Here is a 144,179-nt window from a genome sequence, read left to right on the forward strand (position 1 = left end):
AAAGCCTAAACCAATTTCTGACACTCTTCTCCACTTCTGTATTTAAAAAAAAAATCATGTTACATTTAAATTGTCAGTCCCACCTGTGAGAGAGAAGAAATCAATCACAAGTAGGGAGGGAGGGAGGGACCTGGGAAAAGAAAGCAGATGGGGGGAAGAGGGGGAAGAGGGGAACCTGATCTGGTATTGGGTAAGGGAAAAGGACTGGAGCCCTGAAGGCAGACAGAAAGAATGTAAACAGGCAACCTCAGGAAATAGGTTATGGGACCCCCAAGAATGCACCAGAGACCTCGGAGGTGAGAGACCCGGGAATCAAAATGAATGTCCAACAATAGGAAGAGGGAATTTATAGAGGCCACCTCCAGCAGGAAGTCAGGACATCAAGTGAAGGATGAAGCTGCCATCCCACCGTCAAATTGTTACTTCTCTAACCCATAATTGTTCCTGTCTAAAAGAATTACAGGGATGGAAATGGAGAGGAACCTGAGGAAAAGAAGGTACAGCAACAGGACCAAAGTAGAATCTAGCTCAAGGAGAGCCCCCAAGACCTGACACTATTACTGAGGCTATAGAGAGTTCACAAAAAGGGACCTAGAATGACTGCTCTCCGTAAGACCCAACAAGCAGCTGAAAGAGTCAGATGCAGATATTAGCACCCAACCAATAAACAGAAGCAGCTGACCCCTGTTGCTGAATTAGGGAAAGGCTGAAAGAAGCTGAGAAGGGCGATCCTAGTCTTAATTAGTCTGCACCCCTGATATTCTCAAACACTAGACCATCAAACAGGTAGCATACACCAGCTGATATGAGGCCCCCAACACACATACAGTTAGGACTTCTGGGTCTGTGTTCATTCAGAGATGATGTACTTAACCCTCAAAAGACTGGAGGCCCCAGGAAGTTTAGAGGTCAGGTGGGGTGAGGGGTGGGGGCGTCCATGTGGAGACAGGGTGGGCTGGGGAGGAACTATGGGATGTGGAGCAGTCGAAGGGTAGATGGGGGAATGGAATATGGAGTGTAAAAAATAGATTAAAAATAAAATTAAATTCAAAAAAAAGAAATCCTCTCTTCCATATGTTACCTTACAAATGTAGTGTTTTCTCCCTATTTCTTAGCTATTCACCCTCTGCATCTTGTGTCACAGACTAGCAGTCAATTCCTTTCCTCTGATCAGCCCTACCTCCCTGGAAGTTTTCCTCTAACTTCCATTTACTTACATGGGGGTATTTGGCTAGGTGCTTCCCTCAGAACATCAATTTATTGTTCTAAACATCCCTCAGGTTCAGCTCTTTTGCTTCTGTTACCAAGTATTCCAAAATATCTGCAAAGTATATCTCTAAGTAGAACCCACCTGAAACTTAGACCGGAACAGACAAGGCTCTATTAGCAATTTTATTTGAGTTTTCTACTCATAACTAAAACTCAGGAAGCTCAAAAGTTCTATCTCCACTATTGACTAGAACCGCCCCACTGCTCCCCCCACCCCCACTATTCCTGAACCATACATATGTGGCTCATATCTACATTTGTTGTAAAATAAGATATTGACTGAGTGTTAGATTTTGGTTCTTTTATAATAAATCTTAGGTGCAAGAAAAAAAAATTTCTTTCAAGGTTAAAAGAAAGAAAGATGAGATGACATATTGATGCCTTAGAAGATCTTTCATTACATAAAAGTATTATAGAGGGTAATCACGTCTAAAATAATTTAAATGGCATTAGACAAAAATGGAAATGATACAGTCAACAAGTAACGGAATGTGCACACATTTAAAGGTTTATAGAATATAAAGGCTTTAAAATTAATTCTCAGGAGATAAAAAATAATGAAAAATAGAGGTATAATTTTTTTTGAAGTACAATGTTTTTTATCTAGTAAGGAACATCAGTGAGCTGTTATGATCCAGAAAAAATAGCAAAAAGAGCAAAATATATGACTATGTATATATATATATATACACCTACATATGATATTTTTATTAATTTTAAAATTAAAATTATACTACTTGTGCCAAAGTAACAAAGAATTAGGAAAAATTTTAAAGAAAAATAATATGGTTATATTATTAATTATTGCAAAGCAGAGAAGTACATAGTGGAATTTAAATTACTAACAATATTTATAATGCAAGCAGTTGCTCATTTGATTCCTAGAACTATGTTATATATGTTCATCATATATCATCTTGTTGCAGCCAATACATGACATGGGTATTACTGGTTATGGTCTACAGAGAAGTAAACTGAAATACAAAGAAGTTACCAAATTTCCTTATTTCCCCAGAAACATAAATCAGAGAAAGAAGGAATTTGAACATCTTTTGATGTCAAAAGCAATGGCAACCATTTTATAGTGGCATTCTAGGTCATGTATATAAACTATCTGTAACAGAATGGGAGATACTATTATAAAATAACTCATCTTTTTATTATGCTGTGCTTCCTATATGCTCTAATATATACATGTGTATATGTATATATATGTGTGTGTATATGTATATGTGTGTGTGTGTATATATATATATATATATATATATATATATATATATATATATACACACACACACATACATATGTGTGTGTGTGTGTGTGTGTGTGTGTGTGAGACAAAGAGAGATTTTGATCCATGTTAGATACACCCATTTAGGAGTACACTCATAACGAAAACATTATAAAGCACCTCTATCTAAGACTCAGAAAGAGCTCAGCTAATCCACTCTTCATGAAAAATGTACTTGATAAAATATTTCACAATCTAACCAGAAAGATGAATTAATTGCTTTCAGTTTTGAATAAGCAATACTTAGAAAGATTGGCAGCATAAATTGTCTCCATTTGCAGGTGGAAGATTTTTTTTAGCTTGTCTTCAGTGTTTTCACACTTAAAATACAGATGTAAGCTCACCCTTGCATTAGAGTTGTCAGTACATTTATGTAAGATCATTCATAACATGCCTCAGACAATAAGCAGCCCCACAAAGTCAAAAGCTTCATTTTATATTTTTAGCTTTCAAAATCCAAAAGAATGTATTTTACAAGAATCCAAATTGCATTGTGAGGATTTGAGAGATGAACCATCTGTGAATGGAGAACACATCCTGGAAAGCCAGAATCCTCAACAGGCTTCTATATTAGAAAGGATGTCTGGAATGAATTGAGAATTAGCACTCACTATCCTCTCAAAAATGGCTGTTTAAGGAAAGGAGAGCCAAAATGTTACCTAGAGTAAGGGTCTCATTGAGTGCCCCAAGACGCGATCTCAAAAGGAGGCCAATCTAGACTTCTTCACTGATTTCACACCACGAAGGTTGTGCATCTCTGTGTCCTAGAGGTAGCTTCTTATAGCAGCAGAAGCAGCAGTAGCAGCAGTAGCAGAAGTCAACAGTGTGTCTTCAAACAGCAGATTACAGATTCTAGAATACATGTTGGTACCGCCTTGGGACTTTTAAGTAGAGGTCAAGGTCCCACTGTTATGCAGGTAGGGGTTAATGAGCTAGCAAATTAGGATATTAATATTAATGGAGCATTCTTAGTACCCACAGGCTAATGAAGTCCAGGGTCATTTGGGTTGTATTAACATCAAACAAAGTGGAGTTATGAGCCAAAAGCATTTACCAAGATAAAAGGAACAATTTTACTGATTAAAGAAGAAAATACATTCTATCACTATTGCCTAAGATAAACAATATAGTATCAAAATATATGAAGTTTAAGCATTGCTATAATTATAAGAATTGACAAGAACCAGAATAACAGTATTTTTCAAAATTTGTCAAAGTAAAAGATACATCTTAAATCATTACAGAGAATCTGAATAATATAAAAAATGAAGTAAGTGTGTGTGTGTGTGTGTGTGTGTGTGTGTGTGTGTAAGTGTAGGAATACTGAAAAGCTCTACCTTTTAGATATTATTATTTGAAAAAATAATAAATTGAGACAGATTCCATAAACTGCAAAATTCTCCAAAGCATAAAAGAATATATAGGCTGTATTTTATGAGGAAATTAATTGTATAGAAAGTTAATAACAAAAGATTAAGATTTTCTAACTGTGCAAAACAAGAATATTATAAAGTAATCTTAACATGGTATTACATATTAAAATCTTAACAGAAACACATACTCCCATGAAGTCCCTTCGGCGTTTTTAGTATTTCATTAAAGAAAAAATTATTAAAACATTTTTGTAAAAACTAATTATTAATTGAAAATGCTTTTAAAACAATTACATTACGATAACAGTAGAAATCTCGGGGTATATATTTTAAGAACAAAATCAAAAACAGAGAAGATAAGTCTGTGCTGTGGACACAGGGGAGACAGACATGAGACAACATGTATCAGTGACCAAGAGAGATTTAGATAACCAGATAGAGTACACATCTGTAACGGTAAGTGTGAAAGTCTTCCTGAAGTGAGTGTTCTCATAATAAAATGCATTCTGATATTCTAAGAAATCAGCTCTAGCTGAGAATACGTCAGTGTAATATTGCTGTTGCTGCATCAAAAATCTCTTGATGTCAGGTGAACCTTTTAAATTCCCCGTTGAAATCATTTAATTACATTTCTCTCTGTATGTATACATATAGAGATGTGTATGTGGTGATGTGAAAACCATAGTTTTCAGTATTAGAATTTTCAGATCAACATTATGATAATAAAAACAGGACAATCCATTTACTAAAATATATACAAAAGATAAAATAGAATGCTATACACACCACATATTAAAAATGAATAGTAAAATGTCATGATTTAATAGAATTTGTGACAAATCAAGAAGTCATTATATATAGTATATTAACTAGTACAATTAATCATTTTAGATCCAGCCTGGACTTGAACTTGTGATCTTTCTTGCTCAGTCTACCAAGTAGCTTGGTTTAAAGACACATACTGCATTCCATGGATTTAGGTAAACTATCATTTCTTATTATATAATTGACTTTTTGATTATAAAAATATTTCAAAATCAATGGATTATTTTAGAATTAAATCTATATGTAACCCATTAAAATGAAATGATCAATTTTGATAATCTTTGGATGATTTGAAACTATCATAAAAGTAAAACATTAAGTAATACAAATGAAAAAAAAACACAAGAAACAAAAAGGGCAGAAAAATAAATGGCTAAGTCTTCTCCAGGCAAGTCCAAATAAATAATAGACATGTATATTGGTGTTTAATGGACTGTTAATACAAGCTAGTGTCATTTTGAAATAGGGAGCCTCAGTTGTGGAAATGTTCCAAGTAGACCATCCTGTGGGCAAGTCTGTGAGATATATATATTTGTGTGTGTATGTGTGTGTGTATAAATATATATATATGATGACTAGCCTAGATCATTTAGATCATTTGTGGGTGCTTCCAGTCCTGGGCTGGTGGTCTGGATGATATAAGAAAATGAGCCATGAGGCATAAACCAGTAAGCGATACTTCCCCATGGCAGTGGTTCACAATCTTCTTAATGCTGCGAACCTTTAATACAGTTCCTCATGTTGTAGTGGCCCTCAAACATAAAATTATTTTCATTGCTACTTCATAAATGTAATTTTGCTACTCTTATAAATCATAATGTAGATATTTGTAGCTTCTGATGGTTTTAGGTGACCTCTGTGACAGAGGTCAGTCGACCCCCAAAGAAGTCACGACCCACAGATTGAGAAATGCTGCTCTAAGGGGTCTGTCACAGTTCTGTCTTCAGACTCCCCCTTATTTCCTTTGATGGTGGGGTGTGAATGTGGAAGTTCAGGTAAAATGAACTCTTTTCTCCCCTCAAGTTACTGTTGAAGATGGTGATATTTCAAGGTACTGGAAACTCTCATTAAGACAACATGGTTGTTTAAGAAAAGAAAGACAAATGCTGTACAAAGCCATTTACAAGAGCAAATCAAATAGTCACCATACTATGCAAAGACACACATCACAGGTAGTCAAAAGAAAAAAAGACAACCAAAAAAAAAAAAACCCCAATCAAAATATATAGTTATTTTTATTTATTATTCTTTGGTTGGGATATTAATGACCAATTCTACAGTGCAAATCTTGATACAGATTCTCTTATAAGCTGTAACCCAAATTGTAAGAACGTGTCCTGAGGATGTTTTATGAATATAGATAATGATTTAGCCAAAATTTGTTCTTAATTTTTTAATCAAGAAGATGTAATGAGGTCTCAATATGAGTCTCAAGATGTGTTAGTTCCATCTGCCATGTTGTTTGTTTGTTTGTTTGTTTGTTTTTGTTCTTTTTAAATCTCAGCCTTAACTATACCTTACTGCTTGGACTAAGCTAGGACTTTTCTTACTTGATTTCAAGTCTATCTTTAGCCAGAAGAGGCATTGGTTTCCAGTCTGTGCTGCCACATCCAGTTAATTTGAAACTGATCTTTAACAACAGTACTGCATTTAGAATGGCAGATAATCTAAAAGATCTTTTGACTATGAGTCAGATGTGCCCTGACCATGCTCCCATTAAACTTCAAGGAAGATAATGAACATCAATGACCTCTCCAAGGAGTTGCTTCAATTGTGGCAAGCTAGCCACTGCAGGAAAAATGCCCAAATTTTATCTGCAGATACAATGCTGTCCAAAAAGGACAAACAGATTCAGAATAGTTGATAGCTAAGCTTTACCAAAGTAAGCTAGTCCTTCATAATTCCTGCTTCACATAAGTTCTGTCAGATGTTCTCATCTAGAAAACTGAAGACAGAAGCTCAAACATTATAATAAATATGTTGGGGACTTTCCAAGTGGTAAACTATCTCTGTCATATTTGTGATTTTTGGAAGCTGCATTTCTGCATTTCCTGCATATCAAATAATATTTATTACTTCTCGGATTTCTGATGGGTTTGAAGACTAGTTATAGTCTCACAATTAAACTTAGGTTATTTCACACTTAAGGTGTTCTAGGTCTAAAAAAAATGTTTTTAGTATAGTAATACAAGTTAAGATAAAAAATAATTTAGATACAAAATTCTAACTCACCAATTTAAATTGCCAAATATAATAGAGTGGGGAATTGCAGGCTGGTCTCCAGTTAAGCTGAGGCCTGAACCCTGATGGTCATAATTCACCTACATGACATGGTAGGCATTCCCTCATGCTCCTGGAACTCCGGCCCCTGCCTAAGGTACCACCTCCCACAGCCCCCACAAAGAGAAGCATGGTCAGTAGTCAGTAAGCAATGGCCCAAGCTTCTGACCTTCAGGCTAAACTCCTTCCCAGTTACTTAGTAACAGTAAAGACCATAAAAAGGGGCGCTCAGCCCGCACCTCGATCTCTTATTCCTTTGTCCTCTCACCTCTCTCTTCTCTCACTTGTCTCTCCTCTTCCCTTTCTCTTTGTCTTCTTCTTTTCTCTCTCTCCTCTCTCTCTCTCTCTCTCTCTCTCTCTCTCTCTCTCTCTCTCTCTCTCTCTCTCTTTCTTTCTCTCTCTCCCTCCTTTCTACCTTCTCTCTTTCTCCTGCGTTTCTATAATAAAGCTCTAAAACCATAGAGTCTCTGTTCTGCTCCTTCAATTTCCACTGTGCACTCTGGTCAGTGTTGGGAACTTCTTTCCTCTTCCCTCTCTCCCACAACCCTGGTGGCTTTATCAAAGTAGCTCCGGGGGGATCCCCAGGCAGGGTTGCCCCTTGACGAGCCCCTGAAGAGTGGGATAGAGGAATGCCCACCCAAGGATGAGTGGATAGGGTAGATAGCAGCCCTCCCACGCCTGACTGACCAGAGAACAGGGAAACTCTGGCAGGGCGTGTGCATCTTTTTTCTATCCCACTTCTCCCCGGGACCCCCTCCAGCCCCCCCCCCCTTTATTATGTTCCCAACATAATAGACTGGTAATTATACATGTATATCATACCTTATAATTTCCATAACTATTATAATTATATTCAATTTATATCTTAGAGAAAAGGAACTTTTATTGGACTAAAAGGGGGAACTTTTGAAGTTGGATCTATTGCTATGCATAGTAATACTAAGTGCTGACCCTCAAGGCTTGGTTGTCCCTGAAATGAGAGAGTCTACACACACCCAAGTGACCCTATGTGAACTTGTCCCCAAATTATTTCTGATTGATGAATAATGATGCCTATGGCCTATAGCTGGACAGAAATGAAATAGGCGGAGCTTGGTGTTTCCAGGCTTACGATACGAGGGGACCATGAGGAGAGAGAAGAAGGTAGAGAAAGGAGAAAGATGCCATGGGTTAGGACTCAAGAAAACATGGTCATGAGGGGTGACCAATGTATTGAGAACGTTCCAGATGAAGCAGTAATAACTTGGGGTTATTCATAGGAAATACATTTTAATAACAGAGGATATATATCTGCCCAGCATTAATGCTAATAAAGGCTTATAATAAGTATAGCGGTCATATGTGTCTTTTATATGGGAACTAAATGGTCAAAAGAGGCATAAACCCCCAGAATGGGATTAAATATTTTCTATAACAGATGACATCTTATCCTCTGGATCTGGATCTATTGGTGATTGAGAGCTGTGTCACATGGGTGCTGAAAATAAACTCTAGTCCCATGAAAAGGCAGTAAGTACTTTTAACTGCTAAGCAATGTCTCCAGCCCTAGTCAGTACTTTTTTTTAATCCTTGATTTGAAGATAGACAAGTCAGTAACTGGCCCAAAACTACATCAAAGCCTTTCCACAATCTCCAATTCTCTACTTCATCTTCTCAGGCAAATGTGGTCACTATTTGTGTACACAGTTTATCAAAGGATCTAAATGTTTGGGGTCACCCAGTTGTGTTCTAAATGTAACTGTGAGCCCCCAGGCAAACACTTTATAGCCCTTGAGAAAAAACATAAACAGAAACCCTCTGGGAAAACCCAAATATCATAAGCCACCTGGCCTAGTGATATTTATAAAAGATATACAACTCACTCTTCCCAGGCGAATGAATAACAGTCACCTGGATAGACAATGTTTTGGATCAAAGGGAAGATCTCATTTCAGTTAAAATTATATCAAATATATTTTCATAAAATACATATAGAACTATCTGGAAATTAAAATGATATTTTTGAACATTTTAAAAATTAAATGGAAAAACTTAAAAATGTGAAAATTAAAATTTTTACTTCTAAATAATACCCACAGGTTCAAGGAAATCATCATGCGTCAATTAAAATAAGTCATTGTTATCAAAGAAAGAGTGTGCAGTAATGTAAAATATGGCTCTAATTCCACCTATGAGACAAGAGGATGTTGAGTTCTAGACCACTAAATCATTCAGTGAGACTTACCTTAAAAATGGTCAAAAGGGACACTAAGGCTCTAGCCTCATTAGTATATCAGAAATTCAAGATCATCCTGGCTAGTGAGTTCAGTGCCAACCTCTGACACATAGAAACTTGTCTCAATAAAAATAAAAATGAAGAAAGAGAATCACAAGCACACCATGATCTGTGAAGAGCAAGCACGGAAAGCAATCAAGCAGACGAGGGAGCAATCACAGGGCCAACGTGTGAAAGAAACAGAAGTTTTCCTCTGGGTAGATTCCAGACTTGCAAGACTCCAGACAAAGTGCTGGAAGTACCCATTCCCAGATCTCAGAGGGGACGCTAAGGATGTGGTAAGTGGACTGGTTTTCTGGTCTTACATTTCAAGTTTCCATAAATGCTCTCATTGCTTGTAAGTGACAGGGAAAAGAATGCGGCTTTTCATTTCATATCCTGGGGGACATTTTGACTGACCTCTGAGAATGAAACCTGAAGTCATCATAAAATGGAAATAGACACAGATACAAATTCATTGTAAAGAAACTGACTATGCCAAGCAATTTTGGCAAGAGTAATGTAGTATATTTCTTCTACCATAAGCCCTATAAAATACCCTTCTGAGGCAAATTTAAGCCTCCCAAACTCATAGTTCAGTGATTCCTAGGATCCTTAGGTACTATAAAGGAGTAACCTTTGGCACCCTGGGGAGTCCTTTAGAAGTAACACCTTTGATGCAGGCTTTTCTCCATTTCCTGGACATGTTTCTGCTTGGAGGATGCCCAGCCTTGCCAATATCAGCTTTCAAAAAAGTGATCATAGAGAACAAGGAATAATTGAAGCTTTCATATATGTGATTTATCCTGAGATAGAATAAACATGTTCTGAAATCAACCACGGCAAGAATTCTTGTTCTCATTTCTACCATAGCTTGCTGGCTGTGCAAGACCTTCAATTTTGGTGAGTATTTTTTTCCCCTAACCTATGAATTTGGACTATATCTGTGGCTTTTGTAACATTTCATAGTGGTCCGAATATTGGGAGTACCCTAATAGTCAAGTATTAGCTATAGATCATCTTATGATATCTGGCAGGCTATTTTAGCATCTATGAATTGAGTTAACAGAGCTTGGCCTGAGTCTGTGTGACTTGGAGTAAGAGTGGGAGACTCGATGTGTCTCTTTTGTAGAACAAATTTCTTACAGGCCAGTAATCTCCAAACATAGGTTTTTGTCCTATGAGTTTTGGTGTTTCCACATTGGGCTGTATTCCAAAATCTCCTTTAGAAGGACATGGACAAGGAAATAGGGTCTAGAATGGAGTCCTTTTATTACTCTCCGCTTGTGATTTTAGTGCTGATCTGCACACAATAGCTGTGTTTGCTTCTCAGGTCCAGTTCTTTCCTGTTACACCTTTTAACTGATATTTCCATAGAGCGGTGTTCAGAGGAAAATTTTAGGCACATGAAGCCACATGGGATTGATTCTATACATTTAGGGAAGGAAACAAGATGGTGGGAAAGGCCAATTAACAAATATCAACTAAGAGAGAATGTGGAAGCAGCTCACGCAACTTTAAAAGCAGCCTCACATGGACTTGCATTACACTAATGGAAAGTCCTTCAGAGATGTTCGTTAGGTTTGTTTAGATTATATTATTTAAGAGTTTGAAGACAGTTCTCATTCTATTTCAGCTTAGAGCACTGTTTATAAAACTTCTTTAGGCCTTAAAGAAACAGCTGATACATTTACAGGACAGCCGATCTGGAATTAAAGACAGACCCGGTTCCTTACACTATTTAAGTGGATTATTCTCCCAATGCCAGACTCACAGATAGGACAGACAAGTTGCTGTTTAAAAAAAAATGACTAGCCACCCCACCCCGAAGAAAAAACAAAAAATGGTATTTAAAGTTGTAGTTTTTAGGCTAACAGGATCGATCTAAGCAAACAATTGATTTAACCCCCTTAAATCCTTCTTGGAACTATTACTAAAGGGCCTTAGCCATTGCCTTGTAGGAAGCAAATTTCTTTTGGAGAGTGTGTGCTTATTTCTTTTTGTGAAAAACAAAACAAAACAAAACAAAACAAAACAAAACGAACAACCAAAAACCTTTTTTGTTGTTACTTTTTCTTGGTGCTTTTATTTTAGTTTTTTAAGTCCCGTGGTGCCATTGAGAAAATTATTGTAGAAGATTCTTTAGTGAAACCCTAGGGCCCAGAAAGATTTAATAAGCCTTCAAAATGCAAAGTTACTTTTCAGAAGGGACTTAATTTTTTTTTAAATGTTAGTGGATAGATTCTCTGTAGACAGACACAGATAACAAGAGTGGGTTGTGCAGAGGACCATGGCTTTACTTACCTATCAACACAGCCTGTGCAGCCTGCTCTTCTCTAGCTACAGATGGCTTGCCTGTTCTTATTCCATTGTTCTGAGTTTGATAAACATGCAATTGTCTTCTAGATAATTTCCAGATGACTATGTTAGGAAAAAATTACGTGAGGGAAAAATAAGTAATTTGGGCCATGCTGCTAATCAACTAGTTATTTGGTATTGAGAAGTGAATCCCACATTCCTTAGCTTTTTATGGCTTCTCCAAAAACTTGTCTGTGTCCACTCTTGCCATCCTCTCATCTCTAGTACCTGTATCCCTGAGCATTACCATTCAAAATCTCACAGCCCAGAAGGCTGTTGTGCTAGCATCCCTGGTTTCTAATAACACAACAATCCTTAAAACTCCCTCTAAAACTGCTCTTCTACAATTCCATGTCAAATTATCAAAAGAGAGAGAGAGAGAGAGAGAGAGAGAGAGAGAGAGAGAGAGAGAGAGAGAGAGAGCAATTTGACTTACAGTGTTTACCTCTATGGCTTTCCTCAGCCCATCTCATTGTCTTCTTTGAAAATTGACTTTTTATATGATACATTCTCATTATTATTTGCCTTCCCCCAGTTGCTAAGATCCTCCCTACTTCCTCACCTACCTGAGTCCATCCCTGGTCCGGCTTGCTCTCACAAGAATACAAACAGGAGAATGAATATCAATAATAACAATAGTACAATTAAGATAAAATCTAATCAAACTGACTTGAATAGGAACAAAAGAGCCAAAGAAAAGCATAAGAAACACATAGATACTCTGAGACATGAGGCACATTCAGACACAAACACAGACAGAAGGCATATTTTATATATATATATATATATATATATATATATATATATATATATATATATATAATCTCAAAGGCTCTGGTCAGCTGTGGTTTCCTCTTCATTTGACTCTAGGGATTCTTTGGTCACCTCCTTGACTCCTCCCATCCTTGACTCAATGTTTATTCAAGAGTGCTTTATTCAGCATCTATACACTTTTTAAAAATTTTTTTATTAGATATTTTCATTTACATTTCAAATGCTATCCCAAAATTCCCCTATACCCTCCCCCGCCCTGCTCCTCTACCCACTCACTCCCACTTCTTGGCCCTGGCATTCCCCTGTACTGGGGCATATAAAGTTTGCAAGACCAAGGGGCCTCTCTTCCCAATGAGGGTCGACTAGGCCATCTTCTCCTACATATACACCTAGAGACATGAGCTCTGAGGGTACTGGTTAGTTCATATTGTTGTTCCACCTATAGAGTTGCAGACCCCTTCAGCTCTTGGGTACTTTCTCTAGCTCCTCCATTGGGGGCCCTGTGTTTCATCCTATAGATGTCTGTGAGCATCCATTTCTGTATTTGCCAGGCACTGGCATAGCCTCACAGGAGACAGCTATATCAGGGTCCTATGCAGGTAATAGTGTCTGCATTTGGTGGCTGATTATAGGTTGGACCCCCAGATGGGCATTCTCTGGATGGTCCATCCTTTAGTCTTAGCTCCAAACTTTGTCTCTGTAACTCCTTCCATGAGTATTTTATTCCCTATTCTAGGGAGGAACGAAGTATCCACGCATTGGTCTTTCTTCTTCTTGATTTTCTTGTGTTTTGCAAATTGTATCTTGTACCAGTGAGTGCATATCAAGTGACTTCTTTTGTGATTGGGTTATCTCACTCAGGATGATATCCTGCAGATACATCCATTTGCCTAAGCATTTCATAAATTCATTGTTTTTAACAGCTGAGTAGTACCCATTGTGTAAATGTCCCACATTTTCTGTATCCATTCCTCTGTTGAGGGATATCTGGGTTCTTTCCAGCTTCTGGCTATTATAAATAGGACTGCTATGAACGTAGTGGAGCATGTGTCCTTATTACCAGTTGGAACATCTGTGTATATGCCCAGGAGAGGTATTGCTGGATCTGCCAGTAGTACTATGTCCAGTTTTCTGAGGAACTGCCAGACTGATTTCCAGAGTGGTTGTACAAGTTTGCAATCCCACCAACAATGGAGGAGTTCCTCTTTCTCCACATCCTCGCCAACATCTGCTGTCACCTGAATTTTTGATCCTAGCCATTCTGACTGGTGTGAGGTGGATTCTCAGGGTTGTTTTGATTTGCATTTCCCTGATGATTAAGGATGTTGACCATTTTTTCAAGTGCTTCTCAGCCCTTCTGTATTCCAAGGTATGTTACTCTTTGCATATTATCTATCTATGGGACTCTTTATGTCTTCCCATCTACTGTAGGAGGAAATGTCTCTGATGATGGCTGAGAAAGGTGCTGATCTATGAGGGCCTTTAAGGCAGAATGTCAGTAGGAGTCATTTTATAGCTATCTTCTTTTAGAGGAACAGAAGCATTCAATTTTACCTCATGTCTCTGAGTTATCTAGTCTCAGGATTTTGGTCACACAAATAGGGCCAGCCAAAGGTTTCGTATTTACATTTCTCTTCTGATAATGTTCAAAGTACCTTCCTTTACCCAAGGAGCCAGCAAGTATAGATGAAGGCTCTAGGTAGGCACCAGTTTGACTTTTCCATGTTTAATAAATTGTGGAGGGCTTTTTTTCCCCAGCAATATAGACTTGTTGTAAATAGCAACCTCTAATCTTGACTACAGCCTAGGATGTTTGAAGGTTCCCATGGGAACCCTTAGGCCAACAATTCAATTAGATGTAACCCAAACCTGGTAGTGAATGTTTGATTTGGTAACAAGAGATTTCCAATTGGGGCTCTATCTCCCCTATTATTTGGTGGATTTCATTTAGAACACCGTCATGCATGCATATATTTTAGGGGACTTCTGTTGCATAAGGTTTCTTCAAGCAGGCCCTGATTTTAGCTGTCATTGTCTATATGCACATCTCATGTCCCACTTTTTTCCCCCTCCAAACTTGATCTCATGTTCCAGTCCCTTGCAATCCATCCAAACCTATCAATTATATTTCCCTTTTCTTTAGAGATTTCTTTTCCCCTCCACACCGTGTCTTACTCTATACATAACCTCTGTGGCTTTTATCATTCAATCTGTTTGTAAAGTTAATTACATTTACTGATTTAAATGAATGGGCAATGTTTTCTTGATTTCTATTTTGTGGAATAATTTGAGGCATACTGGCATTTACTGTTCTTGAATATCTGGTAGAATTTTGCTCTAAAACTTTCTGGTCCCAGCTTTTGTTTTAGTTATTGTTTTGGTGTTTTGGCTTTTGTTTGGGAGTCTTCTCAATGACTGCTTTTATTTCACTACAGGTTATAGGTCCATTTAAATTGTTTAATTCCTTGTCTGATCTGAATTTAGCTTTGGTAAGTACAGTGTATCAAAAAAAAATTCCCACCTCTTTTGACATTTTCAAATTTGGTGGGGAATAGGTTTTTAAATTTTGCATGATTCTCTGGATTTCCTGTGTCTGCTGTTATGTCTCTAAGTTTGTTAATTTGATTTTTTTTTCTGTTTTTAGTTAATTTAGATAAGGCTTTGTCAATAATTCATTTTCTCAAATAACCCATTCTTAATATCATCGATGCTTTGTATTGGTTGTGTTTTGTTTGTTTGTTTGTCTTTATTGATTTGAGCCCTTAGTTTATTATTTATTTCCTCCCTACTCGCTTTGAATGTGATTTCTTTTTCCAGAAGTTTTATGTGTGCTATTACGTTACTATTTTCAGATTCCCAATTACTATTACGATTTTGTTAATGTAGGCACATAGTCTACGAATTATGAATGGGACTCTCAGAACTGCCATCATTGTGTTCTCTTAAGTGTAGCTAGGTTGTGTATTTGTTTTCATTCAATACTAAAATCTTTAATATCTGCCCTAATTTCTGTATTGAATTTTTTTCATTGAGTACTGAATTTTTCAATGTCCATGAGTTTGTAAGCTTTCCATTCTTGATATCCCTGGTGGTCAGATAGGATGAAAGTGTTATTTAAAATTTCCTGTAGCTATTGAGACTTGATTTGTGTACAATTTACGGAAAGTTCCATGGGGTGCAGAGGAGAAGGTATATACTTTTCTGTATAGTTGAAATTTTCCAAAGTCTCCCAACATCAGTATATAAGGGTCAATATGTGATTTTAGTTGTAGTACTGTTTATTTTATGAACTTAGGTGCCCTTTTGTTTGATACATAGGCGTTAAGAATTGCAATGTCCTCTTGGTAGCTTTGTTCTTTGGAAACTATGTAGTGGCCTTCCCTATCTTCTGATTAGTTATTATTTGAAGTCATTTTGACAAATATTAAAATGGCTACCTTGAATTGCTTTTTAGGTTTATTTACTTGGAATATCATTTGTCATCCTTTTACTCTTAGGTGATGTTTATCCTTGATGTTAAGATGTGTTTTTCCAGATGCAGCAAATGGATGCCTCCTGGCTTTGCACCCAATTCCTTTAGTCTACACTTCTTTTATTGGAGAATGGAGACCCTTGGTAGTTGAGAGATATCAATGAGCACTGTTTGCTGATTATACTTATTTGTTGTTGTTATTGTTGTTGTGGTAGTGGTGTGTGTGTTTCTACTCTTTAACTTTCTGGTCTGAGAATATTTATGCCTTGTTATATTTTGGGTGTGTTTTCCTTAAGCTGCAGTTTGCCTTCAGTATGGTAGATTTGTAGGCAGATACTGTTTAAATTTAGTTTTATCATGAAATGTTTTATTTATCCTCCATCTGTTATGACTGAACATTCTACTAGGTGTGAATCTGGGCTGGTATCTGTGGTATCTGAGAGTTTATAGACATTAACCCAGGTTCTTTGGCTTTTAGAATATGCATTGAAAAGTCAGGAAAAAATCTAAAAGGTCTGTATTTATATGTTACATGTTTTTGTTCCCTTGCAGTTCTTAATATATCTTTGTTCTGTACATTTAGAGTTTTGATTATGTGCTCAGAGACTTTCTTTTCTACCCTAGTCTATTGGTCGTACTATATGATTCTTGTAACTTAATAGGTGTTTCCTTTTTAGGTTAGGGACAATTTCTTCTATGATTTTGTTGAAAGTACTTTTGAAACTTCTCCTTCCTCTATTCTTATTATTCTTAGATTTGATCTTTTCATAGTGTCCCAGATTTCCTGTTTCGTGCCAGGTGTTTTTTGGGTTTTTAACATTTCATTGGCAGACATATTTGCTTCTTCTATTGTGTCTTCAACACCTGGCACTCTTTCTTCTATCTCTTGTATTCTGTCGGTGAGGCCTTCCCTCTGAGGTTCCCATGTGAGTTCCTCAATTTTTCATCTCCAGATTTCCTTCAGGTTGGCATTGCTTTATTGATTCTATTCCCACTTCCAGGATATTAACTATTTTATTCATTTCCTTACATTGTTTATTTTAAGAAATTTCTTTAAAGGATTTATTCACTTTCTTTTAATGATCTCTCTCCTTTTCATAAAGGCTAAGTGTCTTGTGCTTCAGCTATGCCGTGATTCTAAGAGCTTACTAGAGTAAGGTTCTTGAGCTCTAGCAGATTCACATTTTTCTACCTATTACTCTTGGTTTTATGCTGCTATCTAGACATCTGGGTTTTGGATTGTTGTAGTTCTAGATACTGGTGCCTGGTCTTATCTTTGCTGGGTGGGTGTTTTGTTACTTGGGTCCCGTTGCATCTCTGGTTCTCAAGAGGATGTTGTGGTAGGGGATTCTTCTGTTTTGTTGTTATTGGTAGTGGGTGGTGGTGGTGTTTTGTTTTGTTTTGTTTTGTTTCGTTTTGTTTTGTTTTGTTCTGTGTTGTTTTCTAAATGTGGCCACTGAGAGTTCAGGGTAATATGTGTTTCTAGATATTGGAAACTAAAAGCTGGGCTGAGGAAGACCACAGGAGTTAAGAAAGCGCACTCTCTCTTCTGCATATGCTTAGTCCTCTGAAATAGGGACAGAGAGTGAGGAGCAGCCACAGTAGGTAGCCTGCTACAGAGCTTGGGGTAAGACTGGAGAAGAGGTTGCAGTGTGATGATCTACAGTTAGCCTACCCACTGTCCTGGCCAGGGTCTTAATGTGGCTTTTCAAATCAAAGTCACTTGTCTGCAGCCTGCATGTCTCTAAAGTCTGGGCCAGAGCACAGTAAATGGAAACAATCCTCTATCTGACTCTATATTGAGCATATTGTCAATATTCCATATATGCTTGTCGAATAACTGAAGCCCAAATTCTAAACTCCTCCAGTATTCTAACATCTTTCCAACACCACTAGTGGTAGTCCCTTGTCTTAACCCATCCATCATGGGCCTAGAGTTAGTTTTTGCATTCTCCAATGCTCTGTACTCCTGTCTAAGTGCAAGGCATATTTTCTGTGGCAAAAAAAAAAAAAAAAAGGCCTTAATTTTCTACAACCACAGTTTCTTCCACATATGTTCATTTCAAGCTCATTTTCCATTAACTGGGGGAGAAAAGTCTAATTTAGTTGTAATTTTAATTAATATGTCAAATATTTTGAGGATTTATAGTTACTAAATGAAATTGCTTCTCTAATATAAAGTCAAGGCAATTTCTTCGGTATTTCCAATACCAATGCTTCTCTAACCTTGATATGCAACAAGATTACCTGCGATTTTTTTCTTAAAATAAAGAATATGATTAAATTCTGCATCTATCTGTGTGGGGCTGCAGGCGACTCTGCTTTCCTTGAGTAATCCCAAATGGCATAAAATACTGGGCTACAAAATGATTTGAAGAGTACCACCCAAGTATATCCTAGAAATTGTCTTTTTTATGCATAGCTTAAATAGTCTTAGAGCTAAGTATAGGAAGTGATAAAATGTATCAGTGATGGTTATATTAACTGATAAATTATCAAGTTAATAGCTTAATCCTTTTATGATAAATTAATACTTATCATGAGTCCAGAGTGGTTGGTAAGAGGACAGGAGGATAATCTTTTTTGTTGTTTTAATACTAAAAGCAATTTCAAACCATGAAAGATTAGTTTGGAGTGATTTATGACTTAAGACTTAACACAGCATAACAGAAGTAAAGGAGAGGAAAGTCATGCCATAGGACACAGAACAAGGTCTTATTTGTACTTCCAGTCTGAGCTAAAATGTAAAGCATGGGTATAGTGGTGCTTATCTCCTGTGACTTGATGTCAGAACACCTAGTTGATGAAAATTGAAGCAGGGGATAGATTAGGTGTAAGAAAATGCTGAGATGTCTTTCAAAGGTGTTGTGCAGGACAGATGTAGGGAACCAGATGAAAGAGCCCTCCACACTGAGCATAAAACAGACACAAATGTAACTAGATATGCAAGCGCAGCATTTGAACAGCAGTAGGTACAGTCAGAGAAATGGGGACATGTGCATGACTTTTACCTTGGCTTTGGAAGAACCTTAGGGGAAATCAGATCAACCTAAATCAACAGTTTTCAGCCTTGGCTGCACTCAACAGTCACCTGGCTACCTAAGAAGCAGCTACCTGCCAGGAACCCACCCTAAAAAGTCTGATGTAATTGCCCTGGGGTAAGGCTCAAGCATCGATTTTTTCAGGTTTCCTAGATGATTACGACATGCAGCATGAACAGGGGCCATATGCCATATGCCAAGCACCCTCAGGACAACAGTTCTCCTTTGCAGACTTGGCAGAATATCTCCTTCTACAACTGAGCTCCTTAGTTTCAATGTGCAAGTTTGGACTAATCCCTTTCTCTAGCACTGTGATTGTCAAACTTCACTGGGCATTAGAGATACCTGTAGGGCTTGTAAAAACTTAGACTTTTGGGGGTTCATCTGATCATTCCCAACTCTGTGAAACTAGTGTGGGGCTGTATGTGTGTATCCAGAAAGTTCTAGGACATTGCCCATGCTGTTCATCTAGGGACCTTATATTAAAAACTAGGGCAGGTTTCATATTTGAATATTAATGTCACAGTGATATACTGTGTGTAGTATACTAAGTGTGGTATACTAAGTGTTATTCTCATATCTTCAGGATGCAAATTCTAATTATGGAATCCTGGCTTATGGCACACCTCTATGAGTCAGCCTTATATTATGTACTAGTCTAAATGACTGACATTTATTATTTTCTTATCATTTTCTAAATTGACAGTCTAAATGTGGCACTTTCTTATTCAGAAGTAGAAAACTCATTTCTCAAGGATGCTAAACAATGGATTATGATAGCTGTCACTTAGAAAAATATCTTTGTTTGGATACCGAGTATGGAATAGGGAATAGGGAGAATGGTTGCAGAAAACCCAAAGTCAGAATATAGATAAGGAAGGGTAGTGTCATTGCTCTGGGGTGTAGTGAAATAAACCGCCATGAATATTAAAAAATTAACATAATTTATTAGCCAACAATTTCCCATGAAGCTGAGGGATGAAAAAAGTCAAAATTACCTGAATTTATAACTTCCTTGTATACTAACAACCTAAAACTCCCATCACTACTCTCAGATCAATAAGATGTGTCTAATACCTGAGCCTTGAAAGTCATGGTGAGTGAAGAAAGTGTCTAAACCTGATTCTGTCCCACTTTTATCTTTTTGTAAAGGAACAGCTAGAAGCACAGATGGTTATCTAAGATTCCGCCATGTTCCTCAGCAGGCACTGTTATCACGTTATAGTAAGTTAGATTTCTTGGGGGAAGTGCAGTAATTCTTCCATGACATGAAGGAACTTCTATGCAGCTGAGATTAGAAAGCTATCAGACCTCGGAGGAAAGGAACTGAGGGTTTTGGCAGTACATTCCAGAAGCCTAAGAGCTTATTTTAGGACAAGGTGATTTCTCATTTTTAGCACTCCCTCCTAGCAGAATTTCAGACTGTCTTATTATTCTACTTCTTGGAAATGAGTCCAATAAAATGACAAATATGCTTAGTGAGCCAAAGAAAACATTGGAATTCAATTTTATGTTATTGGGTGTTCATTCTTTGTTTTAATTGCTAACAAACTTCTTTGTCCTTAAACATGAGATTGGCATTAAATTAATGGAATGATCTAATCTAGTCTTCTTGGTTCGGAGTTCAGAATTATTAAGCAATGAATAGGCAGGGTTACAGCTGAGGTTCTATAGGGCATGTATCATTGCAATTTTCTTTATTTTTCTGGCCAGAAAAATAATACAGGGCCAATCCCAACCCAAACTGAGTATTCAAGAAAACAGGAGCATGAAGTTAAAGTATGTAAAGTTTTATGGAATGGCTTGGAAGTCAACATTGTTTGTATAACTCTAAAGAAGTAATCTGATCTGTGGTTCTCAAAATTCCTTAACATACTCAGCCAGAAAGCAGCAGATCCACTCCAACATCTTGAAATACTTACTGTCTCACAAGGCTATGCTGCCTCCAAAGTGTGATCTGGGATGAAGCTCCATGAGAGTAAACGGAATACCAGCCGGTGGAAAATAACAAGATAAAACCTACAAGACAGGCATACTCACTGTCAAATCCTGCATGTCCAGACGTGAGTGGAAACTTCAGCAGTTATTCTTAAATCTTGAGTTTAATTTTTCTTATTTTGTTAGAACTATAAATGGCTGAGTGTTGTAAGATGTTTTTAATAATAGCTGCTTTCATGTTTCAGATTTGAGATGTAAACATGAGGAGTTAAAGAGGACAGAAGGCAATTTTCATATAACTGCTACAATCTCTATTTAAAATATTTGTAACTAGATTAATGATCGTTACACTAAACCTAGAAATTCAGATGTCTGTGTCTATAACATGTAGCTTAGAGCTGAAGCTCTAAAGTTATGTTTTTTTTTCTGTTGTCGTTTATTTGTTTATTTTTTGAGACAGGGTATTGCCATGTGACTCAGATTGGCTTTTTATTTAGTTATCCTCCTGTGTACTGAATTTATTGGCACGTGCAACTTTACTAGGTTTAGAAGTTATGGTTTTTTGGTTTAATTCTTTTTTAATTGTATTTTTATTATTTAAAGTAATTTTTAATTTTAAATATATGTTGATTATATTCTTCCCCTCCCTCAAGTCCTTCCAGATCTACCCCTCCTCCCTATCACCCAAGGTTAAGGTTTGTTTTTTCTTTTTTTTTTTATATAAAACAAAACAAAACAAAAAACAGCACAACAAAACCAAGAACATAAAGTAAGACAACACCCCCAAAACAAAACAAAACAAAACAAAACGACAACAACAAAAAACCCAAGTTATAACCAAATAAAAGCACAGAAAAGAACTATGGAGTTCATTATATTTGGGTCTAAACATGAAGTCTGCCTTGGAGCGATATACCAAGTATTGCTGCAATGGAGAAAACTCATTTTCCCTCTCACACCAGATATAAATGACACTGGAGATATTAACCTTTACTAAAGTAGTTAGGTTTCCTTTCATTCATTTTTTTAAAAGACTATAACAAAATAAAATATAATATGATAGAACAAAGGCCACCACACTAGTGTTCGACAGGACAAACCAACAGAAGGAAAAGAGCCCAAGAGAGGCCACAAGAATCAGAGACCATTCATTCACACACTTAGGAATATCATTAAAGTACTAACCTGGAAGCTATAATATATATGTGAGTACTCATGCAGAGCCTGTGCATTCTGAAATATATATATTTATAATATAGATGTGATATATAGTATATATAATACAATATATATGAAATACATATGAAATACATATTTACCTGCACATTTGAACTTTTGAAGAAAAATTTAATATTGGTTGAAGACCACTTATCTAAAATCTGAAATAAAAAAATACTTCAATATGTGAAAAGTTTAAAGGCTAATATAATCCACAGATAGAAAATTCCATATTTCCTGAATTCCAGTCACAGTGTAAGTATAGCAGCCATAGAGAACACACAGGCTGTATGAACAAGATGGTGATAAACCATTAATAAATTTCGTGTTAAGGCTTGGGTCCCCTAAAAAAGATGCCTCCATATGAATATTTATTTTGAAACCCTTAAATTTCAAATTCCAAAGTATTTTTGTCCTTAGTATTTGAGAGGAGGAATGTGTCTCCTATACAAGAGAAATCAGCTTCAAGTGATTTCACATGGTTTAGTTTCTTTATTCATGAAGAAGATAAAATAGAGATGTGCTAAGATCAGAGCTAAAAGCAGTGGCAGCCACCTCAGTTTTCCTCATAATTGGATATCTGGACCACAATGTGGACACAAAAACACTTACACTAGCAGTAGACATCTTTATTACTATGGCTCCAGAAACTCAAGATTTTGCTTTGGGTCTGGTCATGACAAACTCTGACACTACTTGAAAGTCTTGGAATGTCTTCTGTCATTGAGAGTAATCACAACTTGATGGACCTCAACTTCACCTCACATATTTTAGATGAATGCAACTGATAAACTGTTTTGAAAAGCAGCTTGTAAGTAAATGTAATATCTCTGGGTATTTATTATCACCCTATCAGCATACCAAATTAGAACTAAAGCTCTTCAGGGATGCTTAATGCACTGAAGAGAAGATGTTTCTCAACACAAAGGGTGGGCGCAAATATAAATAGAAAGAAACACAAGATTTGAATAGACATAACGAAAGTGATAATTAAATATGTTCTGAAGCTTCTGAAATAATCACAAAATTTTCTCCAAATATTCTTAAATATTTTTTCTGCTAGCATAGTTGAAAGCTGATCATCATAAAAAGGAATGACATCCTGTCATTCACAGCTACACACATAAAACCAGAGGACACTGTAATGCAATGGGCTGAACACACAAGGACCAATGTAACACATTCTTCTTTGTAGAGGGCACATTGTTAGAGGAAAAGAGAAGAGATGGGGAGGAGAAATGATATGAGATCAGATACAGCGGAGGTCACATATGAGGTCCAACAGGTATCAAACTCTTGCACAAAGAAGGATTGAGTTTGAAGAATTTCAATGCACAAAAATGCAATGTTGATAAAGGGAAATGTTAATTTCTTTAATCATTGCACATGGTGTCCTAAAAATATGTGCAATTATAATATGCAATTTAAAAAAAAGAGCAAGAAAAGCAGATAAAATTAAAACATTATGAAAGGTAAAAACCAGGCAGGCAGACAGGCAGGCACCATCGGACTTTCAATTTTCCTTTAACTGGAGCCACAACAAAGAAGAATGAGGCTCTGGGACAGAACTGACTCTTACTCCAAACTGGATCCATCTCAAGCTACTATTAGTTAGCATTTTTGTTGTAGAGTCCTAAGAGAACTCTGCTTGTCTTCATATTCTTCAGCCAAATTCATTTCATAATTTTTCCATCAGTGGGGGTTACTAGGGTTGCATTTCTGCTGGGTACATCTATTATTATGTTTCATAGAATCCCATAAGCCCATGAGGGCCAAGCATTGTGAACTCCATACCAGATACTCTTATCTATAAAATTGACAAGGAGCTGTCAGCTAACAAATAATAATTATAACATTATTACAACTATTTAGCATCATATTTATACATCTTATATTGTGAATTCCATAATGCTGTACCATCTCTCTACTTTCTTTCGAATTTCATAAAAAATTGACAATATGAGCCAGATATTCTCTGCTATCTCCATCTTAAATTGAATGATTGTGAAGTTCTATGACTTTCAGTGGTCCACATTTCTTGGCAATACATTTGGAAGGAGATAAATGTGGCAAAAAAAAAAAAAAAATCAAACCTGAGCACATTTTTCAGAAAGCACGCATGCGTGCGCACACACACAGATATTATTTTGTAATTTTCTACATGTTTTGAGACAAGTGGATTAGTCTTGAATTATTAGGCTGTCTTTGGTCCATACAATATGGACTGCACATAATTTTGGCATATGCACAAAGATCCATGTCTCTATACAATAAAATACACATATTACAGGGAATGCAAGCCTTACAGTTGGAACTATTATAAAAAAAGAGAGAGAGAGAAAATGGCACGGGACCAGCTTCAAGATAATTTAAGCACATTTTATGACATTTTTATATAATCAATCAGGACTGAAGTCAAGTAAGCTTAAAACTATTTTTAGAAATAAAACCAGGAAATACCTCGTCCATGAGAACACAGCGTTCAGACATATTAAAATCCAGATCATCTTTGCTTTGTTACATTCACTATTTTTTCCTTCTTCCTTTTGTTTATTTTTAGTGAACTCTAATGTGAAGGATTAGAGCTGCTGCTCTTTAGATACTAAATAAAGAGCATCCCAGTAGGGCAGTTTTGTGAGTTACATATGATGGCATAACTATGTATCAAAGCAATTCAAGCTAAGAAATACATTATTGGACTGGACTCTCTCTTACCATTCATTCCAGGTAGAAAAGTCTCTGGAGGAAGGAGGAAAGGCCAACTCAATTTTGATCAATGGTGAGGATTTTTCTAGATGCCTTGAGCATCTCCTGGATCTTAAGCTATCCTATACCTTCCTCTTTTCTGAACATGAATTGTCCCTTCATTATTGTTTTAATGACCTTGAATATATCTGCAGTACCTCACCTCTGCTTTGGAAATAATTTTCTGACTACTTGTCATTAATAAATGAAAAGGATGCCTGAAAGTATAATATTCTTTGGCTCTGTGCTAAAAATACTATTTGTCTATAAAACAAATTCATTGACCAGAGGAATTACTTTTGCTAAGCAAAATGTGAGGAATATTGTGTTTCTTTAAACAGATGTATACTTGAGAAAAGGTGAAAATCATAGTATTAGATTCACCAGCAAGCGCATGCCAGAGCAAACATATCCTGTGGAATTGTCATTTAGTGATGGGCTGTCTACTTGGGAACAGAAATTTGACATTACAAACCATGAAGCATTCTGATAGACAGGGGTAGGATTATAGTTAATGTACACTATAAGTTCATTATTTTATTTGTTTACATTGCTAGAATCATATAAATAATTCTTGGACAGAGCTTGTGGATAAGCAAGCTGGGTCATCTCTCTGATAGACCATCCTCTTTGGTTGAAAGGGGGTACAAGTCTTTCCTTCTTTTTAAAAATATTATTATTGATTAATTGATTTATATTACATCCCAATCACAGCTTCTCTTCCCTCGTTTCCACCTAGTCCATACCTCTCGCCTCCCCTTCCCTCTGTGCCCATCCTCACTTTCTCCTCAGAAAAGGGGTTATCCCTGGATATCAGCCAACCTTCACATATCATTTTAGGACTAAGTGTATCATCTCTTACAGACACTAGACAAAGCAGCACAGATGAAGAAGGGGATCTAAAATCAGGTAACAGAATAACCCCTGCTCCTGCTATTAGAAGTCTGACATGAAAAACAGGCTGCACATCTGTTATATATATATGCATAGTGTCCATCCCATGTATACTCTCTGATCGTTGGTTCAGTCTCTGTGGGCCTCTATGGGTCCAGTTTAGCTGACTCTCTGTGTTTTCTTGTGGTGTTCTTGACATTTCTGACTTCTTTGATTTTTCCTCCCACTTTTTCACAGTATTCCCAAGTTTTGCCTAATATTTGGTTGTGGATCTCTGCATCTGTTTCCTCAGTTGCTGGGGGAAGCCTCTTAGATGACAGTTACTCTTGGAACCTGTTTGCAAGTACACCAGAGTATCATTAATATTGTCCAGAGTTAACTGTCTTTCGTGGCATGGATCTGAAACTGGGCCAGTCATTGGTTGGACATTCTCTCAATCTCTGCTCCATCTTTACCCCTGTACATCTTATAGGTGGGACAAATTGAGGTTCTAAGGTTTTGTGTCTGGGTTTTATTTCAATCCTTATATTGGAAGTCGTGTCTGGTTTTATTAGATAGCAGGTTCAGCCTCCATATCCCCCTGTTAGCAGTCTTAGCTAGGCTCACTCTCGTGGCATTGTGAGAGTGTCTGCTGTTCTAGATTAAGTCCTGCTTTATGTGTCAGCCACAATTCTTGTTCCCTGTCTGTGGCCTGAGTAGCATCCAGGACCTGGAGGCTCCTGGATGATGAGTCCATGCAATTGCATCGAACTGCTGCTGACTCTGTCATGGCCACAAGTTTACAATATGTGACAAGACATTCCTGCTTCATAATCAACAGAGAAGGACTTGACTTAAGACTCCTCTTTCTAAAACAATGGTCTTCTCTTTTCACATACATTTCAAACTAATAACAAAAGCACAGAACTGTAACGTTCAGACATTCATCAATTCTTGATGTGAGGGTTTGTGTCTTGTCTTATTGTAACTTTTATGCCATGTTAAGTTGATATTCCTGGGAGGTCTTCTCTTTTCAGAAGGGAGGTGAAGGAGTGAGACATCTGGGAGAGAGGACAGGTGGGAGGAGGAACTGCGAGGAGCGGAGGGAGGGAATCTGTGGTCAGGATGTATTATGTGAATGAAGAATAAATTAAAAAGAAAAGAAGAAGTACTTCCAAAGCTCTAAAGTCTTTGCATTATCTTCCAATGTTAAGACATTCTAATTATGACTTGGTCATTGTCTCATATTTCACTAGTATGGTCTCTTATAGTAATCTAACCAAATCCAATTCTCTCTGAATGGACAATAACATAGGAGAAAAATGGATGGATGAACTAGGAAGGCTTATTTTTGAATATTCTTTATGGACTCTGTATATTTTTAGGGAAAATGCCAGGGTACTCGAGACTGCACTCGTCATTGAAACTATCCAGTGAGTTTTGTTTGCTGCAGAATCAGGGCCAGCACTTTCAATGTCTTTTACTCAGTTGTCTACTTACTCATTATTCATGAGTGTTTTACAGGACTTTAGTACATTACAAAAACTCCAGATTCCTATAAATGTATGTGTCTTTAGGAACATTTTCTTACAGACAAAACCTATGGTCGACCTGCAAGTATACTCTCTGTCACGTGCTTCCCTTACAACTAAAAGAATAGCTCATGAAAGATAAAGGACTATATAGAATGATGATCAGAGCTGTCTCCTTGTGTTGAATGACAACTGTTATACTGACTTTATGTCCTTAAATGGTGTGTATTACAGTACTTTTACATCAATTTTTATCAAATTATTTACACACACACACTCATTCATTTCTGAAGCCATTTCATTATTATTTCACCTTCAAAAAGTATTACCTTAAAATGGTCACACAGAGAGGACTTCTGGACACACACTTAAAATATTGTTTCAAATTATTGGAAAAACAAATACGTTATTAATTTTCTGTACCTATTTACCTTTTACTTGTGCACAGCATTTCCTGCAGGTAGTTGGTACTCAGAGCCAGGTGAAGGGTCTCGTCAAAGGCTAAGTCAAGAATGAACTTTAAGAAAGCTTGGCAAACAGTCTGCTTGGAAACTATTCATTTGACCTTCAGTGACAAAGCTTATGCCTTGCAAATTGATTAATACAGATACAATATCAAATCATTTTTCATACAATTTTTTAATGTTTGTTAAGTGCTGGCGCAGTATGTAAACAGAGTATTTGGCATTTTTATTAGGCTGCGGAACTCAGTCATTTCCTTTGCAACAACATCTCATAAACTATTTTGACAGTCTAATAAACTATAAAAAGCTGTGGTAAAAACTGGCTCTGAATGTTATAACCGTACAAAATGGAAAGAGCAAGAGAAAACATCTATCACCGGGATTATTATCACTGTTGCCATGGCAACCTGGTTGCAATGGCAATATCTCCACGGCTCTGCTGTTTGTTATCATCTTTCTTGATTTTACATCATTGAAATTGTAGTAATTACACTGTGCCTGATGAAAAATGCATGCTGTCATGGCAACTAAGTCAAATATTCTTAATCATTTCACCTCTTCAATCTAAAATGTAATTGTTTGTCAGTAAAATAGGTTATACAGAAGGCTTCCATGGACTTATGAATGCTTTAAGTGTTTTGCGGGAAAATGGTGCTTTTATTCTCAAGACCTTAAGCTAACCTAATAGCCTGAGATGGTAAACAATGACTCATTAGAAAATGTAAGGTGTATTAATTGTAGTACAGTGCAATTATAAACCATAGTGACTTGGTATTTAACATCAAAGATATAAGAGATTTTTCAATTGCTCTGATAATGTAAAACAATCATTTGCATCAGGTGTATTCATTATTGTGCACCTCATCTGTGTTGCCAAAGTCGGTATTTTCTGGTGAATATATTTTAGAATGTTTTCTTCTCCTTGAGGGTAACTAATGTAGAAAGAAAGAATTCTCTTTTAAAATGAGAAAGTTAAAATAATAAGACAAAAGAGTGTATTTTCAAAAAGAACGGTTGGTTATGACTCTTGAAGCTAATCTTCAAACTAAATATTTTATTTAATATTTTATAAGCACATATTTTTCTCATTATCATTATTTTGATTATTAGTCACATCTTATATATCTGAATATGTGCATCTGATAAGAGCAGAATGTCAGAACCAATGTACAAATTTGTTCTATAAAATGACAAATTTATGTGCCTGAATTGGAATTCATAAATTAATTATAAAATCTCAGTATTAACATAGAAACTGTATTATAAATTTATATAATTACCCGAGTTCTATTTTCCCTGAGGATAGAACTTTTGCTTGAATAGAAAAAGAAAATTCAGTTCAACTCCTTAATTTTAATAAGAACACAATTTTTATGTCAGCTCCTCTTTACTTTTGACTTTTTGATATAATAATGCTACAAATGAAAGCAGAGAATAAGTTATTTATGCGTTTCAAGAACTTATGAGTCGTATAATTATCTTCATTAGTGTCCTTTGCTGTGTGGACTTTTTTGGAGTCCCAGGAAAAGCTAAACCTTGCTTCCCCTATATTTTAGATTTCTGAGAAATTTATACACCTCCTTGTATTCAAACACAGACAACCGTGCTTTTACATCTCTGCCCTTACAGTTATCCTTTCTTTCATTATTGTGTCATTATTTTTCTATGGGAAATAGGTACGAGCTGACTCTAATATGATTAATTTATTTCTGCCAAAACGAGTTGTCTTTGCTATTGTAAGCCTTGATTTTATCAACATGAGGCTGAGGCGAAGCAACAAAATGAAAAGAATGTATTTTCAGAGAGCTGGTGTACCTAAGTATTCATAAGGATGATAGCAATTTGAGCGTGATGGGGACTGACTGATTGCTCTTTAATGGATTTAATAACAAAATTACCTTGAAACTTATTAATTGCTCCAACTAGAAAAGAAAACATTACACAAATGAAATTAATACAAAGCATGGAACTGAATCTTTGCTAATATAGCTTTGGCTAAATATGGAATTTTAAAGCAGAAAATGGGAAATATACATAAAAAGAGAGCTGAATATTTTCTCCCATCTGCCATAAGTTAGCAAGGTTACACAGCAAGTCACTGCTAATGTGCACTGTATTGTATAGCAGAAAATAAGCAGTGGACAATTATAGACCTTAAGGATATTAAACACAGCATAATAAAAACACACTTGAGATTATTAGGAACCAGACATTAACAAAGATATGTTATGAAAAACTGTTCAACTACTGACTCTTATGGTAGTAAAGAGAATAAGCTTTTGTTGCGAATCTCAGTGCTGATCATATTTCTATATATCATAAGTCACCCCCAACAACTACCCTACACTCTAGTTTCATGGAGGCATGGAGAATATGTCTGTGTTAGGGGTCAATGGTGTCCCAAATATAGCTGCCATAGTTGTGACCACATATCCTGCCCTCCCACTCATTCTTCAGAGGAATGGAGGGATAGAGAGAGAGAGAGAGAGAGAGAGAGAGACAGAGACAGAGACAGAGACAGAGACACAGAGACAGAGACGGAGAGCAAGACAGAGAGAGAGAGAGGCAGGGGAAGAGAGAGAGAGGGAGGGGGGGATAGAAAGACTGAAGAACTTGGAGAACACTTCTTGGGACTCTATTAACGTTCGGCATTTCTTAGACTTCTTTTCACATTAATCCCACTTCGATTATGAATCAATTCCTTACTTTCTAAATAAAATTCTTGTGGGGGAATTAATTGGTTTATATCATTTATGTGTCACATGCTTGGTGCCCTCCTTATCCCCTTTTGGGCTGCCTCAGAACTGCCTGTGTAGGGACAGATCTTTGGTTTTGTTCATCCAGTACTGGCCAATGATGATGGTGTCATAAGAACAAAATAGGACAACAAATCTGGCTTTGAAGAAGGAAATAGATTATTGGACTCTTTCAAATCCATGGCTCAGGGATGGCCCAGCACTGTTTGAAGCATTCATATCAGTGAACCAAAAGCCTTAGGCCTGGCTCTGAGAGGGAAGTTCCCCAGCAGCAGGGCTGCTTTCCCGTGGTGGAGCCAGAACATGTCAAATAGCATTTGCTTTGCTAACATGTAAGCTTCTCTCTCAGCCTCATAGTGGTAGGGAGTGGCATGGTGAAGAGAAACCAAATCACACTGTAAATACTGAAGTGGTGTAGGGATACGAGTGACCATTATTATTTAATCTAATTTTCTCCTTCCCTTCAGCAACATTTATCCATTCTTCTCACTGTCAGTTCTCAGCTTAGGGAATTCAAATTAATTTAAAGATTAGACTGAGTAAAACATAATTAGGAAGGTAAATGTTCTTGAGGGGAAAGGACATGAGAAAATGTGTTCCAGACATAAATATAAATGATGTTGGTGTTATCTGCCACTTCTACATTGTCTGTCATTGTCCTTCTCCTTGGTATGGCTGGCCTGAAGCTCACAAATGTACATAATGTTACATAAACGATAACAATAAGATACTAAGATATACAGGGGAAATATAAAAACTGCCGTACATAGCACTAATTAGAAAGCAGGTTGGATATGGCTTCAGTGTTGTTAGATGTGTTTGACTGAATGCAGTTTTTGCTTGCTTGTTTGTTTTATTTTCTGAAAATAGAAATGCACTTTAAATTTCAACTATTTCTGAAGACCTGAGCTTTTTCCAACTGTTTACTTAAAATATATCAATAGAGTCATGCCATGTAGAATAGAATGGGTAAATATTAAATAATTTAAATTGTGTGCTTAATCTGTAGCCAGGGCTACTTTAACAATTTCATGTGGTAATGAGGTTCAAATGCCCTTTGATATCTCAAGGAAAGCTCAAAAGACAAAGTTTTCTATAAACTCCAGGGCTGTCCTGTTAGAATTCTAATTAGCCAGTCTTTTAATTTCCCCATTTAAGCAATTAAGATAGATCTGGTTAAAGAAAAATGAACTGGAAAGAGTATTATATCTGGTTATAAGGTTTTGCACATTTCCTATGGAATCTTTACATATAGTGCATGATATAGAGACTTGGATAAAAAGCACAAGTCCTTTTTGAATCTTAAGTTAAAAACTAGATCTTTCTCCCAGCTTCCAAAGCAAAGGGCAGTTAAGGTACTGACAACCTGAGCATCCCTTCTTGATGCGTTTAAATTTCACTAATGAAAATTTCAGGTCACACTGAAAGTTCAAGGTTTTGAAATGCGAATTTCGTTTTACTGAATAAGTGTCACAGGATGGCCTGAAAGCTGATGACAATTATGTTTCACGTATATTATACACATGTGGACTCAAGTCAAGTGTTTATGCTAAGAATTTGAAAACAAAGTCTCAGTTTCTCTTAAATGTTTCTGCTTATCTGTTTACGTATTGGGCTCTGTTTTAGTCAGGGTTTCTATTCCTGGACAAAACATCATGACCAAGAAAAAAGTTGGGGAGGAAAGGGTTTATTCATCTTATACTTCCACATTGCTGTTCGTCACTAAAGGAAGTCGAGACTGGAACTCAAGCAGGTCAGGAAGCAGGAGCTGATGCAGAGGCCATGGAGGAATGTTCTTTACTGGCTTGCTTCACCTGGCTTGCTCAGCCTGCTCTCTTATAGAACCCAAGACTACCAGCCCAGAGTGGTCCCACCCACAAGAGGCCTTTCCCTCTTGATCACTAATTGAGAAAATGCCTTACAGCTGGATCTCACGGAGCCATTTCCTCAACTGAAGCTCCTTTCTCTGTGATAACTCCAGCTGTGTGAAGTTGACACAAAACTATCCAGTACAGGCTCCTAATGTAAAAACAAACCAAAAAGCTAGTCTGTAAACTTTCTTGCAAATTATAGAAATGTACTTGACTTTTAAAGCAATGTAAATATTTATAAATATTCATTCATAAATCAAAGAGCCAAGTCAGAATTCCTGTATTTAATATTACTTCTAATCAATTATCATGTTGTTCCGAACACAAACTTATGTTGTCAGATTTTCAAGTTCTGTCAACCAGACATGAAAGCCATATTTCACCTAGCAACGGTATTGACTCAGTTGAGGCATCTGTCTCTGGAGAATCATGAATCACATCTTAACACACAGAAGGAGTGTCAGTGTAGCTGAGCAGGGGAAGGTGCTTCTAGCCAAGCCTGGTGGTACAAATTTCATCCGTGGTGCACAGAGAAAGAGAGAAATGATTCCTGCAAGTGGTCTTCGGCTCTCCACGTGTGTGTAAACAGCATTTGCATACATACACACGTAACAAAAAGTAAATAAATGGAAGATTTCTTCGGAATGAACACATAATAGGATAATGTATAAATCTTCACAAAAAAGCAGTAAATGTCTTCACAATTAAAATGTAAAATGAAACTAATCCAGCCCACATTTTTCATCTTATTGTAGATTTCCACATCGAAGACTATTGGATGACTTGTGGGACTGTATTTTCCGTAGCTTCTTCCTGTACAGAAGTCCAGGTCAAAGCCACAAGAGAGGCCCAGGAGGAAATGGAGTCCAAAGCATTAAAAAATGAGTTTCTTTTTTTCTGACATGAAATTTCCTTCTTAAACTGCCATTTCTGTGAGGTCAATGATATGAACTTGTCAGGTCTTGAATGGATTGAGCAAAATGGCTGCATGAGTGAGTTCATAGCTGCTGGGGCTGGGCCCAGTTAACAGCTAAGAAAATGAAACTTCCAGGTTCACTGCTGTCTTCAGTGTCTACAGGCAACCAAGAAATGCTTTCAGAAGCAGTAGCTGTCTCCTTAGATGAAACCTTTCCTAACGTGAATGGAAAGAGTATATGACTCTCTCTTTTGGACTTAATTTATAAATATTTTGAACATACTATGTTGTCAGAGGAATTTTTCAGTTTTAAGTGACTAGAAATAAAACTCAAAATAGTTGAATGAAAACAAAGAAATTAACTGCTAAGTCCCATCTCTGAGGTCTTAAGGGTCTCAGGGCCTTAAGATCTCAGGTCTCTATCTCCATTCTTAAGACCTCAGGTCTCTATCTCCATTTTGTCTTCAAATCTCAGGCCTCTATCTCTATTGCTAAGACCTCAGGTCTCTATCTCCATTCTCAAGATCTCAGGTCTTAGCATTTTGTCTTCAGATCTCTGTTTTCTCTGGTGGCAAATGGCTGCCAGCCTCAACCTACGTTTCTATCCTAGTTGAAAAATAAGGTCTTTTGTTAAGAAAATGATGGAGAAAATGTTGAGATTTATTCTGCCTTTTCATTTTCAAGCTGACTGTATTACTAGAATGAAATAAAAGTGCTGTACTGGTCTGGATATGGATGGATTTCTGGATTCTGGTGATATAACTCAAATATGAGCATGAACCTGAAACTCGTAGGAGACCTGGATTCCAGAATACAAATCTGTGTGTTCCTAGAATCCTAGGACTGCCTGTGGGGAGTCCCTCAGCAGGAGCCACAGCTGTTGCTGTGCATCTCTAACGTTAGAGTAAACAACTTCCTTTGCCTTTCTCAATGGTTTGTTTTCTGAAACAATGAGTTTTTCACTCAATAAAATGTTCTTTCTTTTTAGACCTTCTTCCACAAATGATAGGATTTTGTGCTTCAGCCCCTAATTTGTGCTTAATGCAACAAGTAAACTGTAAAAGGATGGTCTTCACGTGCATCCACAGGAAGAAAGGGAGCTTGCTCACTCACTCACCAGCCCTCCCCTCCCCTCGGGTGTGGAGTATTCTCAAAGGTAATAATAGTAGAAGGGCTGTGGGTAGCTTCAAATTACATTTTCTTTCTAATTGGCAATTAGTTCTAATTAACTTTTAATTAATATTCAATGTTTTCTTTAACAAATGGAACCCTGGTGAGATCACATCTGTTAATATCACTTAGTTTCTATTTTGGTGTTCCACAATTTTCCATTATGGTTGAAGCGAGTACAACTTCAGAATGAGATGGTCACCTTTTAGCTAGGATGAGATGGGGCCTGGAGTAAAGCCAACGCCAATGTCAATGCCAATGCACTTTAAACGTAATATTTTCAGAGAGAGAGAGAGAGAGAGAGAGAGAGAGAGAGAGAGAGACTACAGAGACTTTGAGAAAATCCTTCTCAAGAATTGAGATCTGCAAAGCTCCTTATTCCTATGACTAACACATATAATTTGAGGAACAGAAAGATCTTTCATGATTATAACTCTTTTTTTAGTAAATATTGTACATGTCCTTTTGGATGATCTCATTCTTACCTTTGTTGAGTAGGATAATTTTCAAATATGCTTCTGCGGTTGCTCATTATTAAACAAATACAGAACCTCTGTTTACCATGATGAAGAAATGAAGTGGAATAACTGGAATCCATCACAGCATTCCTCAGCCTTATCCAGTCATTACAGTGGACAAACCATAGATGCAATTGACTAACTTTAGAGAACCCAATATGTAAAGCTTAATGTTAAAGAAATAAAATTTGATTAGTCATATTGTTCTCAATGTTTGGTGAAAAGCTGTGGTTTAAGGACCAAATTATTTGCAGTATATTTTGCCCCCTTGACATGACAATTCAGATATCCATTTGGGTAGATAGGCTGATTTTCTTTTTTATGTTTGAAAATGAAAAGTCATTTGATAGCCCCCAAATTTCCTTGTCTTCAACAATCTTCTTTCTACATTATACTTTGAAAATGTGAAAAAATCTTTAGCAAATAAACCATCACAATTATAATACAAAGGTGAACTCATGACTTAACAAAATATAGTTGGTGAGAATGTATTCTCCCTTCCTAAGTACAGGTGTTATCACTGTACATCTTGAGAGACACTGTGCTGAGAAAACTGTTCTGGTAGCTATTTGTTGAGCTTGTGTTTTATGACACAACTAGAATACCTATTTTTGTCGTGGACTTTATGAAGAAATTGAGATATCTGTGATCATAAATCAATCCCTTCTCAAGTTCAATACCATTAACTTCATCCTTCTAAGCATCCAGGTAAGTTTAAATTTGTTTTGTGTATTCTAAATATATTCTGAGATTGTTGAGATCTTAACAAAATCATTTGTTGTTTGTTGTTGTTGCTGCTGTTTATCCATACACAGGTACTTGCTGTTCATGGTGTCATGACCTTAGGAACATGGTACATCTTTATTTTCAGTAGCTTGTGACATAATCATAGGGATGCTTTTATTTGAGTGGTCCATAGAGGAAAACGTCAAACAATTACACAGTATATGGAGAGGAGTTCACAGGCCATACAGCCTGAATGGTAAGAACAAAGTGCTAACACCAGCTACTGTGAAATCTGCAAAGTGGAAAACACTAGCATTGAACACATTTTGTAAATATTAAAAATCAACCCATCAGCAAAAAAAGAAAGCCCTTTTCACTAAACATTTAAACCAAGTATAAGCTAATTTTAATCATAGTAAAATTATAAAAACAAATGGAATACAAAATCATAAAAATTTAATTTGAAAATTAAAATGAATGCCAAGATACTGAACTTCATATATAAAATGAAATATATTAAATGAAAACTCAAACCAAACTCAAGAAGAACGAAGACCAAAGTGTGGATACTTTGCCCCTTCTTAGAATTGGGAACAAAACACCCATGGAAGGAGTTACAGAGACAAAGTTTGGAGCTGAGACGAAAGAATGGACCATCTAGAGACTGCCATACCCAGAGATCGATCCCATAATCACCCTCCAAACATAGACACCACTGTATACACCAGCAAGATTTTGCTGAAAGGACACTGATATAGCTGTCTCTTGTGAGGCTATGCCAGGGCCTAGCAAACACAGAAGTGGATGCTCACAGTCAGCTATTGAATGGATCACAGGGCCCCCAATGGAGAAGCTAGAGAAAGTACCCAAGGAGCTGGGGGGATCTGCAACCCTATAGGTGGAACAACAATATGAACTAACCAGTTACCGCCCCCCCACCCCAGAGCCCGTGTCTCTAGCTGCATATGTATCAGAAGATGACCTGGTCTGCCATCAGTGGAAAGAGAGGCCCATTGGTCATGCAAACTTTATATGCCTCAGTACAGGGGAATGCCAGGGCCAAGAAGTCGGAGTGAGTGGGTGGGGGAGCATGTGGGGGACTTTTGGGATAGCACTGGAAATGTAAATGAAATAAATACCTAATTTTAAAAAAAAGAAAAAAAAAGAAAACTCAAATCAAGAGAAAAATCTACTTATTTCTTTGCAATCTCACTTTTGGAATTTCTCAGATACAAACCTGCAAATGAGAACCCGCATGAGGAAGGGCATCCATGGAGCAGTCACTTAATAGCAGCAAGGCCAGGAAGATAAGCCAATCAACTGACAACACAGAGTACAAATGAAGATGATAGGGTAGATTTTAAAGATCAGCATGTACTTAGCTGAGCTGCCAATACAATCATGTTTCCCTGAGTTATCATGCACTTATAAGTGAACAAGTATAAATACGGACAATTCAACCAAAATGGAACGAAATAATTTGAAGTAAAATGTAAGAGCACTGTAATTGTTCTAAAATAGCTTGATGTATATAGTCTTTACTTCCTTAATTCAATATTTAAAAAATTATTTTATTGAAAACTTTCCAAAGGAAATAGGTGTATAGGTGTGTGTGTGTGTGTGTGTGTGTGTGTGTGTGTGTGTGTGTGCGTTGTGTTCACATATGTATACATGTGCAAGTGCTAACAGAGACCAGAAGAGGGCATTGGGTTCCAGGCCTTGGATTCACAAGAAATTATGAGCCACTCCACATGGGTGCTGAGAACTAAATTCGAGTTCTCTACAAAGGCACCCTTAGCTATTTCTCTAGCCCTTTGACACAAAAGTTTTTATATTATCTAATCATTGCAAGCTTATTCAAATCCACAATTGCATAATTTTAAATCAGAAGATATTCTTAAAGTTCTTTTATGAAATTGGTTAAAATATAAAAAAGTATTTCCTTAAGAAATATATAATAATTAAAAATGCTGTACATGAACTCTGAAAATTAATACTGTTGTAAATGTAATTAAAGCAGAGTATAGTGAGAGAAGAGATTTTTTTCCCTAAAGGCTGTGTTACTTAATTTACCAGACACCTCACTAAAATGAACAGCGTTGAACAAAGTACGAAAGACTCTGTACATGGCATGCCATCAGACAAATGCCATCAGACCAAGGTAATGCTACATCTTGTCCCAGTGAGCAAAGCCCGGAGCCGTGACTCCACCACATGCTGGCAAGGATGTGGAAGAGCAGGAGCTCGCATCCACTGCAGGAGCTTAGGAACTGAGCAGCCCCTTTGCAGGACAGTTTGGCAGGTTCATAAAAGTTAAAATGATCTTGCCATATGATCTATCAGTGGTGGGCCTGATAGTTACTAAAATGAGGTCAAAGCCTGTTTCCAAATCCTCACAAAATCTTTCACACACATGCTCATCTTACCAACTCGGTTTGCAACTGCCAAAACTTCAGAAGCAAGCAGGCCATTCTCCAAGAGAATAGATTCACTGTAGTACATCCAGACAATAGAATAGCACTCACTGGTAAAAATATATGATCTGAGGAAAAATTACAATGTGGAATAAGCTGATCTGAAAAGACTAAATGCTCTATAACTGTTAGTTTATGAAATTGTGGATAAGGCATAGCTATAGGGTCTACAGAGAAATTAGCAGTTGGCGGCAGTTAGATAATTGGGAAAGGACACAATGACAGAGCTTCTAGAATAGCAGGACTCTGCCATAGGTGACTATGGGGAATGACTTGTGTGTCCCCATCCACTACTAACTGTATGAATGACACTTCTTGCCAGGTGTGAACTTCAGGGGATGATGGGATGTAAATATCAGGTGATCAACAGTGACAGCAACCGATGTTCCATGCAAATAAACACACTAAGGATAGGAGATTCTGTGTGCTGCTAGCTCAAGCACTTGTGAAATCCACAAACCTTCCAGTCAATTTTCCTGAGCAACTAAAACTCTCAAAAAATTACAAAATTAAAGAAGATAATCTTGCTTTGGATAAGATAAAAAATTTCTTGTGATGATATGGCAATCCTGGAGAAAAAAATTTCAAGTCTCTAAAATGTCTATATTTTTCCTTTAAATGTTTACTTTGTCTCAGTAGGCATTGTTTTCTTAGTGATACACACACACACACACATATATATATGCATATATGTACATATATGCACATATACATACATACATACATACATACATACGTACATACATACAGTGAATGGATAGAGAGGTCAGAATTCAGAATAGTCATATTTAAGAACTATGTGGAAATGGAGTCTCCAGTCTCTACAGAATGTCAGTGGCTATTATGATTTTTTTGTTTAGGTCAGTTGCTTCTCACTACAGATCATCTTATGTTGGTAGTTGGAAGAAAATGTATCCTTATTTGAGAGAAATATTAAATTGCACCTTTCCCTTTAACTATAGAAACCCCTATTTTCCCCCTGCAAACCATGCCAAGTATAGATGACCTCAGGCAAAAGCTGGCTAAGGATCAAGAACCATCTTGTTATTTTCTGCAGACTTTCCCAGTAATAATATTCTCTTCTCTGCCAACAATTTCCATTGCCTTGTATGTGATCAGGAAAATTGGGATTTATGTTCAGCTGATTTGTAATTGAAGGAGAATTATATTGCAAGTTTCTTTTTTGGATCCATTCCCATTTTGTTAGGCAAACACAGATGATCTGTCAGTGACACACATTCATAAAGTGATTTGATCTCTTTTGTGTCTATAAATCGAAGGTATTATATTCTCTGAATTTAAATTAAATCATACATTATTCTATGTAATAAGCCATCTAATATAACCAACTTTGAAACCAGTATTTCTCTTGCCAATTGTCAGTAGACTCAAAAATAAGACGTGTCTTTTATATTTGACAGATTAAGACAAAACATTCTTTTGAAATTGCAAGTAAAAGGCATAGCTTTTGGGTTCCCTTGGCAATACAAATAAGGAGTTATATTTTGTTCATTAAACACAGTGTCACACTGTGATGTTAGTGGAATAGATATGGAAGTGGCTTTATGTTTGAGTTCTGATACCATTGCATCACTATTATTGGAAAAAAAAATCTAGACTGGCTTCTAAAGTACATGGTCATCAGTAAATGATGTCAACTATAGCAGACTTCTCTTATGGCTAGTTTATCTGGCGAGTTTATTTGTTACATTAACAGCCATCAATCTTCATATATATGTATATATATACACATTCCTTTGGGATATATGTCCAGGTACTAGAAACTGAAAACCTAAATTCTTATGAAGAAGGGTATTTAGGTGACATGTTCTGGGCATCAGTCACATAAGTGTCCCCACTGGTAAAGACAAAACAAATTACAAAGTGAAATCAATATACTACAGTGGCTCTCCTATAACACTAAATACTGAGCCAATCAACTTCAAAACCACATCCCCTAATTTTTACAAATTTATTTATGCCAGAAGGGGTAGAAAAGTATCAGAAGGAGATCAGTTCCCTCTCTTCTTGCCCATACACTAAGGTTCTGAGACTTCTTCTGCACGCCACCTTGCTGAACAGCGTCCACCTCATTCCCATGAGGACTGGCAATCATTGGCTCACTTTACCCCTATGTTTTGCATGTAAGAAGCTCACCATTTCTTTTTCCTTTAATATGAAGTATTTATTGTGTTCACCTCTGTTTGAATTACTTTACAAGGCAAGACTAGATGGAGCTGTTAAAAACCCACATACAGAGAACATTGAATACTCTTCTTTGGGCAATTTCCTAATTAGCCTCTCCTTTTAACTTTAATAATGACATTCTTCAAGTCAGCAGCTGCCTAGTCTGTAGTTCCATAGATAATGCTTCAGCACCTTTGTTTATTGGCCTTGACCTTGTTCTTCTAACCTTGACTGTCTAGCCTTCATCATCTGCTGATTAATTTTGGTGTTGGACCAACATCGTCATGGGAAATGTAAGCATGGTTCTAGTTACTGATTTTGAGGCCATCTTTGGAACATCACATGACTGTAAACAAGGTGTTTTCGATGATCTCACTGGTCTATTTGGGGATTAGACTGAACCCTCAGTAGAACAAAACAGTCTGTTAAATGTTTTACAAGGTCTTTGATCACAGAATTCTGACTTACTACCTTTGGAGTTTGTCTTGTGTCAAAGACCTGGGCCCCAGTAAGGTAAATGGAGAAAGCAAAAGCTTAATAATCTCCCGAGTAAGCTCCGAGCAGCCTCCTCCATGATGGTTCCTAAGATCCTCGGTAGATATTATCCTGCTGGGGTTACTGGGACAATGAAAAGAAGAGGAGCCATCATTACTGTGCGACGGAAGATTTCTTGTGTGTGTGCGTGTAAATTATAAATATTACTTTTCTCCCCACCTTCAGTTTTTAAAATGTGGTTTCACATTTCATTTAATGCTAAATGGTTCATTGCATAGAGTCGCAACTCAGTTCTCTTATTACAGTGTTATCTTTCACTTTGTCAAAATATGTCGACTTGATAAGAAATCTGACAGAAGTTGCTTATGATGGGATCGCTAACAGCCATCAGTTTCTCTCTAGCAAATGAAACTGTAACCATGGTGACGGCCTTTTTTTTTGCCAGAATGAAAATGAGACAGCACTCTGCTGCAGCCATTAGCAGAATACACAAATGTCCCTTAAGGCAAACATCTAAAGCAAATGGACTGCAAAGGAAGGAGCACTAATTTCTATTTATTTAGGATTTGTAAACCTAGCAGAGCAAGATATTAACAAAGGAACAAACAAAGACAGCTTTAAAACTCCCTGCTGCTTGCGTTTTTCCTTCTGGTTTGTGAAACTCCTCTTCTCAAACCTAGAAACCTTTGGTCTGATTCCCCTACTCTGGTGTTAAATAATACCAGCAATGTGCCTTTGACACTACCCCTGGATATTCCATGGGCTTTCATTCTCCCCTTGTGTGAAGAGGAAAAAGAAACTTAATCTAGTAGAAAAGGTACTTTAAATGATAAAGAGTTGCTCCTCCCCCCCCCCTTTTTTTAAGGTGCATTTTAGGGAAAACTATCAAAAAGTGAAATACAAGATGTCCCTTTTCATATACTTTAATTTTCAAAGAGGCACGTTCATTCTGATAAGGTGCATAGAAGCTGATAATAAGTCTATTCTAACACTATCAGCAATCAGCCGCAGACTGTCAGACCTTTCAAGTGTCACACGCCTCTCAGTGTCTTCTTATTCACCCTTAGTCCCATCTCTCTTGAAACTCCGCAGGGCATGCAGATATTCTCCTGACAGGCTCCGCATAGGTGAACGTTCTTCAGCCTTCTGCGAGACAAGAAGACTGTTTTCAGCTCTCTAGCACCTAAAACAAAACAGTACTTTAAAATGATGTCTCAGTCTGCCTCTTACTCTCTTCCTTAAAGATGCAGCTCCCTGGACTCCATCCTTCCTGCTTTCCTTCTTCATGGAATTATATTAACGATAGACAAAATTAATGTTTTTCAGTATTCCACTTAGTAAGCATACTGATTCTGCTAAAATATTTGTGCAGTTTAAAACCATGCTTTGATCCACAGAACAATGCGTGTTTTACAGAGTGCGAAAAGCTTCACAAAAGCCCATTTGTCTAGATATTAGGCCAGGATCCCTGCTGCCACCTCAGAAAGGAACAAAGTATTAAGATCATAGGAAGACATTTCTGTCAGGTTCTCACTGAGAATCAGAGGCAGCTGCCACTGAGATGTTGCTGTGGAAATCTGTGTCCGGAGCTACATAATTAACCTGTGGAATCATCTCTTATCAACTGCAGTGTAGATTCTCATTCCTGGAATGTCTCTTTCTTTGTTTTCAAGTTGCTTGCTTAAGTAAGTCATATCTGTAACATTTGTCTACCTTGTCAAATCTGAGTATCTGACTTGAGTCACGGTGGAGTTGATTGAACATAAAAAGTTACTTCTGGCCATACTCTAGACTCCAACATATACAAATGGTTTCTATAAAATATAAATATCCAGGGACACATAATAACACTGGTAAGAATTTCTTAGGAGTTTTGCAGATGTTAGAAATTGTGCTGTGATAGAGGGAAACTTAAGGACCCTACAGCAATTATACAGAAGATGAATAATATCAGCTCTAGGCCCATGACAGTGGGGTCAGAAAAGACCAGATAGAGAGTAAACAAGTCTGAAGAGCAAGAAGGAAGAAACTTTATAATTAAGGAAGAATAATAAGTCAGATATATTTGTTTTTCTCTAAATTAAACATAAATTGCAATATGTGATTTAATATTTGCTGCAGACATGCCCATGTGGTGACATGTTATCAGACACAGACCTGCATTGGTATCAACCACTACTCACTCTATCTGTCATTAGGCTGAACCTCAGCTTCCTCACATATTAAGCTGAGACTGTATCATCTTCCCTAGTTAGCAAGTATTCAATTATTATTTGCTTGAATAATGAGGCATGCTAACTTCTAAAATTGTGATTTGTACAGAGTGCTAAGTGCCCGGCAATATGGTTTTCCAGCTCATTTTAAATTGCTTCATCAGTTCTTCTTTTCAGGAATCACAACTCCTTCATATATCACCTGCCTTTTCTTGATCATGAATGGCTGTGAGATACAAGATTAAGCTATTCTGAAATCCTGATCTAAGTGTTAGATCAACTCTTTGAGTATTTTGTCTAGTTTAAACCAACCCATGAAAAAAAATTCCCAAGAATTCTTTGTGTTGCCTATTACTCAATGCTGGCATTAAATTACAAGCTGCTCATTTGAACCCACCACCATATAAACTCTGTTTTTTTTGTCAGAATAAAGCTGCCTGGTCAAGGAGAAAAATAATAGGCTTTGTGGGTGGCACTTGCTATAGTTTCGAGGCACTGTTGAAGTTTCTATAATAGGTGGCTTCATAAGGAAGATGGATAAACATTAAAATGATTCCACTCATTCCAAAGTTCTTAAAAATTATTCACATACTCTCTGAGAATGTGACCTAGTCCTCTTTTCGTTAGCCATGGCTTCAATGCAGAGCACTTCTAGAAGACTCCTCCCTAGAAGGTTTTACTTCATGGGGGAAGACTTACAGTAAGTTTTAAGTCAGAAATCTAGTTTCAACCATACTCCAGTTTTCCCCTTATGTTACTTGCCTGGATTTTTGGTAACTTTACCTACTGAAATTATTTCCCTAGATGAAAGCTGAAAAGAATTTTGTACATAAATATAACCACTATATATTATAGCACTTATATGCATTATAGTATTTATAGAGTTATAGCATTTATATGAATGCTTTATTTTCTCACCAAAAAATACTACTGAGATAAAGATCTAAAGATTTTTACCATATGGCCCACAATTAAGCAAATTAAGGCAAAAATATTAACAAGGAAGCACCTCCAGATAATATTCTTCCAAACCACGATGGCCATCTGACAATGTACACATTAGGACCTCTCAACAAGACCAGATCTACACAGAAAAGTCGGAAAGAAAATATCTCAAACATTCTCTTGGTGAGCACTTGGTCTGATTCCTACTGTACCAAATTGACTAGCCACGCAAAAAATAGGATTAACCGCCCAATTAGGAATTGAAGCATTTTTTTTCAAACACAATAGAGACAGTCTATACAAGGAACTTATTAATAAAATGAGCCATTAAATTTAAAATAGACAGTATTTAAATTAGGAATTCCCTTCTTCATCAAATCACATTTAACTCATTTAAAAGTTACACCAGCCTTGAAGTTTCTAACATGAATGAGGGCTACTAAAAATTGGCCAACACCCATAAAAATATGTGCCAGCAGAGTGTTATTTCAGGCTGGTATTTATTCAAGGGGTGCAGTTTTATAGGAAGCAAATGAGAAACATGAATGAGTTCCGATGTGTATCATATTTATTTAAATATTTGTAGTGTTCCCATGTTTTCCTTGGCAGCTTTAAAATTCATACATCAAATAAATGAACTTATAATACTAATGAATGCATGCTTAGGGAATATTCTCTAATAGTGAATAGTCTCTGTCAGTACATTTATACCTTATAATTATTAACTATTTTCTGTAATCCTAAAAGAAATACAACCTTTACTTCTGCACACTGGTACACAAGTTGCAAATAGTCATAAAAATAAGAATTGTTAATGATCTCAATGAAGATAGAGTGAGCCAAGATTTTCAGGAAGCTGAGCATGAAGCAGATCTTGGAACCTTATGCTCTCTCTTCTTCTGACATGTGAGGCTCTTCTGAGTCACAGGAAAGATTAGAAATTTCTATATTTATAGTGATGTTCCGATCTCTTCTTTATACTTTCTAGCATCCTATCTACAAGATTATAACCAAGACTCTGTCTTAGGGTTAATTTAGATTCAGTCAGCTTATATTGGTCCAGGGCATTTCCAAACATGAACTATCTCAGTTGCAGAAAGATGGCCTTCATCCTTCAGCACTACTTGTTTTAGTGAATGAACTTGAACAGCATACATTTTGGGACTTTTGTAATTTTAGGGTGAAAAGCGGATATTGCATCTAGTCTACCATTCACAGTTGTCATAGTATCATTCAAAATGAATTAAGTCAAATTACACACAGACCATTTTATTTGGATTTAATATCAATGTGATATTTCCTTCATAATTTCAAGAGACAAATCAAAGATGTCATTGAATAGAATTCATGAAATGTTTAAATAATAAATGAAGGGTCCCAGATGTTTTTTTTCAGCCTCCTATGTATTTAAACACTTAGCATGAGAGACACTTAGACTCTTGAAACATGAGAATTAGATTGTTAAGAATGTTTTTGTTCACTGTATGGGATTCAGTTTAAACTTTCAGGACTATACAGTTACCTATATGAGCATTTCACCCATCATAGGGCTCCAAGCCAAATATTTCTCTTTTCTATGCTGTTCCATGCAACAACAACAACAACAACAACAACAACAACAACAACAACAACAACGGGAGTCTCCTTGAACTCAACTGAAGGAGAAAAGAAAAATAACAGAAACAACATCAAATATATCAATGTTCATACCTAATAGCCATTCCATGGGTATTTTATAGAGTAATCCAGGACTATAAATTTAAAAATATAGCAATTTCTATATTTTCTTTAAACTCTTTATCTATCATGAGGAGATGAAGAAATCCTGGGTGGATGTGAATGGAGCAGATGATGTCCTGAGTGAATGTGAGTTATTCACATGGGCACGGCCATGTCAAGAATACCAGTGATTCAAACCTATGGGAATGACAAAGCCTTCCTCTGGCCTATGTGCAGTTATTGACATTGTGCAAAAGATATTGACTTCAGCTTCTTTTTCCCAAATGTTTACAACCTAAGATGCAACTTTACAGTGACCCTTTACTGAAAGTAGTTAAACTTGCTTCTTTGTTCCTCTGTATATAATTAACCTGCATCCTTACTTACTTGTGTATAATATCTCAGTCTCTCTATCTAGCTGTATATAATAACACTGTCACCACAATTCAAATAAATAAACTTATTGAATTTCAGGGCTGTTGCTGCTATATATTTATCTCTCTATCAGAGCACATGGCCCACTAATTCCAAGTTTATGTGTGTTTGTCATTTTTCTTTTCATTTTTGGTTACCCCAGTTAGGTCATTTGCAAAGTTGCTCAGGTATTAAATTATAAAAGTTTTAGTATCAGATATGAGTGACCAATTTTTTCATGGACCTAAATTATAAATAGATATGGTACATAACAAGTATTAATATAAAATAAATATTACATAAAGTATGATAGTTTAAAATATAATATGTATAAATACACAGCATATAATATTATCTATGGATACATATATAATTACATTTTACCAAAATCATCTGTCATATTAATAAATAAGTATGTTTAACATCACACTTTCACCAATAGACAAGTCATCAAAACAGACACTAAACAGAGACGCAGTAAAAAACGAGTAGAGGTTATGAACTAAATGGATTTAGCATATATAAACAGAAAATTTCACCTTAAAAACAAAAGGCTATACCTTCTTCTTAGTACCTCATAGTCCATTCTCCAAAATTGACCACATAATTTGTCAGAAAACAAACCTCAACTAATACAAGAAGATTGAAATGATCCCAGGCATCCTATCAGATCACCGTGGACTTGGGCTAGATGTCAGTAATGAAAGCAACAGAAATCCCATATACCCATGGAAACTGAATAACTCTCTACCAGTGATAACTTTGTCAGGGAATCCCAGAGTTCAGTGAAAATGATGACACAGCAGGCCCAAACTTATGAGACAAAATGAAAGCAGTGCTTAGAAGAAAATGCATAGTACTAAGTGAGGACATAAGAAATTGGAGAGATCCTACATTAGTAACTTAACTGCACACTTGGAAGCTCTAGAACAAAAAGAAGCAAACAAACCCAAGAGTGATAGACAATAGGAAATAGTCAAACTCAAATCTGAAATCAACCAAATAGAAAGAAAGAGAATGATACAAAGAATCAACAAAACCAAAAGCTGATTCTTTGAGAAAATCAACAAGATAGATAAACCCTTAGCTAAACCTACTAAAGGTCATAGAGCCAATATCCAAATTAACAAAATCAGAAATGAAAATGGATATATAACAACAGAAACTGAGGAAGTTAAAAGAAAATTATCATATCCTACTACAAAGCCTATATTCAACACAACTGGCAAGACCTTGTAGCTAAAGAAGTCACAGTAGGGGTGGACCACCTACTATTATATTTCTAAGTAGAAATAGAGTTAAACTGCCTTTTAAAATAGCATCTTCATGCCCATAGTTTAAATAGAGAAGCATTCTCTAATTGACCAAGTTGCAGAGAATAAATGTGTATTAAGTGCTTACCCATAAATGAGACCACTCCCCTTAAGGATCAAGGAACATTTTTTTAATTGAAAGATTGTAAGAGCTGGAGACCAAAAAGAACAAATATATTTTTAACAGGATGGACTGTTGCAGTCATGAAATCACCAGCATCTGTGGTAACCTGCATATGACCTATATAAGATCAATCCAGTAAAAACCACAATATGTATCAGGAGTAGCATATGAGGTCCCACCAGTAGATGAAGAGAAAGTAACAGTTGCTGCCTTCTGGGGAATAATCAGTTTTCTCTGTGGATGTATTTTCTAATACCTTGATCATGCTTCATTGGATGCCCAAATACCAATGTATATAAGGTCAATACTAATTGGATTCTGTGGGTTATTTCTTTAAACAAGGACAGAAAGTTTTGAGTGGGATATAAGAGGGTAAACTTGGGAAGATTTGGAGGATAGATGGGTGGGTGGGTGAATATGATTGAGATATATTGTATCTATGTGTAATATTCTCAAAGATTAAATACGAATGTTTATATTCAAAATAAAATTATGAAAGCTATATAATAGGAAGGAGACTTTCAAGCTATCTCAAAACTTCTTAGTCCTGTGTCTTAAGTATGTGTTGCCTTCAGCAAAAGGGATTTACCTTCCACCTCTGAGAGGCAAGCAAAGGCAACAGCAATGACTATAATGTTTTCTAAGTCACTTGAACTACACTGATCAATATAATAAAGGAAATTTATCATGCCTTGGTACTAGGATTTTTGTTGGGTAGTCTGTAGTGCCCTAATTAATTATTCAATACAAAATAGTCATCTCTGAAATCATATATGCATAAATCATATAGCCATACAAATTGATCTTAGCAGATCTTGTATTTATATATCTACACATGTATATGTAGAAATAATAATCCAAAAGAGGCCTTCAGTTTGGAAGGGATTAAGGGAGGGTTATGGGAGGAACTGGAGGGAGGGCTATGAAAGAAGTGATGTCATTATATTTGAATTTGAAAATTGTAGTAAACAATGAAAAATTTAAAAAGTAAACATGGAATATACTTTTATTTAGAAATACCTTTAACTAATTGTTTAGTTCTCAAGCTACTAATAAGAAGTCATTTTTAATCTGTAATATTATTGGTTGTGCCATCCTAGGTTTTGCTCTTGGGAAGAGAAAAGCATTGTTCATAACAGGGAAGCACAAAGTATAATATTCTTTCACGACTTGAAGAAGCCAAGAAAGGTCAAAGGTAGATTAAAATATTAAAGGGTAAATACCATGTCCCCTGTGAACACAGATAAGGCTAAACCACTCTACAGCCCCATGGGGTTCTCACCCCTAAGCCTGTTCTGCATTTAATGCATGACTTGCTTTCACAAAACTTTGCTTATAGGTTGGTCTATGATTTCCTTCCAGCCTTTGTGTTTGCCTTTCTCAACACACAATAGTGTCCAGGTTTTTAATACTCTTCTATGGGAAAGACCAGGACCAGAGTCACTCTGACCTTTAGCATGTCCTAGCCTTAACAGGTTTCTTTGATCCTTCAGCAATTCAGAACCTAAGATCCTCAATTTAGTAAATTTCAATTAGATGGTAGCAGGATATAAAACACTGTTTCTTACGTGTGAATTTTTGGCACAGTGGTTATATTTGTATGCAGTCTTCTCTCTATCTATAGACTGGGTCTAAGCCCTGCGTAGGTACCAGAATTTCTGGTAACACAAATACTTTACATAAAAATGGCATACTGTTTTCATCTAGCCACATATCTCAGTGAAATCTTATCATCCCCAGGTTGATTACAACCTCTAACACAAGGTTAACACTGCAGTGCTAAGTGTTAAATTTTCTTGTTTAGGGAATGATGACATGTTGACTACAGACAATCATTTTTTAACATTCAGACTGTGGATTTGTTTAATTTGTGGATGTGGAATGTTTGCATACAGGTGGTCAACTATAGTTTCAGGTGTGAAGTTTGTTTTAATACAGGACATAAAGAATATATTTGATCTCAGTGTGTGATGAAAAGGAAAGACATTGGAACAAGACAATCAGAAAAATGTCCTATTGGTCCTGCTCTTGGTTGCTGTGTGTTTTGAACATTGTTTGGAAAGTGTTCATTTTGACTCATATATTCTCAGAATCCCACACATCCCTATTAGAAGCTGGAAGTAACTTGGATGAGATGATGGATTTCTGGAAACACATGATATAAACTTTAAGAGACAACAGTTATCTATTTGTAAGTACTAAGTATATTTTTATTCCTTAAGTCACAAATAGGTGTTTGTTTGTTTGTTTTCAGAATTGTTGGACAAAGCAAGTTCTTTTTCATTCTTTTAAGTTTAGTTTTCTTAGTTATGCAAAGGTGAATGACCACTAGTCCAACTGACAGTGGCATAATAAATGATTTAGTGAGGAAGGTAGTAGACAACCTGCATATTGTACCCATTCAAAAACAGGGCTGTTCATCCCTTATTCTCCATTCTCTAAACTTTTGAACTAGCCATGTGTTTCTTCTTTGTTCTTGAATCAAACAGCAGCATGATAATAATTAATGTAACACTTTCACATTTTTCCATAAAATGCATATCCTGGGAATATTTTAGAAAATTTTATCAAAATAAGAATTTTTCTCATTTTCTCTCTCCTCTCACCTCTCTGTTTTGGAAGCTAAGTATGGAGTTTATTAACAATATGCTTTCATATAAATCTAATGACATCCAATAAGATTTCCTGATGGATTTATATATACCTGTAAGAAAAAGACAGTACTATACACCCTGAAGTGGATGCTGGCTTCTCATATTACATTTTCTACTAATATTTATTCCACACTTGATTGGACCTATAAATATTTATCAATTAAGACTAATTTTTCAAAATCTGATGTAATAGTTTGTGTAATTCACATCTGAAACAAATTGAATGGTTTAGTTAACCATTATTTCTCTTTCCCTAGAATCAAGTTGGGTGTGCCTTGATATAAAAATGGCAAGCTGAAATTTGTAGAAATGGCAGCTTCACCACTGCGAGTTCACTGAACTCCCACTACACTCTGTACTTCATATGACATTTCTGTTGACTTTTAAAGAAATGTGTAATTGGGAGGCAGGCTTCATAGAGATATAAATAGGGGTAGAAAATCTATTTTCGAAGACATAAATGTCTATGTTGGAAAGTAGTGAGGAGATCTGATTTTAATCATTTTTTCAGAGTATTTTACATGTATTTATGGGTGGATATGAAGAAGCGCATATTCATGTGCATGTGAAGTCAGTTTGCAGAGTCAGTTTTCTCCCTCTGCCATGTGTGTCCTAAAGATCAGGTTCTGGTACAAGCTCAGGGACAAGTGCTTCAAGTGTGTTTAGCTGCCAAGTCATCTAATCAGCCCTTATTTTTCTTTATTGCTTAAAATAATTTAATTACATTTATTGTCTTATTGCTTATAGCCCCCCTCTTTCTCTCTTTCTGGTGTGTGTCACTCTGTCTGTGTCTGTGTGTATGTGCGCATTCATGCAAGCTAGCATGATTGAAGGGGTATTCTTGTATAGCTTAGAATTTGATCTCACTTCCCATCAAGCTGGTCTTAAGCAGGCTCAAATTCAGAGTGTCAGTCTTGATTGCCATCAAGTGCCTTTATTCACTGAGTTATTTTGCAAGATCAGTAATAATAACTTAATAAAATGTGGTAGAGATGTAGACTTCATCAAAATTATTAATTTTGCATTTGTTTCTTACAAAGACATCTTCTAAGTCCTGGCTAGGTGTTCCAGGAATGTTTTTATTGTTTTATATTTATGTTTCTTTAATAAATGATGGCAAATCTGTTATTTAAAATGCATAGCCTCAGAAAAATCTCCCCAAGTGTATCTTCTTGTGGTTTTTTTCATTGACAGTGATATAGCAACAAACTTCTATTGACACCGCATCTCCCGTTTGCTTCAGTTTGTCCATGTACTTTTCTTAAAAAATGGGTTTCCCAACAAAATTATCAACTTTAGCATAATTTACAAATATGCTGCTGTAGCCGTGATTATAGGAAGCTGCACCATGAGAGGTTTTAAGTCAAAGTTTCCATACAATCCCTTCCTACCTGAAGAAAGAAATAGCTATGTGTATGGTATTGTTTTTAAAAAATTCCAGCTATTCTTATGCTCCTTAGCTCCCTTAGCTAGAACATGATCATCCACCTGCATTGTATATTGAAGCATATGCATTTGTGCCTAGTATTCCGCCTCTAATAAATGGAAGAAAATCCAGTCTTTACTAGATACTAAAAGGCTATATTTAATTTTATTAGTCTCATATAATGATCAATTCTCGTTAATGGTTAAGGACCCTACAAATATTGCACATTGACCTGGCCCTAAGGGTCATGGAAACTAGCTACCATTCTAAGAGATGAAAAGGATTTCTATGTTATGCTTCCTAATTGTGCCCAGACCAGTGCTCCATGTAGCACTTAACAGTCTTAAATTTAGATTTCTGCAGAGTTTTGAGTAAGAAATATTACTTAGAGACCCATGCATTTGAACACCTGGTTTCCAGTTTGTGTCAGTGTCTGTGGAGGTTATATCACCTTCTTTGCTAGAAGAAATAAGCCACCAGAGATGGGATTTAATGACATATCTCTGTCAGACTTCCCACCCCCTCTCTCTTTTGTGTAGAGATAAACTGTGATCGAGTAGTTTTCTACTCCAGTAACCATGATATGCTATCTTTATGGTTGTGGACTCTAGACCTCCAGAATTGCAAACCAAAATATAATTTGTTCTTTAAATAGGCTTTTGTCCCCTTATTTTATTACAGCATCATCATTATAAACAATAAGAACAAAAGAATAAGCCATCTAAGTACCCAGATGCTAAAGATGCTGAGAGTAGATTGGTGATGATGTTGCTGTAAATAACCTGAAACTGACATCACTCTTTTTGAAGAAATGTGGAAGACTTTGAAAGCTTGGATTAAAGCAGTTGGATGTTATAAGTTCTGAAAGATAGTAGTGGAGACTAATGACCTAGCTTTAAGTTTCAGAGGGGAGCAAGAACTCTATTGGCAACTGGATGTAAAATGACAAAGAAGGTAGATTCATTCTGCCCATGTTTAAGAGCATGCCTGAAGCTACATTGTAAAGTAATGGACTAATAATTTCTTTGGTGGAGAAAATTTTATGACAACGGAACATTGAATGTATGGATTGGTTATTAACCCCTAGTCTTATGCAGATCCTTAATCAAAAAGAGTGTCATTGTTAGAAGGAACATTTGGTATGTGCAGTATCTGCATCTTGGAGAACAAAGAGCACTAAGCTTATCGATTCCAAAATCATGCACTGAAAGACAGGCCTGAACTATTAAGGTGATCCTCAGTGATAAAATGAAATCTTTCTGCTCTGCATTGAAAACAGAAGAAAGGGAGCCTCAGATGACAACAGAAGCTATTATAGATCCGTGGGATCCATGGGATCAAAGATCCTTCTAAGGCAGAAAGCCAAACTTGTCAGGATCTTTCGCATGCTGCATGGCTGCATGAACCCTGTGAGGTTTAGGTATCCATTCCCAATTATAACTGGTGATGAAGAAATAAAAAAAGACCATAAGAGATTACTGAAGTTAAAACACAACAGATCAAGTAATCTAGAGCACCTGAGGAGATGTCTAGATGTAAAGAATCTATCAAGATGGAATAATGGAGAAATGAATGGTCCCATTTCTCCTAAAACCTTGCAATGTCTGTGGAGTGACTTCTGCCTTCTTATCCTTGAAGGACTTGTGGAAATGCTACTGAATTGCTTTAATCTCGGTGGCATCTGGTATTATGAAACAGTTGAATTTTGCTTAGTGTGAGAATATATACTTGAAATATAGTACACTTGTTATTTGAAAATTAAAGAAATGATCAACTTCTTGTATAGAAAGATTTGAAAGCATCTAAGACCTTTAGCAGATAATGTAGTTGTAGCAAAGGCTAACTGCCCCTCCTGAAATTACGTAATTCAGTGAATATCGGTGATCAATGTTGCTCTCGTGGTGGATTTTTATGTTTTTATTATGGGGTTTTTAGAACTGGAGTGGTTTATTGTTTTAAATAAGAAAAAGCTTATGACAAAGAGGAAATCTCCTAGATAGCAAGAAGGTACCTTTAATGTTCTATATATATTACAGAAAAAAAAAAAACTGAAGTGGGTTTCCCTGCTCTGTGTTTGCTGATATAATAGCAAACTTGACCATGAAATCAGGTATGGTCTTGTCCTACAAATTATAGGTCACCCTAAATGATGACTTATTGAAAAGCTAGTCATGATACAATTTGTTGTTTACTAGTTTTATAAGTACTTTGCAACATAAAGTTATGAAAGTACCTTGTAATTATCTTTAACCATATCCCTACAAACATCAAAGGCATCCTCTATATGAAACCAACAATAAAGAAAATGTATTGGCCTTTGAGAACTGGGTGGGGCAAAGCACACATCACTCTTGTGGTACAGGAGATTTTTGTAGTTTTATTTTTCAAATGTATTAAGAAAACACAATAAAATCATTAATTTCAATGACTTGCTAGGGAGAATAATCTGATTATTTAAGTATTGCAGTGATTTTTCCCTAATCCTAACATCATATTTTCCTATTTATTTATTATTATTATTATTATTATTATTATTATTATTATTATTATTATTATTTATATATTGTCCTGGGAGTGGATTTTCTTATAGATTACAGTAGATATATACGAATTAACTCTAGCCTTTGAAATGAATATCAAGGAGGAAAGAGGAATCAGCTGAAAATACTTGACACAGTGCCTACATGACTCCAGAACCAGCTCAGTATGCTTTTCAGGACCCGCAGGACTCCAAAACCAACTCAACATATGTGGTGGAGCTCACAAAACACTCCTGGGGAGCAATACTCACCGGTGTCACTCCCATCTAGTCCCTTAGAATAAAGAGGCATTAGGCCATTTTCTTGTTGGATAGCATGTGTCCTCATCCTGTACAAGAATGCATTCAGAAAACGTAGATTTCTGGGGTAACTGGAGTTTCTGTTTCTGTGCCATATAGCCTGAGAATTTATATTTTGACCAGTTTCTTCAGCTATATCCAGTGTTCTGGCACTAGAGCCGCAACTTAAGAGCCTCTGCTCGACACCAGAGAAAACTTCTGCTAATGAACATCTTAATGGGTCTCTCAGCTGGTTTATTCCTTTCTCTACTGCCCTGAAAGAATAAAACATGCCAGCCATGCCAGTGTGAGTTTTCACTAAGATGATGATTGCAGAGCTCACTGGTTTTCTGGTTGACAATGTGTCAACCTCTTCTGAGCTGGGCATATCTGTTTTCTAAGGCTTGAGTTCATGCAATTCAGTGAAAAAGCTCTAGAAAGAAAGAAATAAAAATTTAAACAGTTTAGATTTCAAGATGCCCATCTACAAATAACCTATAACAAGTTATGACTGAAACTTGTTTGTCCCCCAAGCATCACAACACCCCAAACATAAGTCAGTTGCTTGATCCCATGGATGCTCACCTCTGTAGACATCTCATGCTTATGGTGCTGTGGTGCTGGCATTGTAGCACACTCATGATCACGTAGAGATTTAGCCTCCATAATTGAATCATAAATCCAAATGATAAGGGATGGGGCAGGACATCACTGCAAATTACTTACACAACTAACAGTAACAAAGAAGAAGCTGTGACTAGTGGCCTAAAAATAATCCAATCTACCAAAAAAATATTCCCAACTCAGATTTTCCTTAATTTTTCTCAGATGCCTGAATAATTCCAATGCCATTCTCATAACAGTGGAAAAGTTTCAGTGGAAGAAACAGTTGACATAACCTGTCAGAAATAAATATCTGAACACATGATTGCATTATGACAATGCCTCACAGGGACCTGGAATGGTTCATGGAGTATAGCAAACCAGAAACTTGAGCTTAGATTCTAAGCAAATATATGGAGAGAAATATTGAAGGAGGGGGACTTTTATCAGATCTAGAACTCTGAGAATATCTGGGGCTAAGTTTATAAAGCCACTGATTGAAACTGATAGACTTAGTGTCAAAAGATAAATATCATTGACTTCTCACTCCCCATAGGCCAACATCTGTGCAATCCCAATAACCTTCGGCCTTCTATAGATGAGACATGGTCCCTCCCATAGACTGCTTCACATCTGTACCCACTTTTCTCTAGATGGGGAGGAATATGAAGTTCAGAAGAGTAAAACAGAAAGCTGTGAGAGCCGTCTCCATGGTAATAGGTATATCAGAATACACTCAGGGTATGTAATCTTGCTCTCCATGTTTTCTCTTCGGGGGATATAATCCATTGGCCCTGTTAATCACTCTGTATTGGACTTAATCAATTTTTTAAAAAGATTAATACTACTACCATCTTCTTCAGGGTCCATTGGCCCTGTTAATCACTCTGTATTGGACTTAATCAATTTTTTAAAAAGATTAATACTACTACCATCTTCTTCAGGGTTCACAAATATATACTGTGAACCCAGTACCTGGGTTCCCAGTAGCCACTTAGTGAAAGTTAGGCATTATTATTACTTGGAAAGTCCTAGGCATTTAGAAATGCAATTTTTAAAGCTATAGCAAAGATTTTTGGCCTTATTTCTACTCTCCTGTTTAACACTAACATTATAATCTTTCCAAGTCCAGTTCTTAAGTATCTGCTACTGCTATTTTTGGCCATCTGTGATTCTTAGTAGCACCAAGTTTGGCGTTTCCAAACCACGACTAACTTCCATCACAACTCCCAGTGATCTGTTGTCTGTTTATTTGCAGAACTGGTCATAATTTAGTTCTTTCTGTATAAATTGTCTACATTAGCTCTTAAAACTCTGCAGTTGTCTACTGGGGCGCCAGCATTTGGATGGGTGTTATAACACTACATTTTCTCTTCATTACAAGTCCTAAAAATAGGGTGCAACTGACTAACGTTTTCAGCCTTCACAGCAAGATTTGGTTTGTCAGGAAATGGTGTGGGAGTAGTTCCCGTATTCACTGAAGGTGCAAAGTGCAAAACAAAAATAACTCAACAAGAGTTTAACAGCCCTTCTTTATGTACGTTATTTACAAAGGCCACAATCTGGAGTTCCAGGCACAGCCTTGGGAAGCTCAGGAGATCCTTCTGGAAGGGGGAAATATGCCAATACAGAGTGCATAAAGGGGAAAAGGGGTGAGGATAGACAAGGCTGAGTATGCTGTCTCTGCCCTCTTCATCAGTAGTGTCAACAGGACTTTAATGTTGGGCAATTTAGAACAATGCTGCAATAATGCAATTCATTAAAACACAGGAAGGCAGCTCTCCACTTTCATCTTCATTCTCTCTTGTGAGTGTCTTTGAGTTGTTTTATTTTACTTTGCAAACTAACACACATTGTATTAGTGAATCTTAATTGCCTTTGTACTTTCTGAGGCTTCATAATGCTTGGGACAAATATTTTGCAAGCATGGAACCATTTCAGGATTGTTGCTCTTCTATCCTTCAATAGAAGTTCTAAATATAGGTAGGAGAAAACCTCTCTCTTCATTAATGTGACTTCCATAGCAAATAGCAAGCACTGACGTTCGATATATTTAATCTCCCCACTCTCACAAACATATTCTTGATGTACCCAGAATTCTCAGATGAACATAATTAAATAAGTTGCTGCTATTTTGATTTGTTTATTTTTTCTACACTGCTGTTAGTCTTTCCATTACAAACATAGAAGAAAATTCTAGTATGTAGCATAACATTGGGGATAAATTCTTTATTTTCATGCCAATGAAATATTGCAATAAACACCATTCTCAAGCAAATGATTTGGCATTACTCTGCTCTATCACTGTCTGCAGTGCACTTTAGGAGTTAATAGAGTCACTCAAATGAAAGCAGAGATTTCCTGTTTTCATTTTAAGCCACGTTCTCATTAAATGTCCTCTTTTCAGTTTATAATTTGGAAAACTTTTTTGTACTTAAAAATCAGAAAGATATTGAGAGAGGGAGGGAGGGAGGGAGGGAGGGAGGGAGGGAGGGAGAGAGAGAGAGAGAGAGAGAGAGAGAGAGAGAGAGAGAGAGAGAGAGAGAGAGAGAGAGAGAAGCTATTTTTCTTTTTGTGAGAGGCAAGAGGATGATGGATTAAAGCAGATGTAGAGTGTTTGCAGTTATATAAGACTATTAGTGACTCTGCTTGTTCTGGCTTTTGTAATTTGTTCATGTCCTACTTTATATAACTCAATCCATAATGAGCCAAACATGAAATAAGTTCACACAGTATTCCACGTTTCACATTGTCAGCATATTTTTAAAGTGTAGAACAAACACAAGAGACATCATCATTCGTGAATAGAAAAAAGAGCATTTTCACATCCCAGAGACTGATAAGAAGCACAAGGTTAAGGAGATTAAAAACAAAACAACAACAGTGAACAGATGTGTTTGTTGTTGCGGACAGAGGAGCTTATCCATTTACTTCAATTAACAACTAGAGTGAGCACATCAATACTCAAGCTTGTCTGATGCCTTGATATTTTTTTTTTCCAATTTGACAGGTAATAGTGGGGCTGGGAAAATGTCACAACAATTTAGTGCTGCCTCACTGACCTTAACCAGTTCAGTGACAACATGGATGCATTTTGCAGCGAATCCTTATGATTCATGATAATGTTCTTTCTGTCTGCTCCTATGATGGGTTTAAAACTCAGTGGCAATTAATGGTTTAAAATCAAGTCCTCCCATGGGTTGTTCATTTGGGTGCTAAGCAAAATCAAGTTCAAATATGCATGAGCAGTGTGAAAATGTGGAAACTTTCTTTAGGACCATGTCTTTTCACTTTGAGTCATAAATGAAACCAACTCTGTTTGACAAAGGAAGACTATTGTGTCAAACAGCCAAGCTGCTAACCACCCCTGTGCTCTAAAACATCTTGTCAAAATTTAAGCAGATTATGTCACAGAAATTTAAGTATATGTAAAAAGCTCATGATTTCTCCTTATGAGAGTAAATTATCCCTTCAGCAAAACTGACAGTGGTACCCACGTACAATAGCATCTGCAAGCCACATCAGTGCCAGCTGATCCAATAAATAAATGCTTTTCTTCTAACAGGAAAGCTTAACTAACAATAACATGAAACAAGAGAAGAGAATTGGCATTTTTAAGAGAAAAATAAGGTTCCATTTGTATAATTCTAAGAGTTAGTTCAGGAATCTGTCTAGGAGGCTCCATGAGAGTATCACAGAACTCAGACAAAGCTGAGTCCATGCACAAATTTTTCTCTTCATCAAGGGAGTATCTGGCCACCTGTGCATCTTCACAGCTTCCAGAAACACCTTTTTACATATGAGGAGTGCATCTGAGGTTTTCTAGGGAGCAGCACACTTCGAGGATGCTAGCAGCCAAGCTAACAGAATGTCTCTAAGACAAGGTGCATTAACTATAAGGTTGGTGGGAAATGTTCCTTAGGTCACCCCAAAGCTAGTCTCATCATTGTGCTCACCTCAATTGGCTCAACATACTCTCAAATCTGTGAAGTCTTGTTGGATACCCTATTATGCTCGAAATGTGTCATGTGTTCTCACATCTGTATTGCCACTGTATCTATTCATAATGATTACTTTTGTTTCTGAAATCACAGGCAAGGTTTACAGACCTGGGTTTTTTGTATTTGTCTTTGAATCATTTGATTTAAAAAACTATATTGTCTCTACTACTACATAAATACTTCATATGCATTTGAATTGCATTGATTGTAGATGCCATATCGAAATCCTTAGGGCAATTCTGTCATGGAGGAGCTAAAATTTAGTTATAAAGAGACAAGACAAAGTAGAATAAACAACCATTATGCATTATGCTGTACCTTGCCCCCATGGCAGGAAAATTATAATATAGTAATTACAGTGTGGAAGTCCTAAACCCAGGCCCTTAGGGTGCATCTTTCTTTGGAAAAAGTGCCTTTACAAATGGAGTCAAGTGAAAAGAAGGTCACTAATGTAGGCATAATCTAATGTGAGCAACATCCTTAAAAAGGAGAAAATTTGAACAGACATGTGTAGAGGGAGGGTTAAAATCATTAAGCAATGGGCTGTCTCTAAGCAGAGGAGAAAAGCCTGGAAAAGGTTCCTCACTGCCTCCTCAAAAGGAAATAACTCAGGGCAGCTGTGTTGCAGATTTCAAGTTTCCAGGATTGTGAGGAAAGATATTTTCTTGGTCTAAGCCAACAGATTTGTGATGTTTTGTAGTCATAGCCCTAAAAGTAGAAGACAATCTTCTGAGTTCATCTTCTTACTAGTGAAAATGGCTAAAAGAAAACAATGTGGAAATGCATGGTGGCATTGGTCACATGAGGTAGATCACATAAGGAGTATGTGACCTACCAAATATGACCTCTAGGGAATATGATAAAAATGGGGAGCCTGCCTTCTTCCTTTGTAAAAATAATGATGTCTGCACCCTGACTATTGTGCACTTGCCCAGCATTCACATGCTCTAAGTAATATGAAAATGGATCACAAGTAGAATGGGAAATTATATTTGCAATAATCAATCAGCCAGCTCTGCAAAACAAATTACTAAAAATGTCTTCATTTGATTACCGGGGTGAAAAGATAAATGGAAAATAAAAATTTTCAATGTTGTGTGTTTACTGATAATGTGATGGTTATAACTATATTCATTCTTATCCTGAATGTATTTTGAATCTTTATTAATAACCACAATAATACAGGTTTGTTACACAAACTATGATTTATTTAGGCTTATCAACACAATGACTGTAGGTTAAGCTAAGGGGGCTGCTGTTTCCTGAAATGAAAATAGATACAGAGGAACAAAGAGAAGCACATTTACTGAGATAATACATCAGGTGACAAGGCGAAGCAAACATGTAACATGCAAATGTAGAACTTATTCATTATAGTGACTAGGATAATTTTCCTAAGAAGAAAAGATCTTTGATTGGTTTTGCATCTTTGTTTTGAAAGTTTGTTTTTGATTTTAGTGTCATAGAGCTTAATTTTTATTTTCATTCAGAGAAAAGCATAGTTCGTGTTCTATGGGACTAGGTCTCAATTGTAAGAAAATTATTAAGAGCTGATTGGGGGAAATGGAGTATTTTGGCTTTAAAATAGCACATATAAACCAGCAACATATTAATCCAAAGGAGTGAAAAGTACACAGGTTCTGTCATCAGTCTTCATTCCCAGCTTAGAACTCAATGCACTGGTGTGCACCTTTCAATAATTCCTTAAAGCTGTTTTGTTAGAGCCACATACATCATCACTTAACAGACAAAATAGGAAAATAAAGATTGTTCTAAGAAACCATTGTGAACAGATATAATATAGTCAAGTAAAAAATATTTAAAGTGTTAATTTGATTTAAAAAATCCTAAAGTAATAAACCCCCATGGTCTAGCTTTCTGCCTCCTAATATATATTGTCCTTAAGTCAACAAATCTTTATTGATCCCTGAATGACTCAGGTGTATATTTGGCCATATACTGTGTTTGTATATGAATGAAATATACTATCTAAGCTCTTAGTTTATTCTAAAATAAAGGCACGCTACTATATCTACTAGATTAAGTACACACTATTTAGCTAGAAAGACATCTTCACACTACTTTCGTATTATTTACAAAATCAACTTATAACTGTTTTGAAAGAACAAATGCCTTCATAACTTCACTCTAAGAAAGAGATAAGAAAATGCACAGAAATAATATGGGTAGTGTGTGCAGAACCTATACACTGTAGATTTCCTGTAAGATAGCTCCAAACTGGTGACAAGTGACTTCCACTGCCACAGTTTTCATGTTTATAGATAGGACAGAAATGCTACCCTACAATATCAAAAGATTAAACTAATGTCAGTTGTGGGGATTAAGTAGACAGTGAGTTGGAATAAAGCTCAAAAGGGTTCCATTAAAGTCTTCTTTTGTACTATACTTGTCTTGCACTCATCTCTGCAAGGTACTCTGGTACTATGTCTAAAGACTAACCACTATCTTGGTCTTCTACTATGGTGGGTGGGGATCTGTCATATGACCACATAGACAGAAGTGTCTGCTTTCAGCTGGGTGTTCTATACTGCCAAGAGTTCTTTCTGCAAGTCCTCTCTCAGCTACTTTGGCCTTTCCCTGTTGATCTTCCAAGCCTTGGATTCTCCCTCTATTCCTGCCCCTCCCTCTATTCCTGCCCCTCTCAGATGAGCTGGTTTCTAGTTCCATAAGCAAAAGCAAGTACTTCGGGGACTAAGATTGAATTACTTTCCTCAATACTTCCAAGAAAGGCATATATCTGTTGCCTTTTTCCCTCTGTGATAAAGGTTTTGAAGGCCAGTTTACCACTGATCACTGACTGCTCCAAAGACTCCCTGAACTCAGGAAAACTCATTCTGCTCCTGCTTGTTAACAGTGAAGTGGTACAGACTCAAAACATCAAAGGTAGTGTAGGACAGAGTTCACGGAAGCAGGTACCAAGTTTCAGGTATGTCTCCCAGGAAGGGATCAGGGATACTTGTAAATCTTCCTGAAGCAACATAGAATAGCACCTGCAACCAACCGCAGATGATTTGGGATCCATTGTTTTTATCAGGGAAACACATACAGGTATGCAGAACTATGCCACCTCAGCCAGTTAGATTACAGCACTGTCCTTCTCAACTCAAAGTGACATTAGCAATAAATCACACTGCCAAGATACTCTTATCTGTTCAAACGGGTACAACGTGAAGGCCCAAGCATGCAGCATAAAAAACCATTTACAGTGTTGTAACAATCAATGACAGACTGCTTTTCTAACACGTGAAAGCCCTGAGTTTGATGTAAACATTCATATTGAGAAAGGCATTTTAAGATCTCACATTTTCTCCCCCAGGGGCTGAGTGAATGCCAGTCTTGAAGTTAGGCCTTTCTTTGAAATCGGTAGAGGATAAGCAAATAGGACCAGAGAGGTTAACCTTCTCTGCCCCTTTTCCTCTCTTTTAAACTCTCCTGCCTTTCTTTTTCTGTCCAAGTGTAGTATTTTCTTCTGTTTCTAATCCTTTATTCCTATTCATGCATTTTCTGCTACCAGTAATTCTATATGAAATTATAGAAAGAATTCCCATTTAATCAAGTGTAAATATGTTCAAAATTAATTACAGAGACTCTCAGTTCCACCAAAATGGAGCTGAAAATCACTGTTTCATTTAATTTTTGAAGCCCTGGGGGAAACCTCAACAAAGAAATACAACAAGGAATTTCTAAACTTCTTATGGAAGTTGGAGAAAGAGTAGTGGCTGCCTAAGGACATCAAGACTTGGGAAACCCCAAGCCAGTAAAACCTATGCCTATCCCTGTGTTTTAGTAGTCCCTTCTATGTATATCTCTGAGCTATGTACATTACCAGTGAAAAAATATTCAAAGAAAAGCCATTGTCCAGAAGCCATGAGACTCACTAACATGTAGCCTAAAACCAGAAATTCTTGGTTTTAGCCACAGCCATACCACTTTCTATCAAAAGCCAAGACAAAGGTCCCCTCTCTCTACCTCATCCTTAACCAGCACACACACACACATCATTATCAGGGGTTCAGGAAAATTGATCTGGAATTTGGAAGGAAGTCTTCCAGCCTACCACCAGGACAGAAGGAAGCAGCTGATAGGCTCCTCTAGAACTCTGTGCTAAATCACCTGTCTGGACTGGACACAAAGGATCACCCTTCCTTCCTCAACATGCTCTCAATGTGCACAAAAAGACAACTGAACATCTAGTCCTTGCCTGGCAATCAGGTGTGCTTCAAAACCACAGTTAGTATCTAGAGATAAGCAGAGGATCCTCCTGCCTTAGTAGTAAAATGAGAAGGAAGGCAGCAAGGGGAAGAAGATGCTGTCACCACTGTACTGTGTTCTTTATCTGTGAATAAACCTTCCAAACAATCATAAAACAATGGGAAATGGAACAGAAATCAGCTAAACAATATGTGGTCAAAGAAAAATAGCTCAGTATTTACTAAAAGCAAATTTAAAAACTTAAAAATGGAAATATTCTAAACTATGTCATATACACCCAACAGGATAGTAGAAAACAGCTTTGAAGTACTAAGCTATACAGAAGAGAGACCTCAAAACAAAAATTCTAGTTCCTACATCAATACACTAGAGTAAGTAGAGCTAACCAGGCTGAGTGAGCAGAAAGAAGGAAATGTGGTAAAAAGGAAAACATCAATGGCATTTAAAACAATGAAAAATGTAATGAAACAAAAACCTGCTTCTTCAGAAAAGCCAATAAAATTGAGAAGCCTCTAGCAAGACTGATGAAACATTAAGACAGAAGGTATGAAGTTCCAGTTTGAAGAAAGAGCAGAGGATATACTATGGATTATTCAGCTATTAAAGAAATGATCACTAGATATGATGAAATGCTGTATAATAATAAGTGCAACAATTTAAAATAAATGTACCAAGTTCCTAAGAAGAACAGGGCATAGAAATTCAGCCAAGATGAAAGAGGTAACCTGAATAGCTTGTTATTTCAAAATTGAATTTATATTTAAAATCGAGCTCTTAGAAATCTTTCGTAGTAAATGATACTCCTACAGAATTTTTCCAGGCATTTAAATATTAACATCAATTTTACAAACCTCTTATATTAATATGTAGAAATAATAGTGCTGGTAAACTTCATGGAATCAATATTATAATCAGACAAAAAGAAAGCTGCCACCAAATTAATCACAAACTGCACAATACAGAATCAGCAAATCCAGTTTAGCAACGTAGACAAACAATCATACGTCATGACCTAATGAGATTTCTTTAAGTTATACAGACTAGCTCAGCGTTAAACAGTCAACAAGGCCATCAGCAGATGCCGAGGATGAGGGGACACAGATTCGTTAGCAGTTGACACAGAAGAAAATTTTGTGATTTTTTTTTAAGAGTCAGAAACATCACCAAATCAGAAGTTTTATTTTTCAGTGTTTTTCTTTAAACACAGTTAATATTTAAAATTGCTCCTCTAAAATTTGGAACATACTATTCAATATACAATAAAAACTAAAGACTATACTGGAAAGAAAAAATTTTGAATAAGCATAGATGAGAAAAGCTGGGAGAAGGAATTCTTATCGCCAACTGATTGGATCGTTTCTCCCTAAACTTAAACAGCAGCAGCAGAAAACTGAATTGAGCAAGGTCAGAAAACAAGTAAGTACGTAGTGGTCATACTTCACTTTATACTCATTCCATGGGAAAGATAGTAATCAATTTTCTCCTTAAAATATGTGTGTGGGGAGATGTTTAATTCAGTGTCTAAAATTCCTAGTATTTTACAAGATAAATATAATTTAATTTTAAATTTATAGTCGGCCGTGGTGGCGCACACCTTTAATCCCAGCACTCGGGAGGCAGAGGCAGGCGGATTTCTGAGTTCGAGGCCAGCCTGGTCTACAGAGTGTGTTCTAATACAGCCAGGGCTACACAGAGAAACCCTGTCTCAAAAACCAAACCAAACAAACAAAAAATTTTTAAATTCATATAGAAACTTATTTAGAGACTGCCATATCCAGGGATCCACCCCATAATCAGCATCCAAACGCTGACACCATTGCATATACTAGCAAGATTTTATCGAAAGGACCCAGATGTAGCTGTCTCTTGTGAGACTATGCCGGGGCCTAGCAAACACAGAAGTGGATGCTCACAGTCAGCTAATGGATGGATCACAGGGTTCCCAATGGAGGAGCTAGAGAAAGTACCCAAGGAGCTAAAGGGATCTTCAACCCTATAGGTGGAACAACATTATGAACTAACCAGTACCCCTGAGCTCTTGACTCTAGCTGCATATGTATCAAAAGATGGCCTAGTCGGCCATCACTGGAAAGAGAGGCCCATTGGACACGCAGACTTTGTGTGCCCCAGTACAGGGGAACGCCAGGGCCAAAGGGGGGGAGTGGGTGGGTAGGGGAGTGGGGGTGGGTGGGTAAGGGGGACTTTTGGTATAGCATTGGAAATGTAAATGAGCTAAATACCTAATAAAAAATGGAAAAAATAAAATCAAAAAAAAAAAAAAAAAAAAAAAAAGAACCCCCCAGCAAAGAGTAAAAAAAAAAAAAAAAAAAAAAAAAAAAGAAAGTGTTATATTATGGTAACATTCCCAAGTTCCAACTGAAGAGATATTGAAAACTATGTGCTAAGTAGGTTTCAAAGAGACAAATATACACCTCATATATTACATAATGCTTCAGGCAATGACAGGAATGCTCACAGGGCAGCAGCTCTATAAAAACTACAATGGAACCAAAAGGTTTTAGTGCCAAGTGGCATCACTGCCACTGTAAAGACACATATATTACTCAAAAGTGTGCTCATACTGATGCGAGCAAATATACTTCACTCTCAGTCACATAAAAGTACAATACAAAGTTTTACATAATGTTATTATGCTTGATAATGATAATAAATTATTACCTACTTAAAAAAAAAAAAAAAAAAAGAAACTTATTTATAATAGAAATCATGGCCTTGCAACGAAACAAAATTAAGCCTGACTGCATAGCAATCAAGACAGTATGGTATTGGCACAAGACTGAGCACATATGCCAATGGAACTGGGTCAAGTCTAGAACGGGTCTCCCACAAATGAGGAAATCTTTAGAAGAGAAAGGAGGAGTCCTATAACAAATAATGCTAACTCACGCAAAGGGATACCAAAAAACAAAAGTTCTTAACTTCACATCACATTCTTAATAAAAGTCAGCTCAAAATGTATCCAAGACTTACTTGTAAAATGTGAAAAGTATAAAAGCTTTTTTTATAAACTTAAACAGTTCATGATCTGAAAATAAAAACAAACAAACAAAAAAACAAAACAAAACAAAAAACCCAGCACCCACAGAATAACCTTAGCTCAGCAATAAAAAAGAACAATGTGATTGTTAAAAGAATATTTTTTAATCACATTTCTTGAAAGCATGGGAGAATGTAAAATGCAAAACACTAGCTAGAAACAGGGACAATATATTTGTAAAGCATTTGTGTTGGGATGGACTAGTACAGAGTATAAATAGTTTTCAAAGGTGGATATTCAAATACAACTATGAAGGACACAATATTGTAAACACATGTACAACAGACATCAAATAAACATGTGAAGAGATCATAACATAAGAGACCTCAATATAAACCATGCCAGTTTACGTAATAAAAAATTAAAAATCACCACAAAACATAATGCTAGCAAAGTTTTTTTTAACCTGCTTATTAATTGATATCTTATAGGAAAAAAAGATATCAATACTGTATATATTTGGGGGGGAAAGCCAGTAGTTTCCTATAAATCTAAACTAGAAAGTACCATGACTGAACAATTTATTCTAAAGTATTGAAATTTAAAGTTTAAACATAAAACTATTGAACACGAATGTCTATAGAACCATAGTTCCATCCCAAAAAAAGAGCCAATCCTTCTAAGTACGATTACACAAACTGATACACTCAGACTACATGACCAACAAAAAATTCTTTACATACTGCCTTATATAATTTTCCAAGAAATTACTCTGTCATTGAACTAAACAAAACACAGCAAAACAAAACAGCAAAACAAAAGAAAACAAAACACATTCTTGGAACATTTTTTTTTCCTTACCTAAAAGCAAACAATGATTACAAAACAAGAAAATTGATCACATACTGTTATTAATAATCCAATAGTTCCTGTGTTTGAAATTAATTTTCTAATTCTCAGTTTGGTTTCTGAGACTCACTGCAGTGTCTCCCAGCATCCTCCAGTTGTCGAGTTTCTATAGTGACTGAAATTCAGTCGGGGTGTTGTGGTACATGATTTCTACTTCCAATTTTTGATAAGTTTTCTTTTTCAGATTATATACTGATTTCTTTCTTCATTGAAAAGCTCACTTATCCTTTAATGTTTCTCAGGCATGTAGTGATCTTTACGCGTGTTTACACTTTAATATCTTCTCTTATGGTGACTGACATTTTTGAGTGACAATAACACAACTACAGATAGTATCACTTTCCTCAGGGATAAGATGTTCAAGTCAGAATTAGTGATGTGATTTAACCTTCATTACTTCTAAGAAATATATATATGTATATATATGTGTGTATATATATATATATAATCTTTTGTTATTAATAACTATAGATGTGTGTTAGTACTATAATGAGACAGAGGAAGATAGATGGATTTGGCTAGATGGGGAAGTCATCCAGGATCATTAAGAAGCTGGGGGACGCTGTGATATTACATGAAAAAAAACTTTTTGTTGTTGGTTTTGTTTTTGCCTTTTTGTTTGTTGTTCATTTGTTTGTAGACATCTTTTCTCTGGGTGGCCACAACTATCCTGGATATCTCTCTCTCTCTCTCTCTCTCTCTCTCTCTCTCTCTCTCTCTCTCCTCTCTCTCTCTCTGTCTTTCTCACAGGCTGGTCTTGAACACAGAGATCTGCATGCCTCTGCCTCCAGAATACTGAGATTAAAGATGTGTGCTACCATTGACCAGCTGAAATCTACTTTTAATAATATAAATGCATAATAAAATTATTACCGATTTTCTTCCCACCTGCTCCCCAACCCCAAAGCTCTCTGTATCTCATGTGCCTAGCCTGACACTGAGAGTCCATGCCAAAGAATTGTGCTCAGTGCTTTCATTAGGTGAAACTGGTTGGGTTTTTCTTTCTCTTTCTTTCTTTTCTTTTCTTTTCTTTCCTTTTCTTTTTCTTTCTTTTTTTTTGATAAAATTGTTTAATCAGCATGAGACTGTAATTATTTTCTTTCCAGAATTACCATGTCCATCTCTGGCTTATAAAACCATTTCTTCTTAACACCAGAGTTAATTCTCACACTGACATCTGCCCAAAAAACCTACTGGCTCCTGTGTTCCACAGCACTAGACTTCCTAAGATGACTTGGGGTAAAATGGCCAATATGACAGCTTTCTACAGAAAATTTGTACAGCCTCCTTGACACACCATTGTCATTGAGGCAGGGGAGTTTAATCTAGTACCCTAAAAATAGCTCTCGGCTGACACCTCTTCTACCCCAGAAGGGGATCATATCTAGACCTTCTTGACCTCAACATTCACATCTTTGACTCTTGACATAGCAAAAACAGAGGACCTAATTCAGTTGTTCTCTAGGAATGGTTGATCTCAATTAGTATACGTATAAATAACAATGGTAGAAAGACAAGAAGTTCAATTGAGCAACAGGTATTTAATTAAATTGTCATCTCCAAGTCTTGCCACAATGCTCACATGCAAACCCATAAATATACATAGAGGCTTATAGCTTTATACATTCATAATTTTACCTGTTCGGAAGACTGCAAATTTCATATGAAACCCCTATGAATGATAACAAAATATAACAAAATGTGTAATGTTTTACTGAAATTAACTATACTGGACAAATCTAGGGATGATTTTACCTTTTGTTCTCTGTACATTAAATGCATTCTTTCTATTTTTTATTGGGCTCATTTATGTAAACTAAAAGGGAAACATGCATTTTTGTCAAAATGAGTTTTCCATTTGAACTATTTTTTCTTATAATTACTTACAAAATTAACGTCTTATCTTGCCCACTAGAGCATATTCATAAAAATAATAATCCCAATTAGCAAAAATTACCAGTGATCACTCTTACTAATAAATGTTGCTGCAGATGTAAAATCATATATCTCAAAAGAAATGTTGGTAATTACTGAAAATAATGTATAGTCATAAAGGTCTATTTGTGGTGAAGAGAATATATAAAACACTCACATTTATTATAAGGAAATTTAGCATATTCTTTATTAAAACATGAAAGTAAATATAGAACTTAACAAACATTACTTTTGGAAATATTATTTACCATGAATAAAATCGTTGTATTTTTCTAGACTGCATTAGCCTAGGTATTTGGAGACATTAAAACCATTAAGTATTTCAATTCTATTTTTATGGAACTATAGTAATGGCAGCACAAATCACAGATAAGTGGAAAATCAATACAAAATAAAAGCAAGCTCAAAATGAACTTGTTTTAGTCTCTCCCAAGGTCACTAATTCCACAATAGAATGGAACACAGCCACCAATACCAAGCAATAAAAACTCCACTTGATCTCACAGGAGTTAACCCTTACCAAATTATATCAGATTCATTCCATTCAGAGAAGTCAAATGCTAGGTAATAGTATTAAGAACATAAAAGGCAAAAATAATATTTACTCATGCATTTAATTCCCCATTTATGAATATAGTTTCTATCACTTTCAATCTATGTAAGAGGTGAAAAACAGATAAGTAAAGTAATAGAAATAAAGAGTTGAGAGAGATTTTCTTTCAGCGGAAGATTAATTTCACAGAAAATAATATGGAAATTATGGCAAGTCAGAGAAAAGTATCCATTTCCACAGCACTCCAACTCACTATGGCCTGAACTATACATGCTTGCTAATGGGATATGGTTGGAGGTGATCTTGCTTTCTTTCTATGGCTTCGTGTAGAACAATGTTTAGAGCAGTGGTTCTGAACCATCCTAATGATGTGACCCTTCACATTGTAGTGACCTCCAACCATAAAATTATTTTGTTGGAACTTCGTAACTGTAATTTTGCTATTGTAATTAATTGATATATATGCCAAAAACCACCTGAGGAGCAGCGTTAAGTGGTCATGACCCACATGTTGAGAATCCGTGCTGTAGAATATTACTTGCTGTTTATTAAGGGTGCCCATGAGATTTATTGAACAGTTAATACTCTTCTGGCTATTGTATGTGCAAAATCAGCTCTCCCTTCCTCCCTCCCCCTGTCAGGGGGCGTATAGGGGGCTGGGTCAGCCATTAAGATACTAAAAGCTTTGAGATAAACTTGTTATTATCACTAAAGTCACCTTTTGAAAGGACATGCTGTTTGTCCCTTTGTGATCTGAGTTTCAGTTAAGGCCCCATTGACCGGCTCTTTCTGCATTTTGGTAACAGGTGAAGTGACAGTATAAATAAAATCCGTGATTGCAGGTTTGTTTGTCCACTCAATCTCCAGCTGATAGTTGCAGGTTGTTTAATAGACAGAAGAGAAAGAACACACAGATCATTAGGGGAGAGATGTAACTCTAGTCATCAATAAAAAAACAATGCCTATAGAAATTGAAAGGACAAATTGCTTCCACTGACAGTATTAAAAAACAGAAGAGTTCTCACTTGTTTTAAGTAGGATAATTTTGAAGTTGGATTAGTCACTTATATTTCTCTCACTATTAAATATGTTTTGGACAAGGAATTCGAGTACCTTAAGACACAGAAACTGAACAGAGTAGTCATTAGGACCCATAGAGCAACTGATATGCATCAGAGAGAGATTTAGTAATACATGTGTACATTCTCATACAAGCGTCATGCATAAAAAGCCACTACAAACATTGAGTAACTTTAATTTTACAGACCAGTAAATATACAAACAGATCTTTGAGTAATTTTTTTCAAACTGAATAGTGCAACATATTGGTTAAGTAAAGTTAATCCAAATAACAGATAAGTCACAATATTATTTCCTTGTGAACCAAAGAAACACCTAAAATATAATTTAGTACAGTACATACAACATGGACACACACACAGCACACACACACACACACACAATATGGAACCATACAAAAAATCATGCATGCAGAAAGGATCAAGGACCTTCACATAAAACCACCTACACTGTAACTAACAGAAGAGAAAGTAGGGAAGATCCTTGAACATATAGGCACGGGAAATTTTCCTGAACACAACACCAATGTTTTATGCTCTAAGATTAAAAATAGACAAATGGAACCTCAGAAAATTGCAAAGTTTCTGTTCGACAGAGGACACTGTCAATAAGACAAAGTGGCAACCAGCAGATTGGGAAAAGATCTTTACCAATCTTATATCTGATAGAGAGATAATGTTCGATATATACAAAGAACTCAAGAAGGTAGACTCCAGAGAATCAAAGAACCCTAACAAAAAATGGACTACAGAGCTAAACAAAGAATTCTCAACTGAGGAATATCGAATGGCCGAGAAGCACCTAAAGAAATGTTCAACATTCTTAGTCATCAGGGAAATGCAAATCAAAACAACCTTGAGATTCCATCTCACACCAGTCAGAATGGCTAAGATCAAAAACTCAGGTGACAGCAGATACTGATGAGGATGTAGAGAAAGAGGAACACTCCTCCATTGTTGTGGGATTGCAAGCTAGTACAACCACTCTGGAAAACAGTCTGGTGGTTTCTCAGAAATGTGGACAGTACTATCTGAGGACCCAGCTATACCACTCCTGGGCATATAACCAGAAGATGCTCCAACATATAACAAGGGCATATGCTCAACTGTTCATAGCAGCCTTATTTAAAATCATTGGAAGCTGGAAAGAACCCAGATGTTCTTCAACACAGGAATGGATACAGAAATTGTGGTACATTTACACATTGGAGTATTACTCAGCTATTTAAAACAATGACTTTGTGAAATTCTTAGGCAAGTGGATGGAACTAGAAAACATCCTGATTGAGGTAACTCAGTCACAAAAGAACACACGTGGTATTCACTCACTGACAAGTGGATATTAGCTCAAAAGCTTTCAATACCCAAGATACAATTCATAGACCACATGAAGCTCAAGAACAAGGCAGACAGAAGTGTGGATACCTCAGTCCTTCTTAGAAGGGGGATCAAAATATGGGAGAAAATACGGAGACAAAGCATGGTGCAAAGACTGAAGAAAAGAACATCCAGAGACTGCTCTATCTGGGGACCCATCCCATATACTGTCACCAAACCCAGACACTATTGTGGATGTCAAGAAGAGCTTTCTGACAGAAGCCTGATATAGCTGTCTCCTGAGAGGCTCTACTGGAGCCTGACAAATACAGAGATGGATGCCTGCAGCCAACCGTTGGACTGAACACAGGGTCCCGAATGGAGGACTTACAGAAATGACTGAAGGAGCTTAAGGGGTTTGCAACCCCATAAGAAGAAAAACAATATCAACCAACCAGATCCCCCAGAGCTTCCAGGAACTAAACCACCAACCAAAGAGTACACATGGTAGGACCCATGGTTCTAGCCGCATATGTAGCACAGGATGCACTTGTTGGGCATCAATGGGAGCAGAGGTCCTTGGTCCTATGAATCCTTGATGCCCCAGTGTATGGGAATGCCAGGGCAGGGAGATGGGTGTGGATGCATGGGTGGGGAAGCACCCTCATAGAAGCAGGGGGAGTGGGGATGGGATAGGGAGTTTCCAGAGTGGAAACCAGGAAAGAGGATAACATTTGTAATGTAAATAAATAAAATATTCAATAAAAGAAAAAAAGAAAGAAAAATAATATTTAGTAAAATTAAGAATATCATATTGATAGAACAAATAAAAAGTAACAAAAATTATCAAGGGAAATCATTAAAAACACTCTACCCTAAAAAATAAACATTTTTTTAAAAGAGCCAGATGACTTTATAGGGAATTCTAATCATATTTTACCAAACCAAGAACAATCAAGAACACTACTTTGTTCTAGACTGCAGAAAAAGGATTGAAGTTTCAAACTATTTTTAAAAGTAACTTTCTGTTCTTTGTTCATGAATCTGTTCGTGAGTGATGTCATACAGCATCTGATGTGATGTGTCCTGATTGCTATTACCCTGACCTCAAATTGACAACTCCCCTTCTCACTTGATATGTCCTTAGTTTTACTTGGAGAATCATGAAATTTAACCATGCTATGGGTTTGAAACTATCCACTGGTGTGTGGAAGGCTCTGAAATGTATGTACATATGAAGACAATGACTGGCTTCTGAGTCCATCAGTAGTTAATACTTCCTCAGGGATTCATGAGACTACACTACTCCTTTCCCATCAATTATTGATTATTGACAGGGAATCCTTACTCAGTCCACTTGGCCTGGGTTTGTAACTAGAACTGACATTGATGGTTCTAATGGTCAGTAACCCCTGACCCAGTAGCCTGGTCAAGTGTCCATGGCATGAAGCATACATGTGGTACACACATATACATTCAGCAAGCATTTATATACATAAATAAAAAGAAATATTTTTTCAATTCTGTGTAAAATATCAACTGAGATATTCAACAGCAGCCATGTGAGATTCATTCTAAAAGTACAATGTGTGTTTTATTAGGAAAGAACTGTAAAACACACCACATGTGAGACGCTATATTTCCTTAGAGAAATAGATGATCCTGGTCTTGGCCAGAGAAAATATTAAATGAAATCAGCTAGATAATGGGAAGGGCATAGAAGATAGTTGGAGATCCTTTTGACCAAATTTGAAGGAATGTGGGCAACAAATGATTATGACAGTGATCAACAGATTCTATTAAATAGAAAAGGATCCACATGTTTCAATAATATTTATTGGACATATATTTTGATATTTGTAGAGGGAATAAATCATTTTACTACTGAAGAATCACAAATAATAGAAAAAGGGTGATGGCAGGTGTAAGAAGTTACATTTTGCAACCTAAAATAAAACTGGTTTAGGGTATAATATTTTTAATATTATATTGAATTTTATTGGAAAAAAGACAGGTCATTATTTTTTTATTTATTAGTAGTTTTTTTTGTTGATACTATCAACTAATATTGCCATTATGGAAACCAGTATCGAGGTTTTCTAAAACTTAAACATAAAAATATCATTATAGCCAGCTACACCTACCTGGAATTTTGGAATCCTATAGCAGATATATTTAAACACATATAGCCCTTCTATTTACAATAGGGAAAAAAGAATCAGCCTTGATGTCCATCAACAGATGAATGACTAAAATGTGGTATATATACACAATTGAATATCATTTGGCCATAAAGACATGCAAAATTATAAAATATGACAGAGAATGGTTGGGGTTAGAAAATATTCTATGAATATTAACACAAGTCCAGAAAACCATATCCTACACATTTTCCCTCACATGTGGATTTTACCTTTTACTTTTTGTATATGTATATTTATATGGGACGTATTGAGGGTGGAAGCCAGAAAACTAGAAGAGATGCATGAGGGAAGAGAAGAAGCTTAAAGGGATGAGAGTCTGGAATATAAATGATATTATGTGATAGTCATGTGATATGAAAGTGGAGAGTGAATGGAGGGCTTGGAAAAGTAGAAGTATGGACAGGCCTCAGAGACATGAAGGAGAGCAGGTAGGAGAAGATCAGCTATGTGTCTATGATAATGACACAAGAAAACTTGCATCAGTAGATGTTAATTTAAAAGATAACACAAAAGCTCTTTACTAAGTTTTTAAAGAAGATATTCACTCCCCATCAATATACCCATATAGAGTGGCATTTTATCATAAAATGGAAAATGCATCATCTTGAGTTAGGTGATGATATTTTACCTCATCAGTAACAGCACAAGCTAGTGCTTGATTTCTGCTCTAGAAGTGGTGTGGCATTGCTACTGTGGGTGTATTGGTTCAACATAGATGATGACAATGAGGGAGAACAACAGAACACCTGGCTTCCAAATTCTATTTTCCAAGTTTTGCACCCAGCTTATTTCCAGAGCTAAGACAGTTTAAAATGAGAACATGTGATTGATCTATGGATGAGAAAGTTTCATGAAACTGAAGCACCTTACAACTAAAGAGATACTAGTTGAGCTCTGTGGGAGCAGTTAACGCTTGATACCCCCAAGCACGAACACTGCTGACTTGCTTGCCATCTCTACTCATTTAGAACCTATGCTTCCACTCTTTGCAATCATATACCCAGACATACATCAAAGGAGATGTCTTCTATGTCTTCCTGCATGGGGTAACAGAGGAGGCCTTTGTCAAAGTGTGATGTTTAGATGTCTTTGTTACAACTTTTAAGTGGGTCATCATGTATTCAGTTCCTTGGATGAAACTTGACACAAAGGAAATTAAAGAAGTACTTCCTGTCTTAAGCAACAGGCATATTTCTACTTAAAAAATATTTTATTTTATCACTGAAGGATATGTTAACTCTTCTTCTAGGATTACTCAAGGAAAAACTCAGTAAATAATATCTCCCATTCAGAGGAATCAGATATAATGGAAATTTTCTTATTAATATACTGATGGGATTAGCCTACCACTCAGAATTCAAATTATTTCATCTATCAGATTCCCTTTCTTTCCTTCCTAAACTAATAGTTAAAAGGAAAAAAATAGAAGAATGGAAACAGAAAGGAGCAAATGGGCCCCAGAATCCTCTTCTCTAGCATTACTCTGAGCTGGGGGAAAATTACTGATAACTTGTTCTTTGTGCTTCCAGAGTATTTCAAAATCTTGCTGAAGCAATTGATCTCATCGTATGAACAGCCAGCTCACATGTTGTTCCTTTGCAACTATTAACATTTTCAGGGCAAGAGGCAAGTTTTACCTAAAGCATATATCATTTCCCAGTGCAATGGCTAACCTAGGATGAATGCTCAACTGCTGCCTGTAGAATGGATACCCACATCCTTCATCCTTCCACCTCTCACTCATTTCTATCTCTCTTATCCCTACTTTAGATCTTCTTATGTATTTTCTTCCCCATGTTATTAAAGCTACATATAGCTTTATTTGATTTTTAGAGACATATCTATCTTCTGTGACTCCATAAAAGAAAAATTTCACAAAATGTCTGCTATCTTTGCCCAGTATGCCACCTCTCTGAATTCAACAAAGAGGATTCTGCTCATTACAGGTTGACTTTCCTTCCAAGAAGAACAATAAATCATAGCTTTAGACCTGTGTAATATTTAGCAAGCTACATTTAAAGCTAGCAACCATGTTTAATATTTAATCACTGAAATTTGACTCTTAATTTTGAGGAAATAATGTTCCATTATCTCCAAATATACAGAGAGCTCTATATATGACCCCAACAGGTCAAATATGCTAAATGATTCACAAAAATTTCTGTGAATCTATAGAGGTATGAGTTTGAGAATCAAAATTATTTGTCAGGGTGCAATCCCATTAGAAAACTTGGTTTTAGTGTGTGAAGATTGTGATAAAAACCATTTGTTAAATTAACATCTCTGCCCCATTTATTCACATACACATAGACACACAAACACACTCAGAGAGAGAGAGAGAGAGAGAGAGAGAGAGAGAGAGAGAGAGAGAGAGAGAGAGAGAGAGAGAGAGAGAGAGAGAGAGAGGAAGAGAGGAAGAGAGGAAGAGAGAGAAAGAGAAGGAAGAAAAAAAACTTGGTTTTAGTGTGTGAAGATTGTGATTAAAAACATTTGTTAAATTAACATCTCTGCCCCATTTATTCACATACACATAGACACACAAACACACTCAGAGAGAGAGAGAGAGAGAGAGAGAGAGAGAGAGAGAGAGAGAGAGAGAGAGAGAGAGAGAGAGAGAGAGAGAGAGGAAGAGAGGAAGAGAGGAAGAGAGAGAAAGAGAAGGAAGAAAAAAAACTTGGTTTTAGTGTGTGAAGATTGTGATTAAAAACATTTGTTAAATTAACATCTCTGCCCCATTTATTCACATACACATAGACACACAAACACACTCAGAGAGAGAGAGAGAGAGAGAGAGAGAGAGAGAGAGAGAGAGAGAGAGAGAGAGAGGAAGAGAGGAAGAGAGAGGAAGAGAGAGAAAGAGAAGGAAGAAAAAATTTCCCCCAAAACATGCAGAGTTGAATTACTTTCTCAGAGAAGTTGAAAAATGCTAAATGTAAGTCAATTTTCTCTTGAACACTTTTCAGGTTATTTTTATATGTCATTGATTTTCCCCTTACCTTTGGAGCTAAAACATGAAGAACATATAGATACCCAGAAGCTCTGACAAAAGCCTTTAAAATATTTGCTTTTTCTCAAACATTTATAGTCCCCTTAACAAAGGGAGACATTTGGAAGATTACAGTTCTCTCAGTGTGTCCCACTTTTCCTCTGCAGTCCTTAGGAAGTCCGTCATTGTGCAGGTCAAAGACTGGTGGGCAGGGACTTATGATGTTCAGAGAAACATGAAACACAAAACCAAAGCTCCACTTATGGGAAGCCAATAGTTCTAATTGCTGAACTAGATATTTTAATGTCAATACTTATGCAAGTTATATATGTCAAATGTATTTTTCAAAGCCTTGTTCAAAGCGTGCAGGGAGTGAAAACTACAAACTTTCATATTTCTGCAAGGGGAACAGCTTCTCTCAGTGTGAGACCTCATGCCAAGTCTGCACTATGGTCATTTAACAAGGAATGTAATCCTTTTTAATTTTTCCAGTTGAATATTCCTAGAATGAAACCTAAAATTATTATTACATTATTTGGGAAACAGGATTACTAGAGACTCAGAATCACCACACATCTATACATAGGAAGAGCTTAATAGTATGAAAAATTATATATAGTAATAGATTAAAAATACACACGCATGTATATGTATATGTATATGTATATGTATATGTATATGTATATGTATATGTATATGTATATGTATATGTATATGATGTATGTATATATGTATATTGTTGAGGATCCTTCCAGAGGAACAGCAGAATAGCTTTAAAACTCACAGATATGTGGCCCACTGGTCAACATAACCATGATGAGTGTGCCTCCGAGAGGCACAGGTCTGAGGACTGTGCGTCCTGAGGGCTTCCTGCTGTTATGGAGCATTGATCTGCTTGCTGCCCTTGCAGTCTTAGCATCCTTCATACTCTATGAGTTGTATGAAAACTCTAAGTGGGCTTCCAGCCCCTCACTGGGCAGCAACATTGGCATTCACAATAATAGTACTTGATCTTTTTCAAGCATTGATGCTGTAGCAGATAATTGATTTGATCACCAGCCTTGGAAAGATCTTAGAGATGTACATTGTTAGCAGGGATCACAACTCTTAGAAAGAATTTGGAGATGTAGACTGTTAAAGAAGTTAGGTTAAGGTGTTTTTGTCAATGACTCTGATGTGGAAAGTCTTAGGGATATTTTCAGGTCAGGGAACAGGACCAATGGCAGCTTGAGCAGCACTAGCTGACATGCCTCTCTTGTTAAAGCTGGGCTAATAATTATGGTGATGTCTCATTCCTTATACCCATTTTTGTCCTCAGCTTCCTGATCCTATTAATAAAAATCTGTTAATGAGTAGATGTTTACCCTAGAAATTTAGAGTAGAAATGGCTGATTCTTTTTTTTTTCCATTTTTAATTAGGTATTTAACTCATTTACATTTCCAATGCTATACCAAAAGTCCCCCATATCCACCCACCCCCACTCCCCTGCCCACCCACTCCCCCTTTTTGGCCCTGGTATTCCCCTGTACTGGGGCATATAAAGTTTGCAAGTCCAATGGGCCTCTCTTTCCAGTGATGGCCGACTAGGCCATCTTTTGATATATATGCAGCTAGAGTCAAGAGCTCCCGGGTACTGGTTAGCTCATAATGTTGTTCCACCTATAGGGTTGCAGATCCCTTTAGCTCCTTGGCTACTTTCTCTAGCTCCTCCATTGGGAGCCCTATGATCCATCCATTACCTGACTGTGAGCATCCACTTCTGTGTTTGCTGGGCCCCGGCATAGTCTCACAAGAGACAGGTACATCTGCGTCCTTTCAATAAAATCTTGCTAGTGTATGCAATGGTGTCAGCGTTTGGATGCTGATTATGGGGTGGATCCCTGGCTATGGCAGTCTCTACATGGTCCATCCTTTCATCTCAGCTCCAAACTCCGTCTCTGTAACTCCTTCCATGGGTGTTTTGTTCCCAAATCTAAGGAGGGGCATAGTGTCCACACTTCAGTCTTCATTCTCCTTGAGTTTCATGTGTTTAGCAAATTATATCTTATATCTTGGGTATCCTAGGTTTGGGGCTAATATCCACTTATCAGTGAATACATATTGTGTGAGTTTCTTTGTGAATGTGTTACCTCACTCAGGATGATGCCCTCCAGGTCCATCCATTTGGCTAGGAATTTCATAAATTCATTCTTTTTAATAGCTGAGTAGTACTCCATTGTGTAGATGTACCACATTTTCTGTATCCATTCCTCTGTTGAGGGGCATCTAGGTTCTTTCCAGCTTCTGGCTATTATAAATAAGGCTGCTATGAACATAGTGGAGCATGTGTCCTTCTTACCTGTTGGGGCATCTTCTGGATATATGCCCAGGAGAGGTATTGCTGGATCCTCCGGTAGTACTATGTCCAGTTTTCTGAGGAACCGCCAGACTGATTTCCAGAGTGGTTGTACAAGCCTGCACTCCCACCAACAATGGAGGAGTGTTCCTCTTTCTCCACATCCTCGCCAGCATCTGCTGTCACCTGAATTTTTGATCTTAGCCATTCTGACTGGTGTGAGGTGGAATCTCAGGGTTGTTTTGATTTGCATTTCCCTGATGATTAAGGATGTTGAACATTTTTTCAAGTGCTTCTCTGCCATTCGGTATTCCTCAGGTGAGAATTCTTTGTTCAGTTCTGAGCCCCATTTTTAATGGGGTTATTTGATTTTCTGAAGTCCACCTTCTTGAGTTCTTTATATATGTTGGATATTAGTCCCCTATCTGATTTAGGATAGGTAAAGATCCTTTCCCAATCTGTTGGTGGTCTTTTTGTCTTATTGACGGTGTCTTTTGCCTTGCAGAAACTTTGGAGTTTCATTAGGTCCCATTTGTCAATTCTCGATCTTACAGCACAAGCCATTGCTGTTCTGTTCAGGAATTTTTCCCCTGTGCCCATATCTTCAAGGCTTTTCCCCACTTTCTCCTCTATAAGTTTCAGTGTCTCTGGTTTTATGTGAAGTTCCTTGATCCACTTAGATTTGACCTTAGTACAAGGAGATAAGTATGGATCGATTCGCATTCTTCTACACGATAACAACCAGTTGTACCAGCACCAATTGTTGAAAATGCTGTCTTTCTTCCACTGGATGGTTTTAGCTCCCTTGTCGAAGATCAAGTGACCATAGGTGTGTGGGTTCATTTCTGGGTCTTCAATTCTATTCCATTGGTCTACTTGTCTGTCTCTATACCAGTACCATGCAGTTTTTATCACAATTGCTCTGTAGTAAAGCTTTAGGTCTGGCATGGTGATTCCGCCAGAAGTTCTTTTATCCTTGAGAAGACTTTTTGCTATCCTAGGTTTTTTGTTATTTCAGACAAATTTGCAAATTGCTCCTTCAAATTCGTTGAAGAATTGAGTTGGAATTTTGATGGGGATTGCATTGAATCTGTAGATTGCTTTTGGCAAGATAGCCATTTTTACAATGTTGATCCTGCCAATCCATGAGCATGGGAGATCTTTCCATCTTCTGAGATCTTCTTTAATTTCTTTCTTCAGAGATTTGAAGTTTTTATCATACAGATCTTTCACCTCCTTAGTTAGAGTCACGCCAAGATATTTTATATTATTTGTGACTATTGAGAAGGGTGTTGTTTCCCTAATTTCTTTCTCAGCCTGTTTATTCTTTGTATAGAGAAAGGCCATTGACTTGTTTGAGTTTATTTTATATCCAGCTACTTCACCGAAGCTGTTTATCAGGTTTAGGAGTTCTCTGGTAGAATTTTTAGGGTCACTTATATATACTATCATATCATCTGCAAAAAGTGATATTTTGACTTCCTCTTTTCCAATTTGTATCCCCTTGATCTCCTTTTGTTGTCGAATTGCTCTGGCTAATACTTCAAGTACTATGTTGAAAAGGTAGGGAGAAAGTGGGCAGCCTTGTCTAGTCCCTGATTTTAGTGGGATTGCTTCCAGCTTCTCTCCATTTACTTTGATGTTGGCTACTGGTTTGCTGTAGATTGCTTTTATCATGTTTAGGTATGGGCCTTGAATTCCTGATCTTTCCAAAACTTTTATCATGAATGGGTGTTGGATCTTGTCAAATGCTTTTTCTGCATCTAATGAGATGATCATGTGGTTTTTGTCTTTGAGTTTGTTTATATAATGGATTACATTGATGGATTTTCGTATATTAAACCATCCCTGCATCCCTGGAATAAAACCTACTTGGTCAGGATGGATGATTGCTTTAATGTGTTCTTGGATTCGGTTAGCGAGAATTTTATTGAGGATTTTTGCATCGATATTCATAAGAGAAATTGGTCTGAAGTTCTCTATCTTTGTTGGATCTTTCTGTGGTTTAGGTATCAGAGTAATAGTGGCTTCATAAAATGAGTTGGGTAGAGTACCTTCTACTTCTATTTTGTGAAATAGTTTGTGCAGAATTGGAATTAGATCTTCTTTGAAGGTCTGATAGAACTCTGCACTAAACCCATCTGGTCCTGGGCTTTTTTTGGTTGGGAGACTATTAATAACTGCTTCTATTTCTTTAGGTGATATGGGACTGTTTAGATGGTCAACTTGATCCTGATTCAACTTTGGTACCTGGTATCTGTCCAGAAATTTGTCCATTTCGTCCAGGTTTTCCAGTTTTGTTGAGTATAGCCTTTTGTAGAAGGATCTGATGGTGTTTTGGATTTCTTCAGGATCTGTTGTTATGTCTCCCTTTTCATTTCTGATTTTGTTAATTAGGATTTTGTCCCTGTGCCCTTTAGTGAGTCTAGCTAAGGGTTTATCTATCTTGTTGATTTTCTCAAAGAACCAACTCCTCGTTTGGTTAATTCTTTGAATAGTTCTTCTTGTTTCCACTTGGTTGATTTCACCCCTGAGTTTGATTATTTCCTGCCGTCTACTCCTCTTGGGTGAATTTGCTTCCTTTTTTTCTAGGGCTTTTAGATGTGTTGTCAAGCTGCTAGTATGTGCTGTCTCCCGTTTCTTCTTGGAGGCACTCAGCGCTATGAGTTTCCCTCTTAGAAATGCTTTCATTGTGTCCCATAGGTTGTGGCTTCATTTTCATTAAACTCTAAAAAGTCTTTAATTTCTTTCTTTATTCCTTCCTTGACCAAGGTATCATTGAGAAGAGTGTTATTCAGTTTCCACGTGAATGTTGGCTTTCCATTATTTATGTTGTTATTGAAGATCAGTCTTAGGCCATGGTGGTCTGATAGGATACATGGGACAATTTCAATATTTTTGTATCTATTGAGGCCTGTTTTGTGACCAATTATATGGTCAATTTTGGAGAAGGTCCCGTGAGGTGCTGAGAAGAAGGTATATCCTTTTGTTTTAGGATAAAATGTTCTGTAGATATCTGTCAGGTCCATTTGTTTCATAACTTCTGTTAGTTTCACTGTGTCCCTGTTTAGTTTCTGTTTCCACGATCTGTCCTTTGAAGAAAGTGGTGTGTTGAAGTCTCCCACTATTATTGTGTGAGGTGCAATGTATGCTTTGAGCTTTACTAAAGTGTCTCTAATGAATGTGGCTGCCCTTGCATTTGGAGCGTAGATATTCAGAATTGAGAGTTCCTCTTGGAGGATTTTACCTTTGATGAGTATGAAGTGTCCCTCCTTGTCTTTTTTGATAACTTTGGGTTGGAAGTCGATTTTATCCGATATTAAAATGGCTACTCCAGCTTGTTTCTTCAGTCCATTTTCTTGGAAAATTGTTTTCCAGCCTTTCACTCTGAGGTAGTGTCTGTCTTTTTCCCTGAGATGGGTTTCCTGTAAGCAGCAGAATGTTGGGTCCTGTTTGTGTAGCCAGTCTGTTAGTCTATGTCTTTTTATTGGGGAATTGAGTCCATTGATATTAAGAGATATTAAGGAAAAGTAATTGTTGCTCCCTTTTATTTTTGTTGTTAGAGTTGGCATTCTGTTCTTGTGGCTGTCTTCTTTTTGGTTTGTTGAATGATTACTTTCTTGGTTGTTCTAGGGCGTGATTTCCGTCCTTGTATTGCTTCTTTTCTGTTATTATCCTTTGAAGGGCTGGATTCGTGGAGAGATAATGGGTGAATTTAGTTTTGTCGTGGAATACTTTGGTTTCTCCATCTATGGTAATTGAGAGTTTGGCTGGGTATAGTAGCCTGGGCTGGCATTTGTGTTCTCTTAGTGTCTGTATAACATCTGTCCAGGCTCTTCTGGCTTTCATAGTCTCTGGTGAAAAATCTGGTGTAATTCTGATAGGCTTGCCTTTATATGTTACTTGACCTTTTCCCTTACTGCTTTTAATATTCTATCTTTATTTAGTGCATTTGTTGTTCTGATTATTATGTGTCGGGAGGAATTTCTTTTCTGGTCCAGTCTATTTGGAGTTCTGTATGCTTCTTGTATGATCATGGGCATCTCTTTTTTTATGTTTGGGAAGTTTTCTTCTATTATTTTGTTGAAGATATTAGCTGGCCCTTTAAGTTGAAAATCTTCATTCTCATCAATTCCTATTATCCGTAGGTTTGGTCTTCTCATTGTGTCCTGGATTACCTGGATGTTTTGAGTTAGGATCCTTTTGCATTTTGTATTTTCTTTAACTGTTGTGTCGATGTTCTCTATGGAATCTTCTGCACCTGAGATTCTCTCTTCCATTTCTTGTATTCTGTTGCTGATGCTCGCATCTATGGTTCCAGATCTCTTTCCTAGGGTTTCTATCTCCAGCGTTGCCTCGCTTTGGGTTTTCTTTATTGTGTCTACTTCCCCTTTTAGTTCTAGTATGGTTTTGTTCATTTCCATCACCTGTTTGGCTGTGTTTTCCTGCTTTTCTTTAAGAGCCTGTAACTCTTTAGCAGTGCTCTCCTGTAAATCTTTAAGTGACTTATGAAAGTCCTTCTTGATGTCCTCTATCATCATCATGAGAAATGTTTTTAAATCTGGGTCTATATTTTCGGTTGTGTTGGGGTGCCCAGGACTAGGTGGGGTGGGAGTGCTGCGTTCTGATGATGGTGAGTGGTCTTGATTTCTGTTAGTAGGATTCTTACGTTTGCCTTTCGCCATCTGGTAATCTTTGAAGCTAGCTGTTTTAGTTGTCACTGTTAAGAGCTTGTTCTTCAGGTGACTCTGTTAGCCTCTATGAGCAGACCTGGAGGGTAGCACTCTCCTTAGTTTCAGTGGGCAGAGTATTCTCTGCAGGCAAGCTCTCTTCTTGCAAGGCAGGTAACCAGATATCTGGTGTTCGAACCAGACTCCTGGCAGAAGTTGTGTTCCACTCACTAGAGGTCTTAGGATCACGTGTGGAATCCTGTGTGGGCCCTTGCGGGTGTCAGGCGACTCAGCTGGCAAGGTAGCCGGGGCTCGAGTGGAGTGGAAGGGGTTTGTGCCCCAGATCAAGCCCGGGTAGCCTGCTTCCCTATGTACCGCAGTCTCAAGTTCCACGCGATTGGATTGGGGTAGGCGCTGTGTTCCACTCACCAGAGGTCTTAGGGTCCCGTGGGGAGTCCCGTGTGGGCCCTTGCGGGTGTTGGGCAAGACTCTGCTGTCAAGGTAGCCCGGGGCTCGAGTCTCGAGTCGAGCGGAAGGGACTTGTGCCCCAGATCAGGCCCGGGTAGCCTGCTTCCCTATGTACCGCAGTCTCAAGTTCCGCGCGATTGGATTGGGGCAGGCACTGTGGTCCACTCACCAGAGGTCTTAGGGTCCCGTGGGGAGTCCCGTGTGGACCCTTGCGGGTGTTGGGCAAGACTCTGCTGGCAAGGTAGCCCGGGGCTCGAGTCTCGAGTCGAGCGGAAGGGACTTGTGCCCCAGATCAGGCCCGGGTAGCCTGCTTCCCTATGTACCGCAGTCTCAAGTTCCGCGCGATTGGATTGGGGCAGGCACTGTGATCCACTCACCAGAGGTCTTAGGGTCCCGTGGGGAGTCCCGTGTGGACCCTTGCGGGTGTTGGGCAAGACTCTGCTGGCAAGGTAGCCCGGGGCTCGAGTCTCGAGTCGAGCGGAAGGGACTTGTGCCCCAGATCAGGCCCGGGTAGCCTGCTTCCCTATGTACCGCAGTCTCAAGTTCCGCGCGATTGGATTGGGGCAGGCACTGTGGTCCACTCACCAGAGATCTTAGGGTCCCGTGGGGAGTCCCGTGTGGACCCTTGCGGGTGTTGGGCAAGACTCTGCTGGCAAGGTAGCCCGGGGCTCGAGTCTCGAGTCGAGCGGAAGGGACTTGTGCCCCAGATCAGGCCCGGGTAGCCTGCTTCCCTATGTACCGCAGTCTCAAGTTCCGCGCGATTGGATTGGGGCAGGCACTGTGGTCCACTCACCAGAGATCTTAGGGTCCCGTGGGGAGTCCCGTGTGGGCCCTTGCGGGTGTTGGGCAAGACTCTGCTGGCAAGGTAGCCCGGGGCTCGAGTCTCGAGTCGAGCGGAAGGGACTTGTGCCCCAGATCAGGCCCGGGTAGCCTGCTTCCCTATGTACCGCAGTCTCAAGTTCCGCGTGATTGGATTGGGGCAGGCACTGTGATCCACTCACCAGAGGTCTTAGGGTCCCGTGGGGAGTCCTATGTGGACCCTTGCGGGTGTTGGGCAAGACTCTGCTGGCAAGGTAGCCCGGGGCTCGAGTCACGAGTCGAGCGGAAGGGGAAATGGCTGATTCTTATATAAAAGTTTAGATTTGTGATTCATTTAACAATTTTATAAGATTACATTTTAAGATGAAATAACTGATCCTTTCTTGGTAACTGGAAATTGCAGCCTGCCAGTAAAGAGAAACTGGCTGAGAAAACTACCTTGTTTGCTTACACATTTTTAATCTATAACTAAGTTACTTAGTTACGGATGTATGTGGGGTTTTAGGAATAATTTTTTCACTTGTGATGTGTAAAATGTTTATTCATCTGAGGGTATCAGGGAACATGTTTTTTTCTTACATATATATATATATACTTATTATATTCATTCACTCACTAGAAGAAAGACAGAATTTAACCACATTATGATTTTTTTTTGTGTTACATGAAATAATTCACTAGGATATAAAAGGTGTGGGAGAGAAAAATAAAGTTGTTGGAGCTTGCTTGTACGGGTTTGCTCTATTCCCCAAAGATGTGTATATGTGTATATGTGTATATGTATGTATGTATGAATGCATGTATGTATAGATAGATAGATATGTATATGTGGATATGTGTATTATATATAGTATATATGTATATAAAGTTAAGTAGAATTTTTCTCCATTTATACAACCTGTGAACATGTATTATCTATCTATGAGCATATGTATGCATGTATGTATGTATGTATATGTATGAAGTTGTCAGAGCTTGTCTTGATTCATTCATTCATTCTGTGTGTGTGCATGTGTGTGTATATGATTCTTTCTCTCCTCTATTCCTTTTTCCTTCTTAACAGCCTCCAAAGGGTTCAAAGTGTTCAGAGTCTCTCATGAGTAGAGTGGCAACACTGGTGAATCAAGCTTTAGTCCCTCAGAGAAAAGTCTGCTAAGTGATCAATCACTGACTCTATTCCCTTGCCTGTTGAAGCTGGTCTTTGACATAATATCAATTATTCATATCTATATATCTATATCTATATCTATATCTATATCTATATCTATATATATATATATATATACAAGAAAGACATTAATGATGATGTGTTGCTTTGTCCTTTCCATGTGTTTAAATGTTCTTTCACTATGCATATGGTTACCCTGGAGCCATTTTCTCTCTTTACAACTATACATGTAAATCTACATTCTCCATATTATGTATATAGTAAACTCTGTTAATGTGGCCATAAGTTAGAGGGTGAGCTAATTATTACTACTTAAGCCAAATCGCTCTAAAATGTTGACATTTTAAGACAGGAGATTTTCATTTGGCAATATAGCATTATCCAGAGCTTTCTTGAATATTCTCCTCTGCAAGGTCTCTGCCATGTACTGAATAGAGATTGAAAAACATGGCATGAACAATTCATCAAGCTGCACATGGCAAGGCCTATAGAAGCTCTATGAACAGTTGCCGGTGAGGGTGTCCTCTCTATTCCCAATATTTGAGATCTGTCTGGAGTCTCATGCCACCTGGAACTAGCCACTTAATCTAGGGAAATTTAACTTTTTTGCAAGGCATCATGCCCATAGGCCAAGATTAGAAGGCTCCCATTTCCCAGTGCACAGGCTGGAGGGAAAATGGGAAAGAGTCCAGGACATAGGTGGTTTTTCTCAATAAGGGTTGTATCTTCGGAGAATTTGGTGATGAAAGAAAGCAAAACCAGGTAGGGTCATGAACAAAACCAATACTCTCCACTTATGAACTTCAGAACTCACGTGCATTAAAACTTTCACCAGGCCCCTGCAAGTCTGAACTTGACCCACAAATTTTGTGTACACAAATAAATTGTGTATCCACATGCATTTGAATAGAGTCACTTCCATACTAGCAATAATAACTCTTATCTATCTATCTATCTATCTATCTATCTATCTATCTATCTATCATTGCCAAATTCATAGAATAACTAATGTTTTATGGAAATACAGAAAGTTTCATGAAATTGTACATCAAAGTTTTTACATGAACGACGATGAGAGAGAACCGGACAGCTTCTGGGACAGGCTGAAGCACAGAGCCGCTGAGGCAGCACCCTTTGCGGGCCACAGACAGCCGGCCACCGTCCGGACCAGAGGACAGGTGTCCACCTGGCTCAGGAGGCAGCCTCAGCCTCAGCAGCAGCAGTCGCCATCTTGGTTCCGGAACTCCGCGGAGCTTAGGAATTTAGTCTGCACAGGTGAGAGTCTGCACCACAGAAGCTGACAGCTTCTGGGAACTGCCAAAGCAACACAGCTTCTGATAAAGGTCCTGTTTTGGGACTTCTTCTTCGGCCAGGAGGAGGTCCAAACACAAGATATCTGCGCACCTTCCCTGTAAGAGAGCTTGCCAGCAGAGAGTGCTCTGAGCACTGAAACTCAGAGGAGAGAATCTGTCTCCCAGGTCTGCTGATAGACTGTAACAGAATCACCAGAAGAACAATCTCTAAACAGAGTCAACTATAACTACTAACTCCAGAGATTACCAGATGGCGAAAGGTAAAGGTAGGAATCTTACTAACAGGAACTAAGACTACTCACCATCATCAGAACCCAGCACTCCCACTTCGCCCAGTCCAGGGCACCCCAACACACCCTAAAACCTAGACCTAGATTTAAAAGCATATCTCATGATGATGGTAGAGGACATCAAGAAGGACTTTAATGCTGGGCGGCGCCATCTTCAGCTCCAGATAGCCAGCCACCTTCCTGGTGAGAGCACGGGGGTCTGCCAGGCCTGAGAGGTTTGTGGCACAGGCGCCGGCGGGAGCCTTCTTGGCTCCGGGACTCCGCGGAGGGCAGGCTGCACGGGTGACCGTGTGGAATACAGAGTGCCAGCCGTTTCTAGGACGGGCGAGAGTCGCAGAGCTTCTGGGCGGCGCCATCTTCAGCTCCAGATAGCCGGCCACCTTCCTGGTGAGAGCACGGGGGTCTGCCAGGCCTGAGAGGTTTGTGGCACAGGCACCGGCGGGAGCCTTCTTGGCTCCGGGACTCCGCGGAGGGCAGGCTGCACGGGTGACCGTGTGGAATACAGAGTGCCAGCCGTTTCTGGGACGGGCGAGAGTCGCAGAGCTTCTGGGCGGCGCCTTCTTCAGCTCCAGACAGCCGGCCACCTTCCTGGTGAGAGCACGGGGGTCTGCCCGGCCTGAGAGGTTTGTGGCACAGGCGCTGGCAGGAGCCTTCTTGGCTCCGGGACTCCGCGGAGGGCAGGCTGCACGGGTGACCGTGTGGAATACAGAGTGCCAGCCGTTTCTAGGACGGGCGAGAGTCGCAGAGCTTCTGGGCGGCGCCATCTTCAGCTCCAGATAGCCGGCCACCTTCCTGGTGAGAGCACGGGGGTCTGCCAGGCCTGAGAGGTTTGTGGCACAGGCACCGGCGGGAGCCTTCTTGGCTCCGGGACTCCGCGGAGGGCAGGCTGCACGGGTGACCGTGTGGAATACAGAGTGCCAGCCGTTTCTGGGACGGGCGAGAGTCGCAGAGCTTCTGGGCAGCGCCATCTTCAGCTCCAGACAACCAGCCACCTTCCCGGCAAGAGCCACAGAGCTTCTGAGGCAGCGCCATCCTCAGCTCCAGACGGCCGGCCTCCTTCCGGACAAGAGCCACAGAGCTTCTCAGGCGGCGACATCTTCGACTCCAGACAACAGGCCACCTTCCTGGCCAAAGCAACACAGCTTCTGGGAAAGATCCTGTTTTGGGCCTTCACCTTCAGGCAGGAGGAGGTCCAAACACCAGATAACTGTACACCTTCCCTGAAAGAGGAGAGCTTGCCTACAGAGACTGCTCTGACCACTGAAACTCAGAGCAGAGAGCTTGTCTCCCACGCCTGCTGATAGAGGGTAACAAAATCAACAGAGGAACAATCTCTTAACAAAGACAACTATAACAACTAACTCCGGAGATTGCCAGATGGCGAAAGGTAAACGTAAGAATCCTACTAACAGAAGCCAGGACCACTCACCATCATCAGAACCCAGAACACACACTTCGCCCAATCCAGGACACCCTAACACACCTGAAAAGGTAGACCTGGATTTAAAAGCATATCTCATGATGATGGTAGAGGACATAAAGAAGGAATTCAATAACTCACTTAAAGAAATACAGGAGAACACTGCTAAAGAGTTACAAGTCCTTAAAGAAAAACAGGAAAACACTGCTAAAGAGTTACAAGTCCTTAAAGAAAAACAGGAAAACACAACCAAACAGGTAGAAGTCCTTATAGAAAAACAGGAAAACACATCCAAACAGGTGATGGAAATGAACAAAACCATACTAGACCTAAAAACGGAAGTAGACACAATAAAGAAAACCCAAAGTGAGGCGACGCTGGAGATAGAAACCCTAGGAAAGAAATCTGGAACCATAGATGCCAGCATCAGCAACAGAATACAAGAGATGGAAGAGAGAATCTCAGGTGCAGAAGACTCCATAGAGAACATCGGCACAACAATCAAAGAAAATGGAAAATGCAAAAAGATCCTAACTCAAAATATCCAGGAAATCCAGGACACAATGAGAAGACCAAACCTACGGATAATAGGAGTGGATGAGAATGAAGATTTTCAACTCAAAGGACCAGCAAACATCTTCAACAAAATTATTGAAGAAAACTTCCCAAATCTAAAGAAATAGATGCCCATGAACATACAAGAAGCCTACAGAACTCCAAATAGACTGGACCAGAAAAGAAATTCCTCCCGACACATAATAATCAGAACACCAAATGCACTAAATAAAGATAGAATACTAAAAGCAGTAAGGGAAAAGGTCAAGTAACATATAAAGGCAAGCCTATCAGAATTACACCAGATTTTTCACCAGAGACTATGAAAGCCAGAAGAGCCTGGACAGATGTTATACAGACACTAAGAGAACACAAATGCCAGCCCAGGCTACTATACCCAGCCAAACTCTCAATTACCATAGATGGAGAAACCAAAGTATTCCACGACAAAACTAAATTCACCCATTATCTCTCCACGAATCCAGCCCTTCAAAGGATAATAACAGAAAAAAACCAATACAAGGACGGGAACCACGCCCTAGAAAAAACAAGAAGATAATCCCTCAACAAACCTAAAAGAAGACAGCCACAAGAACAGAATGCCAACTTTAACAACAAAAATAACAGGAAGCAACAATTACCTTTCCTTAATATCTCTTAATATCAATGGACTCAATTCCCCAATAAAAAGACATAGACTAACAGACTGGCTACACAAACAGGACCCAACATTCTGCTGCTTACAGGAAACCCATCTCAGGGAAAAAGACAGACACTACCTCAGAGTGAAAGGCTGGAAAACAATTTTCCAAGCAAATGGTCTGAAGAAACAGGCTGGAGTAGCCATTCTAATATCGGATAAAATCGACTTCCAACCCAAAGTTATCAAAAAAGACAAGGAGGGACACTTCATACTCATCAAAGGTAAAATCCTCCAAGAGGAACTCTCAATTCTGAATATCTACGCTCCAAATGCAAGGGCAGCCACATTCACTAAAGACACTTTAGTAAAGCGCAAAGCACACATTGCACCTCACACAATAATAGTGGGAGACCTCAACACACCACTTTCATCAATGGACAGATCGTGGAAACAGAAACTAAACAGGGACACAGTGAAACTAACAGAAGTTATGAAACAAATGGACCTGACAGATATCTACAGAATATTTAATCCTAAAACAAAAGGATATACCTTCTTCTCAGCACCTCACGGGACCTTCTCCAAAATTGACCATATAATTGGTCACAAAATAGGCCTCAACAGATACAAAAATATTGAAATTGTCCCATGTATCCTATCAGACCACCATGGCCTAAGACTGATCTTCAATAACAACATTAAGAATGGAAATCCAACATTCACGTGGAAACTGAACAACACTCTTCTCAATGATACCTTGGTCAAGGAAGGAATAAAGAAAGAAATTAAAGACTTTTTAGAGTTTAATGAAAATGAAGCCACAACGTACCCAAACCTTTGGGACACAATGAAAGCATTTCTAAGAGGGAAACTCATAGCTCTGAGTACCTCCAAGAAGAAACAGGAGAGAGCACATACTAGCAGCTTGACAACACATCTAAAAGCTCTAGAAAAAAAGGAAGCAAATTCACCCAAGAGGAGTAGACGACAGGAAATAATCAAACTCAGGGGTGAAATTAACCAAGTGGAAACAAGAAGAACTATTCAAAGAATTAACCAAACGAGGAGTTGGTTCTTTGAGAAAATCAACAAGATAGATAAGCCCTTAGCTGGACTCACGAGAGGGCACAGGGACAAAATCCTAATCAACAAAATCAGAAATGAAATGGGAGACATAACAACAGATCCTGAAGAAATCCAAAACACCATCAGATCCTTCTACAAAAGCTTATACTCAACAAAACTGGAAAACCTGGACGAAATGGACAAATTTCTGGACAGATACCAGGTACCAAAGTTGAATCAGGATCAAGTTGACCTTCTAAACAGTCCCATATCCCCTAAAGAAATAGAAGCAGTTATTAATAGTCTCCCAGCCAAAAAAAGCCCAGGACCAGATGGGTTTAGTGCAGAGTTCTATCAGACCTTCAAAGAAGATCTAATTCCAGTTCTGCACAAACTACTTCACAAGATAGAAGTAGAAGGTACTCTACCCAACTCATTTTATGAAGCCACTATTACTCTGATACCTAAACCACAGAAAGATCCAACAAAGATAGAGAACTTCAGACCAATTTCTCTTATGAATATCGATGCAAAAATCCTTAATAAAATTCTCGCTAACTGAATCCAAGAACACATTAAAGCAATCATCCATCCTGACCAAGTAGGTTTTATTCCAGGGATGCAGGGATGGTTTAATATACGAAAATCCATCAATGTAATCCATTATATAAACAAACTCAAAGACAAAAACCACATGATCATCTCGTTAGATGCAGAAAAAGCATTTGACAAGATCCAACACCCATTCATGATAAAAGTTTTGGAAAGATCAGGAATTCAAGGCCCATACCTAAACATAATAAAAGCAATCTACAGCAAACCAGTAGCCAACATCAAAGTAAATGGAGAGAAGCTGGAAGCAATCCCACTAAAATCAGGGACTAGACAAGGTTGCCCACTTTCTCCCTACCTTTTCTACATAGTACTTGAAGTATTAGCCAGAGCAATTCGACAACAAAAGGAGATCAAGGGGATACAAATTGGAAAAGAGGATGTCAAAATATCACTTTTTGCAGATGATATGATAGTATATATAAGTGACCCTAAAAATTCCACCAGAGAACTCCTAAACCTGATAAACAGCTTTGGTGAAGTAGCTGGATATAAAATTAACTCAAACAAGTCAATGGCCTTTCTCTACACAAAGAATAAACAGGCTGAGAAAGAAATTAGGGAAACAACACCCTTCTCAATAGTCACAAATAATATAAAATATCTCGGCGTGACTCTAACTAAGGAAATAAAAGATCTGTATGATAAAAACTTCAAGTCTCTGAAGAAAGAAATTAAAGAAGATCTCAGAAGATGGAAAGATCTCCCATGCTCATGGATTGGCAGGATCAACATTGTAAAAATGGCTATCTTGCCAAAAGCAATCTACAGATTCAATGCAATCCCCATCAAAATTCCAACTCAATTCTTCAACGAATTAGAAGGAGCAATTTGCAAATTCATCTGGAATAACAAAAAACCTAGGATAGCAAAAACTCTTCTCAAGGATAAAAGAACCTCTGGTGGAATCACCATGCCTGACCTAAAGCTTTACTACAGAGCAATTGTGATAAAAACTGCATGGTACTGGTATAGAGACAGACAAGTAGACCAATGGAATAGAATTGAAGACCCAGAAATGAACCCACACACCTATGGTCACTTGATCTTCGACAAGGGAGCTAAAACCATCCAGTGGAAGAAAGACAGCATTTTCAACAATTGGTGCTGGCACAACTGGTTGTTATCGTGTAGAAGAATGCGAATCGATCCATACTTATCTCCTTGTACTAAGGTCAAATCTAAGTGGATCAAGGAACTTCACATAAAACCAGAGACACTGAAACTTATAGAGGAGAAAGTGGGGAAAAGCCTTGAAGATATGGGTACAGGGGAAAAATTCCTGAACAGAACAGCAATGGCTTGCTCTGTAAGATCGAGAATTGACAAATGGGACCTAATGAAACTCCAAAGTTTCTGCAAGGCAAAAGACACCGTCAATAAGACAAAAAGACCACCAACAGATTGGGAAAGGATCTTTACCTATCCTAAATCAGATAGGGGACTAATATCCAACATATATAAAGAACTCAAGAAGTTGGACTTCAGAAAATCAAATAACCCCATTAAAAAATGGGGCTCAGAACTGAACAAAGAATTCTCACCTGAGGAATACCGAATGGCAGAGAAGCACCTGAAAAAATGCTCAACATCCTTAATCATCAGGGAAATGCAAATCAAAACAACCCTGAGATTTTACCTCACACCAGTCAGAATGGCTAAGATCAAAAATTCAGGTGACAGCAGATGCTGGCGTGGATGTGGAGAAAGAGGAACACTCCTCCATTGTTGGTGGGATTGCAGGCTTGTACAACCACTCTGGAAATCAGTCTGGCGGTTCCTCAGAAAATTGGACATAGTACTACCGGAGGATCCAGCAATACCTCTCCTGGGCATATATCCAGAAGATGCCCCAACTGGTAAGAAGGACACATGCTCCACTATGTTCATAGCAGCCTTATTTATAATAGCCAGAAGCTGGAAGGAACCCAGATGCCCCTCAACAGAGGAATGGATACAGAAAATGTGGTACATCTACACAATGGAGTACTACTCAGCTATTAAAAAGAATGAATTTATGAAATTCCTAGCCAAATGGATGGACCTGGAGGGCATCATCCTGAGTGAGGTAACACATTCACAAAGGAACTCACACGATATGTACTCACTGATAAGTGGATATTAGCCCAAAACCTAAGATACCCAAGATATAAGATACAATTTCCTAAACACATGAAACTCAAGAAAAATGAAGACTGAAGTGTGAACACTATGCCCCTCCTTAGAAGTGGGAACAAAACACCCTTGGAAGGAGTTACAGAGACAAAGTTTGGAGCTGAGATAAAAGGATGGACCATGTAAACACTAGCATATCCGGGGATCCATCCCATAATCAGCTTCCAAATGCTGACACCATTGCATACACTAGCAAGATTATGCTGAAAGGACCCTGATATAGCTGTCTCTTGTCAGAGTATGCCTGGGACTAGCAAACATAGAAGTGGATGCTCACAGTCGGCTATTGGATGGATCACATGGCCCCCAATGAAGGAGCTAGAGAAAGTACCAAAGAAGCTAAAGGGATCTGCAACCCTATAGGTGGAACAACATTATGAACTAACCAGTACCCCGGAGCTCTTGACTCTAGCTGCATATGCATCAAAAGATGGCCTAGTCGGCCATCACTGGAAAGAGAGGCCCATTGAACACGCAAACTTTATATGCCCCAGTACAGGGGAACGCCAGGGCCATAAAAGGGGAGTGGGTGGGTAGGGGAGCGGGGATGGGTGGCTATGGGGGACTTTTGGTATAGCATTGCAAATGTAAATGAGCGAAATACCTAATAAAAAATGGAAAAAAAAAAAGAAGGACTTTAATAAATCACTTAAAGAAATACAGGAGAACACTGCTAAAGAGGTACAAGTCCTCAAAGAAAAACAGGAAAAACACAATCAAACAGGTCCTTACAGAAAAAGAGGAAAAAACATACAAACAGGTGATGGAAATGAACAAAACCATACTAGACCTAAAAAGGGAAGTAGACACAATAAAGAAAACTCAAAGTGAGGCAACACTGGAGATAGAAACCCTAGGAAAGAAATCTGGAACCATAGATTTGAGCATCAGCAACAGAATACAAGAGATGGAAGAGAGAATCTCAGGTGCAGAAGATTCCATAGAGAACATCGGCACAACAATCAAAGAAAATGGAAAATGCAAAAAGATCCTAACTCAAAATATCCAGGAAATCCAGGACACAATGAGAAGACCAAACCTACGGATAATAGGAGTGGATGAGAATGAAGATTTTTCAACTCAAAGGACCAGCAAACATCTTCAACAAAATTATTGAAGAAAACTTCCCAAATCTAAAGAAAGAGATGCCTATGAACATACAAGAAGCCTACAGAACGCCTAATAGACTGGACCAGAAAAGAAATTCCCCCCGACACATAATAATCAGAACACCAAATGCACTAAATAAAGATAGAATACTAAAAGCAGTAAGGGAAAAAGGTCAAGTAACAATTACTTTTCCTTAATATCTCTTAACATCAATGATCTCAACTCCCCAATAAAAAGACATAGACTAACAAACTGGCTACACAAACAAAACCCAACATTTTGCTGCTTATAGGAAACACATCTCAGAGAAAAAAATAGACACTACCTCAGAATGAAAGGCTGGAAGACAATTTTCCAAGCAAATGGTATGAAGAAACAAGCTGGAGTAGCCATCCTAATATCTGATAAGATTGACTTCCAACCCAAAGTCATCAAAAAAGACGAGGAGGGGCACTTCGTTCTCATCAAAGGTAAAATCCTCCAAGAGGAACTCTCAATTCTGAATATCTATGCTCCAAATACAAGGGCAACCACATTCATTAAAGAAACTTTAGTAAAGCTCAAAGCACACATTGCACCTCACACAATAATAGTGGGAGACTTCAACACACCATTTCACCAATGGAGAGATCATGGAAACAGAAACTAAACAGGGACACACTGAAACTAATAGAAGTGATGAAACAAATGGATCTGACAGATATCTACAGAACATTTTATCCTAAAACAAAAGGATATACCTTCTTCTCAGCACCTCATGGTACCTTCTCCAAAATTGACCACATAATAGGTCACAAAACAGGCCTCAACAGATTCAAAAATATTGAAATTGTCCCATGTATGCTATCGGATCACCATGCACTAAGACTGATCTTCAACAACAAAATAAATAACAGAAAGCCAACATTCACGTGGAAACTGAACAACACTCTTCTCAATGATACCTTGGTCAAGGAAGGAATAAAGAAAGAAATTAAGGACTTCTTGGAGTTTAATGAAAATGAAGCCACAATATGCCCAAACCTTTGGGACACAATGAAAGCATTTCTAAGAGGGAAACTCATAGCTCTGAGTGCCTCCAAGAAGAAACGGGAGAGAGCACATACTAGCAGCTTGACAACACATCTAAAAGCTCTAGAAAAAAAGGAAGCAAATTCACCCAAGAGGAGTAGACGGCAGGAAATAATCAAACTCAGGGGTGAAATCAACCAAGTGGAAACAAGAAGAACTATTCAAAGAATTAACCAAAGGAGGAGTTGGTTCTTTGAGAAAATCAACAAGATAGATAAACCCTTAGCTGGACTCACGAGAGGGCACAGGGACAAAATCCTAATTAACAAAATCAGAACTGAAAAGGGAGACATAACAACAGATCCTGAAGAAATCCAAAACACCATCAGATCCTTCTACAAAAGGCTATACTCAACAAAACTGGAAAACCTGGACGAAATGGACAAATTTCTGGACAGATACCAGGTACCAAAGTTGAATCAGGATCAAGTTGACCATCTAAACTGTCCCATATCCCCTAAAGAAATAGAAGCAGTCATTAATAGTCTCCCAACTGAAAAAAAGCCCTGAACCAAATAGGTTTAGTGCAGAGTTCTATCAGTCATTCAAAGAAGACCTAATTCCAGTTCTTCACAAACTATTCCACAAAATAGAATCGGAAGGTACTCTACCCAACTCATTCTATGAAGCCACTATTACTCTGATACCTAAACCACAGAAAGATCCAACAAAGATAGAGAACTTCAGACCAATTTGTCTTATGAATATCGATGCAAAAATCCTCAATAAAATTCTCGCTAACTGAATCCAAGAACACATTAAAGCAATCATCCATCCTGACAAAGTCGGTTTTATTCCAGGGATGCAGGGATGGTTTAATATATGAAAATCCATCAATGTAATCCATTATATAAACAAACTCAAAGACAAAAACCACATGATCATCTCGTTAGATGCAGAAAAAGCATTTGACAAGATCCAACACCCATTCATGATACAAGTTCTGGAAAGATCAGGAATTCAAGGCCCATACCTAAACATGATAAAAGCAATCTACAGCAAACCAGTAGCCAACATCAAAGTAAATGGAGAGAAGCTGGAAGCAATCCCACTAAAATCAGGGACTAGACAAAGCTGCCCACTTTATCCCTACCTTTCCGACATAATACTTGAAGTATTAGCCAGAGCAATTCGACAACAAAAGGAGATCAAGGGATACAAAATGGAAAAGAGGAAGTCAAAATATCACTTTTTGCAGATGATATGATAGTATATATAAGTGACCCTAAAAATTCCACCAGAGAACTCCTAAACTTGATAAACAGCTTCGGTGATGTAGCTGGATATAAAATTAACTCAAACAAGTCAATGGCCTTTCTCTACACAAAGAATAAACAGGCTGAGAAAGAAATTAGGGAAATAACACCCTTCTCAATAGTCACAAATAATATAAAATATCTCGGCGTGACTCTAACTAAGGAAGTGAAAGATCTGTATGATAAAAACTTCAAGTCTCTGAAGAAAGAAATTAAAGAAGATCTCAGAAGATGGAAAGATCTCCCATGCTCATGGATTGGCAGGATCAACATTGTAAAATGGCTATCTTGCCAAAAGCAATCTACAGATTCAATGCAATCCCCATCAAAATTCCAACTCAATTCTTCAACGAATTAGAAGGAGCAATTTGCAAATTCATCTGGAATAACAAAAAAACCTAGGATAGCAAAAACTCTTCTCAAGGATAAAAGAACCTCTGGTGGAATCACCATGCCTGACCTAAAGCTTTACTACAGAGCAATTGTGATAAAAACTGCATGGTACTGGTATAGAGACAGACAAGTAGACCAATGGAATAGAATTGAAGACCCAGAAATGAACCCACACACCTATGGTCACTTGATCTTCGACAAGGGAGCTAAAACCATCCAGTGGAAGAAAGACAGCATTTTCAACAATTGGTGCTGGCACAACTGGTTGTTATCATGTAGAAGAATGCAAATCGATCCATACTTATCTCCTTGTACTAAGGTCAAATCTAAGTGGATCAAGGAACTTCACATAAAACCAGAGACACTGAAACTTATAGAGGAGAAAGTGGGGAAAAGCCTTGAAGATATGGGCACAGGGGAAAAATTCCTGAACAGAACAGCAATGGCTTGTGCTGTAAGATCGAGAATTGACAAATGGAACCTAATGAAACTCCAAAGTTTCTGCAAGGCAAAAGACACCGTCAATAAGACAAAAAGACCACCAACAGATTGGGAAAGAATCTTTCCCTATCCTAAATCAGATAGGGGACTAATATCCAAAATATATATAAAGAACTCAAGAAGGTGGACTTCAGAAAATCAAATAACCCCATTAAAAATGGGGCTCAGAGCTGAACAAAGAATTCTCACCTGAGGAATACCGAATGACAGAGAAGCACCTGAAAAAATGTTCAACATCCTTAATCATCAGGGAAATGCAAATCAAAACAACCCTGAGATTCCACCTCATACCAGTCAGAATGGCTAAGATCAAAAATTCAGGTGACAGCAGATGCTGACATGGATGTGGAGAAAGAGGAACACTCCTCCATTGTTGGTGGGATTGCAGGCTTGTACAACCACTCTGGAAATCAGTCTGGCGGTTCCTCAGAAAATTGGACATAGTACTACCGGAGGATCCAGCAATACCACTCCTGGGCATATATCCAGAAGATGCCCCAACTGGTAAGAAGGACACATGCTCCACTATGTTCATAGCAGTCCTATTTATAATAGCCAGAAGCTGGAAAGAACCCAGACGCCCCTCAACAGAGGAATGGATACAGAAAATGTGGTACATCTACACAATGGAGTACTACTCAGCTATTAAAAAGAATGAATTTATGAAATTCCTAGCCAAATGGATGGACCTGGAGGGCATCATCCTGAGTGAGGTAACACATTCACAAAGGAACTCACATAATATGTACTCACTGATAAGTGGATATTAGCCCAAAACCTAGGATACCCAAGATATAAGATACAATTTCCTAAACACATGAAACTCAAGAAGAATGAAGACTGAAGTGTGGACACTATGCCCCTCCTTAGAAGTGGGAACAAAACACCCTTGGAAGGAGTTACAGAGACAAAGTTTGGAGCTGAGATGAAAGGATGGACCATGTAGAGACTGCCATATCCAGGGATCCACCCTATAATCAGCATCCAAACGCTGACACCATTGCATACACTAGCAAGATTTTATCGAAAGGACCAGATGTAGCTGTCTCTTGTGAGACTATGCCGGGGCCTAGCAAACACAGAAGTGGATGCTCACAGTCAGCTAATGAATGGATCACAGGGCTCCCAATGGAGGAGCTAGAGAAAGTACCCAAGGAGCTAAAGGGATCTGCAACCCTATAGGTGGAACAACATTATGAACAAACCAGTACCCCGGAGCTCTTGACTCTAGCTGCATATGTATCAAAAGATGGCCTAGTCGGTCATCACTGGAAAGAGAGGCCCATTGGACACGCAAACTTTATATGCCCCAGTACAGGGGAACGCCAGGGCCAAAAAGGGGGAGTGGGTGGGTAGGGGAGTGGGGGTGATTGGGTATGGGGGACTTTTGGTATAGCATTTGAAATGTAAATGAGCTAAATACCTAATAAAAAATGGAAAAAAAAGAATCAAAACACAAGAAACAAACAAACAAAAAATGAAATGTGCTGGCTTCAACCAAAATGCTAGAAAACACTGCTTTCTTTTTGCATATAAATATTTATTTAGTCATCAGAATTTCATACAATGTACTCACCTCTCAGTTCCCCCAATACCCTTTCAAATCCCTCCTATCTTCCCCATTTCCTGTTTACGGTTTTCTCTTTAGAGGGCACTGTCTTACAGCAGATATAACCTGGCTCTTACAGCTTACACTATGTCATAGAGAGGCAATCTAGGTATGGTCACCTTCATGATCTCTAGAAGGTTTATTTGAGCATTACACAGCAAAAATCTAATATTGATTCAGGCCTATTAGTTCATGTCTGAAATTCCAGCTACTAGAAGGGATAAGGCAGAAAGCTGGCAATGTCAAGGCTTGCTTAGACTGTTTAATGAGGTGCTGTCTCAAAGAATTGTTTTAAAATAAAAAAGGAATTGAAGATATATATCTCAGTGGAAGAGTACTTACTTAGCATACATAAGGTTCAATATCCAATATTAAAAATAATTAATACAATACAGTTTAATTCCAGATAACTTTCAGTTGAGCTATGAAAACTGAGGATAGACAAGACAAGTTTTTTACAGAACCATACATATATAAACATATGTGAGTTAGAAGTGTTGGCTGGACTAGATGGATGACTACTTTGTTGGAAGAAATATAATAAAACAAAATATGGGAAGATTTATTGATTCTAACAGAAAAAAAAATCAAGGTAGAGGAGAAAGCCTTGATTTTGGTACATAGAATGATGACATCCTAAAACATTAATAGATGTTAAGTTTAGGAAATGAATTGTTGGAACAAGCTATGTCTTGCATGCTATTGGAACTGTTTCCCTTTGTGTCCAGCAGAACATTTTGCCATTATCAAACATGTAGTGAGATCTTTTATCTATTAGATCATCCATGTTGACTTAGAGAATGAAGAAGAAGGAAGAGTGTCCATTCCAGGGAGAATATAAGGAAGTGTGGTAGTTGCCGAGGTGACATAGGAGGTAGGAGTGCTGATACAGGAGTGGAAATGAGAGCGAATTGGATGAAAGAACACACAGTGTCATTGAAAAAAATTCCCAGATTTAGAAGCTGGCTGTGCTTTCGTTAGGCAGGTAGGGGTTTGAGTGCTTGACTGGAGCTTTAAAGTAGACAGTAGAGTCGGCACACCAGAAGAGTTAGGACTTGTGGATTAAAAATACTGTGCAATCTTTTCTAGGACTGTCTCATACATCAAGTAAAGGCAGTGTCTGGTGGCACTGAAGAGTAAGTATAGGACAAGATAAGGAGGTAAAGAAATACAGCACACTAGAGAGCCTTGACGTGCTCGATGCTCAGGAGCTCAAAGTGAAGAAAAATGTAAAACAGAAATCATATTCTCTTTTTCCAACTCATCAAAATTATCATTTGAAAGATCTCAAAATTTTATCAAAACGTATTTTCAGGGATTTTTTTTTTTTGCATCTAATGTAAAAGAAAGAATTAAACTTTGTTTTGGGTTTCTGTTAATATAACAAAATATTTTTAAAATGTAAATTTACAAGGAGGTAGATAAAGGGAGATGTTTATTTTTTTTTTCATAGGTTTGGACAATTTGGCCAGTGGTTGGTCTGTGCTGTGGCTGTGCATCATAGTCCAAGGTGTTTAGTGGAGGAAATCTATTAGCTTCAAGAGAGAGAGAGAAGCAGTTCCAGGGTCCTACCATACCTATAAAGGGTATCTCCACAATGACCACAAGACCATACCTGAGGTTTTACCCTACACTTTTAGCACTTTTAGCACCCTACATTTTTTACATTTCTATGATAAAAATCTGAAAGTTAGCCCATGAACACACAGGCCATTTGGGAGACACTAAGATCTAAACTATTCAGTCTTTTGTACAAGAAAGAATTCTAGCAAACAGGAGTTGTTGGGAAAGCGTCCTTTTCTTTTTCCTATATTAAAGAACAAGGAAACATAAGAGAAGTAAAGATAGTTTTTAAATAACACTCATTCATTCTAGTTGTAATTTCTGCTCTAGCAAAATCAAGTTAAATAGTTTCATTGTGCAAATTATAATGATAAATGAGCAAAGATTAAAGGAAGAAAAGCACATTTTGATATATATATAGTTATATTTGTTGAAAACCATGATGTTTTTAAATGAAAACCCAAAAGAACAAGTATATGTCTGCACCAAATTAAATGAGTGCTACACATAGAACTGGATTGTTTAATACAATCCATAAAGAACTACTCAAATCAATGAAGAGAAACATGTGCAGAACAAAAATCTTGATATGTTTTTTCAAAAGATTAAAATGCATTTCCTAAAAGTAAAATCTCATGACAATAGGCACTTGTTTAGTGCTGCATCACTGAATTAATAAGAACACAATTTTGAATTCTCCTTCAAAATGTGTTCAACTGCTCTAGAAATTCATGGATACACCAGACCCCTAAAGCTCAGGATTAAGTCCAGCATAGTTTTGAGAAGTTGGCAAAGATGCTTTAAGAGCAGCAAACAAATGTATGCTCATGGAATGTTCAAATGCATTTGATGTTCTCACAAGAGAAGAAGAAAGAAGCCCGAGTCCCCCTCCCCTTCTCCATGCAGCCCCACTCCAGAGCTGAAAGCAGTGCACTCTTTCAAGTTCCCATCTCACCACGGTGTCTTTGTGCAGGCCTGCGCTAAACCTCTTCAATACAGATGAACACAAAATACCGGCATATTTCTCATTATGCAAGCAAGCTCCCACATACAAATTCGAAAGGAAAGCAGAGAACAGCTGCATTCCACTTTTTTCTGGCATGAATAGGGCCTTTAATATCAATACTGAAATGGAAGTGATTAGTACTATTTACTGAATTTTAAAGCACCTTGGGATGTTCAGCCAGACAGTTTATTTGATTGGCTGAACATGCGGACACCTCATTTTGGGGAAAATATGTTGGCAAAGGCAAAGAAACAGCTCTCTGGCTGCTTCACACACATTTTCAAAGGATTGGAGCAGGCATTTTTTCCTGCTTTAAAACGATGCTCTTACAAAGACTATATGCTCTTTCAAGCATTTGGGGTCATTTCTAACTAAGCACTCTTTTTAACTTTAAAATTAGGAGTATCGAAGACAATCATTTCAATTGGCTCAGCTTACAGAAAGCTTTTACCCATGTTGCTTTGAGGTAGATCAATCAGGGTAGGAATTATCCATTTAGGTAGTGGAATACTGACATAATGAATATTGCAGGTTAGTACCCCTGTGCATTATACTGATTTGATTCAGTTCTGATATTAAGTGTTTGTTGGTGAACGATTTGCTTTTAAAAATATATATCCAATCTTTTCATTTTCTCTTTCTCTCTATGGGTATTTGACATTTGTATCTACAGCACATTCAAGCTTGTCCAGAAACCTAAAAGATGAAGGTCTAAGTTCCCAGAAGCCAGTGTTAGAAGGGTGATAGGATGTGTTCTTTGAAACTTGAGTGTTCCCAAGCCCATGTGTTAAAGCTATGGCTAACAGGGAACTTCCTGGAGGAGATAGAGTCTGCTGGAGTTGAGGATTTCTAACAGACCTTACCTCCTTGTTTCTGAGTTGACCTGGATATATTTAACCAAAATGTCATTTAAATCCTGCTAGAATTTAAATATTTTTTAAAAAATGTACCCATTACTAAATAGTTCAAAAGTGTAAATAAAAACTATCAAATGTAGAAGACAATAATTTTGCCACCTGACAGTGCTTATAGATATTTCACATTTGAACAGTATAATACATTCAGATACTTAGCCAAGACAGACAAATTATTAAACCAAGGATTATGGGAATACCCATATACAGTGAAAAATTAAACCTGTAGTTCTATCCATGCCTTCAGCTGACTGAAGTACAATCATCCATAGCTAAGAGAGAAGCTTTGGCTCACAGGGTGCTGGGAGGCCCTGAGATACGCAAAGGCTAAGGCTTCCAGGTTTCCTGTTCAAAGCAATGTCCCCAGTGTCCCTTCTCTCTTTAAGAAGGCTCTACACCCTTCCAGTAGCTCCACAAATTGAAGCCACACCTTTAATACAAGACCCTCTGGAAGACTTCTTAGATCCAGGCCACACATACACAGGGGGAAATATTTTAGTAGCAAATGTCCATATTAAAGAAGAAGAAGAAAAAAAGAGATCAACCTAAGAATAGATCACAATGACTGCTCACTTTAAATAACTAGAAATTTAAAACTAAACTAAATCCAAAGTAAGCAGAGGAAATGATAGAATTTAATTTAGAAATTAAATACAAACTAGAAAACCAATAAATTCAAAATGACTAAAACTTGACTCTGAATTGGCAAATGTTTTTGGCAAGACTTTTATCTATTAGTGAAGAAACGACAGAAAACTTAGATCAATAGAGTGATGAATTAAAGGAGGTTAATGGCTTTGATTTTACAGAAATGAAAAGGAATAAAGATCCTGTAAGTAATAGTGTAGTAAGTTCAAACCCTAGATGAGATGGAAAAAGACAGAACCTGCCTCAGGGCTGAGGAAGACAAGAAGTAAAACTTCAACAGTCTTATAACTACTGAAGTCAAGGCAGTCATAAAAAAGGGTCATAGTGGAGACTCATGACTGTAGGCCAAATGCTCCCCTTCACATGAAAGGCAGACCAAGAGAACAAGAACATAGATCAACAGTCATTCAAATATAAACAAACATTGCAGCAATGTACAAAACAATGATTATTCATATTAACAAGTGGGATTAATGCAAAGTTTAACAGCACAGATGTATTAATGGAAAGTGTCCCACGGAGAGAATGAAAATGAAAACTCACCTGCTGATCTTTTTCACACAATCTCATTCACTTTCATGATGAAAAGCACACAAAATCTTAAAAGACAACTTCAATTTGATCAAGGGCATACACATAAAACCACAGCTAATGCATTCAAGGATGGAAAGGAAAATTTCTTCCCTAGTTTAGAATAGTAAAAGGCAATTCCCCTCCCCCCAACTTCTATAATGTGCTAGAAAGTCATAGAGACAGGAAGTGGATTAGTATTTTCAGAGGTTGGAGAGCCAGTGAATTGACAGCAATTGTTAGTGGACATAGTTTAATTTTTGGAAAATTAAATAGGATAGCATCACATAGTGGCAATAATGTCACTTCTCGGCAATTATACTGAAAAGCTACCGAATTATTTATTTAAAAGAACAAGTTGCATTACCTCAGAATTATTGTCCAATGGAAAACAAGCCAACAGATATGGTAGCCATCTAAAACCCCTCAATACTATTTGTTTAATAAAGAATGCAACTATTAGTATAATGCATGTAAATGTATTTAATTAATATCTATCATATTTTGTCATATGCAATGAAAATTATGAATTAAAAAACTTGAGAAAATGTCAGAACAGTGGATAGGTATATATTCAGGACCTGTGTGAACATTATGCATGACTGCACAGTTTTATATTTTTCTATACATTCTAAAATTAAGCAATATATACATGAAAATAATATTTCTAGGTTAAAATAGAACAAAAGAGGAAAACCATCAAGTACAAGTAGAAAAACTTAATAAAAGCGATGAAGAGAAATTTTGAAAATATAACAGCAATTTAAGTAGCCCTAAAGCATTTAACTTTATCCATAAAATGGAAAAGACTGCCACATATTATATTTAACATAAAATTGTTTGAAAATTACAGCACATTAAAGGGAAAAGAAATGTTAAGGGTGGACGCTAGAATAAAATCAATGCTGGTTATTAATATAAATTCAAATGATACAGAAACCAAAGCTCAACAGATGTCGTAAGTAAGAGAGGAATAGAAACGTAATCCACCAACAATGCAAGTAAAACTTGTATATATTATAACATAATCTCAACTTACATCAATAAATGAAATATAAGGAGAAACAGATAGAATTTGTTTGTGATATTTTTTATTTGATATTTTGTTTGAAAATTATCAAACAGGTTGAGTGGAAAGAAAACTGTAAACTCTAATTTTGTAAAGTACAACTTATATGTTCATCCCATGAAAAGAATATTGGGTAAGAAAGGACTTGTGTACAAGCCCGGAGAGGTACAATCTACAAGGAATACATAGTCAAAATTCACTCCATAGAAGTTAAAAAAAAATGTGTAGGATATTAAATGTTCTAAGGAATGTACAACAATTGATGGTGCACTAAAGAAATACAACTTTTACATATTGTCTAAGCCAAATGTTTAGTATCAGGAGATTTTATATGTGCATGTAAGTTTATATATACACATATAAACATCAAAATTATTTACATACATTTATTAACATAATATAGTTGCATGATATATTGCATAATAATAAATATATTAATATTATTGTGTTTATAAGTTGTGGAGTTAAATAGAATTATAGAAAGAATGGAAGATAGAGAAAAAATAAGAATGCAGATATATGCCAAACTAAAAGATATTACATTATGAAAAGGCATTCAACCGCCTTAAAAATTTACGAACTTAATGTGTAATTTTATCATTGAAATCAAAAGCATTTTTAAATACCTTTATTAATTTTTTGAGAATTTCGTATGCTGTAGTTTAATACATTAACTCCTAACTTCTTCCCTAAGTCATCCCAGATCCACCTACCATTTCCCAGTTCCCAGTCACTTATCCTTCTGATGGGGGGCTGGAGGAGAATCAGTTTTCTCTAAGGGTATGACTCTTAGTTGGTTGACCATGATCCAGTGATTGGCTCTATACCCAGGTCTGTATGGGCAGCAAAAATTGAAGTTGATGAGTTATGCATGACAGTAACATTTATTAAATGTGTCAGGGAAATACATCTATGGAAACATATAAACATTGTTGACAGCCACATGAGTTGGTATACTACTCATTACTTACCATCCCGAAGTTCAGCTTTACACAAAGTCCTTTAGTTACTGACTTTCTGGTCAGTACAGCAGTGGACTGCAAAGGTCAAAGGAACAAAGAGAGAACGAATGCACCCATGTTCTTACAAAGACATTTCTTTATGTAATAGTAGTACATATAAATGTCAGGGAAGCTGGGAATGGATAAATATTTTATAACTTGATTTCGTGCAATTCTGCTTGTAAAAATGTAACACAGATAGGCTCTTTTACATCTATATCCTACACCTAGAACACACACATTGTACAACGCTGGTAAAAGAATATTCGGAATAACAAAAATGTAGGAGAAATAGCCAACATATCAATCAATATGATTTAGAATTAATAAATTATCCAATTAATCTATAAAAAAAGAAAATGAGAAACTATCATAAGAATATTCTATACAGTGTAAATACAGTGTAAAAATAATCTTAAGTGTTCTAAGGTCAGTAAACTTTAAAATATGTACTTTAAGTTGGGAAGGGGAACTGAGGATATCCAAATTGAAGCACAAACAAAAATGCAATCTCTGATCTGTCTGATCATCTTTAGAAGTGAATTGAAAAAATGAAAATTAGCAATTCTTCTTTGGTGCTTTAGGGAATTGCCTGCCATAGAAAACTAGTAACTCCAAAATTAGAAATAAAGGAGAACACAAAAATTCCAGTTTTCCAGGATGGAAGCCAGCCATGAAGCCAGTTATTTAGGAGGGAAATCAAGCCAGTTTGCCATTCATCTTTGATCAATTTCAGGAGGCAAAAATGAGGATAATCACAAGGCTTAAGCACACCATGGTAGCCAATTGTCAGAGGGAGCCACAGTTCTGAAGGTTTATTTAAAGGAGTTCTATAATCTCAGAGTACGTATTACACATAAACACATATCAAGGGAGAAAGAAAATTTTATATAAAATGGCGGCTTGTCTTTGCCTTCATAGTGCTAGGAGAAAGGGCATGTGCTACACTGTATCAGGCCCCAAGACACACTTTTAAATATGCCAACTAATTTTCAGACTTGCATGCCCAAGACTTCAGTCCTCTTAGAGGACTGAAAGCAACTGAAGAAACAGACCTAGGCAGCAGAGGAGGGGAATGAGCCCCTTGCACTGCCCCACGTGGTGGGCCTTATGACCTTGCTTACATTTTATTCAGTACACCGTGTTCACAGTCCACAGATAAACAACAAAATCATGAGGCTTTCTAGGAGACCAAATGTAAAGGGAATATATTGGGAAGACATAACAAACATCAAAACATGATTCATACCTAGCAGATCTTGTCAGCTTGTTAGTTTCAGGCAATAGACACGATTTTCCAAAATTGAAAAAACAACATCAAACTACAAGTCAATAGAGCTCTGTGTGCAGCAAGTAGAACATACACACACACACACACAGACACACATAAATATACAGGCACACATGCATACACAAACACACACAGACACTTTCACATGATCACACACAGACAAACACTCATACACACAGAGACATATACACATGCTATAAAAACATCCTACAGGTGTACAATCTTCAAACTGCAAATGATAAAGTGTGGGGAGCCGCCCTCACATTCGCTGTTACAAGATGGCGCTGACATCCTGTGTTCTAAGTGGTAAACAAATAAGGAAGATCCCTCATTCCGGAACCAGAACTGCGGGTCACGGTCATAAAGGTTCCCGTAAAACAGACTGTTGAGAAGGATCCGGCGTGGATTCAGAACTCTTCAGCTGGGGAACGGTGGTAATGAAGTGTTCCCGTAACACAGACTGTTGAGAAGGATTCAACTGCGTGGATTCAGAACTCTTCAGCTGGGGAACAGGGGTACCCGTAAGTACAGCTTTATAAGGTACGTCTGGCCTTGAACTTTCTAACGAAATTCAAGACAGTCTATCAGAAGTAAAGTGGGAAATAGCTTTACAAGGTATGTTTGGCCTTGTTCTTTCTCCAGTGTTAGGAGCCTTTTTGTTCCTTTTCACATGTTATCAAGTGGTTAAGGCAGGGCTGAAAATTTTGGATGAAATTCAGGGCAATCTATCAGAAGTAAAGCGGGGAGAGAGAGTAGGAGCAAAGAGGAAACATGGTGCACAAAATAAGTATACAGGCCTTTCCAAGGGTCTTGAACCCGAGGAAAAGTTTGGGTCAGGGAAGAATACCTGGGGAGAGATTGGAAGGAAGGAGAAAAAACAAAAGAAAAAAGATCAATCAGCAGAGGTTTCTAGGAGAAGGAGCCTATACCCATCACTAGATGAGTTTAAGGAGCTAGCTCTTAGTAGCTCTGAATCAGATGAAAAATTTAGCTCCTCTGAAGAAACAGACTTGGAGGAGGAAGCAGCTCGTTATGAGAGAAAAAAGTACCAGCCAGATAAAATGCTAGCTAATCAGTCAAGGAAAAAGCCAAAAGCGACTGGCGAAGGCCAGCATGCTGCCCAGCCTCCGGGCAGTCGGCTTCAAGGTCATAGTGCACTTCCGCCCTATGCGGAGCCCGCGCCCTGTGTAAGGCGTCAGCTCTGCGCAGAGAGGCAATGGTCAGAGAGGCAATGCGCAGACTCGTTCATTCCCAGAGAGGAACAAAGGAAAATACAACAGGCATTTCCGGTTTTTGAAGGAGCCGAGGGTGGGCGTGTCCACGCTCCGGTAGAGTATATGCAGATTAAAGAGCTTGCCGAGTCGGTCCGTAAATATGGAACCAATGCTAATTTTACCTTGGTGCAGTTAGACAGGCTTGCCGGCATGGCACTAACTCCTGCCGACTGGCAAATGATTGCAAAAGCCGCTCTCCCTAGTATGGGCAAATATATGGAATGGAGAGCTCTATGGCAAGAGGCTGCACAAGCACAGGCCCGAGCAAACGCTGCTGCTTTGACTCCAGAGCAGAGAGATTGGACTTTTGACTTGTTAACGGGTCAGGGAGCTTATACTGCTGATCAAACAAACTACCACTGGGGAGCTTATGCCCAAATTTCCTCCATGGCTATTAGGGCCTGGAAGGCGCTCTCCCGAGCAGGCGAAGCCACTGGACAACTAACAAAGATCGTCCAGGGACCCCAGGAGTCCTTCTCAGATTTTGTGGCCAGAATGACAGAGGCAGCAGAGCGTATCTTTGGAGATTCAGAGCAAGCCGCACCTCTGGTAGAACAGCTTATTTATGAGCAAGCCATGCAGGAATGCAGAGCGGCCATAGCCCCAAGAAAGAACAAAGGTTTACAAGACTGGCTCAGGGTTTGTCGGGAGCTTGGGGGACCTCTCACCAATGCAGGCTTAGCGGCCGCCATCCTCCAATCCCAAAAATGCTCCATGGGCAGAAATGAATCAACGCATAGATCTTGTCCAGGAACAACTAGATGTATTATGGCAAATAGCTCAGCTGGGATGTGAACAAAAGTTTCCAGGATTGTGCGTTACTTCCATTCAGTATGAGAAATTTACTAGGGCAGCTAATTTGTCAAAAAGTCTTTCTCAGTATATGTTACAGAATTGGACGGCTGAATTTGAACAGACCCTTCGGGAATTGCCATCATTCAGGTCAACTCCACACGCTTGGACCTGTCCCTGACCAAAGGATTACCCAATTGGATCTCCTCAGCATTTTCCTTCTTTAAAGAATGGGTATGGGTGGGATTATTTGGAGATACACTTTGCTGTGGATTAGTGTTGCTTCTCTGGTTGGTCTGTAAGCTTAAGGCCCAAACTAGGAGAGACAAGATGGTTATTGCCCAGGCGCTTGCAGCACTAGAACATGGTGCTTCCCCTGATAAATGGTTATCTATGCTTAAGCAATAGGTCGCTGGCCATTCAGCTCTTGCACCCCACGAGGCTAGTCTCATTGCACGGGATAGAGTGAGTGTGCTTCAGCAGCCCGAGAGAGTTGCACGGCTAAGCACTGCAGTAGAAGGGCTCTGCGGCATATATGAGCCTATTCTAGGGAGACATGTCATCTTTCAAGAAGGTTGAGTGTCCAAGTGTCCTTCTCCCCAGGAAAAACGACACGGGACCAGACCAGGACCCCTCTGGGTGATGAGCCTGGAAGGAGGTTATGTGTAGGGCTCCTTTACCTGCACACTGGGGATTTGACCTCTATCTCCACTCTCATTAAAATGGGTGGCCTATTGCTCTTATTAAAAGGAAAGGGGGATATGTGGGGAGCCGCCCTCACATTCGCTGTTACAATATGGCGCTGACATCCTGTGTTCTAAGTGGTAAACAAATAATCTGCGCATGTGCCAAGGGTAGTTCTCCACTCCATGTGCTCTGCCTTTCCCATGACAACTCAGCCGATGGGCTGCAGCCAATCAGGGAGTGACACGTCCTAGGCGGAGGATAATTCTCCTTAAAAGGGACGGGGTTTCACCATTCTCTCTCTTGCTCCTGAAGATGTAAGCAATAAAGCTTTTGCCGCAGAAGATTCCGGTTTGTTGCGTCTTTCCTGGCCGGTCGCGAGAATGCGTGTAAGAATAAAGGACAGGGATTTTGAGTGTGTGTGTGTGTGTGTGTGTGCTGATAGTAAACTCCTTCATAAGTTTTGAGTGAATTCTTTTTTTTTTCTTTTTTCTTATTAGGTATTTTCCTCATTTACATTTTCAATACTATCCCAAAGGTCCCCCATACCCACCCCCCCCCAATCCCCTACCCACCCACTCCCCCTTTTTGGCCCTGGCGTTCCCCTGTACTGGGGCATGTTGGGAGCCGCCCTCACATTTGCCATTACAAGATGGCACTGACAGCTGTGTTCTAAGTAGTAAACATAATCTGCACACATGCAGGGGCAGTTTTCCCGCCATGTGTTCTGCCTTTCTCGTGATGACAACTGGGCCGATGGGCTGCAGCCAATCAGGGAGTAATACGTCCTAGGCGGAGGATAATTCTCCTTAAAAGGGACGGGGTTTTGCCATTCTTTCTCTTGTTTTCTCATTCTTGCTCTCTTGCTTTCTTGTTCTTGTTCTCTCTCTTGCTTTCTTGTTCCTTTTCTCTCTCTTGCTCTCTTGCTCTCTGGCTCCTGAAGATGTAAGCAATAAAGCTTTGCCGCAGAAGATTCCAGTTTGCTGCGTTCTTCGTTCGCCGGTCGTGAACGCGTGTAAGAGGGGCATATAAAGTTTGCAAGTCCAATGGGCCTCTCTTTGCAGTGATGGCCGACTAGGCCATCTTTTGATACATATGCAGCTAAAGACAAGAGCTCCCGGGTACTAGTTAGTTCATATTGTTGTTCCACCTATAGGGTTGCAGTTCCCTATAGCTCCTTGGGTAATTTCTCTAGCTCCTCCATTAGGGGCCGTGTGACCCATCCAATAGCTGACTGTGATCATCCACTTCTGTGTTTGCTAGGCCCCGGCATAGTCTCACAAGAGAGAGCTATAACTGGGTCCTTTCAGCAAAATCTTGCTAGTGTATGCAATGGTGTCAGCATTTGGAAGCTGATTATGGGATGGATCCCTGCATATGGCAGTCACTAGATGGTCCATCCTTTCGTCACAGCTCCAAATTTTGTCTCTGTAACTCCTTCTATGGGTGTTTTGTTCCCATTTCTAAGAAAGGGTAAAGTGTCCACACTTTGGTCTTCGTTCTTCTTGAATTTCATGCGTTTGGCAAGTTGTATCTTGAGTGAATTCTTATAAATTTTTTTCTTAAGAGGGTATTTGAGCCATGCCTTTATCTTTAGTTTTAAGAAAAACTGTGCAGGAGACCGAGACAAAAGAACCCACACTATAGACCTATAGAACTTTTGTACAGTGTTGCACCAAGAGAAAACTAAGACTTTATTGGCACTAGAACCTGATAAAGCATTGCCAAATGGCCTCATTCTGTCTTGCTTATTTTTTTTTCCTTATAGTAAGTATACTTTCCCCAGTTTAGAATTGAGGAATGTGTGTAGTCCTACTTGAACATTATTTGTAAGTCCTTGCAAATCTATCAGGAAACAGATTAGTAGAGAAATAAATGAAACTTCAAAGTAAAAATTTAAGAGAAAAAGAAGCATATAAATTCTCTAACATCCTATGAGAGGAGGAAGGAAACCATGCAAATAAGGAGACTGGGGTAAAATGGATAGAGTGTAACTGACAACAAACAAACAAACAAAACAAACAAACAAACAACACAGCATCAATTTGGGTTTTATAATCAGTGAAGCTATCCCTGAGGCTTGCAGGTTGTGATTCAGCTAGTTCAACAATGCCTATTTACTACCAGAAAGGTCAAGCGTTCAATAGTTCTTGACCAGAATCCAGTTCACAAGGCTGGACATCTCAACTGGTCCTCAGTATCCCCCAAAAGTCTATAATGTCAGTGATAGAATGGGCTTGACAGTGAGAGCGAGGGCAAGCAGGCAAAAAGCAAAGGCTATGACCCTGATTTAGGGTGGGGGGTCTGGCCCTAAATGATCCTATCAAGAAAACTCTCTCACAGATGTGCTCAGCTCAACTGCTTGAGCTTTAGTGGCATGTAACAAGAGAAAAATATCATGAAGCAGAAAATACTTTAGACACATATACAACCATATGCAACCATATGATTCACACAGCAGTAAACACCATAGTCAATGAATAATTGACATTTTTCTCACTCATTGAAAATCCATAGTAAGTAGCATCCATAAACGTAGACACAAAATAAGATAATTTGAATCTTTCTGATAATTCTTGGTTATGCATCACAGATTAAAAATTAATTCGAAACCTAGAGAGTTGGCTCCGTGGTTAAGAGGACTTGGTGCTCTTGCAGATGACCTGACTTTGATTATTAGCACTTATGTCAACCGGTTCAACCCACATTTAAACTTAGCACTTGGGGAACCATATGGTCAATGTGTATATACACACAGACAAATGTACATATACATGAATCTTAAAAAATAGTTCATTCTAATTTTTCAAAATGATACTTTCATTAACCTATATAATAAATCCCTGTGTGGACCAACTCATTGCAAATATTAGCCATGAAATTTTGATTTAAAATACACTCTCAATTATAATTTTATTTCATACAACAGTGGAAGAATCAATCAGATGTGGATTCTGATCAGTGATTCTTAAATCCATTCATTGACAAGCAAGGGTAGGGTTGCCTTACATACAATTTTACATGCAAAATATATTATTAGAAATATGTAAAACTTGTAGGACAGTGTGGTTCTCAACTATAAATAAAAATTACTTTATAATTTTAGGACATTTGCTGTAGCACAATACATAAGATGGTTAAAATATGCAAATTCATTCCACAAATTCTTTTTTAAAGTGTATGGAACATAACTAGTATGAACTAAATACTCACAAATATATTTCTCCCTCTTCAAAACACTATCAATTGCACAGAAATATGAATGTTGACTACCTAAATGATTCCACCACATAAATTAAAACTTAATTTCTCCACTTTATTCAAAGGCCGCCATACTGAAAGTACATTCTAGAAAGCAAAGTATCATTCTCAAGCTGAAGCTTGTATACTGGACTTTAAAAAATGTTAAGCTCTACTCATATAGGGGTTTAAATACATAATTTCCAGAAATTGAAAGAAAAAGTGAAAGCCCGAATATTATTTCTCTTAAAAATATCCCATATTTTATAGAACTCACTGACTATATATTTCTATAGTTATGACAAACCACTGTGTTATCAGGCTTCCTGTGTCTATTAGTGAATATCCTTTTATTTATTATTTTTGAAAAAGAAATTTACCAAACAAAGGAATGAATGGTAAATGGGAAGAAGGCTGTCAGTCAAGATGCTCCATTTCCCTACTGTAATGGACATAAACCTGAGCTGGAGGATGAAGTATTTTCTCTCTCCCTAGCTCACCTCTAAGTTGAAGTTGGCCATATTATCTGCTTTGAAGAACATATAAAGAGACTGGAAAAGAGATCTAAGTTTTTACACATATGCTTCCAAGGACCGATAATATTGTCAGAATAACTTGCTTATTTTTATACCTCATAATAATTATAAACTGCAAAATGCCTACTTCTAGCTTGAAAACTATATACTGAAATATTTTAACCATAATCAATTACAATTACTATAACTATTACTTTTATCCTATGCCACTGCGTCTTTCTTTGCCATGGTATAGTTATTTCATGAATTAAACAAAATGGAAGGCTTGGGGAGGATGGTGAAGGATTAGAGGCCTATTATTATCTAACCCATTAATTTGAAGTTAATGTTAGTCATATGAGGCAAGTTAATAGCTTCTGTCCATATTTCATAGCTGAATATCTACGACGTCATCCTCAATTCAGGCACACCTATATTCTGAAATGGTGCAGCAATGGGTATACTGGGATTTTTTCCATATAATTAATAGTTTCAGTGAATAGGCCAAGGATTTAAAAGGCCTGGAAATGGACAAATTTCTTGGAAGTCTTTCCAGAAAGAAAACATAGCTCTGTCCTCAGAGCAATGTCCTGAATATCCCATAAGGACAGTGATTTTGAAATTTGGATAAATCATTAGTTTATAATTTTTCCTAAAAGATATATACATGTTGGTAATTAAGTTAGGATTGCTCTGAATATCAAGTGATGGATGAAAAGTCAAAGTAGCCTTTGAGTATGCATGGAGATATCCATATTACTCATGCCTATGAACTCACTAGTTCTAATAGTTATGATTAAAAACAAATGTACTCTCATGTTCCAAAAGATACCGTTAAATCATTGATTGTTGTTTTCATCATGTACACTGAACAATGAAGAATGCCAGTTTCTCAAAATGCAAGCACAGATATTGTATAAAAGTGAGAATGTAGAGGAAGTATTGAAAAAGATGCTGTGTCTCATGACTATTTGACAAATAGGACCTCTTTTAAAAATACACAGTGAACTTCTAAGCCTGGAGGGTCTTATTGGCTTATTGTCAAAATCACTAAGATATCAACAACAGGGAAAAAGAGCAAGGCAGTCTCTGATCTGAGATGGCACTGGGAAGATAGATGAAGAAACATAAGCTAGTTGTTCTGGAATTGAGCAAATGGAGCCAAACAATCTCATCTTCTCATCCCATTGTAGATCTTTACTATTGTTTCCTTACCATGTTCACTGCTTAGTACCACAGACAATCCATTCATTCTGTTTATCTTTGAGAATATAACATTTCCTGAGTTCATTCATCAATATGTCCACAGAAAGATCATGATAGCTTATCATAGAGAGCAAGTAAAATGTTGAAAATATTTCCCTTACAAAATACGTAAAACTTTTCACTAATGGATATTATAAGTTTATGTGAAGAGAAAACTATTGGTAAAGGGATATTCTTCAGTTCATTGCCTCCTGGGTCCATTTTATTACTCGTGTAAAGACCTGGTGTGAGGATCTGATGATTGGATACATGTTTTTGAAGAGTAACCCGAGGCAAGTTAATATCCCTTATTACTCACTGCCTGCAAGAGGAAGCTGTACATAAAGCTGACACAGGCTTCTGTATTTCTCTTATGTGTGTGTAGTCCAGTCTCTGGGCCAGTCCTAGAACTCATTATAATCCCTACATATACGTAAAAACTCTAAGATATTTAAGTTTGTTCAAATGAAAATCACATAATTGTAACCCTCCCTGAAATTAAACTTTGTTGGATCAAGAAGTAGAAGGAAATAGAAACTCTTCTGATGCCCTGCTTAAATTTTTCCTCCCACATGCCAATAAGCATAACTGCTTCAGAATGTATGTAATCACCAGTATGTGCTTTGCAAGAACTTGCATATAGGCATACAATAGCTGCAAAGAGAATGAAAAAGCTCTGTGGTGTTCAATAGCTCCCTTTTAATCAGTCTCTTTAGACTTGATACTTTTGCACTTCTCCTGTCTTTGTGACACTTCCGTTTTCCCCTAAGCTCGGGGATAATGGCTTTTAGTGCCTCTTAGTGTTAATAGCATGGCTGTATGTGTTTCTCAAGTTAACACAACTGCCTTCCCTCAGGAAGAATTCATCTTTCATGTTTTATTCTCACAGTTATACTCTTATGCTTAACCTAATACATTAGTTGCCTATCTTCTGGCCTTCTACCAAACAAAACAAGTCATATGCTTATATTTCCTATTGTATTTTCAATATCTATCTGTAAAATCTAGTAACTCACATCTCTTTTATATTGTAGAGGCACCAATATGTTCTTTACTAAACTTTGCTGTTATCTCAATCCTCTTATTGTTTGATATAAAGTAGATTGCAAATGGGGTCTGCTTTATTGGCACCCTACAGAATACTTCATATCTAATGCACAAATGGCACCATACATAGTGGACATTATAATCAGAAAGTCGTATGCATTAGAGTATGCATTAGATCTATGGTGTCTTTGTCAGACATGATTATGCCATGAAATGAGGTATCTCATCTGAATGTTGGGAAAGTTTCCCATTGGATACATTATTGGAGCATGTTAGGACATACTTTCTAAAGGGAAATTCTGGTTTTGCCACCTATATCTGGTAGTGTAAATTTTAGACTAATCACACATCACTTTGAAATGTGATGATTAAATTAAGTATTGATAATCTTTTTAAAATGCCAGTTTTGAGTTATATCCAGAGAAGATCACTGTCCACACTAATTCTCAGGCCTAGTGAAGGCTGCTCCAGCACCAGGAAATTGTGAACATAGATGCCTGATAACTGACTGGCAAATAAGGGTGCTACGTGGAGCCGTTTACAGGCTAGGAGGACTTAGATACTGGAGATTGAGGATCTAGGAGAAATCCTTCCATTCCTCTATACATTATGTTCTTTCTTCTTGGTAGAAATATCCGCTACCTTTTTAATGGACCATTGGAGAGACAGAATCCATGGCTATGCTATGAGTGAATGTCAAACTGAAAAAAAATTTCCAGAGTACAATTTTAACCAAGAGCTTATGATGTCCCACGTGGTTTAAATGAGCCATGTTTCAGAACTACAGTTTGTATCTTGTATTGTTTCATCTCCTCAATCTATATCAAGTTCTGGTAGGAATTTCTCAAGTATACCTTTGAATCACTGAACACTATATTTATTTTTCATGTGAGCACACAGAAATGCAAAAAGCAAGACACAGAAAAAGAAAGCCTAAGGCTGTTTGATACTTATACGGATTCATTAGGCTATTTAGAATATTTACCACTTCCAAAATTGCAACTTATTTTTTATGATGTGATTTTTTTTCATATTTTTAATTAGGTATTTTCTTCATTTACATTTCAAATGATATCCCAAAAGTCCCCCATATCCTCCCCCACGCCCCCACCTACCCACTCCCACTTCATGGACCTGGTACTGAGGCATATAAAGTTTGCAAGACCAAGGGGCCTCTCTTACCAATGATGGCTGACTAGCCCATCTTCTGCTACATATGGAGCTAGAGAAACGATGTGATTTTAATTGTATTTTTATTTAATAAAATTTTGCATCCATTAGAACTTTCATGCACCAGTACCTTATTTTTCTAGGTAAGAGTATATCCTCATCCCACATCACTGTTTTTATTATTCCCATAGCTCACATGTATACTTTTTGAAAACTTTGTACCTGTGTTTTTGTTCATTTGGAGCTTATACACTTTAGATAAACATTTAAAGACCAGACTCACATTAGAATTATAAAATTTATATGAAATTCTGTTTGTTTCTGCTTATTTTTTCTGGAACTATCAAGTTGTCATAGGCAGGCCTTCTTGGTGATTTGATTTTATATCTTGTTTTATGATTGTAAAAATATTTTTTCTCTTCTCTTCTGTGAAAGTGCTACATAGTCTTTGAGAAGACTTTTTATTGATCAAGTATAATCTGCTAAGATTTCTAAATAAAATTGCAACAAAAGGTCTCCTCCTGTATTGTGAAAAACTTTCATGGGTTCAGAGAGGTGTTCTCCTGTTTCTTATGAAATAATCTAAGGCTATAAGAACTTTTGTCCTAGTGACAAATGACATAAATCCTCATCAATCCCTCGCAGGATTTATCTCAAAGCGATCTACTTATGTTCTAAGGATAAAATCATAAAGGCTTAAAGTATAAACACAACTTACAGATATCTCTTTTAAAATACATACATTTATTTTATTGAAAATAATACTTTCATATGATATATTCTGATGATAGGTCCTCTTTCCCAGCTTCTTTGGGCTCTTCCCAACCTTCAACCTACCCAAATTTATGCCTTTTCTTTTTCTTTCTTTCTTTTTTTTTTTTTTTTAATAAAGGCAACCACCAAAACAGATACACATCTTGTGATAACCAGTCTGTGTGTTGTGCTGGTACAATTATGGAAGCAATGTTGACAGAGTAACCAATTACTCTCAGAATGGATTTAAGGCCCATACCATGAGATAGAGCCCATGGCTGATACCACTGAGTTGTCTAAAACCTGATAATAGACAGGCTATACGCCTAGGTGAAACCAAATACCAAGTCACGCCAAGGTATTTTATATTATTTGTGACTATTGAGAAGGGTGTTGTTTCCCTAATTTCTTTCTCAGCCTGTTTATCCTTTGTGTACAGAAAGGCCATTGATTTGTTTGAGTTAATTTTATATCCGGCTACTTTATTGAAGCTGTTTATCAGGCTTAGGAGTTCTCTGGTGGAATTTTTAGGGTCACTTATATATACTATCATATCATCTGCAAAAAGTGATATTTTGACTTCTTCCTTTCCAATTTGTATCCCCTTGATCTCCTTTTGTTGTCTAATTGCTCTGGCTAGGACTTCAAGTACAATGTTGAATAGGCAGGGCGAGAGTGGACAGCCTTGTCTAGTCCCTGATTTTAGTGGGATTGCTTCCAGCTTCTCACCATTTACTTTGATGTTGGCTATTGGTTTGCTGTAGATTGTTTTTATCATGTTCAGGTATGGGCCTTGAATTCCTGATCTTTCCAAGACTTTTATCATGAATGGGTGTTGGATTTTTTCAAATGCTTTCTCAGCATCTAACGAGATGATCATGTGGTTTTTGTCTTTGAGTTTGTTTATATACTGGATTACGTTGATGGATTTCCGTATATTGAACCATCCCTGCATCCCTGGGATGAAGCCTACTTGGTCAGGATGGATGATTGTTTTGATGTGTTCTTGGATTCGGGTAGCAAGAACTTTATTGAGGATTTTTGCATCGATATTCATAAGGGAAATTGGTCTGAAGTTCTCTATCTTTGTTGGGTCTTTTTGTGGTTTAGTTATCAGAGTAATTGTGGCTTCATAGAAAGAGTTGGGTAGAGTACCTTCCATTTCTATTTTGCGGAATAGTTTGTGAAGAACTGGAATTAGGTCTTCTTTGAATGTCTGATAGAACTCTGCACTAAACCCATCTGGTCCTGGGCATTTTTTGGTTGGGAGACCATTAATGACTGCTTCTATTTCTTTAGGGGATATAGGACTGTTTAGATCATTAACCTGATCTTGATTTAGCTTTGGTACCTGGTATCTGTCTAGAAACTTGTCCATTTCGTCCAGGTTTTCCAGTTTTGTTGAGTATAGCCTTTTGTAGAAGGATCTGATGGTGTTTTGGATTTCTCCAGGATCTGTTGTTATGTCTCCCTTTTCATTTCTGATTTTGTTAATTAGGATGCTTTCCCTGTGCCCTCTAGTGAGTCTGGCTAAGGGTTTATCTATCTTGTTGATTTTCTCAAAGAACCAGCTCCTTGATTGGTTGATTCTTTGAATAGTTCTTCTTGTTTCCACTTGGTTGATTTCACCCCTGAGTTTGATTATTTCCTACCTTCTACTCCTCTTGGGTGAAATTGCTTCCTTTTGTTCTAGAGCTTTTAGGTGTGTTGTCAAGCTGCTAATGTGTGCTCTCTCTAGTTTCTTTTTGGAGGCACTCAGAGCTATGAGTTTTCCTCTTAGAAATGCTTTCATTGTGTCCCATAAATTTGGCTATGTTGTGGCTTCATTTTCATTAAACTCCAAGAAGTCCTTAATTTCTTTCTTCCTTCCTTGACCAAGGTATCATTGAGAAGAGTGTTATTCAGTTTCCACGTGAATGTTGGCTTTCCATTATTTATGTTGTTATTGAAGATCAGTCTTAGGCCATGGTGGTCTGATAGGATGCATGGGACAATTTCAATATTTTTGTATATGTTGAGGCTTGTATTGTGACCAATTATGTGGTCAATTTTGGAGAAGGTACCATGAGGTGCTGAGAAGAAGGTATATCCTTTTGTTTTAGGATAAAATGTTCTGTAGATATCTGTCAGATCCATTTGTTTCATCACTTCTGTTAGTTTCACTGTGTCCCTGTTTAGTTTCTGCTTCCATGATCTGTCCATTGGTGAAAGTGGTGTGTTGAAGTCTCCCACTATTATTGTGTGAGGTATGATGTGTGCTTTGAGCTTTACTAAAGTTTCTTTAATGAATGTGGCTGCCCTTGTATTTGGAGCATAGATATTCAGAATTGAGAGTTCCTCGTGGAGGACTTTACCTTTGATGAGTATAAAGTGCCCCTCCTTGTCTTTTTTGATTATTTTGGGTTGGAAGTCGATTTTGTTAGATATTAGAATGGCTACTCTAGCTTGTTTTTTTAGACCATTTGCTTGGAAAATTGTTTTCCAGCCTTTCATTCTGAGGTAGTATCTATCTTTTTCTCTGAGATGAGTTTCCTGTAAGCAGCAAAATGTTGGGTCTTGTTTGTGTAGCCAGTTTGTTAGTCTATGTCTTTTTATTGGGGAGTTGAGTCCATTGATATTAAGAGATATTAAGGAAAAGTAATTGTTGCTTCCTGTTATTTTTGTTGTTAAAGTTGGCATTCTGTTCTTGTGGCTGTCTTCTTTTAGGTTTGTTGAGGGATTACCTTCTTGTTTTTTCTAGGGCATGGTTCCCGTCCTTGTATTGATTTCTTTCTTTCTTTTTTTTTAATAATGTTTTATAAACATATAGACAAGCAAACAGAAAAACAACAACAACAAAAAAACATAAGAAAAAGGCAAAACAAAACACATAAAGACACAGAATTGGAAACTACAATTTAAAAATATGGGAAAGACAAGAAAGACAAAAATACCTAAACAAAACAATATGAGACAGAAGTCTACAAAAATGTAATTGTGTTTGTTTAATGCTGGCCTTCTAACTTAAGTGTAGTTAATATGCTGAGTGACATTTTATTTGAGAAAAGTTAATGTTTCCTTTGCAAATGGTTGTCAAATGAGATAGGACCTCCGTTAGGGATGGGCATTTATATCTGCTTCCCTCTCAGTGTTGGGGCTTCCTTTCACTTGTACATATGCAGGCCCTACACATGCTGCCCCAGTCTCTGTGAATTCATGGATCATTCTTACATCTGCAAAACACAGCTTCCTTGGCACATCTCCTCTGGCTTTTAAAATCTTTTCATCTCCTCTTCTACATAGTTCCCAGAACCCTGATGTGTAGGGTTTGAGAAAGACAATTTAGGACTGATGCAAAGACTCACAATTGCTTCACCTTGTCCAATTGTGGGTCTCTGTGTTAGTTCCTATCTACTGAGAGGTGTGCTGATCTATGTGTAGAGTGCAATTTCATTATTATTATGTTCCTTCAGCAGAACAATGGTATTTGGTTTCACCTAGGCCTATAGCCTGTCTAATCTCAGGTTTTAGACAAGTCAGTGGTATCAGCCATGGGCTCTATCTCATGGTATGGGCCTTAAATCCATTCTGAGAGTGATTGGTTTCTCTCCCAACATTGCTTCCATGATTGCACCAGCACAACACACAGACTGGTTATCACAAGATGTGTATCTGTTTTGGTGGTTGCCTTTCATCAACAGGTAACATCAAAGAAACTTTCAGTACCATGAAAGTAGGGTGAAGGCTCTAGTTGGGCACCAGTTTAACTTCTCTATGTTCAGTAAGACATGTAAGTGGTATATTCAGCAATACAGACTTACCACCAGTTTGTGGCAGGCAACAGGTAGTCAGGTGTTTGGGCATTTTCATGTAGCCCCTTTGGCCAAGAACTAAATTAGATATGTTTCTGACCTTGAAGATTTTACTTAGTGGCAAAAGAACTCTAGTTGGAGCATTATCTCCTTCATTATTTGGTGACTCTATTTATATTTCCTTCATATAAGTATATATTTTAAGATGCTTCTACTATAGAAAGCTTCCATATGATACCTCAACTGGTCCTTAGTGTTAGCTACTCCACCCTTCTCCTATCACCTTCCCCATTTAATTCCCCTATCTGGTTTTCATCTTGTCTCTTTCTACCTATATATTCTATTCTGTTCCTTGGGAAATGTTCTGCTTCCTAATAATCCTGAACATAACACCTAACGAGTGTGATTTTGTGTACTGTAGCGTGCCTATCAAAGGCTTTACTGCTTACAATCACATACAAGAGAATACACAAATATGTGTCTTTTATGGTCTGGTCTCACTTGGGATGAATTTATTCGAATCTTCATCCATTCACCTACAAATTTCATAATTTTGTTTGTTTCCAATTGCCAAATATCATTCCATTGTGTAAATGCACCACATTTTTATTACCCATTTTTCTGGTGAGGGATATCTAGGTTGTTTCCAGTTGTTGACTATTATGAATAAAGCTGCCATGAATATGAATGAGTAAGTGTCTCTGTAGTAAGATGTAAGTCTTTTTGGTAGATACCCAGAAGTGGTATAGCTGGATTTTGAGATAGATCTGTTCTCAGCTTCCTGATGAACTTACACACTGATTTCTGTACTGTGTGTACAATATAGTACTTCTACCTGCCATGAATAATTGACCCCATTCCCCATGCATGGGCTGTCATTTGTTTTTGTTCATCTTGGCAATTCTAGTTGGTTTAAGGTGAAGTTGTGAAGTAATTTTGATCTGCATGTCCCTGATGGCTAATGATGCTGAACATTTCTTTAAGTCTTTCTTAGCCATTTGTGTTTCCACTTTTCAGAACTCTCTGTTTAGTTCTGTTCCTAATTTATTAATTGAGTTATTTGTTTTCTTTATTTGCAGAATTTTTATTAGTTCTTTTATATATTTTAGATACTAACCCTCTATAGGATATACAATTGGAAAAGGTGTTCCTTTTATTTTGATCATTTGTTAATTCATAACCCACTGCATAGTTAAATTGATTAATGTTCTCTCTCTTGTTTTCTAATTCTGAAAACTTGTCTTCAGTTGAATTTATAGTAATTTATATTTTATAGTAAGTTTTAGTGAAGTGTTTTAATGAATACCACAGATAGATAGATGACAGATGAATTACAGGTAGATAGATAGATAGATAGATAGATAGATAGATAGATAGATAGAGCCACAGAAATCATATTTAAATGACCATCGAAATTACATCGAACCATTGTGAGCAATATAACTTTCTAATGCTTGCATGAAATGTAAAGTATAAGAAATATTCTAGGGATAATGAGATTACTCAGTGAGTAAGCATAACAACTTGAACTCAGTTACAGAAATACACATGCAGGAAAGAGAGAACTGACTCTCAAAATTATCCTCTGATTTCCATGAGAATGCAGTGGCTCATATGTGTACAAAATATGTGCATAAATAAAAATAAGTGGATATATATATGTATATATAAAACAAAGGGTAAATAAACATTCTTGTTGCTTCAGGGTACTTTATATAAGGGATTATATCATATTATATTGTAGTTTACTGTGGTTTAACAATGTAAGCTATTTTCTTATTTAATGATATTGATTATTATTATTGTTGATATTATCTAACATTCTATTCCATTTTCTATCTACACATATAGAGATATTCTATTAACTATATACTAAATCATACTATTTTTACTATAAAGTACCATACATAATAGACTTTAGCATACAAGTCCTATATAAATCATAAAAGACATAAAATGTGCATGCAGAAAATTGCAACTGAAACATCTTCCATAAGACAATAATGATTATCTACTTAAAAAGTATTTGCCATGGCTTCATAAGTTATCTTAACATTACTCAGCAGTAGTATACCATTTTAAGTGATTCTTTTATTAACATATATTCAGTATACAAAGTAATATTTTCATAAATGTATTTAATATATGTTGATCACAGTCACCCTGTTATTATGCTTTCCCATCTACCTTTTACTCCCTACTGTTTTTCTATGTCCATACTTTGTCTTGAAGAGTAATTTATTAGTCAAAATTTCATATATGCATCAAGTAGAAGTGTATGAAGTAGTAAAATCAAGAATCTGTAAGTAGAAAGCATGAGGAAATTGTACTTAACATTTTGGAGGTAAAACCAATGCTTAATTCTTCATCAGATATGAGCATGAGAGACAATGTGTTAGTGCCACCTCCCAAGGGTTCTGACTTAGATGAGTACATCTTTCTGTCAGGATAGGAAGACGAGATAGTGTGTTGATGCAGATGGAATGGAGGTTGTGCTGAGTAGGGTGAGCTCGAAGTGATCAGAGAACATTTATGAGAAGCATCAGAATATAAGATCAGAACTAGAGTTAATCGTTAGAGGAAGAAACATAATTTGTGGAACTGTCGAAAATATATGAATTTGTGTAATCTTTACCATTAGTTCCAATGTATTCTCCTATTTTATTTTTGTCCTGAAATACAAAAATCTTGCTAGAAGTTGTAGACTAAATTATTCCCCTTTGATGGAATCTGGAGCCTTCATTGTGATTGCACTGAGGACAGGTCTCTAAAAGGTCCTGAAATATAAATAAGATCTAATTAATTTTGAGTCTAGTTTGATAGGGCTGGTGTGGGAAGAGTCTTCAAAGATCTTCTTTCTGTTTAGAGAAAGACTTGGAGAATGTAGTTAGAAAGTATATGCAGGCATGTAGCAGAAGTCAAACATGCTGACCTAGACTTCTAGGTTTCTTAGCCTTGAGAAAAGGCTTAAGTTACGTAGTCTATGGTATTTTTGTCATAGTCTTGAGATAGCTATGTACTTGCGTATATGTTAGATATCTATGTACTAGCGTATATGTTAGAAATGTGCTTCTCTATCAAACTTCGTAGCTCTAAAACCATACTGCAGTACACAATAGGAACTCTATATCCTGCTTAAAATCAGAAGTTGAGACTCGTTACACAGGATGCTTAAACAACAAGCTATACATCAGAGATGTTAACAAAAAGTATGACTCCATCCTCAGTGTAACACCCTTAGCCCCACCAAGTTACAGTCAGGAGAGTCTGGAGATTGCTGTTAGGACTAAAGGTGCTTCCTTATGCTATATTAGATCTGTGTTACAACAAGTAACTATAAATCCATACAGGAATGAATATATATATATACACATATATATATATATATTTCCTGAAGCATATATATTTACAAAACAAAACAAAACCCAAACATTAATATCAAAATAATAGATGTAAAATGATGGCATATCAAAATAGATTTAAAAATAGAAGTAAAGAGAGATAGAGAGAGAAGACCAAAAGGAGATGAAATATAATTAGACCTTTGGACCACAGCTAGTGAGTAGTTAGACGTATGGACTGCAGCTAGTTCAATAGGCAAGCAGAAGAGGGAATTCCACAGCAGAGGAAAGGCCAAAGAAGACTAGAATTTGGATAGAATCTATAAGATGTGGCACCAGACTGAGAACAAGGAGGAAACATTTCTCCCTTTGTCTATTAAAGGGACAAACACGGAGATATCTACTGGTAAGACACTTTGTTTTAAGGTTTGAGAAGACATGTGACTTGCTCACAATTTTGATTTGGCTATTTTCCTGCTGTTGTTGAGTGAAGGGAGGAATCGGCTTTTCCAAATGAGTCTGAGTTATCAGTGTAACATGCAAGATCTCCGTGACAGCCTTGGCTTTAGAAGAGCAGGCAGGCAGGAGGGGGATGGTATTGCACTACGTGAGGAGATATCGTGTTTCCCTGAAGCCCTTTATTATACTGCAAGTACAGTAGTTTTCACTTCTCCAAACTGGGAACCATTCCAGAGGAACGCATCTGGATAGCATTTGCCCATTACCCTCCCCAGAAAAGAATTGGTCAGCAAGGGCTCTATTCATAAAAACCGAATTCCATCCATTTTGACTTGAATGTCACATCTTTATGTGGAAAAAGTATGGAATGAGACCTTTTTCTCTACACAAAGAATGCTTTTCTGAGATTAATGGAACCCCCCTCCCCTCTTCAATATGTAAGCAGACACTTTCTGATTATATACCTGAGGACTAAGACTGCAGACTCAGTGAGAGGGGTGGGATGGGTTGTTTCTGGGCTGAATTGAATCCTTTCTGAAAATAGGTGCTGATTTCAAGATAAATGCATGCTTTTTAAAACTGTAAAGAAATACACCGTGGTATTTTCAAGATACACACATAAATCAGGTGAAAGTTTAAGAATCACAAATTCTGCTAAGAATTTGTAGTCACTAGATTCCAGGTGATTAATCTGGAATTTTATTTCACAGAACCTTAATTCCCAGAAGGAAAGAGTTAATCTTAATGGAGTAATATAGTTTTAATCAGCCCATAAGGTTGATAAATTGCATTGATTGGAATCACATCATTAGACAGCGAATTTTGGCAGATTTTTAACAGTCACCAAGGGTGCTTGAGATTTATGGCCTCCCAGTTCATTATTTTCTTTTGCTTGAATGATCTTTCTAATGTTCTGTGACTTACAGTGTACCTTGCCTACTGTGGAATTTGTTCAATGACAAAAGACTTTAGCATGCTATAGGTCCACATCATTGCATTTCATCTAAAGTACAGAATAGGCTAAAATGTTATCCTTATCTCAAGCAACTCAGAGATGAGAGATTTTCCTGAAGTCATTTAATGATGCTCTAACTGTTACTTAAAGCCTCTGTATTAAGGAGGTGATTCTAAGGTGAATATTGACAATCAATATAATATTAAATTTTTTAAAATATGTATATATTAAAAACATACTACCAGAATAGCATCTGTATCATATGTATTACAGACACCTAGTTGATTCTTTAATTTTATACAATTTCAATAAATATGTGTTTATAAATGTACACAGTAAATTATACTTGACTCCTTGCCTAGTTATGTTTCATTCTATCAATTACACTGTGTGTGTTTTCTTAAAAAATGGATCAAATTTTCTCTATAGCTTCTTTCCTTTTAAAAAAATAAGTACAAAGTTAGATTCGGACCCCCAAAAGGAGAGCACAAAGCAGGTGAGATTTTCACTGTGCCTGTGAATAATTCTCTGCTAACTACTTGGAAAGGGCTAAGGAGATTCAGAGGAAATGGATTTCATGTTGCTATAATAATGCTGCCACCATCTTCTCACAATGTAGCATTATAAAAGATGGGTACCAGAAGGAAATGAGACTCTTGAATGTAAATTTATCATGATGAGCTGCTAAGAATCTTGCCCTCTTCCCTAGTAATCACTTGGTTTGCAACATTTTGTTTATTCTCAATACTTAGATGAGACAAACTCTACTCCTCCCAATTTTTAGATAGAAAACTTGTGGAACAAAACTACAGTTAAGGCAGAGACTTATGGCTGCACAAGATGCTGAGAATAAGTAGAGCTTGAGTGCTCAGTCCTAAACAAGACGTCAAGGAACACGGGAAATGGGGGCATAAAGACTGCATGAAGCATAAGATATGAAGAATTATAAAAGGCTGTCTTTTCCCAGCACACAGTCATTACAATCACAGACTCTCAACAACGCCAGATGATTGTGCTGAATCTGCACAAAAATGAGCCCATCAATATCCATACAAAGATAACTACCCTTAAGTGTGAAATTGTTTCCTACAGATAAAGTTAGAGAAAAGGAAGTCACTACCTTTAGTTGTGTTTCTAATAATTATCCTTCTAGGCTTTAATGGATAGCCCCAACAACCACATATTTGAATTACACGCAATAGGATGTATATTCACACATGTGCACACGTGTGCACGTACACACACATACACACAGACCTCAAAAGTCATGCATCTTGGAAAAGACTGAATCAGGAAGAGTGAGGCAGCTGAGAGGAAGGAAGGCAGGTAGATAATGATGGCAGACATCCAGAATGCATGTGTAAAACGGTCACAGAGCCAACTTTAAAAAAAAAATAATTTCCTGGGATCTTGTGATACTAGAGATCACAATGCACTAGAGTGACTGACAGTCCTCCACTCCAGGTGCATCTGAGAAACCAGTGGGCTTCAGAGTACAGCACTTACCTCAGGAGTAACCACAATGCCATCATGGTTCATTGTTGACCTTCACAGGGGCAGATGGCTAGCAACAGATATGCTTTTCTTCTGTTGGCCATATACAGTCCAATTTGATGGAACAATGATCAATATGTTATATTATTAGTTCCACTCTGAGCCAACACAAAAGGGAGAAGGAGCTCAGTCTATGAAAATGGAACTGGTTTTAAGAACTCTGTGTGGCAGCTTTGTGTGACTTTTGCAAGACGCTGGGAAGAGTGAGTCCTTTCAAAGATCATTTTGGTGAAAAATATTATTCTCTCATATATGCTCTTCATGTCATTTAAAACTCACTAGGCCCATTCAAGTTGAGTATCCCATATCCCACTTACTCAGGCTTGGAAATGTTTCAGATTTCAAATGGTTCCCAGAGATTACAATATTTGCATATAGAGAGCAATGTATGTAGGTGATGATATATAAACATGGAATTCCCTTATGCTTCATAAATAATAATGCTTCAGATAAATTTGCCCAATGGTTTATTAAACTGACATTTTGACAATGGCCTATCCTATGAAGTCAGCTGTACATTTGCGCTTCTGACATAGACATGCTAATCAAAATTGTTCATATTTTAAAGCACTACATTTTTATTCTTTTTATTACCAAAGCTGAGCTTTTATTATTAATATCACAGTCTTTTATTTTTCTCAAGCCACATACTCCCACATCAGTATAATGAAATAGTCTTTTCTCCAAACAACAAACGCCTGAAGCCTCAGGGGAAATACCCAAAGATTCTTTGCTAATGTTGAACAGGGCACTGAGCCCTTCCTAAGCTGCATGAGTGAAAGAGGGAGTGTGCTCCCCAATAAATCCTAAGGAATTCCAGGGTTTTTTCCAAAAAGTTAAGATGATTTTAATACTTAACATAAGCAAACAAACAAAACTCTAACTTTCTACCAATCTCCATTAAATCAGGAAGCTGGCGTGTGACTTCAAACTGTCCTGTGAAGATGGTTCATTGGCTATATAAACATAAAGGCACATATCTGAAATTCAAATGTCTGATTTCAAATAACCAGTCATAGGTCAAAAATGTTGGCAAGATAACTCACAGATGTTTCACAGAAATGGAAAGGAGAGAGGTCAGCATACTGTAAATACATGTAGTTGCCTGATGTGTCTCTGGCCAATTTCCTCTTCAGCAGAATGCATTTAGTGTAATAAATGTTTCATCTGGGAAGCTTTCCAGGTTCGTCATTAAAATTAAAAAAAAATAAAAAATAAATAAAAAAGAGGCATAGCTTTTCTTGGTGGATCTTTTTTCCCAGTATACTATCTGTCACGTTGCAGAGGCATGCTGAAATGTGTGGGTGAGTATTAAAGAGTCAGAAGAGAAATGAGAAAGCAGAAGAAAGGAAAATAAAAAATAAGAGAGATGTGGATTTTACAGGCAAATGTCCCCACTTGTAAAATAAATTTGAGCTGCCTGCCTCTGCGTCATCAGCTGGCTGATCCCACACACCGCAGTACATGAGGCACACAACTCTTTGCTGGTAATGCTTCCCTCCCCTGCCCCGTAGTGTTTGCAGACTCTTCTGCTACTTTTTGTTTGGTTGGTTGGTTTGGTTTGGTTTTCTGTTTGTGTGTTTGCATGTTTTGTTTTTTAAAATCAGGGCTCATTTCAGTAAAGCGGGGAAACATACTTCATGTTTTGTGGACTCCTTACTGTCTCTGGTCATAGGAATATCCTACAGAATACGTGGCACTGAAAACAAGGATTCTTTAACCACAGTCCTGAATGGCAGAAACCATACTCAGAAGACAACATGGGTGGAGTCTAGTGAGGGCCCTGCCCGACTTGTATAGAACTACTTCTCCCTTTCTATACACTCCATCTTCCTGTTGGCTACAAGCAGAGCAAGAGCAAGTGCTCTGGAATCTCATGAGAATGTGAGTCCTGTGCATCTCTGTACATCTTTCGCTGGAATCCCATGAGAATGTGAGTTCTGTATACCTCTGTATAGTTTCGTGTTGGTCTGTTTCTGGTGGATTTATTTCTGCCTGGACTTTTCTAATTATATGAAATAAAATATTTCAAAATATACATACTTCCTGGGTTAAAAGATAAATTAAGTTCTTTTCAGTCTTTCCAGTAGAAGTGGACATCATTAAGGAAAATAGAAAAGCCATGCAAGAGCTAAAGTGCAGGGCCAAGGAAGCACCACTGGATCTCACATGTTGATGCAGAAAATTAGGAAGTTGCTGTGGTTTGACAAAGATCCAGAAGAATGGAAATTAACTGAAATCTCTGATAATAGCCATGGGATGGCAGGTGTAAGAAGATGAAAATTTGCCATCCTCTTCATGACTGTTACATAAGATGAAATCAGAGCTCACCAGGAAGAGAGGAGGGAGTGGCTGGAAGAACTCTGTCCCTCCTTGCCTTCTGAAGTGCATGTTTCTGGGAGAAAACCCCAGCATGCAAGGGAATCAAGCAGATTCTCACAGGTTGTGTGTTGCAAATCCAATCCTGGGAAAGTTGATGAGTATTATCCTACAAGTTTCAGTGGAAGAAAAACGTGAATAATATCAGCCGTAGAAATTAAAAGAATAGGGTTGGTTCTTACTCCTTCCTGCTCTGACTTCTGTCAGCCGTGTTGATAGGTTTTGCAATGCAGTCTACAGTGCTATATTATAGTTATTCTCAAATGGCCCCAAAGATCTGTGTGTCAAAGCTTTCATCTCCAGCCTGTATTGCATTTGAGAAGTAGGAGACTCTTCGGAGGAGGACCTACTGGGTTCTCTTGGAAGTGTGTGACAGTGAAGGGGGTTTGGGCACTTGGGTACTCCCTTTTTCTCTCTGTAATATAGCCATAAGAAGAATGTGCTTTTTCTGTTAATTTTGTCCCCTCCCCCAGACTTGTAGAAGTAATGGACTGGAACCTACACAACTCAGAGTTTTTATTGGAAAAACTTACAAATAAATAAAAACACCGTCCAATAAAACTAACAAGACTTGAAGTTTATAAAACTCAATGAACTTCTACACAATCCCATAAACAGCCACCAAACACAGACACTTTTGCACATGCCAGCAAGATTTTGCTGGCAGGACCCTGATATAGCTGTCTCTTGTGAGGCTATGCCAGTGCCTGGCAAATACAGAAGTGGATGCTCACAGTCATCTATAGGATGGAACACAGGGCCCCCAATGGAAGAGCTAGAGAAAGCACCCAAGGAGCTGAAGGGGTCTGCAACCCTATAGGAGGAACAACAGTGTGAACTAATCAGTACCCCCGGAGCTCGTGTCTCTAGCTGCATTTGTTGCAGAAGATGGCCTAGTCGGCCATCATTGGGAGGAGAGGCCCTTGCTCTTGCAAAGATTATATGCCCCAGTACAGGGGAATGCCAGGGCCAGGAAGCAGGAGTGCGTGGGTTGGGGAGCAGGGTGGGGGGGAGGGTATAGGGGACTTTAAGGATAACATTTGAAATGTAAATGAAGAAAATATCTAATTAAAAAAAGAATAGGCATTCGAATAGAAGCTATGGAACACCAAGTTAAAGTTTAAACTTTCAGTATTAGTTATATTTTATGCACTTACCTACAAACAAAACAAAAACTCTGGATAAATTTTAACTAGATGAACAGTTAGCTTTACATCCTCTGTTATCACTCCTGTCTTCATCATGCTTTAGTTCGTTCTTGTCTCTTTCTATTCAGTAGTTCTTGATTTTGATTTTCTTCATGCAATACTATAAAAACATGTACATTTGCTAAAACATAAATATATATAAGTAGACAGATTCCACATTTGAGAAACAGCATGTTTTATGTTCTTTCTGATATTTTGTGACCTCAATTACTATTACTATGTATTTTAACTCTATTTATCTGCAAAATGATTAAAGTATATCAATTTATACTTTTACTAAGAGTGAATAAGAGTCTCTCTCTTTCCAAACTAATTTTTTATGGTGGATGTATCAATTTATTATAATTTTACTAAGAGTGAATAAATCTCTCTCTCTCTCTCTCTCTCTCTCTCTCTCTCTCTCTTTCTCTCCTCCCTCTCTCTCTCCCCTCTCCCCATCATTTACCAGTATTTGTTTTCACCTTGATGAATACCATTATGACCAGGGTAAGTTGTTATTTCAGTGTTGTTTAAATTTATATTTCCTTGAAGGTTAGGAATATTGAACACTTTTAAAATTAGTTATTGACTATTTGTGATTTTATTTTATACCTATCTATTCAGTTTACTTGCCAAATGTTTTATTGGCAGTTTTATTTTCTTGGTATTGAATTTCTTCAAATCTTAGTAAATTCCATATAGTAGCCTCTTTTCTGGAATGAAGCTGGTAAAGACTTTCCCTAATTAGTTCTGTGGGCTGCCTGTTAGCTTTGTTAATTATTTTCTTTGTTGCTTAGAAACTTTAATTCCATGTAGTCCCATCTGTTGCTTTGTAGGTTTGATTCCTGTGCTGTTGGTGTTCTTTTGAAAAAGTACTTGCCCTCCTCAATATCATGAAGGGTAATCCCTCCTGGGTTGTCTTCTAAAACTGTCAGTGTTTCAGGTTTGAAATTAAGGACTTTGATCCGTTTTGAATTGATTTTTGTACTGAGTGAAAAATAAGAGTCTAATTTAATCCTTCTGAAGGTAGAGATCCAGGTTTGCCAGCACCATTTGTTGAATAGGCTCTCTTCTTTCCAATATATATTTTTTTACTTCTTTGTCAAAAATTAAGTGGGCATGGCTTTTATGTTTTATTTCTGGGTCATCTATTCTCTTCCATTGGTCTACATTTCTATTTTTATGCTAGGATCAGGCCATTTTATCATTATAGCTTTATACAATGATTTAAAGTTGGGTACTCCTCTTTATAAGTTTATTATTTCAAGTATTTGTTATAGTAACAGCAACTTATTTATCACATAAATGTTCCATTAAGAAGATATACATGATGAGTATATCAAATATATATTCATGTATTTGCATACATACTTATATTTTTATTTGAAATTTTCTTTAAACTGTATAATTATCAAAAATAATATTTCAAATACAAATTTGTAACAAGTATACTTAGTGATTTTGTCTGTTATGTACTGAGATTTCTGCTAGCACTATTAGAAAGCAATGATTCTTTTAAATATATTTGACACATTACATTCAGAGATATAAAATATACAGTATTTTGTTTCATGTGTTTGGTAGATAATGCAAACTTGACTCAGTACTTCATACAACCTGACTGAATGATATCTGGAAGATTATGTTGAAGTTTGTAAAGAAATAATGAATGGAGAAAAATTACATTCTACTGAGGAAACCATTGTTCTCTATGATATACTGAAAATATATGTAATAATAGGCAGAAAATGTGGCAATAAACGGAGCACATTTCAGACAGTGAATATTACTGGATGCTGCAAAGGAACACTGTAAAATATTTGTGAAAAATTAGAAAACTAAAATTGAATGCAACACTGTGAAGGACTAAGCAGGTATTTCCAACTTGCATTGTGTTCCTTTCTCAAATCTGTCATAATAATGAGCTGCATATGGAATGATTGTTGTTGGTAACTAAAGTAACTAAAAGGGAGATGCTCTGAGGAGGATACCATCCAAAAACTACTCTCATTCCAAAAAGCAACATTAAAAGGAGAAAACCCATATAGACTCTAAAAGAAGAAACTACGATGGTGAACCAAAAGGCAAACATTGAAGTTTTTTAGAACAAAGACACAGACTAGTACTCGAAACAAGCACCAATGACATTAGAGAAGGGAAGCTGCCATTAAGAGAAGTACAATTCATGCAGGAGAATGGATGTTCAACCAACAAAACCAAGAGCCATAAAATCATAAACAACCTTCAAGATGTGAGTGGCCAACCAAAGACTGGTCCAACTTGAGGCCCATACCATGAGAGGGATCCCAAGCCTGACACTGCCTACATGGCCAGGATTCAGAGGCTGGAGGACCCAAAGACCGAGAGACTTCATCTAACCTCTGAAATGAGCAGATGCAGAGACCCACAGTCAAACATTAGGCTAAGCTCAGGAACCCTGAAGAAGAGGACAAAAGAGACATCATGAGAATTTGACCCAATGAATTAATTAATCAAGGCTCATAAAGGCTCACAGAGACTGAAGTCACAATCGCAGAGCCTGTGAGGGTCTGAGCTAGGTACTTTGCATATTCAATGTGGTTGTATAAACAACGTTGTATTGGAACCCCTAACAATGGAAATAGGGTTGTCTATGACTCTTTTGCCTGCCCTTGGGACCCTTTTCCTCCTACTGGATTGCTTCATCCAGCCTTGATATGAGGGTTTGTGATCAGTACTTTTATTTTTTTATATTAACAATTTTTAAAATTAGATATTTCATTTATTTACATTTCAAATGTTATCCACCTTCTCAGTTTTCCCTCTGCAACCCCCTCTATTGTCTCCCTTCCCCTGCTTCTATGAGGGTGCTCTCCCACCCACCCACTTGAGCCTACACTGTGGCATTGGGTCTCCACATGACCAAGGAACTCCCCTCCCATTATTTCCAGATAAGGCCATCCTCTGCTACATAAGCAGGAGGAGTCATGGGACTCTCCATGTGTACACTTTGTTTGGTGGTTTAGTCCCTGGGATCTTGGGGGAGGTGGGGTCTGGTTGGTTGATATTGTTGTTCTTCCTATGGGGTTGCAAACACCTTCAGCTCCTTCAGTTCTTCCCCTAACTCCACCTTTGGGGTCCCCATGCTCAGTACAATGGTTGACTGAGCATCTACATCTGTATTGGACAGGCTCTGGCAGACCCTCTCAAGAAACAGCTATATTGGGCTCCTGTCAGCAAATAGTTCATAGCATCAGCAACAGTGTCTGGGTTTGGATGGCTGCATATGGAATGGATCCACAGGTGGGGCAGTCTCTGGATGGTCTTTCCTTCAGTCTCTGCTTTACTCTTTGTCCCCATATTTCCTTTAGACAGGAGCAATTTTGAAGAAGAGTGAGTGGGCCCCATCCCTCAACCCGGGGCTATGCCTAACCTCTGGATATAGTCTCTACAGGTTCTCTATCACCTTTGTTAGTCTTATTGTAACTTGTTATGACTTGTGTGGTCAATATCCCTTGGAGGCTTGCTCTTTTCTGAAGGGAAATAGAAAAGAGGTGGATCTAGGGAAGAGAGGAGCTATTGGAGAGTGGCCAGGAAGAGTGGAGAGAGGAGAAACTGAGGTCAGGATAAAATGTATGAGAGAAAAATAAATATTTACTTAAAAGTGGCCATAGTTAGGATTTGCAATGAACAGTCCTTTCTCTAATTGTATTAAATAGAAGTCTTGTAAATGATAGATAGTTCATTCTGTTTTTATATACAGAATTGTTTCAGTTCTTGGATTACCACAAGTTGTTAGTAATGTATATACATCAAATGAAAAATAAACACAATTTTTAAATAAACACATTTAATTTATCCTTTCAAAATAAAGAGCAGGTTTTAATAATAAATGAGAAAATACTTTTAAAAGAAAAAGTAATTTAGAATAATTTCTTAATTAATGTTCGGAATAATTTTATTTTTATACTCAGGATCTATAAATGTTCTTTAAAATGAAATTTTAAAGAATTTTAAAACATTCATTGCTTATTTTAAAAAATAAAAGAATGGACTTTATTGGATATTAATACTAAAGTAGACATAAAAAATTGAGTGAATATAAAAGAAAACAGGAGGAGAGTGAAATAACAGTAAAGTGTCCTAAAAAGTCGTATCAACTAACTAAAATTACCTATGACACACATAAGTTGGTATATAAATATCTATATATAATTCAAATAAAAGTTTCCCATCTGAGCTGACAATGCTCCATGCCGGAACCATAGACTACCTAACAAAGCCCCAAGAACAGGCATGATAAGCCCTGTCTTAAGTTGGTCAAAGTTGTCCAAGAGTTTCCCAAAACATTACAGGCTATTGATACCGCCCTTGATTGCCTATCCCCGAGTTAAAAAGACACCTTTTGTTTCCATTGCCTAAGACACCAAGCTCTTCAAACCCAATGACCGGAAGTATCCTCCAACCTAGGTCTGACCATGACCAGCTTTCATGATACCAGAAGACACCACACGAGCTTCCAAAGAAGGGAAGCAACCAACAATTCAAGGCTATGAAGAACAGCAAAACCCAGCATTCTAGGAAAACCTTAAGGGTATAGTAGTGGGACCTATACCATGCCTGCTGGTCACCAATAGCTCTCTAATTGGAGTTAAAACCTGCTAAATGAAAGGGAAACTATGCCTGGTACTGAAAATGTAGCCAGTGAAATCATGAGTTTTAGTGGAGAACGTACACTACCTTACTAAGCCATTATAGTCACTATTTATGTACAAATTTTATCTTTATACCTACATGAAGTGGATTCCTAACTCTCTATCACAGAAAGTTCTATTTGCAATAGACAGAAACCATGACAGTAAAATACAGCCAATCAAAATGCTGTTGTCAGTCCCCATCTCAATCAATATATCTACAAGACAACTCTAGTCCCTAAGGCTCAGGGATAAATGTGTAAATAGTTGGGTGGAGAGAACAAACAGTTATATAAGGAGAGAAAGAGGAATGGGGAGTTTGTTGAGAAATTGTGTCTCTTAGAAATGTCAGAAGCTATACCTGAAATTTCACTAACATGCCTGCTGTCAAACCATGGCCTGAAATGAACAAGGAAGGCCCCAGTTGACATTCCACTGTTAAAGGAAGGAACTCAGAAGACCTAAACCCTATACAAATTCACAGGCAGCTAAGAAATTCTGAGGGTGGGAGACATAGCCTTCCATGGAATGAACACTCCAAATGGTTATCTAATAATAGTCAGATCCTCAAAACACATGCATACAAGTGACAAAGAAACTGAACAGAATGTATGTGTATGAAGGATGGGTGTGTGTGTGTGTGTGTGTGTGTGTGTGTGTGTGTGTGAAACAGGAAAAAAACCCATAAATTTTACAGGAAAGCAACAAGGAGTAGTTACATGGAAAGGTTTGGAGTAAAGAAAAAGGAAAAGATGATCCAATTATCATATAATCTCAAAAAATACAGAAGGTTATAAAATTGTTATCAATAAAATTAATTAAAAACTCCTTCCATGGGTATTTTGTTTACCCTTCTAAGAAGGATTGAAGTATCCACACTTTGGTCTTCCTTCTTCTTGAGTTTCATTTGTTTTGCAAATTGTATCTTGAGTATTCTGAGCTTCTGGGCTAATATCCACTTATCAATGAGTGCATATCATGTGTGTTCTTTTGTGATTGGGTTACCTCACTTAGGATGATATCCTCCAGATCCATCCATTTGTCTAATAATTTCATAAATTCATTGCTTTTAATAGCTGTGTAGTATTCCATTGTGTAAATGTACCACATTTTCTGTATCTGTTCCTCTGTTGAGGGACATCTGGGTTCTTTCCAGCTTCTGGCTATTATAAATAAGGCTGCTATGAACATAGTGTCTGCTTTCCTGTCTCGTGCTCTGACTTGTATGGTTACAGGTATGATCAATGGATTTTCGATAACCAATTAGGTATTCATCCCTGGGAATAATATTTATCCTCTTCTTAGAACTACTTAGTTGTCTGTAATTCAAAATGTGGGTTCTTTTTTTTATTATTATATATTTTCCTCAATTACATTTCCAATGCTATCCCAAAAGTCTCCCATACCCTCCCCCCCCACTTCCCTACCCACCCATTCCCATTTTTTTGGCCCTGGCATTCCCCTGTACTGGGGCATATACAGTTTGCGTGTCCAATGGGCCTCTCTTTCCAGTGATGGCCGACTAGGCCATCTTTTGATACATATGCAGCTAGAGTCAAGAGCTCCGGGGTACTGGTTAGTTCATAATGTTGTTCCACCTATAGGGTTGCAGATCCCTTTAGCTCCTTGGATACTTTCTCTAGCTCCTCCATTGGGAGCCCTGTGATCCATCCATTAGCTGACTGTGAGCATCCACTTCTGTATTTGCTAGGCTCCGGCATAGTCTCACAAGAGACAGCTACATCTGGGTCCTTTCAATAAAATCTTGCTAGTGTATGCAATGGTGTCAGCGTTTGGAAGCTGATTATGGGGTGGATCCCTGGATATGGCAGTCTCTACATGGTCCATCCTTTCGTCTCAGCTCCAAACTTTGTCTCTGTAACTCCTTCCATGGGTGTTTTGTTCCCAATTCTAAGGAGGGGCATAGTGTCCACACTTCAGTCTTCATTCTTCTTGAGTTTCATGTGTTTAGCAAATTGTATCTTATATCTTGGGTATCCTAGGTTTTGGGCTAATATCCACTTATCAGTGAGTACATATTGTGTGAGTTCCTTTGTGAATGTGTTACCTCACTCAGGATGATGCCCTCCAGGTTCATCCATTTGCCTAGGAATTTCATAAATTCATTCTTTTTAATAGCTGAGTAGTACTCCATTGTGTAAATGTCTCACATTTTCTGTATCCATTCCTCTGTTGAGGGGCATCTCTGTTCTTTCCAGCTTCTGGCTATTATAAATAAGGCTGTTATGAACATAGTGGAGCATGTGTCTTTCTTACCAATTGGAACATCTTCTGGATATATGCCCAGGAGAAGTATTGCTGGATCCTCTGATAGTACTATGTCCAATTTTCTGAGGAACTGCCAGACTGATTTCCAGAGTGGTTGTACAAGCCTGCAATCCCACCAACAATGGAGGAGTGTTCATCTTTCTCCACATCCTTGCCAGCATCTGCTGTCACCTGAATTTTTGATCTTAGCCACAGAATGTGGGTTCTTAAACAATTGAAGCTTAAGATGCTACCAAAAACTACAGATACCTAAGATAGTATCTTAGTACAAGGATATGGTGTACTCCTGGCTTGGTTTCAGCCATCCTCAGCTCAATCTTTCCTTCATATGCTATTCTTTCTCCATTCCAGAATGGGAACAGATATTTTTATGCAATTATAAACTGGAAGTACATAACTTCTTTTTAGCAGTTGCTCACAGTTAAAGGAGATTTTCCCAAGCCTCAGAAGTGATTACGATTTGTATTTTAAACTGTGTTAGGGTTGTTGGCATACTGGGATTTTCAAAGTCGTATTATGGGATGGTCATGAAACACTGAGGGTAGGTTTGGAATGGTATAGTTTAAAGTTATGTGTTAGCATTTCAAATTGAAAGGGGATGGATTTCTGATGGTTAATTTCAATTATTTACTCAATTGGATCAATATCACCCCAGCCATTACCAAGGCATGCTTTTGGGTGTAATTATATTCCATTTCCAGAGAGATTTAACTGAGGAGAGAAACATCCACTCTGAATGTGGGCTCAATTTCTTCATGAGTGGGGATTGTGGACTAACAATAAAAAGGAAAAAGAAGAAAATCAACCGATTTGCTTCCTCTGTTTCCTGAAGCATGCAAGGGTAAAGAAGCTCACAACCTCTGTCAAGCAGAACGCCATGTCCAGCAGAATGCCACGTCGTCTCTGGCGTGATGCTTGCATCCTCAAATCCATCTTCCATCAAGTTGCTTCTTATCATTTATTTTGCCATAGCAATAGGAAAAGTAATCTAATATATCACTACTTCTTTTACTATTCTTTCAATCGTTCTTCCCTATTGACCTTCTCTCTTGTTAAACATTTTAATATTTATTTTCTAATGATCATCCTGACAATTTTAGCATATATACATATCAAAGTCACCACTTGTCTTAGAGAAATATTTGCTTCCTGTGGCCCTGACTGTGTCATTTACAATAATAAAGATGATTATGTCATTGTCACATGAGTAAGTTTCTTCAAATGTCCATCCATAATTTTGTGTACTCAGTCTATTAAATTGAATTTATGGAGTGATATATTTATTATACTCTTCTTGCCACTATGGTCTTTTAGTATCAATATACTAAGTATGTTTTATAAAAAATCGATTGTAAAACTCAAATTTACTTATTATTTCTCTCAACTCCTGATTATGTTTATGAGGGATTACTGAAGTAAAGCCATGGTGAGCTGGGGAGATTCTCAGTTGATAAAGTGCCTGCCACACAATCACAAGCCACTGAATTGGATTCTCAGAACCCATGTGAGGAAAGCAGGCACAGTAATACACTGTGGTCTCAGTACTGAGGAGTCATAGACAAGTAGATCCCTAGAGATCACTAGCCTGCTAGCCTAGGCCAGTCACTGAACTCCAGTAGGCCAATGACAGACCTTGTCTCAAAACAAAACAAAACAAAACAAATAAATAAACAAGAAAACCAATCAAGAAGGTTCCTGAAGAATAACAGCTTCATATATTAAATAATCATTATCATATTCTCTTGACAATTTTTTCTTTCTCCTTCAACAACTTTATTAAAGTAGACTTTTGAGTTGAAAGAGTGATGTAATTTTGTCCACTACCCTTATACAGTTATTATTTTTCTTAATAAATAAATGGAGACAAATATCCTTTGCTGATATTGAATATGTCAAGACCTGACACTTGAATGTCACCCACTGGGGAAAAGATTACACAACAGCTAACATGTACAATACAGCATCTAAATATTCAATCATTTGAAACAGTTGTTCCTTTAAAAGACCAAAGTTAGGTACTCCTGTAAGTATGGCAGAGTTTCCTTGTTAGCATCCATAATACATAATCTCCACAAGTTTTCTCTTTCACATCTCATGATATTTCCCTGAATAGTTTTTAAGCTTCAGTAGGATTGCAAGATCTTCAAATGGCATCTAGTTTATATGCCTGCCTATAAAACTAAATTGCTTTTAATGGGACTTAAAAAGTTATGATTTTTATGTTGAAATATGATATGAAACCATAAGTATACATATAATATTTAAATTAAAAAGCATTTATCTACCTAAGAAGATGAAAAATATTATAGATTCCCATTGACTCAGTCTATCCTTGTATCAAAATATCACATGGAAACTTATAAATTGCAAATAAATTATATAATGCTACCAAACGTCAAGCAAGTACTTTAGTCCTTAAAAATAAAAGAAAATATTCTTTCTATAGTCTGTAGAGCTTAACTTGGTAAATACTTCAAAGTAATTTTGTTAAATACAAGCTTTTGCAAAGTCTGTAACATATATTTAGGTAGTGATATCCTCTCCCTCAATGCCATGTAAATGAAAAAGGCTTGATTTATAGAATTGGAAATTGAATTTCTGAGCTTATTCATTGCCTGAGCAATAGCTCTGCATGACCCTTAATACCATCTAGTTAACATGTCATGGCCTGGAAATGAAAGCACAGGATCTTGAAAAATGAAAATCAAAAACTTGCAGTGGGCATGGTCTAGTCTTTATTTCCCTAAGATCTCCAAAAAGCTTGGAAATGATGAGAAGAATGCAGAGGCAGAGCAATGTTGGTGAGGAGTCTAAGTGAGCATCATTGCACCAGGAGACAGACCAGGCACGTCTTCTAAATTGGGAACAAAAGAGGTTCAGGAGCTTAGTATGTCCTCAAAGAGTCACACACAGCGTTGATATTATTGGGAATGCTTGGTCTCTTCCAACCTTCACTCCTGCCTTGTGAAGCTACTAGAGTGCTAGTGTTCTGCATGAAGTGCCTAGCTTACCAGCTGAAGTCATACAACTTAAACATATTTTTACCTCTTTACAGCCAACTTTTCATTTTCCTTATGAATCATGAGAAAAGGTCAATGAAACCTGAATAGCAATGCTTCGACTCCCAGTCAAGTACTAAACTAATACTGTGTGTGTTCCAGAGAGAAGACATATTCTAATTTGGTGAGGTTCTTTTTTTTTTCTTCACAATCCTGAGACTTATGATAAAAATTTGCTTGCCATCACACAAACTATAATCCACTGAACTTCTATGCATAAAAACAGCTCTGTTCACTGGAGAGCCTGTTTACAGATCAGTTGGTAACATCATAAAGGCATCCAAAGCAGTAATAAATGGAGCATGCCTGTACTTATTAGATTAGCCTAAGCTCTTTCCATGTGTGATTGGAGGTGATCTAATTGGCTTGTGCAATAAGTAAGTTATCCTGAGTGTTTGAGTATAATGCATGTATGTTTACAGTACAAAAACACATTAGGAATCGTTGCATTTACTCTTTCTCTTGGCATTTGTCCTGGCGGGGTGGGTTGTCTCTTTATGTAAATCATCAACTCTCTACCAATGCTTCTTGAACAGAAAGCGGGTAAAACCTGAGTCTATCTTTATTGAACTGTTTTGTGATTGATCTCCCACATAAGGGGAAGGAAGCCTGTTCTCAGCAGCAGACCAGTCATGTTTAAAAGCTGTATCTTATTCCATTCTACCCCATTTGGCTTTCCAACTAAAATATAAACAGTTACAAAGGTAACTAGAAAAAAGGTTCATAATATCTTCATATTACTCATTTCAAGATACTGTTCCTAGTATAGTTCTCATACTAATGTACTTCTGGAAATTAAATTAACACAGTATGAATGTTACAAGTGTCAAAACTAATGCAGTTGCTTGAATGTTACATTAATGGGCACCTTGCCAAAATTGCATATATTTCTTTTTAATATCTAGATGGTAAAATTGATGATTTTAACCACAAAGCACTTATTTATGGATCTAAAAAACCCAGGCAAATGTG

The 144,179-nt window shown here is 37.5% G+C and overlaps 2 long non-coding RNA genes across 2 annotated transcripts; one reads left to right on the top strand and one right to left on the bottom strand.

Annotated features, from left to right (window-relative positions):
- The first annotated feature begins 20,865 nt into the window (after nucleotides 1-20,865).
- Nucleotides 20,866-33,979, top strand: 8430436N08Rik (RIKEN cDNA 8430436N08 gene). Its single transcript, NR_040645.1, has 3 exons — nucleotides 20,866-21,000; nucleotides 24,821-24,872; nucleotides 33,090-33,979. It is a non-coding gene; the product is annotated as an RIKEN cDNA 8430436N08 gene (long non-coding RNA).
- Nucleotides 33,980-41,767: 7,788 nt separating this feature from the next.
- Gm33752 lies at nucleotides 41,768-109,087 on the bottom strand. Its single transcript, XR_390374.3, has 4 exons — nucleotides 109,012-109,087; nucleotides 108,759-108,775; nucleotides 107,480-107,545; nucleotides 41,768-42,003 (listed from the first exon to the last, which is right to left on the bottom strand). It is a non-coding gene; the product is annotated as a predicted gene, 33752 (long non-coding RNA).
- Between the last annotated feature and the right edge of the window lie 35,092 nt (nucleotides 109,088-144,179).

The sequence above is a fragment of the Mus musculus genome, chromosome 4, assembly GCF_000001635.26.
Source record: "Mus musculus strain C57BL/6J chromosome 4, GRCm38.p6 C57BL/6J".
NCBI classification, from domain to species: Eukaryota; Metazoa; Chordata; class Mammalia; order Rodentia; family Muridae; genus Mus; species Mus musculus.